Source organism: Cygnus atratus, chromosome 26, assembly GCF_013377495.2.
Source record: "Cygnus atratus isolate AKBS03 ecotype Queensland, Australia chromosome 26, CAtr_DNAZoo_HiC_assembly, whole genome shotgun sequence".
NCBI classification, from domain to species: Eukaryota; Metazoa; Chordata; class Aves; order Anseriformes; family Anatidae; genus Cygnus; species Cygnus atratus.
The window spans coordinates 4,122,717-4,230,518 of record NC_066387.1 but is presented as its reverse complement, the minus strand read 5'-3'; the positions used below and the strand labels follow the sequence as shown (position 1 = coordinate 4,230,518).

Here is a 107,802-nt window from a genome sequence, read left to right as displayed (position 1 = left end):
GGAAGAAGTGCGTGGTCTGTTCATTGCACCATTCTCACAGTCAATAAATATTTGGCATAAGTAGTAAAAATCAAGAAAAAAAGTGAATGTATTTATGATGCTTTTGGACCTAAACAATAACCTGTACATTGGATTAGTAAAGAGCAAAAGGAAACTTCGGGAAGTGGAAACTAAACTCCAGTACCAAGTAATCTGTCAACAATTTTTCTATCAGAAAGGTAAGAACAATTGGGTTTTCTTATCACATCATCTGGCATACCATTCTTTCAAGCTAACACCTGATTTTACCCATTTCCAGAGTGATTTTGTCTCCATAATCCTCAGGGAGTTAAGGGTTTAAAGGATGAAAACTGCAAGTTTATTTATTGATTTATTTTAAGATACAGAAGTTCCTTTCAGTTGATACTTCTATCTCTGGCCTTACAAGATCTTTGTCATACAAAGGGCCAGTCTCAAGCCGGAGTTTTGTTTACCTTTCTCATGAGATGCAGTAGGCTCAACAAGGTAGAGAATACTCAAAAGTTTTGATTACCGGATTAGTACGTGATGATCAGATTTTAAAGAACCGGATTTGATGGTCCATGCTGGAGATGGGCTACAGGGCAAAGCTGGTACGGGAGTGCTCTGGGGGCTTTGAGAAGCATCGCAGGGTGCCCACAGTTACTTGCTTCAGCAGGTTCAGGTATCATTCCTGGTGACAACGCATAGTTGTCCATGCTTCTATTGCAGTGTTTTGTGTGTAGATATTGAAGAGGATTATGGTGTCTCCGAGGCTGGTGTTGTGTTCTTGGTGCCAGGATTTCTGAAGGGATTAATCTGGATTTCATGCATCTGCATTTTGGATGACACCACTTCCTTTATACACTTTGATCAGGCTGGCAAATATGATGACAAAGTGAGGTTTATCTGCATCTCTTCGGGATTAAAAAAAAGGAGGGAGGCTTGGGGGGGTGGATTCCTTCATCAGTGTCATAGTCAGGGTACCCTCAGCTTGAGGATCTGCCAGCTGGGGATAAAAAGGGGAAGCTCAGCGATGTATTGCTGTGCTTCAGCTGGGCTCTATCTTCAAATGGACCTGCTTGCTTTGCGCTCAAAACTCATTTGCTCTTATAAAAAGAACTTGTTCTGCATGTGGATGCTTAGCACTTCAGCAAAAAACAGCCTCTGCTTCTGTAGCTTTTTCCATTTCTCTGGGTGATGAGTCCCGCTGGGGTTTCACTTCGCCGGGCGGCAGCCATCTTGTTTGCACTGCGGATCTTCACCTTTGAGCCTTGGCTTGGCCTCTGCGGCAATGAAAAGGTTCACTGAGTGAGGGCAGGATTGTACATCGGAACTTGATCAGGCTTCAGGACTTTAAGGCAAGCATCTTCAGAACCTCCGGAAATTTTACCAGCTGAATGGCTGGTATTGTTGCTTCGGCACCTGTAGCTTTAGAATCTCTTATTTCCCTTTTGAAAGGGAGGCTCTGCTTCCCTTCCCTTTCTTTGCATCTATCCATTTCTCCACTTTTTTTTTTGAATACTTGTATCTGGCAGTGCAGGAACCAGGCCAGAGCATGGCTGCAGAACACACTTATGCTGGGGCTGCCTCCAGAGCTGCACAGGAGCGGTCTGCATTCCTCGCAGGACTGTGGAGTTTCACTCTAAAATGAGACAGTGTCTAGTTCAGAGCAGAACTGACCTGATGGTGGTTCAGACCACCTCAAAACTCTGAAGATGTTCGGGGCTTTAGTTGTGTTATGCAGAATAAAAATAAAATTTAAAAAAATAGTATGTAAAAATACATGTATAAAAAAAAAATGTTGTATCAAAATTAAAATTCTCTGAAGGCTTTATTCAGACTAGTCTATTCCAGCCTGTTGATTTATTGATAAATTCTTATTCCTGCTCAGTAGCTTACACTTGCTTCCCAGATTTCCACTATGAATGGAATTCAGCCCTGTGCAGAAAGCTAGCCACAAGCCTAATCACCGTTTAAACATCGTTAACCATTTGCAAATAGGGAAATTTCACAGTAAATACAGAAAAGGAAACTGATGTTGCTGTGCAGCTTATGTAAGCTGGAAGAGGCGAATACAGTTCCTTCAAAAGAGGGGATGGCAACACCAGAAAAGCTGTTAAACGAGCAGAATCAAAGCAGCATAGAGTTTCTAGTTTTTCTTGTGATTCCATTCTAGCTGGTGTCTGTACACTAAAGTGTTGAGCTTTTGTTCTTTGAGCCACGCCATCGTAAATTTGGTTTACCTGAGTATCTGTACTCCACTCTTCTGCATAGAGGGAGGGGACCCGAGCCCACGCAGCTGCTGCCTGCTGTGCCCATCCCTTTGCTTCTGCTCTAGGTCTGGGACCGAGAAGGCCTTGAGGATCCGTGCTTTAAGGTGGGAGGAGAAGTCAGGAAACATCACTGTCCAGAGCAGCGTCCCCCTAGCAGTGCATCTGCACAGCCCTTTCCTTCCCTTTGGTTGCTTATGTTTTTTTCAGTACATCTGTATCATGATATGAAAAACACTGAATATTTGGAGGTACACAAATCACTAAAATAGGATAAACTTCTCACTGCAGTCAGTTGGCCAGCTTATGGTCACTTGTGGTGGTCCAAAGGACCGACGGGTATCAGTATGGAGAGGACACCAATTTTTGCAGAGGTGTTAAATTCTGTAGTAATATCGTTTATACAAAGCGATTTGAAATCTTGCAATAAACTGGCATACCTACATCTACAGCAAGGATGTTCAGCAGTTACAACTAAGATTGAATATTTTGAATGTTAAGTTTTGGAAATGAATAGTCCTTAGAGTCCTTAAACAGCCATTAAAATTTTACTTTGCTTTAATGTTCTGGGTTAGGTCAATAAAATAGAGATTCTTCAAATATTTCAGGAGAGATTTCTTTTTCAGTATATTCTAAACTGGAATAATTAAAGCTACTTCTTGGGTAGTTTGTAGTTGCATTTGTGCTTTTAAAAAACACATTGAGAATATCCCCACATCAACTTTTCGATCAAAGTAAACATGGTAAAAATAAAAGAAACTGTTTATTGAAACAAGGCTCTCTGGAAAAACAAAAATCTACCTGAAAAATGGAAGGACGTGTGGGAGGTTTTTAACGTACGGCTTTTTGCGAACTACTGACGGTGTTCCCCTGGTTCAGTCACAAAGCTCAAATAAGGATCTGTTTGTCCTAGTGCTACCTCTTTCAGAAGGTTACCTACCATATTTTGACTTGCAAACGGAGGAGGTTTGTCCTCTGTAACACTGTCAGCGAAGCACCTTGTGGTAACATTTTGCCTCTTAGGCTCCCAAGAATAGCTTTAGAGTGAAGGGACCAAATCTGCATTTAGCATAAGAAAACACTGCTCCCTGTGGCTGTCTTAGTGGAGTTATGTTCATTTTTTTTTAATTTTTTTTTTATTTTTCCCAAAAACTGATTTTGTCACCCTAGGTACTATAATCTTTGTATTTGGAGGCAGAAATTTGTCTTCTGTCCCTTAGGCAAATTCCTCTAATGTAGCTCTGCACTTCTGAGTGCTGGGTACTCAGCATGATAAAATGATAAATATGAAAATCAAAAGGCTAGCATTGACTTTCTATGTTTATTATGCCTTTTAAGTTTTCTACTTTAAAAAAAATGGTGGTCATGAAGGGGACACAGTCTTACTTGGTAAGAGGTGGTACCTCTGTAATGTGCAACTTCTCCATGACACAGCCAGCAGAATTGAAAATTATAATTAATTTCTGAATGTACGTGCTCCCAGATTAATCAGGTACAGCACTGGTTTTGTGATTGCTTTTTTGTGATAGTCTTAAGTAGCAAAACTAAACAAAACCATAGGTGTTGGTTTCTCCTTCTGCATGATTTAAAATCCAGCTGAAGCCTTTATGATCTCTAAACAAGACACCACGCCCAGTGAGTAGATTTCACTTTAAATCCATTATTATTTTCTTCAGTCTTGCTGCAGTTATTTATTGTACATTACACTTGGTAAAAGATTTCCAAGGTTTTAACTAGAAATATTTTTCTGTTGAGTGGAATTTTCAGCATTAAATTATTTTGTTGATGATGATGGAAAATCAGTACTAGTAGCACTGCCACCTGAAACCTTGAAAAATTGGTAGCGTTCACATTTTAGAACCTTTATTCTCGTGTTGTTCCTTATTTTTAAACATTTTTGAGCAACTTTTCAGTGGTACAGCTGAACTTTTTCACTTGGTCATTGAGAAGAAAATGACGTGAGACATTTGAAACATAAGTTGGTATAAACCTTTATTTGACCAGTAACTTTGAATAATACTGTACTTCTAGTCTTTTTGTTGATTTCATTTCCCTTAACTTATGTAATCTTTTGTTTATAAATTAATCTGTTTGTGGGACAGAAGGTTTTATCAATTGTTTTCCATACTGTACAGTATATGGTTAAACATTTTGTATATTTAGTGTGTTTTTAAGTTATTGATTTGTTTTATATCAAATAATTTATTTTTCAGGTACCATTTTCATTTAAACTTTGTTTTTACATGGGTTTATTTTAAATAAAGTATGACACTGCTTTCCAAATGTCTAAAATGAAGTTGAATCCCATTGTGTTATTTTGAGAGTATTTATGTAAATTAACTTATTTTAGAAATAATTGCAAAAATGTACCAACTTCATACTTTGGTTGTGCTTTAATTCAAGTGCTTGGAAATTCTCTGCAATGATTTTTAAGTAATTTGAAAAATTGGAATTTTCATATTGAAACGGTTCAAAGATTTGATGAATGAAGCAGCAGTTTTGTAGAATCCTGTGGATGGAATTACAAGTATTGTTTTCTTATAAGGTATTTTCAAAATTAAACAAAACAAAGCCTAGATATTTTACGCTAGTTTTAATATTTAAATGAAATTTTCTGTCAATAGTGCAAAGGATTTTTGTTATTTTTTGCTACATGTTCATTACTGTTTTTGTTAAGTGCTTATTTAGAACATGTTCATGATATTTCTAAATGATCTGTGGTGACAGTTGATGTATTTCAAAATAGTATTAGGCTTTTACTTAATCGTTCGTATTTTGGTTTTTTGTTTTTGTTTTCTGCAGGAATTGGATTATTGTGCAATTTGGAATTTGACATTTTTTCAGAAGAATATGAACTGTGTTCATGACTTAGGCTAATCAAGCTTGCTTCACTAAAGATTTTGTTACTTGTAACCTTATTAGAAAGATGGAATTAAAAGAAGGCACATGATTTACTTTTTATTTTTCAGGAAACAAGTTGTTCTCTCCATCTTAGGATGTTTATCCTGACTGATTTAAAAATAATAATAATAAAATAAAAAAGCAACAACAACAAAAAACAGAACCCAGCTATACTATTACTCAGAAATTTGTTTTGCAACTTTTGAAGAGAGCCCTTGAGAACAAGGAATCCTGCAGTCTTGAGGTCAGGCAGCATATTCTGGTTCCTCTTGTCCAATTTCGGCTCTGATGCTTCGCGGCCTGCGAGGCCTTGTTCAGAAATGCCCATGGAACTGTGTCACAGAAGTGCAGTATACTGCCATTGTCTTTAAACAGGCTGTATTTGATAGTACCTTACTGTAATACTCCCTTGTTTGCCAACACAGAATCTTGTAAAGTTTTCATAAATTGAAATTGGCACCTACTGAGTTAAAGCAGGTGCCTTGCTTTGTTCTTCAGTTGTGGAAATTATCCTTCTGTCTGGAGGAGCTGGGGTAGTTATCATACCTTTGAGACATTGGCTCTGATTGTTAACTGAACTTTGTGACTTCCTCCAAAAAGGGATGTAAAATAAGAGGGGGGGTGGGGGGAAGTGTCCAGTGCATGGTAATGGTGAGGCCCTGGCTGAGGCTGCCCCGAGGAGCTGTGGGTGCCCCATCCCTGGCAGTGCCCAAGGCCAGGCTGGATGGGGCTGGGGGCAGCCTGGGCTGCTGGAGGGGTCATGCTCATGCCAGGGGTGGGACGGAGTGGGCTTCAAGGTCCCTTCCAACCCAAACCATTCTGTGACTCTGTGATAACACGGAATGGATAGCAATGCCAAGTCAGCGCAGGCATCTTGATACTGTGGAAAACTACATTTCCAGTTATTCTTGCTATGGGAATTCCTCAGTCCAGCAATCTCACCAAGTTGAAATTATTCTTTATTGTGAATTGGTAAAGAGCAGAAATCAGCGTATTTGTATAGTGAGTATACAGTTAACAGTATGTCACCACTAGTACGTGCAACATCCACCGCGAACAGGAGTGCTTAATCAGCAGCACAGAATTTTAGACCTTTCCTGCCACCTTTTTTGGGTGAAACCAGGGCAACTTCTGTGTAATTCTTCCCGATGCATGTTAGGACTATGTGATTCACTTCACACAGGTTCATACTGATAACCATTTTATTTTCCAGTTTTAGAGTTTTCTTCAATGAAAAATGAGGGAAAACATGTACTGACAACCAGAAAGCTTAGTAAGAAAACATACCCAAATGCAGTGTGAGCCTCCTATCAGAAATGGCTGTTTTTCTAAAAACAGAAGGAAAAAAAAAAAAAAGATTAGACCCCTTAACCCTCGAGGGAGATTCCCTTTTTGCAGAATTCCCTGTGGCTTCCCTGGCTTTGGACTCTCTACCACTTGCGCTGTGGTGGGGGCTCTTGGGGTCCCTTACTGTTGAACTTGACCTCCTTCGTTTCCACAATAATCCCCCCCAAAAACAGAAAGGTATTAGACAACGCTGATTTCCATCTGACTGGTACTTCAGGAAACAAGCTGGAACAAAGTTCATCCTGCCTTTATATTTGTTTCTGTATCTCCCATCTTTAACCAAAAAAAAAAAAAAGCATAGAGAATATTAGAACGAGGATATTCCTCCTGTGTCGTAATAATGGTGCATCAAGCTCAGGATTCTGACTCCAACAGTGGTGGTAGGAAAAGCTGTTTAAGGAAAGCACCCAAGTCTGGTCCCTGCCCCTTTGTCATTTTGTCATTCCCCTCATGCTTCCCCAGCATGCACAGAAGTTGGATGTCAGAGGGCACCTGCCTATTCCCTTATTTCCTCTTATTTTGCTTCTTGATTTTGAAGCTTTTTTTTTTTTTTAAGCTGCTTTCATTACTTTCTGAAAGTAGGAGATTGAAAGGAAATGTGGGATGTTTGGGGTAGTATTTTTACATGTGTGTGTTACCAATGCAGTTGAATGAAGGTAAATAGCAGGTTCTTCTCTTTGTTCTGTGAAATACTTTTTATTTATTTATTTTTTAAAGTGTTTATGTATAAAGGCAGGGAACATAGCAAAATGGGAATCTGAATCTAGTTTGTCAGAACATACTTCTACTAACATTACATTGTTGAATAAGTTCCTTTGCAACAAAATTAATTCAAACTAAATTTGTCACAGTTAAAATACAAATTTTTTTCATTTGAGTAATAGTATATAGTATAGTATATAATGCCATAAATGTTAAATTTTTCAGAATTGATTGATTTTTCTCTGCAGAGCTGCAGCTGGAGCACTTACTAAAGACCATATTCTCAACTTAATCTAGAATTTATGGAGAACTTCACTGAGTTTAATAAAAATAGCTTTGGGACTTCCTGAATTCTTTGAGTAATCAGTGGACTTCTGAAACTTACTTTAACTGAAATTCTGTTTGAATGTGTTGGAACAGATTCTGACCCCAAGTCCAGCCCGTGCATGCTACAAAGAAAGATCAAAATGGAGAGCAAAGCAGAAATTGTTTGGCTTAGGAGCAGTGTTGAGTCAGTGTAAACAGTGCTGAGCTGCTTCCTTTGCGTAGACTTCAGTAGTCTCCAGCTCAGGTATCATGGAAGGAGCGTGCACATGCGCTTTCAGGATTTCGAGGCTGTATTGCAGTTTGCATATGGCTATGGTAAGTAAGCTTGTGTGCTTCTCTAGAGTCATGGCACAAATGGTTTTGGTCTCAGTCAAACCAGATTTGTAAATTGGTGATCTGTTTTTGTGATCCTACCTTACCTCTTTGTCCCAGATCGTTTCTTCTGCTTTGCATCTTTCAAGAGATGCATATTTGTGTGTATACACACACATGCACATAATACATGTGTATGTGTGTATATATATCTATATATAAAGTATCTATCACCATATTGATAAGTACCGTTTGGAACCACTCTGATGGTAGGGGTAAGAACAGGAGTGGGCCTGTTAGTACCTTGGCACTTCTGTTTCCAACTAATTTAAAATAAAAAAAAAAAATAAAAAAAAAAAAAGCCACAAGGCTTTCCTGCCAGCCTGGCTGGCTGGCTGGTGTTTAATACTGCAACATATTTTAAAATGTTTGTAGGCTGTATTTATATATAGTTTGTTTATAATGTGTTTTTATCTCTGTTAATTGTATGTATTAACATGTTGTGTATCTGCTTTATATGCACATGTATTCTGTTCCATTTACATACACAGTATAGAAGTAGCACAAAGATATATGTCCTTAAAAATCTAAGCTTTTATAAAACTTTGTAGTCATAAGGTATATTTTAACCATAGTACAGTAATGTGATGAGCGAGATAACAGGGTTTAAGAAAATTCATCTCCAGTTGGATAAGAATTTAACATCCAAATTTCTCCAAAACTTCTCTTGAAATAACTTTAGGAAACAGTTGCATCTATATATTGTGTCCTAGTGTTTTTCTGCAGTGATACTGTAATGTACAGTATCGCCCCTTTTCAGGGAGCACCTCCCATTCACTTCTCCATGGGATCAAAATGTTGTCACATCTTTGAGTGACTTAGGAAATTATTCTCATTTCTTTTTGGACCAGCTTTTCTATTTTCCCCTTCTGTTTTTACAATATTTCATGGGCCTTAATGTTTTAATCCTTTCTTACTGCAGGAATGGAGAAAGGAAGACAACTCAGCTTCAGGAACGACTGAATTTATTGAAATGGCAGTGAATGACCTCGTTTGCCATGTCACACAACACGATTGCACCATCCGACCCTACTACCCCCACCCCTGTCACTGGATTCCAGGATAGAAATCCAGGCTGCTTGTGCTAGCGTAGATAAAAACATACTGAGCTTTGCCCACATGTCTTAAGTGCTTCTTTTCTGAACAAGGCAAAGTTAAGGTTTGTAGCCAGGTGTTGAGGTATGGCGTTCTCTGGTGTCTTTGTGCCTTGTCCTATCAATCAGAGGGCTTACAAGGACTTGAACCAGTCCCTTTACCCCTGGGCAGTGGTGTCTCCAGTGTTCTTATAGTTACTAAGGAACGTTCTGGCTGCCCTGATTCTCATCTTACATTATTAAAACAGTAATTCTCAAAGGCAGCGCAAGTGATGCCATAGCTTGTTTGAATCTTTGAAGGTCTGTGCCTTCCTTCCCGTTTCCTCGGAGTGTAGCTCTCTCAGCGGGGCAGGTTAGAGCCTCGCGTGCTGGTGGACTGCTGGTGGCCTTGAGGAAGGAATGTCTGGCCTGAAATTGGCCTCTCCGCATTCATGGTGCCAATACTGACCTTGGCAGAAGAATACTGACCTTGGCTAGTATCTCCTGCATGGAATCTGATCTCCCAGTTTGTCAGTATGAATCCTGGTTTTGGGTGAAGCAATAATGTAAGCTGATGCTTTTAAGACCCCATCCAAGAAGGAATAAGAAGGGAAAAAGACAGGCTTTGCTGAATTGGTAACATTAAGGCAGCCTGACATCATTTGCCTTCTGCAAAGAATAACTGGGTGACAGTCTCAAAGCTGCTGGGTGTTGCATGCAGCAAAAGGAAGGCGCCTTTGCCTAGGAGCCCTGGCAGCAGCACTCCTAGCAGCTGTGGGGTAGGAAGCTGACTGAATGGGAGATCTATAATCCATTTTGCCCCTTTGCTTGGTGATGAAGGTGTTACTAATCCTGAGCATCTTACAGGATCCAAAGGAGGAAGACACAGGTGATGTCCTGTGAACATGGATGAAATGTTTTTGCTCAGAAATGTTTCAGTGTAGGTGCTAATGGCAGCCCAGACCTGTCCATCACCTGCTCCTTATGGAGCTAGCTGAATGAGAAGTTCCCTGCAGCAGCTGCAGTTGCCCACTGTTGGCACTAATAGCTGTGTGCAAGCTTAATAAGTTATTAAAATGACATGTTGTCATACTGCTTTTTTTTTTTTTTTAAAGAATTAAGAATTTTAGAAGCTAAGGCTCTAAGGGTGTGCTTCGTGTATGGTCCTGGTGTACCAGCCCTCCACCCTCATCTTACTTGTGCTGATACAAGTAGATAGGGCTTGTTTAAATGAAAAATAAGCCCTGCTATTAGGGTTACTTTAAACCTGAATCAGTTGCTGGATCTGTTTCCAGTGTTGTCCCACAGGGATGTACATGCACGTGCTACTGAAGGGGCAGTTCAAGGGTGGGACCAAACAGCTGAGCTTGGGGCTGCATATGGTGGCATTGGCATCAAAAGATGTACTCAAACATACTTCGAGTGCATAGTGTCAGCTGGGTGGCTTGATTCAGCTATAGAGGAACTATTCAGAGAAACTGCCAAGGCTAGAAGGTGAACTGTACAGATGTGAAAGACAGTTGGAGTTGCTTCTTGTTTGAAATTCCCAACACTGTCATCAGTCTCTATTCCTGGCAAAAGCAAAACAAAATAACGCACTGGAAAAAAAAGTAACACCAAAACATTAAAGGAGAATAAGAGTAAGTGGAGAGCTAGCATGTGATCGGAGGTGGGGGACGACTGGAGAGCCACAAAAGATACATGTGAAAAATTAGGAAATGAAGGGGGGTTATGGTGCTGTGAGGTGGAATAGAGACTTAATTTTCAGCTGCTGGGAGAATGTGGCATGTTCAGCAAAAAGAAATATTGGTGATGAGAATAAGGGTAATTACACGGAGGTGACCACGGTAGCGGGTGCAAAGCAGAGAAGACTAACGTGCTCTTAGGTGTAACTGCATAATTAGAATTGGAGTTCTGGTAGGAAATACCCTAACTCATCAGTATGAGTGGAAAATAACAATAATAGGCATATGTGTATTAGGGGAATGTGAGACATGCAACTCTAACCCTGCTGATCTCATCTCCACTACATGAAGTGTTTTGATAGGCGGGACATTTACCCCTGCAGAATGCTGAGGTCGGGAGACGAAGGCTGAGGCAGCATCTTCCAAGGGGCTGGGCAGTGTGAAGAGCCATGACGGGCTTTCTGATTGACCCCCAGGCAAGGCATAGCCTGAAAGAACTGTTCTTCAAATGTTGAGTAACAAATGTAATGATATGGAGGTAAATAGAAATGGCTTAAACACATTTTATAACAGATTGTCACAGATTTATCACAGGGTTTATCATGGGTAGTATCAATTTCGTGGATTTCTTTGGTAAGAACAAATGCTTTATAAATAAAATATATGAATGCGTAAAAGGCAATAACTCCCATTCACCTGAGCTTTTCTAAAGCATTTGATGTGGCGTTGCATAACACTAATAAACTTGGGTAATTCTTATAAATACAAGGAATTGAAGGTACAACGTATTTTAAAGAAGGAGAGCAACTGGGAAAGCTGAGCAGGAGATTCTCAACTGTGAGGACACTACAGTTTTCTTAGCTTCGTGGGCTGAAGCTTTCAAGAAGATAATAATAGGAGGGGGTCCATTTACACTTACTACACCTGCTGTCAGTCTGTATCCCTTGGCCAGGAGATGTATAAGGTTGGGAACTAGGAAATTATTTATGTGAAGGATGTGATCTATCAATCCATCCTGCCTTGTCTCATGTAGTTTTATGAGAATGTAGGGGAAGGCTGTTGGTTGGAACTTGGAAATCTAGATGGATCTGAGTGATTTCATCTTCAGGGCTTTGTTGCACAGACAGCAAGAAGGGTCGTTCAGCCATTTCTGTCCTCCTAATAGACCGGAGTGAGCACTTGCAGAGAAGCATTTTGGATGTCCTGTTCCCAAGTGAAGTCTGTGATGGTGCCATCGAGCTCTTCTCCCTTAAGAGGGACTGTATGGAAAGCACCATGCTCTTAATTTCGACTGTCAGCGTCATTCTGACAGTGAACCAGTTGTGTAATTAGGTGCGTTTGTAGCTGGAGATGGGACAGAAGTGGAAGTGAGGGCATGGTGAGGCTGAGGATGTAGTGATGTGAATGAGTCATGCGCACACACAGATGTTTTACAGGAAGGTCCAGGCTCAGACATCTGCCAGGTAAAGTTAGGTGATCACATCGCAGTAATAACAGGCATGGTTGACTCCTGTCCAAAGCTAGGAGCTGTGATGCTCATCATTGAATATAGGTTCTTTTTGGAATAATCTTGGTAATACTGGGTTCAAGTAGCTCTTCCTGTGAGACCGTTTTCTTTGGGCAGCAGAGTGCTGGCATCTCTTATCCCTGCTCCAACCCAGTGCAGAGCAGCCGGAATCGCATAGCTGTTTGTGCATGCAGCAGCGTATGCACCTGATGCGTTTGCAGGAGGCTGACTCTCTTCTTGCTGCTGGTGGTGTTTTTCCACCGCCTCTGGTGATTATTTTTCTCCTGGCTAAAGCATGCTATTCCTATTTGATTATTTTGAGTCTAATGGTCATCACTGTTAATCTCTTTGTAGAGTGATGGTGAGTGTAGTTGTGAATCCAGCTGTCAGGTCCAGTATGTGTGCTCTGCGTTAAATAAAAATGTTTTCTACAGCAGTGTAAATGCTGTGCCATTGAAATTCTGCATTGAGCTGCTCATTGCACTAGAAAAGGAGCACAGAACCTTCCAGAAAAACTAAAACTTCAAACAGAGCCAAGGCTTGTTTTTTGGATTGCAGTGTTTATTAAAGAGTTTGCCAAACATATATCTGTATCTGTGAAATAAGACTGCCTCCATGTATTTTGCTTCCATTTTCATTAGGTCCCTTGCTCAGCTTCCAGAAGCTGATGCTGTAGTTTAGAAAGCCAGAATAGTTGAGCACAAGATTTTGCGATTTTCAACTATTTTATTAAAACAAGAATACACACAAATTAAGAAATATATACGTTATGAAGCTACTGCACATATTTTAAGAAATGGTAGAACTAGCTAGTTGTAAAACTGAACGGCCACGTACTTAACACAGTGCATTTTGAATAATTCCACATTGTATAGAATCACAGAACCATGGAGTGGCTTGGGTTGGAAGGGACCTAGAAGCCCACCCCATCCCACCATGGGCACGACCCCCCCACCAGCCCAGGCTGCCCCCAGCCCCATCCAGCCTGGCCTTGGGCACTGCCAGGGATGGGGCACCCACAGCTCCTCGGGGTAGCCTCAGCCGGGGACTCACCGCCCTCGGGGGGAAGAATTTCTTCATAATACCTAATCTAAACCAACCCTCTTTTAATTTAAGTCCATTACCCCTTGTCCTGTCACTACACCCCCTGACAAAAGAGTCCATCCCCAGCTTTCCTGCAGCCCCTTCAGGTACCAGCAGACTGCTGTAAGTTCTCCCCGAAGCCTTCTCTTCTCCAGGCTGAACACCCCCAGGTCTCCCAGCCTCAGGTCTCCCAGCCCCCAGGTCTCATAGCAGAGCTGCTCCAGCCCCTGAGCATCCCCGTGGCCTCCTCTGGACTCACCCTAAATAGGCCCCTGACCTTATTGTGCTGGGGGCCCCAGAGCTGGACTCAGGGCTCCAGGTGGGGTCCCACAAGGGCAGAGCAGAGGGGGACAATCCCCTCCCTCGCCCTGCTGGTCACGCTTCTGATGCAGCCCAAGATGCAGTTGGGTTTCTTAGACGTGTTCACAGACTGGCATTCATAGACTAGCTATTCCATACCGACTGCACTGCTTTAATTCTGTTCTCAAGGAGCATTAGTGAGGAGGTTATATGCTTAAGTCTCAGTGACATCTAAGGACTAAATGCCAGGTGTTGACTAAAGCATGTACTTTGTTTTTTTACTCAGGGCATTTAGAGTACAGAAGAGTAGTGCTCTTTTTACACTGGTGAGTTTGAGTAGTAAAGTAATGATACTAGGCTTGCATCACCTTAGTCTTTCAACCATGGTCTCCCTGTGCAGTATAGGAGAAGTTACTTGACTCTTCTGATTTTTCGCTTCTTGCCCATGAGTTATTGTTGTCTAATTTTTGCTCTCTTCTAGAGTTGATGTGCAGCTTGTTACAGTTTGTTTTTTGAACTTAGTTGACTTCCAAGTTATCACCAGTCTGCTAAGCTAGCACATACTGCACTGTACCTAACCTGTGTGCCTCCAGTTCTTAGCCTAGCTGTGCCTTAAGCAAATGTATCTTCAGTTTCTGCAACAGCTCATTATTTTCACCATCCGTCTCTTGAGATGGAGAGCAGCACACACAGCTCAGCTCTGTTCTCACTTGGTATTCCAGGTGGGGATCTGCTGAGAGACAGCAGTGCAGAGCTTCTGCTTGTGTGCTGGGAGAGGCCAAAGAGAAGGTCCTCGGAGAGCACCTCTTCCAGTGGGAGCTGTGTTTGGATGTGACCTGCTTTGAGGAAGGGATGGGGAAAGGAGGAGGGGGCCTTCCTGCTTTGCATCTTCTGTTTGTGAGGTTCTTGGACCTTTCTTCGTAGCGTCCTGTCCGGGCATGATGTGGCAGGCTGGAAGTGCCCAAGCACAGCTACTCGAAGAGCTGTTCAACCCCGAGCAGCGTGACTCAGCCGCTTACTGCTGTCGGCTGGTGCCCAGCCATGTCAGTGCTGTGAGAATTAACTCAGCGTGGCTCACCAACCTGCTGCTTTTGCTAGATCATGAGGTGAAAGGGAAGAGGGAGGTTTTCTGATTGCAGATACTGCAGATATGGTTGCAGAAAAGGGGAGATTGCTCAGATCCATAGGTGGACAAACAATCTTAACCAGTTCCCTGTGTATTTTTTGTATCTGGCTGGAAAGGAAAGGTGTGGATGAATACATAGAGTCCTGCTTTTGTAACCAGTTATGGGGAAGTGAATAATTGCTACTCGTAAAGCATACATATGAATGTTTTATTTCCTACTTAATACTCCATGTATAGGAAATGCAAATTGGTACCTGTGTTCTTGAAGAACAACTCTTAGCTCTGAATAGTAGATGACTGGATGCAGGTATCATCTCAGAAGAGGAGGAATCACCAACATATGGGCAGGAGAAACTAACAGTTAAAGGTTGGGATTGGCATTTTGTTTGGGAGCAGAATTGAGAGGAATTTTTCCTGGCTAGAACAGAGAAATCAGCACCAGATGTCTTAACAGGATGCAAGCACAAGAAGCATTTGTTCTGTCTGTATCCAGTGATTGCAGGCTGTCAAAGCAAATAACTGTAATTGGGACATGGCATTAGGGAGACAGACGTAAAGGCAGCAAAATGGAGTTAAGATATCTAAAGACAGGACAGCCTTCTGAGGATGGGGGAGCGTGATGTTGCTCTTCGTATTTTAGCACCAGAACGCGGTTTGAGGTAATGCTCTGCAGATGATTGAAGATTTCAGGAATATTTAAAGGGAGTCAAGAAGGAGAATGGCCAAATATCCACTTTGTTGTGGTTCTGCACAAGGAAGGACAGTGAGTAGAAGATTTTTGAGGTGAGATGGCCAGGTAAGTAAGGCAGCAATTTGGGCTGGGTGTACTGTTCAACCCTATTGTTCTTTCCTGTCTGCACTGACATGCGGTTTGGGTAGTCTGTCTCTTAAAATCCAAACCAAAATCTGTTCTTGGAAATGAGAGTCTGAAGGCTCAGCATTCTAAAAATAGATCTCACCGCTCAGATGTGTACTTTAGTATGGGATTCATTCTACTGATTCAAATAATTAAAAATATCAGCACCCAGTCCGAGGCTATCTAAGAAACTTCAGAAGACAATTAATCTGATCCTAAAATGAGAGTAACTGCTTATAAAAGTGCCAGTCTCCCACTGTTGGCTACAGGGGACTTCATTTGTGTGTTTAAATGACACGTAACTAGAGACCGCAGGTAAGTGTTGGCTGCATGCCTGAGTGCCAGGATGCTTGCGCAGGCACGAGACGAGCTGGCTCCCTGAAGGGGATTTTGGAGCCTCTTACCCAGGGATATTGCTGCTTTCTCTCCACTTTGAAGACTGGTGAGTTGGGAAACAGAGGATGTCAAACACAGTGAGATGGAAGAAGATGCAGAATTGACCAAAGTTGTCCAGACCCAGACTGCTGAGTCCATAAAGCATCTCTGCACCGCGTGCTGGGGCTTGTGCCTACATGAGCAGTAACAAAGCCTGTGCTTAGTTGGGGGCTGATGCACTCTGCTGGGTGGCTGCTTTGCTCTTTAGGATGGTGATGTGTCTGAACGTAATTTATTAGCAGATTTAGCATAACTAATTAGCAGATTTATATCCCTTATGAAGGGTTCAAATGCAAAGTGTACCTGAACTTCTGTTGTGCAAACCCACCCATTTGCAGATGTCATTGTTAACACAGACACCTCCATGCCACGTCTTTTTTTGGTCTCATACCACTCCATCATCAGGAGGATCTGCTAAATGAGATGGGGTGTAGCTGATGGTTGTGCGGTGAGGAGCAGCTGCCGAAGCGCCCTGGCGGAGGTTGCTCGAGTGTGAGGACACAGGAGGTGCACCCTGCCGTTCCTGAGGAGCAGAAGCCATTCACAGGCTGCTGCTGGGGAATGGTGCTTTGCACAGCTCCCGTTTGCATGCTGCATGGGCACAAGGTTTTGAGGACAGGGGCACTTCATTAATTTCCCGTGCTGTGGCTAAGGTCCTGGGCACTTGTTGGTAGGAGTTTGAATACTTGTATGGTTCGAGGGGAGCTGGAGGATGCATGGCTTGTACAAGTATTTAATGTATATTGCATCAGGGTGAGGAAAACAAAGAGCAAAGGGGAGAAAAGTCATCTAAGTTCTTGTTTATACAAACTTCCATCACAGGGTGTTCTTGGATAGTTAATTCCTTAAATATCTTGTATGCAGAAAAGGACATAAGGGATGCCACTTTAGAGCTTCAGCAGCTCAGGAGCATATGTATGGCCACGTTCTGCCATAAGCAGTAGGGACTAAAATGACATATTCATAGTTTCTAGAAAGTCTGTCATCACATGAGACAAAATGAAAAATTCCATGAGGAAATAAGTGACACACAGTGCCTACAGTGACAGGTGTGAGGCAAATGACAGGTAAAAGTCTCTTAAGACATAGCAAGAGGCAAAGACAGACAAGTCTGACCACACGTTCATGAGGGAGACATATACTCCTAAAAGGAGTAGTTTGGGTAGGCTACATGCTGCTAATTTATAGTTTCAATTAACCCACATGTATCACTTAGAACTGCTTGGAAATCTTTTACAGAGAAAGCTGTTGTTCTAATAGACTTAAATAAAGACTTTTGAAACTTCTTGTGGAATGGAATTTTCAAAAAGTCATCCTAGAAAACTTCCATGGGGTAATTTTCAAATTGATACTATTTAATTTTTTTTGTCTGCTTTTCACATCTTTTGACTTTATTTTGCCACGTGCTACAATCCTGAGTTATTTTGTTCTTTTTCAGTTTCAGTAAAACGCAAACCAAAGTACATTCTGTTCTCGAAGAAGGAAAAAAAAAGGTGGCAGCGCTCTCTACTGACTCTGTGTACTGTCTGGATTGTTGTTTGCTATGCCACTATCATGTCACTTCACTTAAATCCTAAAAAAATGTAAAAATAATATGAAATGAAGCTCCATGATCAAAACTAATGACTATTTTATAAATTCAGAAATGTAAAAATAATTCATGCTCTAGAAAACAGCTAATAGTGAGAACTGGAGGGCAGCCCGTTGTTAAGATAGAGGCAGCCTCATCGTGGACTGTAGGAAGAAGCGTTCTTGGGTAAGGATTTCACTCAAACTGAAGGGTCAGACTGATGAAAAATTTGACTAAGCTTAGTGTTTATTGTGATTCACATCCTCAAATTCCCCAAACCCACTGGTGAAATTTATTCACTCGTCAAAGCTCGTATAGCCAAATAGATGGCTTTTATGCCAGGATTTTGGGAGGTACTGTAAAGCCAAGAAGTTCTACTTTTTGTTTAATAACCAAAAAACAAACAAAAAGACCCACCATAAATGTCTTTCACAAGGATTTTAGTTTGCAGAAGCAGCTTTCAGTGATTTTTCTCGGTGAGAGTAATCCATGGGTAACAGCCAAGTTCCTTTGCCCAGTTGCTCTCCAACTTCATTATGACAGGGTACACACAAGCCATAATCGGGGGGACGTCTACATCACGGCATCAGGGGAGCTCTTACATTTCTAGGAAAAACAGTGATTTCCAGGACAGAGGTTGAGATTTGGGGCTTGTGTTCTTTGTGTTCACCAGAGCTTATGGTTTAGTATGTGTGCTTTGCGTGGCCTGTTGGAAGCACAACAGAAGCAGATTGATGTTTTCATCGCTAAAGCAGAGATGTACATTTTTGTTTCTTACGGGTAGCTTTTTGTTGTTTCTTATGGGTAGCTGGGCAAATAGTCTAAAATATTTAGAAATGGCATGAAGGTACAGTTTATCAGTCGGTAGAATGTAAGGACTTCCTTTGAGGGTAAAGTTTTCCATTTGCTAAGCAAAATTCCTTGATTTGCCCAATGTGAGCATGTTCCACCCTGCACTTGTCATGCTCTTCGACATAGGCAGCAAGGAACAAAACTGCTTCTGATGCTGCCCAGTGACTGTCCAGCCTCTGTGCTTCTGGAAGTCTCATCCCTCAGCTGCTGGTGAGCTGGCATTGCTCTGTATGCCTAAAGTCTTGTTGACATTTTGGGGTTCAATGGATGCCTGCCTGTGTTCAGCTTTGGCAAATGAAGGCTGTCGTTCCCTATTGAGCAGCTAGAAATGAATAAATGTTCCCCCGGCAGCAGTTTATTGAAAGTACAAGCGGAGTTGGGATGGTACCATCCCAAGGACGCCAGAGGCAGTGGAAAACTTGCTAGCGGCTCAACTCAGGTATTTAGTAACTGTTTCTTAAATTTTTCCACATTTTATTCCTGTTGGAATGTGTTAAGTTGCTTGTGCCTCTTTGCAGAGCTGAAGAGGATGCATTGTCCTTTTCTGCCTGTGGCTTTTCCACACCAGTATTGGTGGCTTCAGGTGGCCATCAGACTTCCAGAAACGTGAATTAATTTCCCTGTTTCGTCCTGTTAGAGGGGCAGTGACTACATCGCCTGTCCTTCGCTATTGGCTCCCAGTTTTCTTTTTAAGACTGCTGGACTGTTAATGCTCTCCTATACTGTATTTATTATAAGGTCTGAGGCTTTTTTTTTTTTTTTTTTAAACCCTGATAGAACAATGTCTTTGCTGCTGATTTCAGAACTGGAGCTCATCTACTAAAACAGATCTCACCAGATACCGGGAGATGTTATTGATGCTTGACAAATCATAGAATCATAGAATCATAGAATATCCCGAGTTGGAAGGGACCCACAAGGATCATCGAGTCCAACTCCTGGCACCACACAGGTGTACCCAAAATTTTAAACCATGTGACTAAGTGCACAGTCCAAACGCTTCTTAAATTCAGACAGGCTTGGTGCAGTGACTACTTCCCTGGGGAGCCTGTTCCAGTGGGTGACCACCCTCTTGGTGAAGAACTTCTTCCTGATGTGTAGCCTAAACCTCCCCTGCCTCAGCTTGACACCATTCCCACGGGTCCTATCACTGGTGATTAAGGAGAATAGATCGGCGCCTGCCCCTCCACTCCCCCTTGTGAGGAAGTTGTAGACTGCGATGAGGTCTCCCCTCAGCCTCCTCTTCTCCAAGCTGAGCAGGCCAAGTGACATCAGCCGCTCCTCATACGTCTTCCCTCTAGGCTCTTCACCAACCCCGTAGCCCTCCTTTGGACACTCTCCAACAGTTTTTCATCCTTTTTGTACTGTGGTGCCCGGAACTGCACACAGTACTTGAGGTGAGGCCGCACCAGCGCAGAGTAGAGTGGGACAATCACTTCCCTCAACCAACTAGCAATGCTGTGCTTGATGCACCCCAGGGTATGGTTGGCCCTCCTGCCTGCCAGGGCGCACTGCTGGCTCATATTCAACTTGCTGTCAACCACAACCCCCAGATCTCTCTCTGCAGGGCTGCTCTCCAGCGTCTTGTCGCCCAGTCTGTACGTATAGCCAGGGTTGCCCCTTCCCAGGTGCAGGACCCGGCCCTTGCTCTTGTTAAACTTCATGTGGCTGGTGATTGTCCACCTCTCCAATCTGTCCAGATCTCTCTGCAAGGCCTTTCCACCCTCAACCAGGTCTACAACTACTCCAAGTTTGGTGTCATCAGCAAATTTGCTCAAAACACCTTCTAGTCCTACATCCAAATTGTTTATAAAAGCATTGAAGAGGACTGGCCCTAAAATGGAGCCTTGAGGGACCCCACTAGTGACCATGAAAACAAATCACAATACTTGCAATTTCTCAGGCAAACCATGCAGGTTTCTGTTTACTCTGCCAGTTCTAGATGTACTTCTGAGATGTAATACTCAGTTTTGTCAGTAATGGTGTGTTCTTTCAGCTGCAGTGAGCATGAGGATGCCCTGCTTTATGTCATTTGGGGTAGGACTGCAGTGCATGGAGGCAGGGTGCTTCCAAAGCACCTGTTCCTCCGTGCGTGGCTTGGGGCACCCAGCTGTCTGCGTGGGACTGATCAGGGCATGGGCACCTGAAGCCCGCAGCCTCCCTTGTGTTTGCAGTGCCTCTGACCCTGGATTTTCGTGTGCCCAAACCCGTCTGATCGTGGAGGGGTGACCTGGGAAGCTGCAGAGTTCCCTTGGTTTGGGATGTGGTTTTCTAACCCCAAGACTGTCCCTACTGAAGAGGAGTTGGACATTAAATGAATAGGAGGGTACAGAACTAACCAGCCTATCAGGAAACGGTAAGAAATGCCAAAGTGGACAGCAGTACCTCAAGCTTCATTGACAGGGATTCTGCCTGGAGACTGCACAAAGTCGCTCATGGGTTCTGCAAGGGGCATGTGCTGGGCATGCCCCAGGGCCCTGTTTGCTGCTCTCTGGGTCTCCTCTGACTTTATCTGAGCCATAGGAGCATTCTGATCAATTTCCCTGTGAGTTGGGCCAAGAGTGTTGACTTTTGGAGAAAGTAAGTGACGTTAGTCTGCATTTAGGCTGCTTCCATGAGCCTCGTGCTGCAACAGTAATGACAAACCCAGGGGGGAAAGGGATGAGGTGACATTGCAAGAAGCGAATGAATTCAGCAACATGAATCAGTTGTGTAAAAGGCTTTTGTGGAGAAGGCTGCCCTTGGAAGCCTGTGCTTTAAGGCTGTAATTGGAATGGGAATTTGAACTTAGGAACAGATCCTTAGCTGGGAAAACCAACACGGTTGTGACTGGGTTGATCAATTAGTTTCACTATAATAAGACAGCCAGTAAAAATACACATACAGCTGGCCCTTCCGTCCTGGCAGCTGAAATGAATCTCTCTGGCACTGGAAGTGAAATGCTCCAACCAGCTCTTCTCTGTTTGTGTAATGGCTGGAAAATCCCGTTATGTTCAGTTTTAATTTTGAGATCTAGACAAAAAATACACATAGTTTTTTAGATGAGAACCTTATATAGCATAGTAATATATAATATGTTTAGTGTATATATATTAATAAAAAAGATTTTAAAAAATATATTAAAGAAAATAAAGCCTTACAGCATGCAGCCTGGACAGCAGATAAAGGCTGCCGATGTAAGGTGTCCGATTATTTTCGCATCTCTGTTACTTTCTAATCCAGTCTAGTTCCCACTTCCCTGTACCTGCTCTCCTCCCTAACTTTGGAAGAGAACTGGGCTTGAGAAAACGTGTGGCATAAAACCTTCAAATCCCAGCTGCTTTAGACAGAACAGCCAGTCCAGCCATATCCTCCTGTACAAGCAGCGGGCTCTGCTCATTGGAGAGTCCCAAAGTCTTCAAAGGGTAGAGGATTTTTCTACTTTTTGTGCCAAGTAAGGCCTTTGTCTTGTAGAGCATCCATATGCATCAGTTTAGCACCGAGATCCCATCCTGGGCATGGGAATGCTGTGATCTACACTTGACAGATGTTGTAGTGAACTCCCGTCTGATCAAACAAATTTTCTTCAATCAGTTCGATCACGTTGTCTTTGGGATGCAGAAGTGAGGTCTCTGCAGAAGGAAACTTGTCTGCGTTGCTCACTGGATCTTGCTGCAAAAGGAACAAAATGCTGTTTTATTTTCCTAATCGAGCACTTTCCTTGTGTCTGTCTCTAGCCCTGATGTGTCCTGTGTTCCCCTGCTCTCCCAGACAAGCTGTACGTACCTTAGGGGGCTTTGGGGCAAAATCTTTCTCACAGATATGTTGTATGATGCCAGCAGCCAGAGCATCTCCAAGGACGTTGGTCATAGTTCGGAATCGGTCCCTAGAAGAGAGCAAGCTGTGAGGCTGCAGTTGGCGGCCACGGCCAGAGTGGCTGTGGTCTTTTATGGCTTTGGAAGGTGAACTCCCATCCCTGACATCTCTACCGTTGTTCTTGGTAAGAACTAGCTAAGACAAATGGGGTATTGCCCTTGGCCCTGTGCAAATACAGCAAGAAATTGGTACTAGCATCTCATCACACTCATCTCTAGCACGTAGGGGTGGCTGCGCTGCTACCAAAACTGGTGCATTGTGCATTTTTCTTCAAAATCTGCATGAGCCCCTGAGCCACAAAACTCTTTAAGATGACACTTGGGGATGAAATTGTGTTTGTCCAGCCCTAAGGGAGTACTTGTCACGTCAGTAGGAAGTGCCGGCAGTATTACTGTAGGTGATACTACTGGTGCCCTGTGATGCTCAAAGGTTTAGCTGACATTTTGTTCTGATGTAACAACTTTCACCTGAAAAGTTAAACTTCCTGTGAGTGTAAGAATGAGAAAAGCAGCCGTGATACTTGTGCTGTTCCCTCTCTACAGGATGGCTGTGAAGACCAAACCAGCAACCCATCCATCAGTTCCTTAAAAGTTAGTAACTACACTGTATGTTTTTGTCACCTACCTAATTTGCTTCATTTTTACCGGACTACTTTTAAATGCTACATTTCATGAATACATATGTTTGGGCTTTTGTTCTGTTTGTCTATGACAAGTGTTATCAGGCATCGTATTTTGTCTCAGGATCAATCTGGTCTTCATCCACCAAGGCGAGGACTACCTCCCTGGAAGACAGACCTTGGCGTTGGATGCAGTCCTTTGAAAATGTCATCCTTGCTTTTAGAAACTCCAGTGATGTTTTAGTTCTGGTGACAGATGGCTTGTAAGATGTAAGTTGCCTATTGAATGCAACTTTTTTTTTTTTTCCCCACTATTACATCTATTCATGAAGGGGCCCCTAATTTTCTTCTATGATTTAGTGTCACAACCAGCTCATACTTTACCTTTTTACTGTTCTGTTCTGACAATCAGTAAGCATCTCAGATCACTTTTTTTTCCTTTTTACCTTTTAAACATCTATCCCATCCCTCTTATCTATCCCTAGTCTATCTCTCTCTCCTCTCTACTTCCTAATTATAAAAATTCCCATGTTTTAGGAATAAAAATGGAAACCTGGATGAGCACATACTCTGCAAATATTTCCAAGTGGTTTATGGTTTGTATCAATTAATTTTATCCTAAAGATCATGTTTTTGTCCTAAATAATTTGATGTTTCCACCCCTTCTGTCTCTGTTGCTGTTAGCACCCTTCTGGCTGGTTTTCATTTCTCCTCCTATGAAGCCAGAGACCTTTCTGCACCCTAACCAACCTCATTCATCTCGCAGGGAGATGTTCCACCAAAGCAGTGATCACTGTACCTTCCCACACTTATCTGTGCGACAAACTGCTTTCAGTCTCATGCTGTCCATCCTCCTTTGCTCACAGAATGGACAGCTTGGAGGAGACTGGGACTAGAGGTATTTCTAGGGAATACATCAACTAGCAGCCTTACACGGTAACGTTTTATGAAGACAACAATATGTGTGTGCTTCCCTCCTCCTTTTCTACCTCTTGTTATGGAGGAAAGTGGAATCCTTTCCATCTCTTGAAAGTATACGTGCATACCTAGATATTTCAGAGGGGTTTTTTGTTTGTTTGTTTGTTTGTTTCACTTGAGACCTAGCAAAAAATTGGGGTACAGTCTGATAAGGATTTAGATTTAAAAAAAAAAAAAAAAAAGGCACAAGTTTGTATCTTGCATGGGGTAATATCATCACTGCTTCCGAGTGCAGTCCCTAAGGAGGCAACAGGCTGCAGTGGGCACCTCAGAACAGAAACACCTTAACTCAAACAATCATTTGAGAGACTTTTACCTGTCATTATCGTAGGCTGTTTCATGAAAATAAGGGGAAAATGAGGAATCTTACACTTGGCTCCTGACCTTGTGTGTGATCCCATAATCTCTGTTACCTCTGCTAGAGCTGCTCCAGGAAACCCAAACATGTCCCCACTATCAGCTGCCGCTAGCACCAGCCCGCAGCATCGCCTCTGGGAGACTTACAGCGCCCAGTCCACGGCCACGATGAGCGTGATGTCGGCAGTCGGCAGCCCCACGGATGTCAGCACGATGACCATCGTGACGAGCCCCGACTGGGGGATCCCGGCCGCCCCTATGCTCGCTGCTGTTGCTGTTATGCTGCAGAGAAAAGGAGACTGCAGAATTAGTGCCACCAAAAAAGCTGCCTTTTTTTTTTTTTTAAGGAAGGAGGTGTTGCATAAGTTATATATGTTAATAATAAAAATAATCATGTCCTCGTTATATCATTCTGTATGATATAGTGACAGGACCTGAAACACTTTGTTGGCCAGGAAAGATCACTTCCAATTATTCTGAAATCTCACTGTAAGGAATTCTGCTTCTCAGGCTCCCATTGCTTGTTTAGCTGCCTTCCTCTGTTGCAAAACTTCTGCTTCAGATCATGGTGGGCACCTGCACACTTGCACAATTTGCTTGCCCATCCTGATCCCCTGTGCCAGTGTTCGCTCCCAGCTCTGTGCTGGAATGGACCAGGACGAGCTCCGAAAGGCGAGGACAGGCTTCAGTGTGGGGGCCACTTGGTTCCTGGGGGCAGCCCCATCCCGTGGGGGGGGTGGCTGCAGTGCTTCACCTCCTGCCCTGCTGCTGTCCAGGGCCCTGGCTGCGGGCATGCACCTTGTGCTGAATGGCTTGATATTTGAAATTGTACTTATTTTTAGCCAGATGCTTTTTTTCCCCTGCTCGTTAAATGAGGGTATTCCTGAAGGAGAATATATTATGCCAGTGTAAGCACTTCCGTGCTGGTACAGCTCCTTGACGGTGTCACGCTGCCCAGGCGTGCTACCCAGCTGGGCAGCCCCACTGTCATCCACTGGCAGGGGCTGATTCTGCAGCAGCTGGGGTGCAGAGCAGAGCTTTGCCCGGGCTCTGCCCTGTCTCCTCCCTTTGCAGTGCGGCAGGGAGATCTCAGCCAAATAAATGGATAAGGGGTGAGATACTGGTCTAATCTCTATAAGAATAGAGAACTAATTTGACTGCTGCAAATAAACATTTACCTTATTGTTATGATTTGTCCCAAGTCCAAGTCGTACTCGTTGACCTGAGCGATAAAGATAGCAGCAACTGCTTCATACAGCGCAGTTCCGTCCATGTTGATGGTGGCCCCGACCGGCAGGACAAAGCGTGCCACGCGCCTGTCTATCCCGTTGTTTTCCAGAAGACACTTGAGGGTGATGGGCAAGGTTGCTGAGCTGAGGGAGAAGAAACGATAAGTAATTATTTTCCATGTCATTTGTGTTGAGCACTCTGCTGTCTGCAGCCTAATGGTATACAAACATAAGTCCTCCTGGGGTAAGTGCAGCAGCACTGTTACACGAATTGCTATGGCAATGAGAGGAAAGATGCATTTCTTCAGCTGCCTGGGGAATACACAATTAGCCAAGGAGTCAGACACTGTCTGTCATAAGCCTGCAGTACCGACGGAATAAACTCAAAAAATCATTTTGGTGTCCGAAGGCATCGCACTACGGAGAGCTTTGTGCACAAGTTCTGGCTGTCTGTTGTAATCCCCGCTCCCCACATTTATCCCACAACACCTGGACATTTGTACGAAGCAGAAGTGCCCACCCCAGCCCCCACGGGGCTCCTTCAGCCCTGGTTCAGCCCCAGTGTGCAGTGGGGAGCAGTTGCCCCCATGTCACCCAGTACTGCCCAGAGCTGCCCAGTACCACCCCACTGACCTTGCGCTCATTTCTGTCGAGCACGCAGATGTGAGCTGTATGGTAGGAGTCGGGATAAGGATGGGGAGGAAGAGGACAGAATGAAAGATGGGAAATGGACGTGAAAAAGAAGCCGATGGGATTGCGATCAACTCTTCAAGGCAGGCACTGCTTTTCCAATGTGTGCAGGGCATAGCACAGCAGCCCACGATCCCTGGAGCGGATGGCAGGACGAGGACAAAGCTCTCCCACCAGCCCGTACACAACAGCCTCTCAGCTTGCACGCTGGCTGGAGAGCAGCAGCTGCTTGTGGCAGCCCATCTCCGCAGGGAAAGGTCCCAGCATGGTGCTGGCGCTGCAGGAATCCCGTGTCGACCTCGGGGGTTTGCCAGGACCCTGTGCCCGACAGGACGGTGGTGGCTACAGGAGATGCTTCCGAGGGAAACGGCAGCGAGGGCCAATGGAAACAGGGATGGGGGCCCCCGTGCAGCATGAGACTGGGTTGTCTACACCAGCAGAAGAGGCCTGCAGAGACGGAACAGGGCAGGGAGGGACAGTCCTCTGTGGTTTTACTGAGCTCGTGTACAGCACTGACGTCAGGGAGGGCAGGAAAACTCTTCACCTGGCCTAATGCTTTCTGAGAAAATGTTTTGGTTTGTGTGTCTTTCAGAAAGGACGGTAGTCTCTAATGTACAGTTTCTTCGTTGTTTCAAAGAATGTTTTGCAATAAAAATTAAAGATAGAAAAATTATTTACAACTATAAAACCTTGTCAAAATAGACAAAACTTTCCTTTGGAGGAGCGTGGTATACACAGGAGTTGATTGAGGTTTTCAGTAAAGTATCCAGAAGTATTTTTGATGTTTTCAATTAAAATCCAAACTCCTAACCGCACACTGCTTTATAAAGCACCTACAGAAGCCCTGTTTGGGTTTCCTTGGAAGAAAGCTGCCTGCAGCAGTGAGCAGGGCACACACGGACCGTGGTGCTCTGGGAAGTGCGAGGAGCTGGTGAGCAGAGCAAGGCGAGCTGGCTGCATCTGGAGATGTGCTGAGGCCCTTCCCACCGAGGACCAGAGCAATGCCAAATGTCCCATTTCCTACTAAAACTGGAAGTGATCTCATTTCAAATAGTGCTGGAGCATGATTTCTCTTTATGTGTTAATTGCATCTATTCTGCAGTGCAGCCAGCCGTACGCGCAGCCGCGTCTCCCACAGCTCCCACAGAGCCCTTCCCAACTGTACCGGCAAATTTTGGCCACATTTTCTTACCTGGAGGATGTAGCTAAGGCAATCAGCAAGGCTTGCAGTATTCCCTTGATGAAAGCAAAGGGGTTTTTCTTGGTGATGAGCATGAAAAGCAGAGGTAAGAGAATAAGTCCGTGGATGACCAGCCCTGACACTACTGTAATGGCATATAGTCCCAGCTTCTGTCCTATAACCGAGGGATCTTCCATCTCCAGGATCTTTCCAGCAATGAGAAATACAATGCCAAAGGGGAAGTACCTGCAAAGAATAAGCATGAGTATTTATTTATGAGGATCAAGCAATTATTGAAGCACTACACCACAGTCATTACAGTATTTGGTACTCTATGGTGCAGTCACACTAAAAATAAGTCCAGTGCTTGTGGTAGATATTTGTAGACATATGTATGGCTTGCACCATCATTAACTAGCAGGTAAGGAAAGAACTGAATTGATCAAAAACAGATTTACCAGACTGCCATCGAGACAATTTTCATAACTGCTTCATTCAGACACTGGCACACGTTAACTAATGGGGCTCCTCGCTCGCCCATTTTCCCCAAGAGAAGTCCTGCAACCAAACACATTGATTTGTATTACTAAGCAGTACCAAAGGAGCAGTGTGTAATGCGCCGAGTTTCTTGAGGGTAGTCACTGGAGGAGTCACTTCTAGAGGGGGACAAGCTGTCTTCTGGCTGCTTTTTGGTAATACTAGGACAATCTAGTTCCTGAAACAAACAGAAGTGCTTGGATTTGCCCAATGCCCGCAGACAGCTTTGTTGCCTACCCACAGGTTGTACTGTGGTGGTGACAGTGCCTGCATTAGTGTTAGGTAAGGAAGGATCTAGCCGAGATGCTTGGATACAGGCATTAAGCCACCTGTCTTAATTCTGCTGCTTCTTTTGATGTTGCCTTAACGCAATTCCCAGTCTAATTTTCAGTTGTAGGAATACTGGGGCAGAAATATTTGAATGGTTAGATGGGTTCTGGCATGGCTTTCTGGTCTGCCAGCACCAAATTAGCCTGTGCTAAATCCCATTGCTTTCACTGGTGAGGAGGTTTCCTGCTGAGCAAAACAAAACCGAGTCTGAATATTTGCCCATCTGGATTCCGGCCTGGTGCATACACTCGGTGTGGTCCCATGAGCTGAAATTTCTTCCGCAGCACTGTAGAAGCATCTGCTTCAACTTGGAAAAGAAAAGTATAGTCAGCATCTTGTCCTGTCCCTCTCATCCTCCTCCAGTCTTCAGGGCTGAGGACTCCCAGAGACCTGGTGCATTTAGTTGGAACTCTGGCCAGCTAACATCTTGCTCAGAAAACAGATGAGAAAGGGTCATCTTTGCACAGCCTTGAGAAATGAGACGAGGCTGGACATGTAATTCTTGGCTCCTTGGCTACTCGCCCAGTGTTTGGTGGTCACAGCAGCTGCCTTAAAAGAAGTCCTTTTCTCTTTGTGTCCTGCGGAGGGCTGCCATGAAGAAGATCACCCCAGCACATAATCAATTTATTTCAAGTAACTTTAAATCTCTGCCCTTTCCTGGATTTCAGAGGCACCAGAGTGGACTCTGAGGATGCTTGTGAGGAAGCCACTGAAGCTGTGGTGGCTGCGTGGGGTTCCTCATGGCAGCATGGGGCGGTGGGCCAAAGCAGCAGGCCTCAAGGGCGCCAGAAGAAGTGATGAGAGCACATCTTACGGTCCCGCACCTTGCTCTGGTGCCCCTGGCGTGCTGTGCTTTGCTTCTGTGCTGCAGTTTGTGTGCATGGCTGCTCCTGATGGCCAGCAGGCACCACACAGACACCCGTCCACAGTCTCATGAAATGCCTGATTTTGGAGATGGACACAAATGTCCTTTGCTGAGATCTCATCTGGCCTTCTCCACGCTGCTGTGAGGAGCCGAGCTCCGTTTCCCTCCAAAGCGGCTCCCACGGCACAGGGCCGCGGCCGGGCCCTCCCTGCCCACTCTGCTTTCTGCTGGACAAACCCAACTCATTCGGCCCCTCGTGGGCACTTCCCACCAGGCCCCGCTGCAGGTGCTGGGCTGCGGCTTTGCGGAGCTCTAATCCCTCCCAGGCAAGATCTGGATGGGTGCAGCTGGGTGGCCGGGGCCAGCCCCGGTGATCTCCGAGCCCCAACGCAGCGCTGATCCATACCCACACCGGCAGGGCAGCAGGCGGTAATCCCGGGGGCAGAAAAAGCAGCTTCTGGTCACCCGCTGTGCTGGGCCGGAGGAGGACGTGTGTCCCGAGGGCTTGAGGTTGGCACGTTCCCCGAGCACTGGTGTGAAGGCAGAGCTCCGCCGATGGTGCTGGTCTCTGGGGCAGGAGGGATCTCTTGGGATGGAGGCGCTCCCGGCGGGCCTGTCTCTGCCCAGCCTCCCTTTGGCCACCTCCTGCAGGCGCTTGACATATTGCAGCCTCTCAAACTGCCCGGCCTCTGCCCCGAGGCAGTTTGGGGGGCTCCAGCACTGCTCTCCTGCGCTGCTCTGACTGCACTGCCTCCACACCCGAAATCCTCTAAGTGGCTTTTTGGTTACTTACACACTAAGTACAAGCTCCTTGCCCTCACCTCTTAATCTACGTGTAATCCTGCCCCCACGCTGATCTCCTTGCCTCCTACTCCTTTCCCTTCTGATTCCTCCTTTCCTCCCTTTCTCACTCAGCTTTGCATCCCCCTCATGCTCTGAGTCAGCTCCAGGTTCCTCCCCCCTGTGACTTTCTCCCCTTTAAGCCTTCTTCCTCCCCGTCCCTTTCACATGCCCCCCTCCCCCCCCCCCCCAATCCAACCTCTTCCTCTTTCCTTAATTTGTTACCAAACACCTTGTCCATGCTGGATTGCAAGCTGCTCAGCACAGGGAGCTTTCTCACCCCCTTCACAAAGTGCTCTTAGAAATTTCCACACATCTGTGGCAGGCACCAGGTTTGACCCAGCCACCAGCTCCTGCCTGCTCAGGGAGTTTGAGTGCCACCAGCACAAGGGGTTTGGACCTTCACTAACAAGCTGTTTCCCACGTAGTGTCTGCAGAAGTTACTGCTCACTTTAGCAGACTTCATAAAAAGGCTCCTGCAGCTCACGTTATGATTTGAAAACCTCAGGCTCTGTGGGCTCCTAGGGAAATTCTGGGGAGGAAGCAGGCTGATCCACACGTAACGAGCGGTTGTAACACCTTATGTGAGCTCCGTTGCTGACATTACTGGTGGGAGGTGGTGTTACAAACTGCCTGCCATGCCCAGTTTCCCAAGGACCTGAGCAGCTGGAGCTAAAACAACTGGTCCTGTGCCTCTGAGCATCCCTGCCTTGATTTACAGCATGGTGGCTGCAGCAGTTGCTGCTCTGGGTTGCAGCCACCATTGAGTAGCCTGGCGAGCTTGGCCAGGGAGCAGCGCAAAGCCCAGTTCTCTATTTAGCAGGTACCTATCGTTGCTGAGAAGATAACGATCCCCAAGACGTTCATTTCATTGCTGGTCCCGGGCAGGGTCCTGTAGGTCATCTCAGGAGATGGCGTCAGCTCGAGAAACACAGGGCGATGAATTTCAGGGTTTTCATCATCAGGTGCAAAGTAAATAAAACTGAGGGGTTTCCCTGGGATCTTTGGAAATCCTGGGGACTTCACCACTGGGACAAGGACAGTTCGATACTGGAACAAAAGCAAAGCAGAGAGGTTAATGTCCTGTTGGCAACAAACTCCATGTTGCTCTGAACACAGAGTCAAAGCCACCACTGGGCCAAGTGGTGCTGCAGGCTCAAGGTTTGGTTTTCGGGCAGCAAATTGATGAAAAGAAGAAAAGCAAGAAACAGGCAAGGGAAACTGAGCACAGCCATCCTCCAAGACTGCAATTCCTTGGGCACACACACGGCATTTGAGTCCTGTCCCTGCAGGACCCCAGTGTAGGACTGGATAAGGAAGCGCTGTGATGCCCACAGAGGGGCCCCTTTGGCCCTGTGCCCCTCCTGGGAACCCCAAAGACACTTTCCCAACATTGTGAGTTTGCTGTCCTGCCCTGCGCCGTGCCCATCCCTTCCCCTGCCCTCTCCTTCAGCCAACCCAACCTTTCCACCCAGCTTTCTGTCCCACCGTGTGCCAGGCGCTACTCCCTGATCCTGGAGCTGGCACTGGGAAGCTGCTGCACAATGGTGGGGTTCCAGGGGTCCCTGGGGTCCCTAGGGTCCCTGGGGTCCAAGCATCATGTTGCTTTTGTGGAGGAGCCCTTCAGCACCAGGTGTCCCTTTGCCTGTGACACCTACCAGCCCCCTCTGCTCTGTGTGCAGCCTGAGGTGAGCAGAAAGCGGCCGGGGAGCAGGGAGGGAGTGATGGGGGTGGAGGGAGGGGAAGGGACTCGTGTCCAGGCTGTGGCTGGGGGAGGGCAGCCCCGCCAAACCCAGAACCATCCCAACCTCTCCAGAGCTTGAGCTGGGGCCGGGTGGGCTCACCTGCTGGAACGAAGCTTCGATCAGGTTGGAAGGAAACATGTTTCTGCAAGAGAGCAATTGTGCAGAGGTTAAAGCATGTGGTGAGCTGGAGGGAGCCCAGGCAGCCCCTCTGGTGGGCGAGAGGCCAGCAGGAGGACCGCTCTGGCCTGCACCCTCTGGGTGTCCTCCTGCAAGCCACAGCGGAAGAGAGGCTGGAAGGTGAATGAAGAGTGGGACTGAGCCACACAAACTGGACTCATCAAAAGCCAGAAGCTGCAAAGGACCCTGGCTATCTCCAGCCCCCTGCTCAGACCAAGACCAAGCGGGCACAGGATGCTCGGAGCCCTCTTTGCCAACATCTCTGGGAGGCCGGAGCAGCGCTGGGAGGAGCTGTGCCAGGCCAGAGGTGAGCAGCGGGGGTGCTGGAGCAGCTGTGGACATAAGCGAGCCCCAGGCCCCTGGGTGTGTGCAGGATGCACCCATGGGGAGGAGGCGCCCTTGGGAACAGGGAACCCGCTCTGCGCGGTCGGCACGGCAGCGGCTCTCCCATTTCCCCTCAGATCTCAGCATCCCCCGGGAACTCGCAGCCCCAGAGGAAGATACTGCTCGTGGAGCACCATCCAAGGTGATAAGCCCCAGGCTCCCCCCTGAAATCCCGTGACATACCTGATCAGATCCAGCAATGCGTCAGCGGAGCTGAGCACCACTTTCCCCACGGAATAGTCCTCCTTCTGGGCGGCTGCGCCAGGGTGGATGCTGACCACAAGGATGATCCCGATGGTCACCGCCATGAAGGTTGTCCAAAGGTAGTAGGTGATGGTGATCACCCCCATCTTCCCGCAGGCCCTTGAGTCCATGGTGGCCAGCCCAGACATGAGGCTGCACCAGAAAAAATCGTGGTCAGCATCTGCCCCCCGAAATGCACAAGATGCACCCGGTGGGCAAAGTCTCCAACCTGTGAGAAGTTTCCGCAGATTTTTTTTTTTGAAACAATGCTCAGGGGCATCACAGAGCTCCTGCATGTTCAGGTGCCTGCATGGTGGCTCCCCAGGGGATCTTGCTCCCAGGGCAGGCTTGTGGCAGCCCAGGCGGTGCTGCAAAGGGCAGGACAGAGCTACAGGTCCCTTCTCAAGGTCTGGCCATGCCTTCTGTCTTCACCAAGGGATAGTAAGTATACAGTCTTACGTTCTGACGATGAATAACTAACACTGCTTTGGTTAGTGTGATACTGTTCTCTTAAACCTCTGGCACACTGTGCTGCTATCATAGAATCATAGAATATCCCGAGTTGGAAGGGACCCACAAGGATCATCGAATCCAACTCCTGGCACCACACAGGTGTACCCAAAATTTTAAACCATGTGACTAAGTGCACAGTCCAAACGCTTCTTAAATTCAGACAGGCTTGGTGCAGTGACTACTTCCCTGGGGAGCCTGTTCCAGTGGGTGACCACCCTCTTGGTGAAGAACCTTTTCCTGATGTCCAGCCTAAACCTCCCCTGCCTCAGCTTGACACCATGCTATGGGATGTCACTGTCAGGTGGTTGAGGGGGGCCAGATCCCCTCCTGCAGCCGCGTGCCTGGGAGGAGAGAGGCTCTGGGAAGCTGAGGAGAGGCCACAAAGGTGAGGTGGAGGCGAGTGCAGCTTTCTGACATGAGGAGCTCCAAATCTGAGCACCAAGCAGGACAAATCCTTCCCCAGCACAAGCCTGGTCCCTGTTGGATGGTGCACGGAGGGGTGCAGACACTTCACCATCACACAGTAGTTAAATAAGAAAAATCCTGGTTTGGTTCACCTTGCAGGAAATGTGCTGCGGGTGTTTTGCAGATGCCCAGACCCCCACGGGCAGCATGGCTGTGGCTGGGACAGGCCCTGGGCCCCAACAGCATTCGGCTGCAGGGAGCACTGGGAGCACCCCAAGAGACCCTGGCAGTGTGTCGGGAAGGGGGTGGATGCTGGGGCGAAACAGAAAGCAGCCTTATGGGGGCTGATGGCAAAAACACCAAGCTTGGCAAGGAAGGTGATCACGCTGCTCCCAAAAATAAACTAGAGGCAAACCAGGCAGCAAGCGAACTGAAAAACAACAGAGCAGTGAGACATCGGCAAGGGGATGAAAGTGAATTGGGTATTTCTGGTGACCATGTGCCAGTGATCATTTAAAATACGTGACTCTATCTCAGCTTTTCAAGGCCTCGCTTAGGGTTCAATGTGGCTCTGTTGCTTATTTCTAGATTCGGATGGGCTGATGAAAGGGGGATTTGCAAACATGACATACAATGCTTGTAGTTCCTACCTGAACTTTCTCAAAATCCCTTAAGCAAGGAAATCTGCTTTCAGTTTAAAACTCTGCCCATCAGCAGCAGCCTGTGGATGGTCCTGCACTGCCAGCTGGATGGGCACAAAAAGGAAGCAAAACCCCAGACCAGTGCAGTATGTACCAAATCCAGGTCAGGACCAATGCACCTCATTCTTATCCTCCAGCAAATTCAGTGCCTTCAGACTGCCTGACACACAGAGAGCCTCGCCATGTGCTCTCTCTCAGTCCTAGCCACTGGGAAGTTCATGAGATCAGCACTTCAGGACTCCATAAAACCTTCTCCAGCCACTTCTTACTGTCTTTGACCCTGAAGCCTGGACTGGACATTTTGATCTTCATCCTGTTGTGTGCTTTGCTGGTGGTTTTCTGCATGAAAAGCAAAGGAAATCCACCCCACCCCACCCCCAACCCCCAGTAGTGTTTTCCAGCTCTCTGATGAGCATCTCTAATAAAAGGCAGCCCAGGCACAAGTGCAGAAATAACAACCCCTTCATTTCACCGAGCCGCTCACAAAGCTGGCCAAGACCATTATCCCCCTCTCTGATTTGGATCATTGCACTACCACTTCAGAAAAGTTTACGGGATTTAGGTTTTTCTGCTGAAACATATTCAAACCAACTTTTTAGCATTTTTTTTCTGGTGACAACGTCATTGCTGGAGTACCTGGGGCTCATCCTGGCAGGGAAGTAACCCCTGCACCCAGGATGATCGCTGTAAAGAAAGCAAAGTAAAGGCAAAAAACAAACAAACAAACCAAATCAAAACCTGCCTCCCCTGAGCTCAGGGCCTGTCCTAGTCCATCACTAGGAGATTATGGGGTTCGATGGACACCAAGCTAGGGATGCTGCCTGGGTGCTGGCCATTTGGTGTGGGGTTATTCTCACCCTGGGCAGTTTTGAGCCCTTTTTCATGGTGCGATCTCCTCAATGTGACACAGAGATGGCACTTCAGAAGCAGAAGATGATGTCTTACCTGGAGGTGATCAAGGGTAGGATCAGCATCTTCAACATCCTCATGAGGAGCTCTCCAGGAAAGGAAAAGTACTGCTTCTCCTGCGCAGAGAGCAAAGCTGGTGTGTCAGCTGGGAGCTGAAAAGTGGATGCTGACCTCGGGTTAAGGGCTCAAACCTGATAAATTTGCATTTTTTTTTTTCCTAATGGGACACAGCTTTGAAGCTTTGAGCTTGGCTCCCAACCTGTGGTTGCTGAGACACAGTTTCCCTGGCTGTCCCTTACCAGAACTGGTCTGGGGCCAAGAAATACGGGCTACATGTGGGAAACCTGGCTGTGAGCTGGAGCTGGGTGTGTGCAGCTGCTCCCCTCCCTAAAGCATCTTTGGACCCACCACCCTCTGGGGAATGGCCCCCATGGCCCTGCTGCTGGCTTGTCCCCGGTGCTGCTGTGCTCCTTGTTGGGCAGCAGAGACTCAGAAGTGACCCAAAGTCTCCAGGTGCAACCCGGTGCCCACCCGCCCTACCTCCTTCCATCCATCTGCCAGCCAGCCGTCCCTCCACCCATCCGTCTGTCCCTCTATCTGTCTGTCCATCCACCATCGCTCCATCCACCACCCTCCTGGACACTGAGCAAGTTCCTTCCATGCCTCCCTCCCTCCTCCATCAGCCCAGCCATCCACCGTCCATCCTCCACCCAACCATCCCACCCCCCCCCCCCGCCCCGGTCCCCAGCTTTTCACTGCACCGCCCTGGAGACGTCAGGGAAAGGTCTGAGGTGGCCAAAGCCAAGCGTGTGCTTCCATTGCTCCAAAGGCCCGAGCACCACTGGGTTTCGAGGGATGCCAAGGCAAACTATTGAACCAAGAGCCCCATGCTGCTGTCCCTGTGCTACCCTCCCCCTGCGTGACCTAACCTTGGCTGAGCTCCACGTAGCATGGAGACAGAAGGGTGCAGGAAGGAACCACAGAACCGAGGCGCGTCCCCTTTTTCACTGGGTTTTCCAGCCCTGTGACACTTCCCCGTTGGGGAAGGAAGCAGGGAATGGCTGCTTCGTCTGCGGCATGGAGGCTGGGCCAAAAGTCCCTAACGGGGAGAACTGGGCAGTGGCAATGGGGCTGGGGCAGGGCAGGACGAGGGGCAGGACCCCGGCTGAGTGCAGGGGCCCATGGGAGGCCACGGGGTGCTTGTGGCCACGTGCACTGGGATGCAGCGGGATTACACCCCACTTCAATTAAGTAACGAGATCATCCTCTCTCGGGGCAGTGATGCTGCAGTCCGTAATTGAAGTGACAAGCCTCTGCTAAATCCTTGCAGGTTACGCGGGGATGGTCCAGCGTCAGCCGAGCTCACTGAAGCTGGGATCCCGCTGAGCATCCTGCCTCCCGTGGCTCAGCCAGCCCGGCCACACATTGGGCTGAGCTACGGCTGAGACGCTCAATGCCATTAAAACCACTGGGATTTTACTGCGGTGACATTTAACAGTGCAGCACTCCTAGAAAGCGCTGAGCAGTGGCGATTGCTGGGAGCCCCCAGGCTCTCAGCAAACCCCAAGTGGTTTTTGCAGGATCTTCTCCAGAGCGTGGACCTGGGCTTTGCTTTGAGCACCTGCAGGAAGAGGCAGCAGAAGCTCGGCCCCGGGATGCCAGCACTGCTGCTTTGTGTTTTAGGCTGTTTCCAACCCCTGGGGGCAGTGGGGCAGGAGCCCCCACTTCCCATCCCCATCCCTACTGCAGGCTCCTGCAGCCTGACAGGGTCTGGCCCAGAGCCCCCACTTCCAGCAGAGGGAGCCAAGATTTGTCCTGCAGCTTTTGGGGAAAAAAAAAAAAAAAAAAAAAGGCCACAGACAGAAACCATCCATGAGAAGGCCCTTTCTTGGGCAGAAGCCTTTGCTTTTGTGGCCGTGCCCCTCTGTGGCTGCCCCGACTGTCGGTCCCACTCTGTCTCCCTCACTCCCGTCCTGTCCCCAGCGTCTTACCAGCTCCGTCAGCTCCAGCGCCCGCAGCAGGAAACCCAGGAGGCAGCCGGTGGCGACCGACAGCATTGACAGGGTCAGGAGGCCGTTTTTGCTCCAGAAAGCCCGCACCCACTTCCAGAGGCTCATGGAGCTCACGGAAAGAGAGGCCAGCAGAGCTTTCCGGACATGCTCCCACATGGTCCCACTCAGCTGTGCCCCTGGGAGCAGCTCCCGGCACCGTGCATCCCTCCAGGCATCGGAGCCCTGCCCTTTGCCGGCTGTGCCAGGTGGTTAATCCCCAGGGCCAAGAGCCGTGCTGCTACTTGGGAGCCTTTCCCATAATGGAAAGTGACGTCTTCAACTGGGTAATCTGGACTTGGCTTTCTGCGAGCACTGGGTGCCGATCCCAGCCGAGTTAACCCTTCCTGCTGCTGCCACCCCAATGGATCGGGGCCACGCGCTGTGGGCTGGGAGCAGGGACACAACCCTTCCATAGCAGCTCATGATCCAGGAGGATCTGGGTCCTGGGTCCCGCTGTGCCCATCACAGTCTGCTGCAGTGTTTGGGCTCCCACCAGCTGTGAGTGCATCCCCATCCCACCCCCACATCTGTGTCAGTGCGAGGGCTTCGTTAGAGCAGAGCTTGCCAAGGACTTTCCCAGAGTCATTAATAAGTTCATCCAAGAATTTTCTGTGCTGGTCTGAACAGTTCGGCACCCCAGCATATCGATGGATGGTGCTAAAGGGACCCAAAGGAATATCTGTCCCAACAGATGCAACTCTCCCACCCCAGCTCTGCAAGGAAGCTGCCCCGCAGGCCATGGGCTGCTCACTGGGCACATGTACAATAATCATTGCTGCTCACAATATTTTGGGATATTTCTTTGTGCTCGATTGGTTCAGGGATAGTGCTGTTCCCAGGGAGCTGAAGATGCTCTGGGACTGACGAAATACTAAAACCTCTCTGAATTAAAACCTTTCTTGCACAGATTAAACAAACAAACAGAAAATTAAGAACACAAAACCCTCTCAAATCACTGCTATATTTTACACATACAAAACTAGGCCACAGACAGGGCTTGATATGGAGATTTGGTATGGAGATATCCATTGTCCCTGCCTCTGTGGGACAGGATCATTGCAGCCCCGCCAGTGTGCTGAACAGCCTCGCTGCTGTTTCAGCAGGGATGTGGTGGCTTTTGCAAGCTATCTCAGAGGAAGCAGACCTCCTTCCAAAGCAAGAGCGTGGCGTATAGTACTTTCCATGTTTTGGCCTTTGGAGAGGTCTCTGTTGGTGTGCATCATGACTTCGGCTTTAGCACGGATTGTTCAACCTGACAGGTGGAATAGATAAAATATTTGTTCATCAGCATAGCTAAAATACAGCTGTCTCCATTCAGTTCCATCTAAAAAGCACTCTGCAGGCAGAGGGATGGAGTTTGTAAGCCACGAGTCAGTAACAGCTTGGGAAAGGCATCCCGAGTTGTTTTGGGGATCAGAAACACCTTAAAGGGGGTCCATGGGGCTAGCAGCAAGTGGAGGGAGCAAGCTGAGAAGGGAAAGGGTGTGGAGAAATCCATGTAACTGGGAGTGGAAGAACATGGGGACCTGTGAGAAAGAAAGGCATGTCCCAGGGAAGAAAGAAATCAAAGAGGGAGGGGAGATCCCAGCTCCTATGAGATGGAAAGTAGGGAAATAGCAGGGGGTGGGAGGGGAGGCCCAGTACCAGTGTCTGGGTACAAGGCCTGGGGAAGGGGCCCTGGGACCATGCCGATTGCTGCCTGCTGAGGGACGCAGGACCTGAAACACAGCTGCTGCCTGCTCATGAACTGGCAGCAGTCCACTTGAACCTACCATAAATCTCAACGTCATCATAGATGTCAGTGTCCCTGTGGGGGGAAAAAACGGGATGCTGTGAGCAGTCTGGTCCCCCATGACCTCCCACCACTGAGGCAAGGGCCAGCTCCTGCTGCTGTGTCTGTCCCATCTCCTACCATGCCTCTCAGCTCTGGTGTGCTCCGTGTCACCCCTTTCACCTCCTGCCAGGCTCATGCTTGCCCCTCTGGGCTGCTCCTCCCAAGAGATGGGATCCTCCAGCATGAGGGGAGAATGGATCTGGCCCCTCTGGCATTGCACATGGACGGAGGCCCCATCCCAGGACGCTGGGAGGCCCTCGTGCTGTGCCAGCAGCAGCAGCTGAGCAGTGCCTGGGCAAGTCCCATGTGCTGGGACCACAGCTTGGGGAGGGCTCACAGCATCCTGGGAAGTTTCTCCCAGTGCCAGAACCTCTCCTGACACCAGAAATCAATGGAAAGGGCAGATTGCCCCCCTAGGCTAACTAGCAGGCATTATGCTTATGGCCACTGCCTGGGTTGGATGGTTTAGAGCCAGCACTCGATGGCCAGGCCTGGTTCAGTGCTGGGCAATTGCTGGGCAATCACCACAGCTCATGGAGTGGGGAGGAAGGGGCCAGGAAACAGATACTCACAGGTGTAGCATCACAGCCCGGGGCACATAGCCATCTGCAACAGAGCAAGGAGAAGCACATCAGGTTGTGCCGGGAGCAGGGCCATAAGCGGGGTCGCACCCCAGCACAGGCAGGGCTTAGCAGCACCCCACATCCCCAGGAGAGCTGGGGGAGAGGAGCAGCCTGGCTCCGGGAAGCCGAGCTGGACCCTTGGGAGGAACCTGCTGACAACGCAGGGAACCGGCCTGCCAGGCTGGGTCACAGCCCTGATCCCCATCTCTGCCTGGGGGGTCTGCAGCCCATTTCACCCGAGCACCCTTCTGTGCAAGCATAGCTCGTGGAGTCTGTGACCAGAGAAAAGCCCTGGGAAATGCAGAGGCTTTTTGCAGGAGATGACAAGCCCAGCTAAAGGCAGAAATGTTCATTCCGAGTGGGAGGAAGAGCACGGCATTTTTACAAAGAGAAGCAGGAACATTGGAGATCCAGGATATGCTGACTATCTCCAACAGCAAGGGGATGTCTCCCACAGTCTAATGGTGTGTGTGCGAAGAAAGTTGTTACCAGCAGTGACTGCCTGGAAGCTGTGTGCTGTGATCCCTGCTCCAAGCAGAGCCTCAGTCCCCATGGACTTACACCTCCTCTGGCTGTTTCGGCAGAGGATTTGCTCCTTATTTGTAAACTCAATCACATCAAGAATTTCTCCCCGTCTGAGTGGCAGATTCTTCCCTCCACCCCTCTTCTCCGTCACTGCAGGGTCAACCATCATCTGGGTCAGGACATTGATGCTCCCTTCAAACTGAAACACAAACAGCAGTGCTGCAGCTCAAGCAGCTGTTCCAAGGAATGCTGGCCATGCAGCTCCAATCTCTTTCCCTTCAAGGAAAAAGCAGGCTCCTCTTAAGCAAAAAGGTCTGCGGGACCAGTCTGATCTAGGGATGCCTTGGTGGGGCATGGGGCAGGTCTGACCGGGTATTGCCAGGTCTCTGCGGTGCATGGCACCCTTCCTGGGGAGCAAGAGGGAGGTTAGAGGGATACGAAACCGCTCAGTGCTACTCACCTTGAATTTCTTCTGGAACTCCCTGTCTGCCTTCTCTTCCTTCTTGCATTCTTTGAGTGTCATTGGCTTCATCTTTCGGGAGGCCTGGGCTTCTCTGCAGAGTCATTGCGAGTCAAGGGAAAGCCTGGGTAACCCCACTCCTACTCCCCCCTTACACTTTGTCTTCCTGGCCAATGCCGTCACATTTCCCCTGCTCTGGGTCTCCCCCAGCACCCAGAGGTGCCTCCCTCCACGGATGCTGGGACTCTTGAGCCAGGTTTAAACCCTCCACTTGTGCCCTTCACCACCAACATTCCTATTGCAACCCCAGCAAAGACAACTGAACAACCAGCTTTGCAAAAGCATCAAGGATTCTTGGCAGTTTGAGGCCCCACGGAAAGCACTAAACCCCCTCGTTACCTTTGCACAGCTGCCAACAGGGCAAACCTGCCAGAGGCTCGACCGGCACCTCCTCCTATAAAACCAAACCCAGAGAGAGATGCTGACATGAGGCTGGTGTAAGCTGCAGGCACCCACTGAGACACAACACAGGGAAAGAGACTGAAACAACAGCGAGAGAGGGACCACTGGGACTACCAGCTGCTGAATTCAGAGAAATGAGCTTTGAAATAAGCTAGGCAGGTCAGGGCGCAGGGCTGGCAGCTCTGGGGCAGCTGCTCTCCATGGCCCTTGCCTCGCTGGGCCATGTGTGTCCCTAGAGCCAAGCTCAGTTGATGTTAATGGACTCATCCAGATGGCTGAAAAGCACTTTTGATAATTTCAGGGGATCAAAGTCACCCATGCTTGTTTACAAGATGGCAGAGAAACCCACCGTCCTCCCATGCATGGGAGCAGCCAGCCCAGTGCAGTTGCTGCTGGCTGCAGAATTCACTGGGTCCTCAGTGCTCCCTGAGGCACCACATCCAGCACCCAGCCTGCACCCACCTCCTCCAGGACGGAGATACGCTGGTGGTCGCGACGTGGGTGGCAGTGGAACACTTTGGTCTCTCTTGACCGGTCCAACGGTCTCTACATCATCATATATCTCATCTTCATCCCTGGGACAGAGCAGAGTGTGATTAGGAAGCCATGCAGCAGCCTGTGAAGAACAATGCTTTGTACCACTGGAGCTGCCTGCACGAGGAGCCATCCCAAACTGGGCTCTAGGAACAGGCAGGAAAACCGATGGACCCATGCCTTGGTGCCCGATGGAACTGGTGCCCTTCCCACCTGGTCGGGACAGCCTGGAGGCCACCTAAAATTAAAGTACCTCATCAGTACTTACCCTGCTGCACTTGGAGCGTCCCGCGGTGAGAACCGCGCTGGGCCTGATGCCACACAACCTGGTTTTGGGTAACCTATGGTAAAAAGAGGAATCGGAAAGCAACAAGGGATTATTTCAAGTTTTCACCTCAACTCAGAGGATCAGAGCCTCCTCAGGCTAGATTTGTACAGGGGGATGTGGGGTGATAAAGCTGGCTGTACATCTGGATCCAGCGAGGAGTTTTTCGCCATGGCCCATCTGGGAATTTTCTTCCTTCCCTACACTCTGGGGCACAGCTCACTGGGGAGCTCCACAGGGAGCTTTAATGTATGTATTCCTGCCCTTGTGTCCCTAATGTTTTTTCTCCCTGGACCAATGATGAAAGGCAAGGGGAAGAAGCCAAATATGAGTATCTTGAATATGTTGAAAACGCTAAACTCCAGATCTCCATCAGCTCGGTATCAGGGCAAGTCCTGGGCATCTCCAAGTGCTCAGGGACATCATCAGCAAGAAAGTGCTGCTGCACCTGCTACAATCCCCAGCATTCGTACAGCCATACCAAGATGCCATTAGTTTTACTGCCAGACTCATAGCTATCACCAGCCTGGACAGCTAGAGCAGTCAGTAACCAACAAGAATATCCAACACTGGGGCTCTGATGGGGTACCAAGTGATGAGCAATCACGTCAAGCCTTAAAAAAATCGTAAGATTACCTTAAAACTTGTGATTAACAAAAATAAGTAAATCTAGGGGAGTCACTCTAGGTTTTCCAACTTGCCTCAGTTTCCAGAAGACAATAAAATACTTGAAAACTGCCAGATTTTATGACATATGGAGGGAGGATCACTCACTCCTCTGCCAGGGCGACTCTAACCCTCTAGGCTGGGGCCCCTCTTTGGGTGAGCATCTCCCAGCACAACAGCACAGCCAGGACTGATAAAGGCCTCTGAATGATCCCACAAAATGGTGGGCTAATACAATAATATAAAACAGTTTGGCTTTGCAGTTCTCATAGGGAAAGGGAGCGGCTCTACTCTTAGAGTTGCACTCTGCCCCACAGTTATGGCATGAGCTGGGTAAAAGGGAAATGTCCTTATAACAAGGTGCTAAAGAAGAAATTAGAAAAGTTGTGGAAGAAGCAAGATTTGAAACAAATTTCAAAGCTGAGAGCATGTCTTAGCAGAGTGGTGGCTGTTAGAAAGCAACAAATCTGCCTAGATTTGGAAGGACACTATCTGGTAGGACTGTGGCAGAGTTCGTGCCGAATGGAGAACCACCACGTCAAGAGGCACCAAGCCCTGCGTCCCGCAGGCAGCCGGCAGCCAGTAAGGAGGACATACCAAGCGGCACCACGGTCCCAATGGTGCCCCCACGGTCCTGTCTGTGCCCCTGCAGTCTTGGCAGCTCCCTCAGGCTTGGAGGCAGATGGTGTTGCAGGCAATGTGCTGCCAGCTTCAGAGAGCCTCTGCCCCTTGGCCAAAGGGTGTGTAAGTGCTTCTCTGTCGTGGGACGGAGGAGGCCAGCTCTGCTTCCCACCAGTAATGTTTGACTGCTCTTACGGTCACGGAAGGGTGGGCTGGTCGGAAAGGGCCTGAGGAGCCTCTCATACAACCTCCTTCTCAGAGCAGGGCTGGGAGAGCCTCAGAGCTAGAGCAGGTCATTCAGGGCCTCGTCCAGCTGACACCTGGATATCTCCAAGGACAGAGATACCCATTTCTCTGGTCCCTGCCACAGGGCTGCACCACTCCTACAGGAACGAATTTCCCCTTGCATCTAACTGGAGTTTCCCCTGCTACAGCTCGTGCCCATTGGTCCTGCTCCTGGCACCTCTGAAATGTCTGGCTCCACCTTCTCCTCCCATTTGGCAGCTCTGGCAGTGAGATGTCACCTTTGCCTTCCCTCCTCCCAGCCAACCAAGCCTGGGTCTCAGCCTCTCCTTCCCCATGTGCTCCAGCCCCCAGCCATCCTAGTGCCCAGCACTGGACTCGCCCCCGTTTGTCAAGATCCCTCAAGTACTCGCTCCAGCCCCACTCCCTGCAAGCACCCCAGAGTCTGATACCTGTCCCCAGCTGGGGACATGGCACTTGATCTCTTCTTGTTTCTCCAGCTGCTGTCCTACATCCCCTGCATGTGCTATGTTCATAAAGCCCCTTCGTCACTAACCAGCGCCCACTTCTCTCTCAGCCCACCCAAAATTTCTGTCTCCCAGGATCTCCAGGCTCTAAGTTGGAAAATTTTGCATCCTGAAGCGGTTGCCTTCAGTGGGGGACTTTGAGGTGCCAGCAGGTGCCTGGTCATACCCAGCTTAGCGCTCCTTGGCTCCACAGCAGGACGGCCGGGCATCCCAGGACGTGCAGCTGCACGGAACTTCTCCAGATCCACGGCAGGAGGGCGCCTGGGCTTGGCCGGCCTCGCTCCCAGTGTCATGACATGTGGCAGAGGCTTCCTCCGAGGCAGAGTGGGGTGCCCTGTCTCCTGGGTGCTTCCCACAGCATCTGGGGAGGCTGCAACGGCTGCACCTTTGGCTGGAACTGCTGGAGCACCCTTGTCTTTGACGAGCGGCCATTTCTGCTGGGCTTGGTTTCTCTGGGAAGGATCAGAGGTGGCTCCAACTTCCTTGTTCAACACGTCTCTTCCTCCTGGCTTTGCAGGGGCTGGCTGGGAGCTGGTGTCCTGAGCAATACCCTTCTTCAGTCGTGCCATCCACTCTGGGGTCTCAGAAACGGGATGAGGAAGCGAGCTCTGTCCCACACTCTGACCTTTGCTGTGAGGTGGAGGAGCCCTGCTGAAGTCCACCCTCCTGGTCCGAGGGGACTCAGGGGGTGGCTCACCCTTGGAGCCCAGCACAGGCATCTGTCCTGGCTCCGTTGCAGGGGATGCTGCCGAGCGACTCTCCAGCCAGCTGCCCGCTTCGGGGAGATCTTCCCTGTTGCCTTTGAACTTTGCTTGGAGGTGCCGCACCATGGCCCCTTTCCCCTCCGGGTGCCTCTGCAACCATTAAGAAAAGCTCCAGTTAAAACATTATGGAGGAAAATGAGTCAAAGCGCCTCTGCAGAAAGCACTATTGCTTCGGCATGGCCTGACACTGAGCCTCCTCCATGAAAAGTGGCCTTTGCTCACTGCATGGGTGTCTGAGAAAAGAGCTCAGGGCTGCACCAGACTGGGAACAGATCCAACACCGTGAGGGCACCCAGAAGGTGTTTCATGGAGTCTTTTGGCCTGATCCATCCTCTGCCCACTACCAGGAACCTTCAAAACAGTGGGACAGGGAAGGGAATTATGCCCTACTGGTAACAAAGTGCCTGAGGACAGAATTTGAGACCTTGATATTGCCTGGGGCTCGGAGGGGAGCAACCTGCTTTGCCCTGGCCCTGGCCCCCATGAAGACCATGGTAATCAGAAGTGTGGCAGCTCCCTTGTGAGCTCCAGGAAAAACCTTGAGGAGCTCAAAACCATGGGGATGTGTCCTGCTCTGTGACGGCCTCTCCATAAGGAGAAGGGGTCTGGCTGCTCAGAGACAAGAGGCCATGGCACCTGCGTGGAGGCACGCAGAGCCGTTGGCATCCCTTCCTTGGAGGAAAACCCATCCCGCTGAAGGCTGTATGCAAAAAAAGGCCAAGAAACGGCAGATCTGCCCTACTTTTCTGATGAGGGTGTTTCCTGTGCTGCTCACACCGTGATGAGCTCACAGGCAAACTGGGCCACACCAGCCCCACTGCAGAGCTGCCTGGGCTTCCTGAACGTCCCAGCAGCACCTTTTTCTGAAGTCTCTGGAGAAAGGCAGTCAGGAGGTGCCTGGATGACTTTCAGAAGAAGAATGCCAAGTCTGAGATACAGCACAAAGCTCAGGGATGATAGGGTTACACTTTCATAACCATCCCAGGTAGACCATATGGACGGGGAAGGATCCTCTTCCTCCTGCATCTTTCTCCTGCCTTCTTGTCCTCAGACCACAGCGTCCATTTGCATCAGAGCTGGCTGCTCCATTTGCCCTGCCATAGGCTTTGGTTTTGAAGTCTTCCTCCCTCTGGGATCTCAGTCTGGGTTTGCACTTGCGTAATTTTTTTTATTTCACAACAGAAGGGCTAGAGCACAAAGAAGCTACGCAATATTTTCAGATATAAATGCTCAAATTTAGACACCTAAATAGGTTCAAGTTCCCCTCTCATCCCTGGGCAGTCACCGCAGTTTCCCCAGTAAACACTGCAAACACAGCACTCTGGGCAGAGCCTGTGGTAGAACAGCGTGAATTTGCTGTTTCCTGCACACCAGGCAGTGGAGATTTCACAGAAACTAATGAAAAAAGCAACTCTCAAACATGCCTCAGGGATTTTAGATGTGAACATAATTCAGATGTTTCTAACCATAAGCTCTAGCGCTGTTCAATGGGGTGGGACAAACAGAGTACCTGAGTCTACCTATGGGATACAGCACTGCTGTCACAGTAATAAAGTCCAGCTTTTTGCGTTGCTGGGTGCCCTCCTGGGTTCAGCAGCACAATGCAAGCTTCTCCTCTTTCACATATTTTATATTCAGCCCAATGTCACCTGGCAATTCTTGCTCTGAGCCCAGGAACTGGTCAGAGACCTTTGAAGCTCCGACCAGCACAGATGGACCACAGGACTTTGCCTTTTACTACTCCCTAAGGGGGCGAGGGTCTCAGCAGGACCTGGCCTCTCACAAGGACACAGCTACAGAAACTCTCCAGCTTCCTGAGCAGGAGATATGGCTCTGCTCCCCATGCCCCATCCTCAGGTCCACAGCAGCCCAGGTAAAGTTCTTACTCACCATTTTCCATCAGTGGACACTTTCCTACGAGTTCTCCTCTTTTCCAAAGACCATCAGAGGCATCCAAGCAGGAGGACTTGTGTAAGGCAAGCCTCTTCGGATGGCAGCAGGGTCCCGCTCCTCTGAAACCAGAAGCTCTTTCCTAATGGTTGGTGAGAAGCTGTGTGCAATGCCAGGAAGTAGCTGACTGTGAAGCAGCATGAGCAGAAAGAGGAGGAGGAGGAGGAGGAGGAGGTGGAGGAGGAGGAGGAGGTGGAGGAGGAGGAGGAGGTGGAGGAGGAGGAGAAGGTGGAGGAGGAGGAGGAGCAGCAGCTCTTTGTGCACTTCTAGCTTGGACACTGGACTCTGCTGCTGCCGGGCAGTGTGAGGCCCACCGGGCCCTGCTGTCTCATCCAGAAAAGAGCCCAGACTCTTGATGAGAGGGAAGGGTTCCTGCAAGGAACGAGAGGGCAAGTTAGGTTCTCGTCTCATGACAGCCAACATGAACATGCTGCAGGCTGGGTTTTCACAGCCCCATGGGACCTGCAGAGTGGAGGAGATTCATGATCTGCTCTTTTTGGGTAGCATGGCACAACCAGCATGGCCTGTGCAGCCCAGCCTCAGCGAAACTCTGCATGTGCATGGGAGGGTGGGGCAAGGGCTCCAGGTTTTAGACACATCCAGAACTGGAGGTTGTTTGCTCCATAAAGGGAAGCAGAAGTGTTCTGCACAGCACGGCACCTAGTTGGGCCATCTTTGTGTTGAAATGTCCTGCTGTTAGTTGCCTCAGAGACAGGAAAGCTGAGAGGTTGAGTCAAGTCCCGTCAGCATGGGGCAAAACCCCGCCCTGCAGAGGAGAACCCAACCCCTGCTTGGGGCACTGGCTGAGGCCTGCAGAGATGCTCTGCCAGCTGCAGACTGGTGATGATGTCCCTGCCCCGGGGCGGCATGTCCCTCTGTCCCTTTGGGAAGATGTCCCACCAGCAGCACCCATGGCTGTCTTGTGCCTGAGGATGGCTGTCAGGGTGACCATTTTAAGGATAAGCTGGTGGGTCAAGGATGTGGGGAAGGCTCGGAGGGACACATAGTGGTAAATGGTGGTGGTCCTCAGGGGCATCCTGTGGAGGGGACACTGGAGGGTGGGATCCCACCGGATGGAGGCAGCATGCTGGGGGGTCCTGTGCCCAACCCTCTGGGTACCAACAAGGTGGGCATCTGGCTGGGACAGCCACCTCCCTGGGGTCCCCATGACCACCTGCCCATGGCTCCAGCAGGGTGGGGAGGACAGGGCCATGTTTGGGGGACAGGGACACAGGGAGGCTCCAAGGACATGTCTGGGGGATGAGGGTGACGGGGAGGAGGAAGGGTTGTGTCCTGGGGTGACAGAGGAGGCTCGAGGGACTTATTTGGGAGAACGTGGGGGATGAGAAGCATGAAGGGCTGTGTTTGGGGGTGACAGCAGGATGAAGGGCTGTGTTTGGGAGTGACAGGAGGATGAAAAGCTGTGTTTGGGAGAAACAGAGAGGCTCAGGGGCCACGTTCAGGGAGGGCAGGGAGGCTGTGTCAGGGGGAGGCGGGTGACAGGAGGAGGCTCAAGGGCTGCGTTCGGTAGCGACCGGGCGGCTCAAGGCCCGCGTCAGGGGGCAGGGGCTGGCTGGAAGCCGACTCCCCGAAAGCACCGAGGCAACCGCGGCCGCTCCGCGGTCCCTCAGCCCCTCACCCCCGCCGTCCCCTCAACCCCTCAGCTCCGCCGGGCCCTCCCCGCCGCGGCCCCGCTCCGCCCGGCGGCGCTGCGCAGGCGCGGCCCCTGGGCGCGGGATGGCGGCGGCGGCCGTGCCGGTGGCGGCAGCGGCGGCAGCGGCGGGCTCGGAGCCGGCGGGGCCGGGGGAGGAGGCGGGCGCGGGGCCGCAGTGCCCGGGGCCGGCCCGCCTGGCCCGCCTGCCGCTGGCGCGGGTGAAGGCGCTGGTGAAGGCGGACCCGGACGTCACCCTGGCCAGCCAGGAGGCCGTCTTCGTCCTGGCGCGGGCCACGGTGAGGCGCGGCGGCGGCGCGGGTCCCTCGGCGGGGAGCTTCGGCTGGGAGGCTCGGCCCGGCCCGGCCCGCCGGGGGCCCCCCGTGGGCCCGAGGTTGTCGGTGGAGCGGCAGTTTGCTCTCCTAGCCGGCTTTTTGCTTCCCCGAGACAGTTGTGAGCCTGTTTGGGGTCGGTGTCCAGTTGGCTGTGGCTGCAGGTTGAGGGCTTGTGGTGTGCAGATGGGAGCAATGTGTGACAGGGTTTTTTCCATCACCTTTGTAAGGTGTCTCCCTTTACACAGGCGAGGGTTGATGGTAGGATAGCTTTGGCATCACGCTCCCTTCCAGTAACTCCTAGGGCTGCTGCTGGGTATCTGCCTCCAACAGCTGAGGCATCCTCGGCATGGCACGTGAGGACTGTGTCCCAGAAGGTGCCCTGGGAGCAGCTGTCACAAGTCTGGTCTCAGACATGTTCGGAGGAGACAGAGGTTGGACTAGGTGCTCTCGGAGGTCTCTTCCAACCTAGATGATTCTGTGATTCTGTCTCTGCCCTGCACAGCCTTCTTTCCTCTGTTACTTCTCATGCACATCACTACCCAACAATTTAATTTGTGGTTTTCAGAGCTATCTATTGGAAAGGGGGTGTTTTAGGATGGCAATTTTGGTTTCTTCTAAAATTCTGTAGGACCTTTCATTTTCCTTGTTGCACAGATGTTCTTTCTTCCTTCTCCCATTCTCCTTGTGAAACTCTCATGTTTTTGCTTTGCAGGAGTTGTTTGTTGAAACCATAGCCAAAGATGCTTATGTGTACGCTCAGCAAGGAAAAAGAAAAACTCTGCAGAGAAAAGATCTGGGTATGAGGCCACGTTTAGTACTGTCATTAGCAAAGGGTTGGTAAGAGGGATGATTTTTCTACCTGTCCTGGTGTGATGAAACAGTTGTAGGAACAACTTATTTCTCCAAAGATGAAAGAGAAATCTCCTACCAAATATCATATGCTAGTAATTTCACACACCACCTCCAAAACAAATAAACCTCTTTGAAATTGGTCACTGTACTGTGATGCAAATTCAAATGCTGCTATTTGAAGTAAACACAAGTATGGAGTCAGCTTTATCTATGTTAATTGTTTTCACTTTGCTTTGCAGATAATGCTATTGAAGCTATTGATGAATTTGCTTTTTTGGAAGGTGAGTTTCTGCTTGGTTTCAGTTGGTTTCAATATTTTCTGGAGTCCCCTTCTTGAGAGAGAAAGAACTTAATAATTTGCAGAGCCCCTCTGGGGCCCATCTTTAATAGTTAATAGTGTAACTCATCTATGTCCCTCTCCCCCCTCAGAGAGGTGAAACACAAATCAAGTTGTCCTGGAGATACGTACAATACTTTTTAGTTAAATTTGGTCTTACTTCTATGTGATTCATTTATTAAACTAAGTTACTGCATATTCCATTGGCAGTTTCTAAACAAGTTTCAGTTGTTCATACAACTGCATTTCTGTTTCCTTTCTGATTTCCGAGACTGTTTTTTTGTTTTCATTTTTAGGTACTTTGGACTGAGCTGGCCAGAGATGGAGCTCTCTGGAGAAACAGACTGCAGAGATGGATGTGGGGTGGAAAACAGGACACTGAGAGTTCGAAAGTAGTTCCTAGAATTGAGACACTGAAATGGCAACCATAATATTTTGTATAAAGTTTAAGTTGTTGTAAGTTCTTTATTTAAAATATGTATTTTTTCATAAATATTTTGTACGTCACTCAACTGTGCCCTGTTGCTGCAACGCAGACTGCTCTCCAGCTTTGGTCATGGCACACAGCAGCTGCTCTGCCTCTCCAGGTACTCTGCAGCACCACGAAGCTGTGAATGGAGAGTGGATTAGCTTAGATGCCAAGGCATGGTGATTTTTCTAACGGAAACGTATTTTTCTTTGTATATGTTTGTTTCTTGGCCAACATTAAATTTTTTGTTGTTGTTGAATAGCTGTCCTGATTCCTCCTCTGTGCTGCTGTGATGAAGGTCTTGTTTCTGTAGCACTAGTGTAGTCTGGAAAGGATGCCTTCTAATGGTGTTCTGCTTTTGCTCATCATTTCCTCAATGCATCTGTTACAGTTAAGCCCAGCTCTCCTCCAGGAACTACATATGAGCTCCAGGGAAACTTTTTGTTTTGTTTGTGGAAGCTTCCATAAACTGTGATCCCTGCACCTGCAAGTGATCTGAGTCAAAAAAAAAAATCCAGTTTTGAATGCATGAGTGACATCTGCCATGTTATGCTGCCACTGCTGTTCTCCTTTGCTCTCATTCCTGAATCTGGCAAAAGAATTACCCTGGGAATTGGAGCTAGTCCCTGCCAATTGGACTTGGCAAGTAGGTGCAGAGATCCTAACCTCTGTAATTGAGAACGACATGCAGCAAGTGTTCAGGATGCATCACTGCCTTTGCGCCGTGTGTCCGTGAGAGTCTCTTGCACAATGCAAGCACTGTCGGTGCTTCTCATGTTTCCAGGACTCAGGAGACTGTTACTTTCCTTTGTGTTTAACAAGTTAGAAAGAAGATGCTCCAGGGGTCAGTCACACTGAAGGGAGGCAAAAATAGTCATGGATATCTCCTTGTGGTCATGGGAAACACACTGTCCTTGCTACTGAGTCCTAGTGTGTTGCTGTCTGTTATCAAAGACCAGTTTTGGTCTCAATTTTGGTGTTGCAGAGTGACAGAGGTGGGTTATCTCTAGATAAAAAGCCCATTGAATACGGTGAATGAGGATGAAGGATACACATCCTTTTCAAATGAGGGGACTTAAAAGTGACTCTGAGTTACCACAAACTTAATTAGTTTGAAAGCAGTAGTAAGAACAAAGACCCCCAAGGGAGCTTTCCTAGGCAGTGGGCAAGCCCAGTTGCTCTCAAGAAACACTTTGAAGTTTGCTTGAAGCCCGATCCCGGTAGATTTTGTGGGAGAGATGCCATCACTGTCCGGGCTGCCTGTATGTTTGTTCAGACCACAATCTGGCAATGTTTGCCAGCAATATGCAAACCCATTTGTCCCCAAGCTGTTCACCTTCTCGCCTGCTGAGGGAGGGCTGGTATAAGTATCTGGGATGTTGAGCCCTTCTTGTGTTTCCTAAAGTGCAGTATGCATGACCTGCCAGCTGTAGTGTTCTTGGCGGGACTTTTACATGGTCCCATCTTTGCCAGTAAGTTCCTTCTTCCTTCTCGTTTTCTTTGGTGCGGATTTGGGCTCTTGTGTAGGAGAGAAAAGGGCTTGTACTGGTGTGTGGTGCGAAGCCATGTGCGGGCTTTGTATGTGATGTTTCTGTGTGGGTATGGTGTGTGTTTTCTACTACGCTTCACTGTCTGAACACCATCGGGGTTTGTCTCAACTCAACAAATAATACAGGAGTTGCCTCTGAGGAAGCTGCTGTGCGTAAGTGCTTGGGGAGATTAGAGCCCAGGAGCTGCTTTGTGCTGTCTTTCAGGTGAAATTGTTCCTCTGATCCTAGCTCACATTGCAGTAACACAGAAGTAGAAGAGAGCAGGGAATGGGTATACGAAGGTAAAACTGCTAAACACAGCCTTTTTTTTTGAGTAATTAATTAGGTAGGGCATTTAGTCCAACTAGCCAGGTCTTAGAGGTCAGATGGGTCATGTCCATTTATAACTACTCTAAAACTCTTCCTTACACTGAAGCCATTTGCTTCAAGGCAGCAGGTGGCTGGAGCCGTGTGCTTCGAGCTCAGTGCTTCCTCCTGGCTTAGGCCGGTGAATTATGACTGGCGCAATGCTGAGCTTGGTGGTTTGTGATTACAGGTGCCGGAGCCATCAGCAGAGAGGGCGAGCAAGGGAACCTGTTTCAAGAGAGGGGCTGCTGCCAGAGGCAACGCCATTTCCTCCACGTGGGGCGTGGTGAGTTCCCTCTTCACCCACAGGACACATGTACCCTTCAAGCATCCCCACTCGAGTCCCACCTGTCTTCTCTGGGGTGTTTCTTTATGTTGAAATTATCCTAGTGACTTTTCTGTCAGGGTTAAGGACAGAAATATTCAGGGGACTCCACACCCAGATAACCCAACACCTAAAACAAGTTTTGTAGAATAGGAACTGGGGAGTAGCCTGGCCACTAGGTCTGTTCATCTGCACGCAGTAGGTTTCATATTCTGTGCAAATGTGCTGCAACATGACTGAGGTCTGTGTCAGGAAGTATGGTTGAATTCTGTGTTTGAAACATTTGGGTACTGTGTAAGTTCAGGACTACTGCAGACTTTTGGTTCTCAGGTTTAATATTGGCAGCGGAATCACTGAGGCAATGGGGTGTCCTGGCTTTAATGTGCAGAGAAAGTAGGAAGGAGGTCCATTAGTTCACCAGAGAAAAGTCTGTGGCCTTCAAGAGTAGCTGTTAGTCTCAGTTCCCCTTGCAGCCCCTAAGGCTATGTAAAATATGCTTCAGTCAATATTAGCACAGATGCGTGAAAATGGTTTTAAACCGTATGTCCGAAAGTCTGAGGTTTCTTTAATCAGATTTGTGTTTTTTTTTTTTTTCAATGTGTAAGAGCAGTAGTCATACAAATTTAACCTTTAGTATTTGCAAAACATCTGAGGTTGTTACGTGAACAGTAGAAATTATAAAATGATCATAGCCAAATAGTAAGGAATAATCCTTTTATCACTCTTGTTTCACAGATGTCTCTGGCAGCCCTGTGAGCGTGGATGTTGGGAAGTGCAGGTCTACCTGCCCATCCCAGCCTATCAGCTCCCACCACCCTGGCCTCCTGGGGCTCTCCAGACACACTTCCATGCTTGATTTTCTTAGAAGTAAGAAGGTGAGAAATGTGTCTTTGTGACCCCAATGGCGGGAGCAGTTGGTTCTGCGTGAAGGTCACGCACTGGTGCCTGGGGCTCTGATTTCGTACGTTTTAAAATACCTGGCACACGCTCTAAGTTACTGTCTTCCGCATTGCAGTAAACTAGTTACTGAGCCTCTTGTCCTCCTCAGCCACCAAGCAGTGGAATATGCAGGGCAGACAAACAGAAACTCTATAAGATATCCTATGGCAGAGGATGGGCTGGAGTTCGGCTGGGTGCAAAGCAGGGCCATCACAGTACCTGCTTGGGTGCTCCAGGCAGTGTCCAAGTGTGTTTCTGTCCTCCCTGAGACCAGCAGCAAGACCAACTCTTTTAGAGTCAGAGGCCCTTTGCTGCCTGGGTGAGCAAAATTGGCCTTTGAGCTGCTTACGCCACTGCCTTACCTTGTGCCATGTGTCACTCCTAGAAGGGACTAGAAGGAGCATCCCCAAACACACAGGCTGCGGTGCTTTCTTTATCCCAGGAGAGCTGAAGTTGCTTAATGTCCCATCTCCATCCGGTCTGGCAGCAGGATAGCTAACCCTGGAGAGGGAATGGGAACAAGATCAGCAGGCACTGCACCTGCCTGTACTGTGCGTGTTCACCTTGGGGTCTGTCACTGTGAAAAGTTTTGTCACTGCCTGTCACCACTGTGGCTCTGCTGCCTCAGCACCTTCCAGCCCAGCAGGTCCACAATCGCTCCCCAGAGCTGCCACCATGCTGATCCTCCACATCAGGAGCCTGGAGGGAAAGTGGGACTGCTTCAGCCATTGCCGTTCAGCCGGTTGTAGCAGAGCTTTGGGGAAGAAACAACTTTGCTCTAAATGCCATTGCAAAGGGCAGCACCACAGCAACACAGTGCTGCCCTGCTGGGATAAAGGGGTAAAAGCTGAGTCAGTTCCAGGTCAGGGGAGGTTTTTATCAGGGAGCTGGTGCGAGCTACTCTTAAAAATGAATCTGCCCCTTACTCCATTCTGTGCAGCTACAGGTCGGGCACCCCGAGGTTCCAGGAGCACCACGTGCCTGCCTGCCAGGGTCCCGCTGCGAGCCAGCCCGCATCCGCATGGAGCGGCTCCTGCTCCTGGAAGGCGATCGGGAGGTGGAGGTGGTCGACAGCTGTCGCTGCAGCGCGTGGCCCAAGGAGTGTGTCCGTCTCCCAGCTCTGAAAACGTTCTTTCCGGACTCTCCCTGGGAGGTCACGGTTGACGTGGGGAGATGCTCTGAGCCGACCTACAGTGCAGGTATGGGGATGGTGGAGGGCCCCTCTTCCACCAGGAAAACAGGGACGAGCCCTGCCGTGTGGTCAGCACGCTTTTCTGCAATGTCAGAGCTTACAGCAAGGTCCATCAGCACCCAAGTCTGCCACGCAGAGCCTCTGATTTACAGGGGGAGGGGACTGTATTTTGAGCTTGGTTTTTCCTTTCCATTCTGTTGCTGTGCCCTTACAGCACAGGTCCGAAAGTGCAGTGAGAATTCCTTCCCCTATGCATGCTGTGAGGGTGGGAGTACAATTACTTTATGGTCCAAGGAAGTGCGCTCTAATGATGGACTGTAGACTGGAAGGGACCTTGGGAGTCTGTGCTCCAAAGAAAGCTTCAAAAGCTTGCTTCAAAGCAAGAAAAACAGTGTGATGATTAAAAACTGTAATACTGAACACTTAGAAATGGAGTTTCCTTTTTGACATTCTGAAATGCACTTTCATCTTGGCACCAGTGAACTACACTCATGTTTCAAAAATCATTTGGAAATGGAAATTCCAAACTAAATCATTCCAAACAAGTCAAAACCTTCCGCTGGGATAAAGCTGAGTCAGTCCATTTTGAACTAGTGGGCTGTCTTGCAAGTTCACACATAAAAGAGCGTCACGTCAGTGGGGATGAACTGGTCCTTTTTTATCAGGATGAAAAGTCATACTGAAATGCTTTTCCACAACTCCTTGATAAAAATCAGTTCTCTTTGAATTTGTTGAAGTTGTTTAATTGTCATTTTGGCATGTAAAACCACCCAATTAAAACCTTCCAGGCAGCTCTTGTGGCAGGGCTGCACAGCAGCCACTAGAGAGGGATAGAGATTGATGCGAGTCCTAATGTCAGCTAGGAAGGCAGCCAAGGGGCCTGATCCAGAGGGGCTGGGGAAGCCAGGTGGGTGGCCAAGAAGCCAAAATCCAGAAGGGCTCTGCTTGTGGATGAAAACGATAATTATTCTTCCGTCCTTTGTCATCCTTCCTAAAGGAGGGATCTGTGAAGAGGGGCACTGTGGTCCCACAGCCTTGTGTAATCTGGCAACAAGACACAGCAAGTGGATCATTAGGCAGCGTGAAGTGCTTTTTTCCAGGGGTGGGAGAATGAGCACAGACATTTACTTCCTAAATGTGTGACTGGAAGGTGCTGGACAGTGGCAGTTGTCCCCAGGGTTGCTAATGGATGGTGGCTCATTCAGTGATAATGGCCCAGGACTGGGAAATGTGGACTCGCCCTCAGCTTTGCCTCTGCCCCAGGGCAGGTCTCGGCACTTTCCTTCTCGATTTCCCCCTGTAAAGACCGGCTGAGGTTTTCAGCGTTGTGTTACAGACTGGCAGCAACAGAGGAGGGGGGTCCTGGAGAAGGGTGTTAAAATCTCACCCAAAAACGCTGGTTCCCAGAAATCAGTTGTGATCTTGTGTTCCCCTCAAAGCATCCCAGAGACCTGCGGTCAGAAACTGCTGTTCGGTCCCCCAAAAACACAGTTGCATCCTGGACAAAGAAATGTCCTCCAGCAGCTGATGGAGAAGTAGCTGGGAGGGGGTAGGAAACTCTTACAGCCATTTTAGAGCTTGGAACCAGATGCAAATCCTGTAGAACCTGCACCCACAGGGTACAGGGCAAGACAGCTGCTTAGAGACAAAAGCCCAAGAATGACCCCTATGTCAAGTTAGCCATCCTTCACTGCCTGTAGCTCATGAAACGGAAATTTTAATTCTAATCTACTTGGTGAGGGAGAGAAAAGCTGGGATGTTCAGCAAATAAACTCTTTTTTTTTTTTTTTTTTCTCAGAAGATACATTCAAACTGAGCTCCATGGGACAGTCTGTGCCTGTGTCCTTTAAGCCGGACGTTGTTTCCTGGAGGAGCCTCTCCCTCCTCTCAAGCTGCAGGGCCCATGCTGCAGGGACAGAGGGACAGGGATGCTGCGTCCCGACCCATGGGGGAAACAGCAGTGAAGACGCAGGCTTGCAGCCTGTCTGCCCAAACCCCTCTTTGCCTGCTCTCTGCAACATGAGCGCTGTGGGCATCCTTAAAAATCCCACTAGGCATATCAAACTGAAACAATCTTTTTTTTTTTTTTTTTTTTTTTTTTGCACTGGGCATTTTCCATCGAATTAAGGCTTGAATACGGAAAGAAAAGGCGAAGCAGGACTCAACCTGCATCTGCAGGGGGTGAGTTTGGCCCCTTCCCCTCCTGTGGCCAAGCAGGGCGAGAGCAGCTGCAAATATTTTAGGGGGAAGCTGAGTATTTTTGTTTCAGGGAGCTGGGAAGCAACTGGTCTGTCTGAAAGGCTCTGGGGGAGGTGGGCACCGGGGGGATACGAACCAGCCGTCAGCCTCACAGCAAAACCCCATCCTGGGCCATGCTAGGAGGAAGGCGGCGGGGTGCAGGGATCGCTCCAGGGCAATGCGTGAGGGAGGCGGCGGTGGCAGCAGGCTTGCACGGAGCAGGGAGTTACTGAAGCAACCAGGTGGTTCGTGGAGTGGCTTTGAGTGCTGGCTGGGTGGGCGTCCGTGAGCACGTCTGTTGTGGGGGTGGGCAACAGCAGGAGATGAGCTGATGTGCTGTTGTGTATTTCCTCAGGAACAGGAGGAATTTGCAGCACAGGTGTCTGCAAGAGAGACGGTGGCACTGGGCTGGCCAGGGGCTGGTGGGGTCAGGGACTTGTGCCACGCACAGCAGCCCGGCCAAATCCAGAGGAAGCTAGTAAATGTCAAATAAGGCTCCCCAGCTCCCTGGCGTGAGAGGATGTCTCTGGAAAAAGCTCTGCCATGAATATTTTATGTTCAAAGTCCTTCTTTCTCAAAGATAAAATGTAATAGCTCATGCTGTCTCCCCAGGGATGTGGCTTTCGCAGGATTCACAACTTCTACCCAGAATGAACTGTCTTTGCCCTGTGCTCTGAAACTGAGAGGGAGGAACAAAATCTGTAGCTGAAGCCCTGAGCTGGTGAAAGAATGAGCCCCAAAATCTTAGCTGGGGCCCCTCACACGGAAAACCAGCGCTTCCCATGCTAGGGGCTGGATGCCAGAACCACACAGCAGACACATGGCAAGGATGCTGCAGTTGTGATGGCCTCGGACAGCCCCCGATTAAATTGCCTTCTTGTTTCCTTGCAGGTAGCCTTTTCTGCATGCCCACAAAGTTCAGCACTGCTCTGGTCAAAAATCCAAGTGGTGGGGAGGTGGTTCAGACGCTGGAGAGCTGCGAAATGAAGGAGAAATGCTATCGTGTTTCCCAAGTGGAATATTATTATGAAATTGTGCACAGCTCCACAGGACACAGGGAGAAACGGCTCAAGGTTGGTCCCTGCAGCTTGGTCTCCCCTGCCATGGGCTCAGCTCTGCTGCTCTGTGGGGTTTAAATAACCCCAGGCTGCTCTGCTGTGGGCAGCTTCTCCCAGGAGAGTTAAGCACAGCCTGGCCACAAGCTGTAGTGGTAAAAATCTCACACTTACTTTATCCTTTGCTACTAATTCATTTATACATTGGTGCCATAAAGTAACAAACAGCATTTTTTTGGGGGGGGGGGGGGATTAGGATTTCTTTAAAAACTAATTAAGGGAATAGTGAGTTATTTATGTGAAAAAGGGTTTAATTGTTAAGTATGTCTTAAGCTCAGTTCAACAGACTCGACTTCAGCATAGCTTTTGTGCATAGGTAACCACGATGCAATAATAATAATGTGCCCCCAAAATACTTCTCCCTGTGAGCTTTGCCTCCCTGCTGCCCTTTTGCACAGGGGTGTGTATTCAGCTTGGGGGTGGAGGGCGGGCACAGGGATGCACGACCAGTCCCCTGGAGTGTCCCCTGCGAGGTGCGGTGGGGGATTTTCATGCCTTTGTTTTGCAAATCTTTGCAGGAAATTGATGTGGGAAGGTGCTTGGGCAGCTGCTCCTCGGGGGATCCCTGCTTGCTTAGGTAAGCACAGCTGCCAGGATCTGGCCCCTCATGGGCACACTGCACACATCCAGGGGCAGGTTCGAGCTGCCTCTGTTCCCACTGCCCTCCAAAGGGTCCCAGGGCAGGGCCTAGGGGTAACACCGGAGCAGATTTGGGGTAGCACCTGCAGCTCACCCGTGTCTAATCATATAGGGACAAAGCTGAAACAGAGCAGTGTTTGCAGTGATGCTACAGCAGCTCTGTTGCTTTGAGGGAGAAAGAATAACCTGCTGATGACAACGCTGAATTCAGCCATCAGGCAGCTGGTTGTAGAGCTTGTGGTCCCCCACAATAGCAGAGGAAGATGGGGAGAAGATCCTGATAAAGGCCTTCTCTGGCCTGGAATGTGCCATTGCCATTCCCTGCCTGTGATTCCTGCAGGGTAGAGGAAGGAGGAGGAGGAGAAGGACAGGATGGGGAGGCTCAGACGGTTGTTTCAGGCCAGGAGGGCAGCACTTTGTGTTGCTTTCAGAGACAAAATGTGTCAAATGCATAGGGAAACAAATCAACCCACAAAGAAAAAAATCCTTGCTTTGCACGGGCAGAGAGGGAGGAGGCAGCCTGCTGAGTTACGCCAGAAGTAAGGAACAGAGGCAGAGCCTCCCTGGTCTGGGCATCTCCCCTTTTCCAGGTGATGGAAGGCAGGAACCTGGGGCCTGAGGGGCGGGCGGGGAATGTACTTGGTTTGTCTCTAACTGCAGGGAGTCACAAGGTGGAGAGAAATGTCTGGTCTGGGCAGAAGTTGCCTCTAGCCGCTGTGCCCCTCACCGCTATGACGTACACACGTTCAGGAGCCATCGAGACCGCATTCGCACCGTCGTGGCCATCCAGCAGTGCAAGTGCAGGGGGTAGCTGGGCTGGGGACCTGCAGGTGGGGTTCCTGCAGGACCCCTGCCAGACTGTCTGTAGTATATGTAAATGAGAGAAGGCTATTTTATCAATGAAAGCTATTTTAAACAGCGTTTGCATAAATGAACCCTCCACAAAATGTTTTGCAGCTTGTAAAATAAACATCATGGGCAATTTGCAGCTCCTTGGGGCTCCGTTGTGCAGCTCCCCAGCCCCTCGGTCTGCCCAAACATCCTGGGATGATGCGGTGTGCAGAGGGATGGATGTGGCTGTCTGGCACTGGGACCACACAGGGCCGGCTGCTCCTATCCATGAAATGTGGAGCAGGAATCAGGTGGGAGAGGGAATCGGGAAGGTGGGCATGTTGGGGTGGAGGTGTCCCCTTGGCAGGAAGCCCCGCCGCTGCAGCTAGCGAGCAGGGAAGGGAAAGGAAAGGATCCACAGGATGTGAATAGTTTCCTTTGTTGATTAACCCGAGCCTGTCATTGCCTCCCCTTGTATTCTGGATAATTAACAGCCCTTTCACCATCAAAATGTGGGGTTAGGATAAATTACAGTTGCCAGCTGGCCAAGCAGCCTTTGGTTCATCTCCTGATGGCATTGGTCTGGAAGTGCTTCAGCCCTGCCAGCTGATGGACAGACACACAGAGGGACAGGTCCAGCTCTGCTCCTGCACCTTCCACTCTGCACCAAGCTGCTCACAGAACAAGTACCTGCGGGCCTCCTTCACAGGGATTTCCTGTGGGATTCACGGGTCACTATAAAACCTAACAGGCTTTTCTAATCCTGCTCCTTTTGTCTGGCTGGATGGTATTGTATAATGCTAATTTTTCTGTTAAGTCATGTGGCATTAAAACAAACAGCAAATGTAAAGAATCCGAGTGCCCTGTGTCAACACAGTCACCTTTACCAACCTGGTTTCCCTCTGGTTAGGGAACACAAGCAAGGAATTGGCTTTTATCCCATCATCCTGAACCTGTAGGGTTCTCATGGTATTTCAATAATATCGGGCACTCAAGAATTATCAGCAAATGCCTTTTAATCCTCGGGAAGGCAATTGGAGATAGACACACACACGCACACTATATGTGTGTATATATATATATATCTGTATATATATATATATACACACAAAGCTTAGTTTCAGTTTGGATCCTGTGGTTGAGTTACTGCTGAGCACAGGCCCCACGCTGCTGCAGGAAGCCGCTGCCCCCAGGCCAGGCGGTTCCCTGCTGGCAGCCGCTTTGCAGCATCCTCCCTGCTTGTAGAGCCAGCGGGCAGCAGCGGGGGCACGAGCAGGCTGGGCTGCACAGCGTCCTGCAAACTGGGGGACCCCACCCCGCACGTTTAGCAGGGATGAGGGATAGGGACACCTGCATGACACCGAGCCCCCCTGCCATGCAGGGCAGCAGGAGCAGCTTGGGGACAGGAGGGGACACATGCAACAGCCCTGGCTGTTCCTCTCCCTCTTTGCTTCCCCACACAAAGGTTCTCCTGTTTGTCCCATTAGTGCCATCATTAAAAACCAGTTAGTCTCCTACGGAGAGCAAACGCAGCTTGGCCAGCCCTGCTGAGGGGCTGTGCAGCCGGGACGTGTGTCTCCCTGGCGCTGTGGTGCAGCGCTCCCCTCCTGCTTGTGTACTGGAGCTAATTGGTGTAGGGTGCCCAGGAGCCCAGCTTTGCACCTTGTTAGCATGGCAATTAGCTCTCTTTGCCTTCCTGATTGCTCATGTGCATATTTGACTCCAATCCATCTTTCCAGCGAGTTATAAATGCGGTGCAGGGGAGGCAGGGGGGAGTCGAGCTGGGGCTGGGACAGCAGAGCCATGCTGGGGACCGTCCTGCTGCTGCTGGTGCTGGCACGGCCGGCGTGCCCAAGCCCGGCCAGCACAGCAAGCCGGCGAGCTGAGGCGCTCAAGAGGCTGCTGGAAGTCTTTGGCATCGAAGACCCTCCGCCCCCCCCAGCTCACTTCAAGCAGCCGCCCCAGTACATGGTGGATCTGTTCAACACCGTGGCCAACGCTGACGGTGTTACCAAGAACCCCGACATCCTGGAGGGCAACACGGTCCGCAGCTTCTTGGATAAAAGTAAGGGGGGAGGCCCCTGGGTGCTGGGGAGAGGGGGCTGCGGGAGGGGGCTGAGTGCTATTCCCCCACCCTCCCACCTGGCTCCGCTTCCCAACCTGTTCCTCCCTGTAGCTCATGGCGAGAAGATGCGGTTCCTTTTCATCCTCTCAAGCGTGGCCAAGAATGAAAAGATCTTGACCGCGGAGCTGCATCTCTTCCGCCTCTGGCCAAAAGCCACTGATGGGCCCAAACGGCACCACTTCTGCCAGGTGAGGAGGGGGACGGGGACAGGATGGGGAGAGGGATATGGGGACACTCACAGCCTGTGCTCAGGGATGCCACAGGTGCTTTCTCTCCATCTCCCTCCTTTTTCCCCAGTACCCATGCCAAGGGTGTTTCCCCTTCAGACCCACGGGTGCTGATTGCCCTTTGCCTCCTTCCCCAGGTCAGCATCTACCAAATCCTGGACAAGACTGAACCGGACTCCCCCCAGGGGCAGAAGCTGCTGGCGTCCAGGCTCCTCTCACTGCAGGGCTCTGGCTGGGAGGTCTTTGCCATCACACAGGCTGTGAGTACTTTTACGCTGAGTTGGGTGACACAGAGGAAAAAAAAAGAAAACAAACAAAAAAACCCCAAGTGTTTTGAATGCTGCAGCTTCTTCAACCCATTTCAGTCCTATCTGGGCTTGCAATGCAAGTTGCTGTCCACCTTCTTTCCAGCAACGCCGAGGCATGTAGCCTGTGGGGAGGGATGAGCTCTGGGTGGATGGATGCCCTGTCCTGGTATCGTACTGCAGCTCTGCAGTTGTGGTTTGAGGCTGGTGTTCCACTGCTGGCCCCTGCTGCATTCCCTGTGCCACAGCCCGGGAGCAGCACAGCCCCTTCCCATGGCTGCAGCTGCACTGCTGGTGGGGCACTGGGTGTCCTGGTGTGGCAGGGGGCACCTGTCACCTGCCGTGGGGACGCTGGAGCAACACCTGCCCCATCCCACAGCAGTGACACTGGTTTTGCTTCTCCAGGTTCGCGACTGGACCGAAGATGAGAGTAGCAATCGGGGTTTGCTGGTGACAGTCCATGGCCTGGGCGGGAGCCCCCTCGACTCCCCTGCTATACAGTTTGCGTCCAGCAGGGACCACCACGAGAGCAAGAAGCCCATGCTGGTCCTGTTCACCGATGACGGGCGCCGGGGAGCATCCCTGCCCACGGCGGACTTCCCAGGTAGGTCCTGCACACCCCAGCACAGCTCGGTGCCATGATACCTCGCCTGCAGGGTGCTCGGACTGCCCCTGTTCTCATCGGGTTAGCCTGAACACGGGTGCAGGCTTACAGATGTAAATTTGGGTTTTGCTCGCACTAATCAGCTCCATCGTGGTGGCAGTCTGACTGAAGGGCAGCTGCAGACAGCGGGCATGGAGGGGTGGCCAGGGCTGCTGCTCTGCTTCCTCCTTCATCTCAGGCTCATGAGATCATGCTAATGGAATCGTTTTCTCGTTTTGGGTAGATTTACAGCCTCAGGATCCTGTTCTTCCTGCCAAGATGACAGTGCCCAAGCTGAACGGGCCACGCAGCACACGCTCACTGGACCGGCTCCAGCCCTGCCAGAGGCACCCCTTGTCTGTGGACTTCGAGGAGATCGGCTGGTCTGGGTGGATCATCTCGCCGCGGGGCTACAACGCCTACCACTGCAAAGGCTCCTGCCCCTTCCCATTGGGCGAGAACATGCGGCCAACCAACCATGCCACCGTGCAGTCCATCATCAACGCCCTCAAGCTGAGTGAGGGTGTCAGCAGCCCCTGCTGCGTGCCGGACAAACTCCATTCCATCAACCTCCTCTACTTTGACGACGATGAGAACGTGGTCCTCAAGCAGTACGACGACATGGTGGCTGGGAGCTGTGGCTGCCACTGAGGCAGGAGGGGACAATGGAGGCTGCTGCTGCTCCCTCTGGGAGCACCGGGAGGCAATGTGGAGATTTCCTCACACAGAGGAATCTCTCTGCGAGGGTCTGTGCCGCAAAAACCCACAGTGGTACCAAAGAGACTGGGCAGAGCAGAGCAAGGAGGTGCCCGGCTCTGCCCAGGAAGGCTCAGGGCTGAACTGAACAGACCCAAATGAGCCTACAGAGCTGGCAGCCCTGGGGGAACGGCTCTGTTTCTGGGTGCCCCACGCAGGGTGTGCAGGTTTCCTTGCCTGCAAAGGCTTCCTGCAGGCTGTACTATATGTAAATAGCAAGAGCACTAATATATGCCAGAAACTGCCTGTACAGTGTCCTGTAAATGTCTGTACATTGCTGCATTTTGTAAAATGAATTCAGAGGAGCTATTAAACGTGCTGTTCTCAGCGGGGTTTCTTCTGTGACCACTGCTTGTGACAATGCTGGCCGAGGGACAGCAAACACCCCGTGGGGCAGCAGGAGCAGAGAAATGACGATTCAGCTGCAGTTCAGCCTCTGGGGCAGTTTTGGTTGCTGATTTCTGTTCCTTGGATGTGTTTCCCAGCCCAATGCCTTCAGGATCTGTCAGCCAGATGCCGTGGTGGGGGGATCCCTGCAGAGCAGGGGTGGGTGCTGGGGCTCAGGGCAGCTGCAGGCGTGCCCATCTTGCCTCCTCCCAACCGTTTCACTGCAGCAGTAGCTTAACCAGGGCCCCAGACACCAGCACCCCACCCCCAGCACCTCCAAGCTCAGCTTGCCAGTGACCAAGTCCCACCCCAGCAGGTAGGCACCAGTTTCCTCCCCACTGCTTGCCCAAAAGCAGCACCCACGGCTGGCGGCCTTTCCCTGCCACCACCTGCTCCCAGCACCCGCCTGGGGCCCCTCTCCCCATCCCTCTTGGGAAAGTGTGGGGGGGGTCCTCCCTCATGAGGACGTGGTCACACACCCGAAACCAACTTGCAGCCAGGCTCACCTCCTCCCACCCGTGGGCAGGAGAGGGGGTCATGAGCCCCCAGGGAGATGTCCACTCCTTGCCCCCTGCCCAGCCAATTACCCCAGCGGGACAAGGCTAAGTCCTGCTGCCCCGGCCGTGCACTCCGAGCAGCACAAGACAGTTTCTGTATGGTCATAAATCTGTGCCGTACTTCAAGGGAACAGCAAAGCACCTCCTCAGACATACTGGTGTGCTGAAAAGTGGGGGTAATTCAGCTCACTGCTCACCCCTAAGCACAAACAGTTCACTCACTTAACGCAAAGTGGCTGGCCAACGAACCATTCTGGCCTGGTTTATTAAAGGTCTGTTCCTGGGGATGCTCTGGCTGCCAGCTCCGCACCCCAGTGTGGCCAGCGCCCGCGGCTCCCAGCCCAGCAGCACCCTGAGCCCTCTCTGTGCCCCTGCGGCACCGCTGGGCGCTGGAAAGGGAAGCGGGCTCGGTGGGAAGGACACTGGGAAGTGCGGGGCTGGTGGTCAGTGGTGGCAGCGGGGGTCAGCTCTGCAGCACTCTGACAGCTTCCGCAGAACTCGCTCCTTGAAGCGGAGCCTCCTGGAGAGCTTGAGGGAGAGGCTGGTTTCGTTCTCGTGGGCCTTCAGCTTGGCATAGTAGTCAGAAAACTTGTTGTAGAGGATGGAGATGGGCATGCCGTTGAGGATGATGCCAAAGGAGATGCAGCCAAACGCCACCATCCTGCCAAGCACCGTGTCAGGCACAGTGTCTCCATAGCCCACGGTGGAGAGGCTGACCTGGGAGAGGAATAGAAGGGACCACTACTACGTGCCGTGCAGGCTCTACCTGGCAACGCGGGGACCCACCTTGCTCTTCCCCTGTGCAGGATCTGGGAATCACCCAGGAACTGCTCTGCACCACGTTTGCAGCCAGCTCAGCTGTCCCTGCTCCAGCAGCCTGCATGGCCATGGTCTGGGGCCATGAGCCCACCCGTGCACCAGCTCCGGCACGGACTGATGCACCCCCGGACTGATGCACCCTCATGGCAAAGCCAGCTGGGCTCTTCCCCTGCCCTGCTCCTTCACTTCTTCCCGACCCACACAGGGCCCTCTCCCTGCGGCTGGGGATGCTTTGGTGCAGGCTGCCATGGGCTGGGGCAGGAGCCGGTATTTGAGCTTGGGTTCACTTGGGAAAAGGAGCCTATGAAGCAGGGCTTGGGCTGCGGGGACGAGGGAAGGGATGACACCCTACTGGCCCTGCTCTGTGCTGACAACTAAGTGCAGCAAGGATCTGGGGGATTCCCTTCCCCCAAGCTCCTTGGGGACAGGTGCAGACCAGGGCAGGGAAACAGCCCCGAGTGTCCATAAACTGGTGTCTGGTTCAGAAACCTGTTGCCTTCTCCTGCACTGGGGCAAATGCAGCCCTGGTCCAGACGGGAGGGAGCCACACGGGCATGGGGATGCTTCATGCGAGGCAGCAGAGCAGGGTGCCCTGGCCAGGCAAGCAGCAGGGTCAGGGGCTGCACCCTGGGACCTTCACCCCGCTGTCAGTGACACTTGCTGAGGTTCTGAGCCCAGCCCCACAGGCTACATCCTGAAAGCCAGGTGGGCCCCACGATCCTGAGGAAGGTGCTGGATGAGGCCCCAGCTGCAGAGGCCGGAGGCAAGCTTCCCTGCTCCCTCCTACCCTTGCTGTGCATCTCTTCAAAAGCAGCAGGACATCACTGAGCTGAACTTTCTCAGCAGCCAGACTGTCTGTCGGAGCTTCCTGCCCCCAGGGAGCAGCGGCCCTGGCCCTTCCTGGCTGTAACCTGCCCAGTCCCACAGGGACAAAGCTTCCCGGATGCTCCTTTCAAGGGAAATGCAGCCACTGCCCAGAGACACACCCCCAAGGAGCCGCATTTGGGTGACGGGAGCAGAGCCATGGGCCACATTGAGAGCTGAGGCAGAAGGGTTTGGACTTTGCATGGAGAGATGCAGACCAGGGTTGGGAGCAGCCATTCAGGAACCTCCCAGCATTAAAAATCCCAGATGGGCTGATTTTGTTAAGAGGCACTTCCTCCAGGAGGAAAGAACTTGAAGGAGGCAGCCTATGGTGGCCAAGGGGAATTATAATAGCAGAAGTGATCGGAGGGATCATTTCCTCTGTATAGCAAAATCTCCTCACAACCCCTGGCTCTCCAGCGCTTTAGCTGCTCCTCACCCCTGAATTAATCCCAGTTTATTTTAGTGCTCGGCTCAGCAGAGCTGCTGGCTCTGCAGGCAGCGAACAAAGGCTCCTGTCCCCAGCGGCAGCACGCTCCGGTCTGTGTCCCCTCTCTGGACACAGGCTGAGGATGTGCCACCATGTTCCCCATATTCCCCGGGTTCTCACGTGTAGCCCTGGGTCCCCCTCCTCAGCGCCGCCAGCTCTGACCCCGCGCGTCCCCTTGTGTCCTGTGAGCTGCTTTGCTGCACGAGCTGCGGGGATGAGTGGTTCTCCCTGTGCCCACAGAGCACGAACCGCAGCCACCCAGCTGCTTGGGTCCCAGCTGCCACTGCAGGGAAAGCCCAGACCGAGCCATGTCCCCCTTGTCACTAATGCAGGCTACGTTAGTGCAGGCTCTGTCCCAACAACCCACTCTAGCGCCGACTTTTGAGCCTCTGAGATTAGTCCAAATCTCTGATTTTTTTCCTCAAAGCATGCAGGGCTCTGTCTTGCCCATCACTACAAAGCAGTCGGGAAACCGGGGCCCTTTCCTGCATCCTGGCCAGCAGTGTGCCGAATCCCTGGAGCACCCAGGCAGCCCCTTCCCACAGAGCTACACCGCACACCTCTCCGGAGGAGAGGCGCTCACACCTTACCGCTGCCCACCACCACGTGTAGGGGATACTGGTGAAGTTGGTGCCTGGGACATCGTGTTCCACCGAGTGCATGAGAGCGGAGAAGGTGAAGACCCCCATGGCGATGAAGAGGAGGAGGCAGCAAACCTGCTGGTAGCACTGGCGCATGGTGAAGCCGAAAGCCCGGAGGCCGGTGGAGTGGCGTGCCAGCTTGAGGATGCGGAAGATCCTCATGAGCTTGATGAGCTTGAGGACCTTGCCCAGCTTGCTCACATTCTCCATCTGGTGCAGCTCCTCATGGTAAAGGGTGTCTCCTTCGTCCAGATTTTCAAAGAGGATCTGGATGTAGAATGGCAGAATGGCCACCAGGTCTACAGCATTGAGCGCCGCCCGCAAAAACTTCTTGAAGCTGGAGGAGGATATGAGCCGCATGAGGTACTCGGAAGTGAAGAAGATGGCACAGATCATCTCCAGCAGCTCCATCCACTTCTTCCCTGTCTTGTGTTTCATCTCCTCCACCGTGCTCAGTGTCATGCCCACAATGGAGATGAGCACAAAGAAGCTTGACATGACAGCAATGATCTTGGCTGGGACAGAAGAGTAAGGGTTCTCAATGAGGTTCCAGATCATCTTCCGAAACTGCCCCAAGCATTTGCCCTCAAACTGCTCTGCTGATTCCAGAGGCTCCAGTTCTGCCTCCAGCTCCTTCTGTATTTTCAGGTTCTCGCTGAGTTCATCTTGCTTTTCCTCAAACAGGATCCGGCAGCAGCGCTGGGAGTATTTCAGATGGATTCCCCAGTACTCGATTTCCTCCACGAAGTTACTGGGGCACATCTCGTCCATTATCCACAGAACCCCGCTGCGGTAGAAGTGGAAGATATAGTGGAAAATTGAAGGATCTCTGTCAAAGAAGTACTCGTTCTTCTGCACTGAGTAGTCATCACAGAGCCGCAGCTTCTTCATAGGGTCTGTGTAAATGGCCAGCTTCCCAAGCCTGGTGACGGGATATCGGGCTGCCACTTTGCACGCTATGTGGAACAACGTGCCGCCCACGTTAATGTTGAGGAAGTACTTGTTCCTTTGAACGGGCATCTCGCTTTTCTCCTGGTTTCTGTCTGTCACGTTCTGCATGGAGCTCCACTGCTTTACCAGGCTGTCCTGTGCAAAAGGGATGTGGACTTCCTCCTCCTCCAGTGTCCGGCAGCAGCCGCGGTGATCCCCAATCTTCAGCCCAGCAGAGAGACTCGCACGCCTCCTCTCCAGCTGCCTCATCGTGCCTGCCCCTCTGAAGCAGCGATTCCCGTTACGGGCTGTGGGACAGCAGCTTCGGCTTCATGGGACCGCTCCCACCAGGCTTTGAGCTCAGAGGAGCAGCGGGGAGTTGCTGCCTGAGGGGCACTGGCCGGGTCACGGCGCCACGTGGCACCTGCCAGGTTCCCAAAGCCGATTGCTTATCAGATTGCGGTCTGCACCGTAGGAGCTGGAGGCAGCTAAGTGTCCGCTCCTTAAGACAATAATGAGATTGAAGCATTAACCCTTTACATAAGGAACTATTTCCAGCTCTGCACTTTTCTTTTTCCTTATTCTCCTCGTTAGTCGTTTGTGTTTGGCACGTTGCCCCATTTCCAAGCAGTGCATCCACTATAGCAAGCTGAAGTGAGAGCATGGGCTTGCCTTGATTTGACACCGAACGCCTCCCTTGCCAGGGGCGCAACGGTGCAGACGCATGAGATTTGTATCAGCTTTGCATCCCCACAGCAGATGCTGCTCTTGGCATCAGTCCTTCATTAAGCACGAGCATTAATGCAGCTGCCCCTGCCCCGTCAGCTGTCATAGAAGCGAAACGGTCGCTACCTCCCAGCTCATCCCTCAGCCCCCCCCTGTGCAGATTTCTAGAGGTGAAGGCACCATCCACCCTCCAGGCAGTGCCCACGTGGCCCCCAGTGTGGCAAGCTACTCCTGCACTGCTGCCCTGTGCCACTTGCTCATCACACCTGCCTTCAGCCCCGTTATTCCATCAGCAGGAGGATGAACATGGAATGAGACACTGGAAAACAAAGTATGCAGTGAAAGGTCCCCCTAACCTTTAGGAACTGAAGAGAAGGAGTTAATCCTTTGGATTTTAGGGTAAACGGGAGGCAACGTTAACAGCAGTAGGTCCATCCTTATGTCTTAGCCTGGCACGCAACCCTACGTCAGCCTACGAAACACGCCGTACCCAGGAGTTGCGGTCGACAGCTCGATGTCCAGGTGTTGACCAGTGATGAGCAGTATCCCTCGGGGGTCTGCACGGGGACCGGTGCTGTTTAATATCTCTGTCAGTGACAGACCAGCGTGTCTGCGGGTGACACCCAGCCGAGCGGTGCAGCCGACCCAGGAGGAAGGGATGCCGTCGAGGGACCTGGAGGGGCTGGAGAAGTGGGCCCACATAGAATATCCTGGGTTGGAAGGGACTCACAAGGATCATCTAATCCAACTCCTGCCTTCACACAGGACCACCCAAAAATCAAACCCTATTGCTGAGAGCGTTGTCCAAATGCTTCCTGAACTCCAGGAACCTCAAGGGGGCCGAGCGCAAAGTGCTGCACCTGGGTCAGGACAATCCCAAACATCAGCAAAAAACATCATCCCAAACACCACGGCTGACAAACGGATGGCGAGCAGCCCCGTGGAGAAGGACTTGAGGGGACTGGTGGATGAAAAACGCAACATGAGCCAGCAGTGCGTGCTTGCAGCCCAGAAAGCCAGCTGCATCCTGGGCTGCATCAAAAGCAGCGTGGCCAGCAGGGCGAGGGAGGGGATTGTCCCCCTCTGCTCTGCTCTCGTGAGACCCCACCGGGAGCCCTGTGTTCAGCTCTTCGGCCCCCAGCACAAGACCTGGACCTGTTGGAGTGGGTCCAGAGGAGGCCACAGGGCTGCTCAGGGGCTGGAGCAGCTCTGCTATGAGGACAGGCTGGGAGAGCTGGGGGTGTTCAGCCTGGAGAGGAGAAGGCTTCGGGGAGAACCTACAGCGGCCTGCCAGTACCTAAAGGGGCTGCAGGAAAGCTCTTTGTCAGGGGGTGTAGTGACAGGACAAGGGGCGATGGATTTAAATTAAAAGAGGGTAGGTTCAGATGAGCTGTTGGGAAGAAATCCTTCCCCGAGGCTGGTGAAGCCCTGGCGCAGGCTGCCCTGAGGAGCTGTGGGTGCCCCATCCCTGGCAGTGCCCCCCAGCTGTGGGGATCACCGCGGCTGCTGCCAAACACTGGAGGAGGAAGAAGTCCACATCCCCTTTGCGCAGGACAGCCTGGTAAAGCAGTGGAGCTCCATGCAGAACGTGACAGATGGAAACCAGGAGAAAAGGGGCTGGGGGCAGCCTGGGCTGGTGGGGGGGGGGTTGTGCCCACGACAGGGGTGGGACAGGGTGGGCTTTGAGGTCCCTTCCAACTCAAACCATTCTGTGACTTCAAAATGCAGAGACCCGAAGCACAAAGCTGCTATCAGGCTGAAAGGCAGCTCAGACTCCACAACTGAAGTCTTTGAGCCTGGAGATGAGGACAATAAAAACGCTTCTGGCATGGGACAGAGGAAGGGAAGTTACTGTCTCCGACATGCTCCAAGTTTTTGTACAAGGCCCACAAACACAGGCTTTTTTCCAAGCTTGAAACACTCAAAGATCAGTACGCAGAGCCTGCGAGACCCTGCGGTGGGAAGAGGCTGCCCCTCTGAAGTTCACACACCAGCCTTGCTCCCCACTGCACCCAGCAAGTGGCTGTGCCCAGCATAACAGGACAGCAAGCCTCAGCTCAAGGGCTCAAGCTAAGAGGATGATCGGGGATGGGCTGGTGACAGCTGACCTCTGCCATACGGCCCTGACACCACAAGCCAGTCAGCTATCGCAGTAACAGCCCTCGCTTAGCCCTGTCCTGCTGGGATTTCTAGAGCACCTTCCCGCTCTGCTGGGCACCCCGCCTTGCATTTGCTCTAATGGAAAAGGAACAAGCTCGTGCAGTCTTGCTTTTCCATCTTGTTCTTGTCCAAGCCTCTTATTTGTCACCTGCTCTGCAGTAGCACCCCAGTGCAAGTGCCAGTGGTGTTTCCCATGTCCACCCGCTCCATTCTCTCTTTTCCAGGCCTGTATTTCATTTTCCCAGTACAGGTGGTGTGTGTTGGAGTCTCCTCAGGGCCACGCAGACACGGCAGCACCTGCTTTCCCCATCTGTCCATGCCAATCCACCCTCCCCAAGTCCTCTTGCCCAGGGTGTGACAATTCAAAACTGATACAGGTCCCGGTCTCCCAATTACAGAATTTGAACAAATGCACAAACCCAGTGTTGTGGTTTAGCCCGGCTGGCAGCCAAACACCACACAGCCGTTCACTCACCCTCCCCCCTCCCTCTCCGGGATGGGGGAGAGAAACGGGAAAGTGAAGTCTGTGAGTTGAGATAAAGACAGTTTATTAAGACAGGGAAAAGAATAATAATAATAATAATAATAGTATTAATAGTAATAATGTGTACGAAATAAGTGATGCACAATGCAATTGCTCACCACCCGTTGACCGATGCCCAGCCTATCCCCGAGCAGCCGGCCCCCCCACCCCGGCTAGCCACCCCTATATATTGCTCAGCATGACGCCAGATGGTATGGAATACCCCTTTGGCCAGTTTGGGTCAGCTGTCCTGGGTCTGTCCCCTCCCAGCTCCTGCTGCACCCCCAGCCTGCTCGCTAGCAGGACAGAGCGAGAAGCTGAAAAGTCCTTGGCTTGGTGTAAGCACTGTTCTACAACAATTAAAACATCAGCATGTTATCAGTGCTCTTCTCATCCTAATCCAAAACATAGCACCCTGCCAGCTACTAGGAGGAAAATTAACTCTGTCCTACCTGAAACCAGGACAGCAGGGCACTGGGCTCAGGAGGGCTCAGAGCAGCCTCTGCCAGCAGCACAGGGGACTCTTATCACCAACCCGCAGCTGGCCAAAGGGAGGGGAGATATGGCAATTCCTGTGATGTGGTAACTGCGTCTCCACAAACAGGACAGGGGCTCTGCAGGAGCACCGGGAGGGAACTCCTGAAGGCAGAAGAGCAAAACGAGTGTTAGATGAGGTCACATAACCACTGGCAGCTCCAGCTGCAGGCTGCAGGGAGCAGACTGTGCCAGATGCCCAGCGGTGCTCTCCCGGCCATCCAGCTCCTCCGGGGTTCGACCCGCTCACTCGAACGAGGTGGAAACACTGCAAGTCCAGTCCAGCCAAGATCTGCTGAGGTCAAGGGAGTGGAGAGCAGACTGAAGATGTTCAGACCCATCTGAAACCTACCTTCCCACAGGTGAGTGCCAGCTGTGACTTCTTCATCACTCCCTCTGCATCTGGGGAAGAGGGACGGACCCCTTTATCATCTTCACGTGGTCTCTGTGTCTTGCAATTTCCCCTTTTGGCAGGGAATACATCTCTCTTTCTGCTACTTTTCTGCAGGAATGCTGGAGACAGTATGGAGATAGAAGAGATGGAGACCCTGGCCAATGAGGTGGAGGAGAGGGGTGGAAGAGGTGAGTTTTTAGAGCGTAACTGCCATGTTTGGGAGAAAATTGTACCCTGCTTCTTGGGGTGAAAAAAAAAACAAAAAAACAACACAAATTGAGATGTCATTACAGTTTCAAGTTCTTTATTTTCCTGTGTCATTCACCAACAGCTATCTCCAATTGTCCCTATGGAAACAGAGACAAGGTTGTGTGTACCCTTGCAAATGACCTCTTGGTACTAAAAATAACCATTCTGGCATAGCCCAGTACTCCAATACCTCTCATAGAAGTTTCTCACATGAGTTACAGCTGCACGCTTGCACGCTATCCAAGAGCAAGAGACTCCTGCTCTGAGGCTGATGGCAAGAGTTTGCATGGCAAGCCAGGTTCTCACCTCAAGGCACAGAATGCAACAGACAAGGCAGCAGCTTTTTGTCTTTTACACACATTAAACACTTGTGCAAGGAATACGTGGAAGAGAGGTCAGTGCTGAATTAGAGGCACTGCTCGGTAATCTCCTCCGATGCTGTCAGTTCTTCTCAAAAGTGCACAACACTGAGCCAGCCACAAACAGTTGCGCATGCCACAAAGCAGAGGCAACAGCATTTGACCCAAGACACCAGTTATTTCAAGCTGAAAACAAGATACCAGACACTGAGAACCTCCAGCAAAAGAGGCCTACGGATGACACCTCCAACATTAGGGAAACAACATCCAGAATCCAGCACTGGGGTGAAGGTGCTGCTCTGCAGGGGGCGAGATCCTTGCTGGCAAGGAGTGTGCTGAGGTGCTGCCTGCCCCGTGCTGTCTGGGGGTGACAGCGCAGCACGCAGAGCTCAGGTGGACAGGAAGATTTTCAGCTTTCATCCCTGTGGCTGGCCTGTCAGACAGCGCATTGGATGGAGCAGCATCGAAACACCAGTGTGAACACAGTATGTCTGATCTGTGCGGATTCAGTGAGCTCCTACCGAAAGGGGTGAGAAAGCTTCCACTCCCCGACACCTGACAAAATCCAGGCAGAAGAACGGGGCAGGCAACAAAAGGCTCTTGTTTGGAAGGGGAAGAAAACAGGAGCACCTGGCACTGCACCTCTAGTTTCACGGAGAATAAAGTCTTTGGGTCCAAGGCCACGCTGATGAGAAGCCGTGTTAACAATCCTTGCGGGCAAGAACAATGAGGGAATTTGTCACCTTTATGAGGGGTGATTTCACAGCACCAGGGAAGGTCCTGTTCGATTTCCAGTGCAAAAGTAGTTGCACAACCTCAGACCCATTTCCAGGGAGAGCGTTCTTGTGTAATAACAAACCAGACAGGAGAGCTTAATGTGCAAATTCAGTCAGCTTCTGTGATGAGTGAGAGGGAAATGAACTTAGTCCCACCTTATCGCTTCGCAGCAAGAGATCCCTGTTACAGGAAAAGAAACACCTGGTTATTGACAGTCCTTTAGCTCAGAAATCTGGTGTTACTTCAGTTTGTACGGAGTGGAAGAAGAAAATCCACACCAGAAAATTAATATCTTTGCACGAGTGCTCAGGTCACAAGACTACTGAAAGAAGCCAGCGTTTTCTCAGACTAGGTTGTGCAATAATGATCCCTGCAGTCAAAACAGGAGTCCTCATGCCTGGTTGTGAGGAAAGAAGGGAAGGGGAGAGTTCTGCTGCTTCAGGGCAAACCGAAAGCCCGAGCATGTGGCTGACCAGCAGCAGGAAGAACTGGGAAGAGCTACCTCAGAGGGGGAAGCTCTAGAGGCCAGGAACAGGGCAAGGTGGCATTTCTCCCTCACGCACACAGGGCATGTGGGGTGCAAGGAACATACCTTTCAGGAAAATAAGCCTGCCTGGCTCTTGTCAGATATCAACTGTTCTTCAGTTGATGCTTCTTCAAGACTGAAGATGTCAGACCTGCTTTTTGCTTTGGACTGGACCCATGCAACGATACCACCCACAGCTACCAGGCAGCTCAGGAGCACTAAAGAGAAGAGTGCACAAGCAGAGAACCACTCACTGCACCTGGTCTGGACATCAGCACCAGGCTCTGATGCTCAACAATCAGAGATCAGCACCTTCCTGAAGGATAATGGACAGACAGCATGGAAGTGTTAGTGCCAGACCGCATGCAACAAGATGCCTTTCCAAGGGGAAGGCACAATTTGTCCAAGTCAGAGCTCCAGAAGTGCTCAAGCCATGGTGTACAGCCTCCCAGCCCACAGAACACAGCTACTGATGCTAGTCTGGAATAAATGTCATTAGACAAGTCAATTATAGCCTAACCCAGAGCCAAAACCATGTGCAGCACTCCGAGCCTCACATACCTGCAATAATCAACACCCACGTGCAGCCTTGACTCCTCGATGGCAGAGTGCGTCCAGGCACAGGGGTAGCTGAAGCCTCTGTGATGAAAAAAACCAAGAAGTCCATCAGGTTTCCCAGTCACCTTAAGATCAGCATTCAGAACAGCCTCCAGTCTAAACCTGACCGAGTTCCCAGTTCACCCTAAGTGTGCCAACAGGTTCGTATTGCTTGAAGCAAAGCCTTATCTCCTGTTACTGTTAGTCCACACAATAGGAGAAAGCTAGGAAATTTTCCTCACCCCTCTTAGACAGGGAAGACTGTTAGGGTAAGAGGAGACAAAGCCAATAAAGGAAGCAACCAAGCAGGGAGAAGCAGGAAAGCCTGATTAAAAGCAGATCCCACAGCAGGATGGCTGCATCCATTCTGACCACAGGCCCACACCAGCTTCTGAACTATGCCCAAGAAGTGCTTGGGAAGAGGGCTACCTTATTTACCAAGGCAGAAAATGAATTGTTCTCGTGGTCCCCAGTTTAACGCTAAAACCCACCAAGCTCCAGGACTTGGGAACAGCCTTCAGAACTGTGAAGTACTACAGTGAGTTATTTACAGACAACAGCTGTAGCACCTTGCTCTTGGCACCGGGAAGCCCCAAGAACAGCCACAATGCAGCTCACCCCCCCCCTCCCCATCTACTAGCCAAACCGGGGCAGACACGGCATCCCAACACAGCATCTTGCGCACATGCCACAACCCTGGTGCTTCGGCTCCCAGACCCCACAGACCCCCAGGGGGACAGGAAGCTGAAGGAATACTTGAAGCACCTCAGCCAGCCCGAAGACCTGTGGCAGAGGAAGCTCCAGAGGACCTCAGAGCAGGGCAGCAGACAAACACAAATGGCCCTGGGTGTGCCAACACACCCTTCAGCACTAGCAAATATCTGTGCTACTGCTCTTATCCTGCTGGGTTGCCCGGGTGGTTCTTTTCCCCCCCCCGCCATCCTTTTCCCTTCAGCTTGTCCAGTTCAGACACCAAGCCGTGTGGTGCAGCTGACACACTGGAGGGAAGGGATGCCATCCCAAGGGACCTGGGCAGCCTTGAGAGGTGGGCCTCTGAGAGCCTCATGAGGTTCAGCAAGGCCAAGTGCGAAGTGCTGCACCTGGGTTGGGCAATCCCAAGCACAGACACAGGCTGGGTGGAGGATGGACTGAGAGCAGCCCTGAGAAGGACCTGGGGGTGTTGGTGGACGAGAAGCTCGACATGAGCCAGCAATGTGTGCTTGCAGCACAGAAAGCCAACCGTATCCTGGGCTGCATCAAAAGCAGCGTGGCCAGCAGGGCAAGGGAGGGGATTGTCCCCCTCTGCTCTGCTCTTGTGAGACCCCACCTGGAGCCCTGCGTTCAGCTCTGGGGCCTCCAGCACAAGAAGGACAGGGACATATTAGAACGAGTCCAGACGAGGGTCACCAAGATGATCAAGGGGCTGGAGCAGCTCTGCTATGAGGACAGGCTGAGGGAGTTGGAGTTGTTCAGCCTGGAGAAAAGAAAGCTCTGTAGAGAACTTACAGTGGCCTGCCAGTACCTAAAGGTGGATGCCCTGCCTTTAAGTACCCCCAGTACCTAAGCTGTGGATGCCCCATCAATGGAAGTGTTCAAGGCCAGGCTGCATGGAGCTCTGAGCCACCAAGTTTAGCGGGAGGTGTCCCTGCCCATGGCGGGGGTTGGAACCAGGTGGTCTTTGAGGTCCCTTCCAACCCAAACCTTCTGTGATTCTCCGACTTCCCTCAGCAGAGCCTCGTGGCAGCGGCTGGTTCCGAGGCAGCCAGAGCCACGTCCTGGGGAAGAAACCTCTTCAGAGGCACTTCCCGAGGGGGCCCTGGGGTGCTGAGCGTTGGCTGCCCGGAAGGAAGTTCAGGTGGGGCTCCCCCCGCCCGAACCACAAACACCGCCCGAGGCCCGCTGCGATGACCGGGACGGCCCCAGAGGGGCTAACACCCCATCAGACCGGGACCGCCTCGCCCCCCCGGTCCCGCCCCGCCCCTAGCAGAGCCCGCAGCCCCTCGCCTCCCCCCCCCCCCGCCGCCCGCCCCCGCCCCGCACCTGTGCTGCCGGCGCCCGGCCCCGCCGGGCTCCCGCTGGCCTCGCAGCCCCGCTCGTCGCGCTCGTCCAGGCAGTCGGGGTGGCCGTCGCAGATCCACTCGCGGGGGAAGCACTCGCCGCGCGGCTCCTCGCAGCGGAACAGCCCGGGGGGGCAGCCCGCGGGGCCGGGGCCGGGGCCGAGGGGCGCCGCCAGAGCCCGCCCGGCCCCGTCCTCCCCTGAGGCGAGGCCCCCGCAGCCCGCCCGCGGCGCGCACCTGAGGCGCCGGCGGCGCCAGCCAATGAGAGCCGAGGGCGTGCGCGGGGAGCGCGCGGCGGGAGCCAATGGGGAGGAGGGGAGCGAGGCGCGGCTGGGCCCCGCCCGCCCGCTCTCACCGCTCCCGGGCGGCGGCAGCAGCAGCAGGAGCAGCAGCAGCAGCAGCAGTAGCAGCAGCCGCCGCGCCATCCCGCCGCACACGCACACAGAGCCCGCCGCTGCCGCCACGCGCCTATAAAGCGGGCCGCGTGCGCTGGCACGGCGCATGCGCGCAGCCTCCGCCCCCCTCCCCAGCGGCACTGGCGCGCGACCTTCAGGCGGCCCCGCCCCTCAGCGCCCCCTCAGCGGCCGTGGCGGGGGGGGCCCCGGGGGCAGCGAGCTCCGCCCGTCAGGGGGCTGCGAGCTCCGCCCGGGTCGCCGGTCCCTGCCTGGCAGGCGCCGCAGCGTTGGTCTGCGGCGGTGCGGGGCGCTGCTTCCCTGCGAACGGCTCGGCTCGGAAGGGGCCTCGGGGACGGACCGGCCAGGCCCGACCCCCCCCGCCGCGGGCAGGGGCACCTCCCACCGGCACGGGTCGCCCGGGGCCCCACCCCGCCTGGCCTCGAGCACCGCCACCGGGCACCCACAGCTTCTGTGGGCAGCCTGTGCCAGCGCCTGGCCGCCCTCCGAGGGATGAATTTCCTCCCAACATCTAATCTAAATCTCCCCTCTTTTAGTCTAAAGCCATTCCAACAGTGAGCCGCAGTGAGGTCACCCCTGAGCCTTCCCTTCTCCAGGCTGAACATCCCCAGCTCTCTCAGCCTTCCTTCATAGGAGAGGTGCTCCAGCCCCTTGATTATCTTCGTGGCCCTCCTCAGGACCCGCTCTGACAGCCCCACATCCTTCTTGTGCTGGGGGCCCAGACGCGGATGCAGCACTCCAGGTGGGGCCTCACAAGGGCAGAGCACAGGGGCACAATCCCCTCCCTCCCCTACTGCCCACTCCTCTGCTGATGCAGCCCAGGATGCAGTTGGCCTTCGGGGCTGCAAGCTCGTGCCAAGCTTTTCGTCCACCAGAACCCCCAAGTCCTCTGCAGGGCTGCTCTCAATGAGTTCTTCTCCCAGTCCCTGCTCATGCCTGGGATTGCCCCAACCCAGGTGCAGCACCTTGTGTTCAGGCTTCATTAGGTTCACATAGGCTTTTCATAAAGTTTTCCAGGTCCCTCTGGACAGCATCCCTTCCTTCTGTTCTACCAACTGCACCACTCGGCTTGGTGCCATCTGCAAACTTGCTGAGGGTGCACTTGATCCCTTTATCTGTGTCACTGTTAAAGATATTAAATAGCACCAGTCCCAGGACAGACCCCTGAGGGACACCACTCGTCCCCGGCCTCCACCTGGACATAGAGCCATTGACCACCACTCTCTGGGTGTGACCTTCAAGCCAACTCCTTATCCACTGAATGGTCCACCCCTCAAATCCATCTCTCTCCAATTTGGAGATCAGAATGTTGTGTGGGACCGTGTCAAAGGCCTTACAGAAGTCCAGGGAGATGACATCGGTCGGTCTTCCCTTGTCAACTGTGTGTATGATTTTTTAAGCTCTGTTGGCTGGTCCTGTCAAGACAGTGGGATACAACTAATGCGTTCAGACAATTGACTTTTTGAAGACCCAGCATAACCCTGTCAGCAATCTTCCAGCATCTTCGAGCAGCTGCAGGAAAATAGATATACTTGCTGTAGAATAATCAGCAGAGCTCATGGCAACACCACAGCACAAGCCTGGCAAATCAGCTGTTCCTGGGGATGGGCAGGACCACCCCCAGGTGGGTGCTCTGTGGCTGAAATGCGTGTCATTGCAGCAGGGCAGGCTGAGCAGGGGACCAGGTGCTTGCTGCGTGAGCCAGAAATGATCTTCGCTGCTGACTGACTTAACAACTGGCCTGGGAAGTGAAAGTAAGCAGCTGGATTCCTTTGAACCAACACACACAGAGTATCGCAAAGAGCCTGGCATGCTACAAGGCGAAGTTTTAGACCAAAATCTGTACCAGCATTTTTCATAGATCACAGCCTTAAGGGAGTAGTGGCAGGATGAGCTAAATCCATCCTGAGCATGACTGATGCAGATGGGAACCAAACAGTGCCATAGACTAGTTAACGTTTCTTACCAGAAAATAAAATCATCAGGTCCTTTGCAGCTACAGGCACGCTTTGTTCAGCTCTGGCCTTCAGTGATATTCCAGCTGTGCTTCTGGGTCTCATCTTGGAGCAGTTAAGGCCACAGACGGCATATAAATCCACTAAGCCCAACCTCCGGTTTGTATACTATCTTACTATTCCCTCAAGAAAACTTTACATCCAAAACACTGTTAAAATAATTTGAACAATTCAAACAGGACAGATAAAATGGGAGGATAACTACAACTTTAAATGTATTTATTAGTCATACATCAGCAAAACTAGGATAAGTTCCATACAGCAGCATTGTAGCTAAATCCACTGCAGGCTTGCCCATTAGAGTACTGCTTTTTCATGAACTGACATCTGTACATCCAGCCTTATCAATTTCTCACAAATAGGGCTGGTCTTTTGAAATTTCCCACTTCTTAATTGCTGGCCCTGGTGTCACTGGCTTTTTCTCAGCTGTTGTCACTGCAGAACCTGAACTGGGGTAGAAAAAGGAAGAGAGAAGAAGAGGTTTTAATAGTGCTCAGACTAAATTGAGAGCGTTGGTTTTATTAACGCCAAAAGTCAATTTCCAGCCAACTCATTTATTTATTCAAGAGGAGGCAAGTACAAAGAATTAGCTCAGCCTTCTTCTAACCTGTAAGTCAATGCTACTTACTGAAAGAACTCTGTATTTTCGGTACAAACCACGCAAGGCTCAAACCTGCTCACGTTCAGCAGCGAGAGCGGCAGAGCTGCAGGACAGACCAGGTCAGACCTACCTGCTGGCCTGAGCCCCTGCAGCGAGGGTTTTCTGTGTCGACGCAACCACGATAGGAGGGAAAGCCTCTCGGCGTCCGTCCCGCGTGCAGTAATAGTTGTTGGCAAACTTGTGGCTGGGACCCACCGGGAGCCGAGGCGGCGGCTGGGTTCTGGATGGGAAAAGTTTAAGGGCTTCAACGCGTCGGTGGGTGTCAGGGAGGCTCCGCGCTACGCGACACAAGCGCTGCGGTACTTCCTACGGGTCAGTCAGGGGCTGTGAGGTGCCCAGCACAGCCGGGAGGCCCGACACGAACACGATATTATAACATAACGCGTTACGGGGCAGCGCCCTGGGCGCTCTGACCGGGTGGGCAGCATCCCCGCCGCAGTAGCCTGAGGTCCCTGCCCACACCGTGGCTGTGGCCGTACGGAGCGGGGCGGCGGCAGCCCCCTCGGCTCCCCGGTGCCCGCGGAGAGCCCCCTGCCCTCAGGGGACGGGACCGCGGCGCCCCCGGTACCTCTTGGAGATCTCCGTGTAGCGCAGCTGCAGCTTGGCCTGGAGGTCCCGCTGCAAGGCAAGGCGAGAGCGTCTCAGGGGACGGGGACGGGGGCGGCGGCCGCCCCAGCCACCCCCGTACCCGAGCGGCGCCCCGCGGCCGCCCTCACCCCCGCCGCGAAGTTGCGGAGCCGCTGGATGAGGCGGGTGGCCGTCGCCATCTTGGCCGCTGTGAAGGGCAGGGCGGGGCGGGGCGGGGAGCGGCGCGCGGGGCTCGCCGGGTCTCGCGAGACTTGGCGCTAGATAAAGCGGAGCGGCGGGACCGCCCCCTCCCTTCCTGAGCCGCGGAGCCGCCATGGACACGAGCCGCGTGCAGCCCATCAAGCTGGCCAGGGTGCGGGGCGGGTGCGGGCTGGGGCCGGGCTGAGGGCCGCGGGCCGGGCTGACGCCGTGTTCTCTGCCCGCAGGTGACCAAGGTGCTGGGCCGGACCGGCTCCCAGGGGCAGTGCACGCAGGTGAGTGGGCCGGGCCGCTGGGCCGCCGCCAGGCCGGGCCGGGCCGAGCCGAGCCGAGCCGACGCCGCTCCGTGCCGCAGGTGCGCGTGGAGTTCATGGACGACACGAGCCGCTCCATCATCCGCAACGTGAAGGGCCCGGTGCGCGAGGGCGATGTCCTCACCCTGCTCGAGTCCGAGCGCGAGGCCCGGCGGCTGCGTTGAGCCGGTGGGTGCCCCGCTCCCCGGTCCTGAGCCGGTGGGTGCCCCGCTCCCCGGTCCTGAGCCGGTGGGTGCCCCGCTCCCCGGTCCTGAGCCGGTGGGTGCCCCGCTCCCCGGTCCTGAGCCGGTGGGTGCCCTGCTCCCCCCGGCACTGCCCGGCCCCGCCACCCCCCGAGGGGCGATGAGGGGGCTGGCGCCGTGCCCCTGGGCAGACACAGTCTCTGCTGTTCCCTTTCAGGTGACGAAGACTTGTCCCGTGTACTCGGAGCCACCAGCGTGCATCATCTCAGCTGGATGCAGGTCACAGATGGAGAGGAGCATGGCGTTTGTGTTGTTCACACAATAAAGGTTTTTTTTTCCAAATCTCCTTTGTCCAGGACTCACTTATTGAGTGTGTGAATGTTCTGGCTTGCCGTGGTGTGCACCCACCTTCCTTTTGTTGTTGGGTTCAGTCATACAAAAGCACACCCTACTTATGACTGGGGCTACACGTTAGGTCTTCATCTTGACATATTTGTGTTCTTGTGTTTTGTTATCTTGTCACTTGCAACAAAAATAATTTGTTTTGATTACAGCAATGTTAATTCTGACCACTCTGATAAGTGTTTCTGTGTGTCACCAGCAGAGTGCCACTGGTATACCTGATGGACTTCTGTAGAATCTGATAACAAGTCAAAAGTCAAGCTTTGTACCAGTTTGAAAAATGGCTTCCTGCTGCTTCTGTTTTTCTGTCCTCAGTAAGCTATTCTATAAATGCTACTATAAATATAACTGCTTGCTGTCTTTCCTGGCAGTCGCCCACAAAGAGCACTCATCTCTCTCCCCTTAGAGGAGTTGGTAAAACAATCTCACTTTCTTCTCAGCTTTCCCTTCCACCACAAGATCAGCCAGAAGAGTTTATTATTTTAGGCTACGATATAAATGTAGAGGTAAGACTGAAAGGGTTAGGAATCAGTCTGAGAAATGTCACAGTTTAGGAGGTGGTTTTTAAGCACTTTGCCCCTGTGGCAAACTAGCATTTTTGACCAAGTGGGAGCGATGCTGTTTTGTGATGTGTTTGAACTAAGTCAGGTCTGTGGCTCCTAATGCTGTGCTCACCATCATGGAGTGTCTGTCCCATGGGGAGTGTTCCTCCTTCGATGTTCTGAAGCTTATTTAAGGCACTTCAGTAACAGGGGGGAATGAAGGCTTGAGAATCCTAAAGCTCGGGAGAGCGCTGAAGGAATTGAACGTTCAAATCGCTGAACTTAAGCAGTTAGCGAGGACTGTTGTTCAAGGCTGGCATTGAAGGAGCATTTGTAATTCTTTTTTTCTTTCCTGCAAGTGGCAGCTGTGCCCTGGTCAGGCCTGTGATTTTTATGGTCTGGAGAAGGCAGTTGTTGGGGACATGCCTGTGTTGTTGCTTGACCTAGCTCTTGATTCCTCTGTGGTGTCACTTTAGTTTCAGAGCATAGGGTGCATTATTTACCCTGGTTCTGGTGACAGAGCCCTCAGGGGCTAGTTCTGAGTGCAAGGAGAAGCCCACCTTGGAGTTCACTTCTCTGGCTGCTCTTTTCTCCCAGCACAGCTTTGGCAGTGACCAGGGAGCCTCTGCACTCTGGATGGGAGGCAGTGCAGGGCTGCCAGGCGTGAGCAAGGTGTGAGGTGGCAGCTGTGAATTAGTGGCAGCTGGGGGTGAACTTGTGGTGAGGTGGCTTGGAGCAGCTGTTGCCCTTCCCAGCTATCCCTGTGTGGTCGGTGTACCCTCAGCCATGTATGAGGAGTGAGGCCACCTTGCATCCCCACTGTCGGATGATTGCTGTACAACAAAGCAGCTGAACAGCATCAACACCAGGGCAAACCAAGGAGAGTGAAGGGGGTCCAGTGTCTTGCTTGGTCCCATGAAGTGAAACAGGCCAGAAGATGCCACCTCATGGTACCTGAATCCAATTCCTAGCTCTGGAGCAGTTCAGCTGGAAGACGACAAGACTGATGGATTTAACCAGTCCCTAAACTTGTAGGGAATGGGTTGAAATGCTGGTGACTGCTCAGGGCCAGGGCTGTGCCCAGGCTGTCCCTCTGCCGAAGCTGTTCTGGGGGTTTTAGCTTGACTCAAACAAGGAGGCAGGAGACTGCTGATGGTCATTGTAATATTTCAAAATAATTTTACTTGAAGTTTTATTTATCTTAAAAATAAACATCAATATTAAAATGTCAGTAAACAAACCTGTGAAACCAAAGCAGTGAGTATGGAATACATACAGAGCAGCGTAAAGAGAGTGGCTGTGAGCATCTTATATTAACTTCAGTGCAAAGCTGAAAAAGGGTGAGGACAGCGGCACGTTGCCCAGACAGGTTTCTTGGGGAGCATTTCCCAGCAGACAGAATGGCTCAGACGAGGCCTGTGTGGTGTGAGAGTGAGGGAGGAAGATGAGCTGAGGAGTAAGAGGAGCTGCGACATGGTTCACCTTTGTGAAGGAGTCAGAGAGCGCAGCCTGCTTCACATGCAAAAGCCTTTTTTTTTTTTTTTCTCCCAGTCCTTAAAGCTTACCTTGTCTGTTCCCACCCCGCCTGGTGCGCACACACTCACACAGATGCACACACGTGCTCTGACATACGCGTCCATCTCCGCAGGCCCTAGGCTTTCTCCCTCTGAGCTCTTCTTGCTGATCTCTCTTCCTGGAGCTATCCTCAGCCACCCTCCCCTTGGGGAAGTGGGCAGAAAGGGACTTGTGAAGGCAAACTCGAGCCCCTGAGCTGCTAGTGGCTGTGAGACTGTTAAAAGGGGAAGTGTTCACAAGGTGATTTTTATCTTTCCTTCTGGATCCTGTGTGGGACATCAGCTGGGCAGGCCCAGTCCCTAAACAGTTGTGGCTCTCAGTCCCCTTCTCTCAGCTTGGCTGTAGCCCCAAGCATCCACAAGTTTTGCTCCCATCGAGCAAATCAAATCGTTGAGTGATTTCATGTTGAACTCCAGCTTTTCTGACAAAGCAATGTATTTTTTTTTTCCTTTGTGTGCATGTGCTAGAGAAGATTCAGGTTTCTGCTGGGAAATGAAATGCCGGAGAAGATGAGCGCACATTTCAGTCTGGAAATGCTCCTGTGGCAGCGTGAGCCAGCTGCTCTGTGTCCCCTCTCCTGTCGCTGCTGACGCTCGCCCTCCTGCAGCCCTGCTCCCCATCACTGGCTCTGCTGCCCTCCTGCAGTTGCTGGGAGCTGGCTATAGGAGCAGAAACCAGCTGCTGTTTCTGCCGGCTTTCTTTTTCGCTGTTCCGGTGAGCTGGGGCCTTGCAGAGGGCTCCAAGGTGGTACAGCTCCAGTGATCGTGGCCGGGAGTGGAAGTCACTTGATGCTTGGCTCCTCTGTCACTTGGGGCGAGGTGGGCACCGTGGGACGCTTCCTGCAGCAGGCAGGGTGAGCAAGGCCCAGGGACAGCGCCTGCTCTATTGACAGGAGGATGGAAACATCTTCAGCCTCAGGGAGCAATTCAGCACACGAAGGAGCAGCAGGAGGGGGGACATAAATTACAGCCCAGCACTGACAGTGGCCAGCTGGCACACGGCTGGATCCAAAGGTCATTCTAATTTAGTTTCTTTGGGTTCCCGGGGCTCTTGGTGCCCACCGTTGATGTCCCCTGCTGTAGAGAGGGAGGAGTCACCAAACGTCACCAGAGACCATCCAGTGGCTCCTGGTGACGGCCAGCCAGGCTGGGTCCTTGCCACCGAGGATGTGCTGAGCGCCTGGGATGCTCTGCTCTCGCCTCCACAACCCCTTCCTTGGGGACCATCAGCTGCTCTCATCTGTCATGGTCCCGTTCCCCTCCCGCGCTGTCCCCTGCCCACCGTGCAGCCGAGTCAGTGGCACAGTGCCACCTCTGTGTCCCTTGCACGGGACAGAGCGGGTGGCGGGGGCTGCAGTACTCACGTGGGGCTGCGCCTTTGTCCCATTCAGGTGGGCGTACAGGAGCACCGCGATGTTGCTGTGGCCGGCCTCCAGCGCGATGGCGACAGCGTTGTTCCCATCCTAAGGAGGGCAGGAGAACAGTTGGGAAGAGGTTTGGGTCCAGGGGCGGGTGAGCATGCCTGGGCCCCGGCGGCTTACGCTGTCCACAATGGAGATGTTGCAGGTGGGCTGAACCAGCAGCAGCTTCACGGTCTCCACGCGGCCGTGCTCGCAGGCGCACATCAGCGCAGTCGAGCCCTCCTCATCCTGCAGGTTCACGTCAGCTCCGCAGGCGAGCAGGGCTTCCACCATCTCCTGCCGTCCGTGGCTGACGGCCAGCATCAGCGCCGTCTGGCCAGCCTGCGTGACATAAGGGACGCTGCCAGCATGGTCCGGCCCTGGCTGTGCCACCCGCTCATCCCACTGCTGCCCCAGTGCCCACAGGGGCTCTGAGCACCTGCTTGCCCAGAGATGGAGCCCCGATGCCAGATGGATGAAGATGCATGACGCCCTCCCCACGTACTGCCCCCACCAGGTTTGGGGTCCTGACCTCGGGGTGGGCTCAGGAGGCGACTGTGGCCCCGGGAGCTGCCCGCGAGGGGGTCAGGACGCTGTGGCCCCCGTCCCACACCAACCTGGCTGGCCTTGGCATTGACGTTCCCCATGCTGAAGAGCCTCCTGACCACGTTCATGTCGTCCTCCTGCTCGACGGCTGCCAGCGCTGCCAGCATGAGCGCCGTGTAGCCGGCTTTGTTCTGGTGGTCCACGTTACAGACCCCTGTGGGGACGGGCAGAGCCGGGGGAGGCTCAGGGTGCTGCTCCCGGGGGGGGGGAAAGGGAGGGTGGCATCCTGGCAGGGGGACGTTTCTGGAGCTGTGGCAGACCTGAGGTCACCCACCCGTGTCCAGCAGCAGCTGCACGATGTGGAAGTTGGAGTGGGAGACGCTGTAGTGCAGGGCTGTGTTGCCGTTCCCGTCAGCCAGGTTGACCACGTGGCCCAGGAGGGCTGGCGAGAGCTCGGCGAAGGCCAGGAGGTGGTTGGCAACCGTGTCGGGGACGGATGACTTCTGGCTGGACAGACGGAACCACTCCTGCAGGACCAGGCTGCTGCTGGTGAGCTGTGGGCAGCGAGTGGGGCTGAGCCTCTGCATGGCGCAAAGGCAGGACCCCAAAGCCCAGCCCAGTGCTGGGACGGCCCTGGCTGAGTCCATGTGGATTTGGGGGTAATCTGGGACTTGTTTGGGGAAGAAAAGCGTTGATCCGGGCTTCGCTGGCCCGGGGGTGCCCCCAGCCCCAAGCCATGCCACCCGCAGCACCCAACTCACCACCTCCTTGCTCTTGGTGGCCCCGGGATGGCCCAGATGCGTCTTGACGATGAGGCAGGCCTCCCGCATCCTGGGGCTCAGCTCAAACCTGGGGGGAGCACAAGGGCGGCTGCAGCACCACGCGGCGAGGAATCCCCGGCCCCTCTGCCCCCCAGGCAAGGCCCCGAGGTTTTGCTCCTCTCCCCAATTCCTTGTGCTTCCCCCGGTGAATGTCCCCCCCCCCCTCCCCGAGCCTTCCTCCCCAGGCCTGCAGCCGTGCCCCTGGGGTGTCCAGCCTGACAAATGCAGCCTTATACGGACGTGCTCAGACACGATCTGCCCATTTTTAGGCCGCATTTTTTCCCTTTGTTGAAAAATGCTACTGAGGTTTTTTTTTGTTGCTTTCTTTTTTCCAAATTATCTCCCGTAGAAAAGAGGCAGCTGCAGCCTCGGTCTCGTGGTTTCCTTAGCAGACCCGAGATGCTGGAATGATTTTTTTCTGCCGAATGGTTTCCGCAGGAGGCGAGTGTGTTTTTCCCATCAGCTGCACTGAAACGCGGCGCAGAAGCCCTGAGCCATGCCTGGCACCTGCCCTCCGGCACTTACTTCTCCTTCACCTCGGTGGGCTCTGGCGGGGCCACGTTGGCCCCCTCATGCTCCTGCTGCTCGCCTGCCTTGCTCTGGCCACCCCCGGCATCCTCTTCCTCCTCCTCCGAAGTGTCGGTGCCACCCTGCTCCTCACTGTCGGAGCTGTCGGCTGAAGCCTTCTCAGAGGAGCTGTCTTCATCCTCTTCCTCCTCCTCGCTGGATGTGCTCTCATACCTGTGCAGAGGGAGGGCGCTCAGTGATGCCCTGCAGTGGGAGCTGCCGTGCCCGCCGGTCCCCCCGGAGCTCCCCACTGCCCCCAGCACCGAGGGCACACGGGGCGCTGGTGGGAGCCCCAGGCACATACTCCCCGTTCAGCACGCCCACGAACTGCAGGCTCTTCTTGCTGCCCTCGGCCTCGCTCCGGGGGGCACCGTCCCGCTTCTTCATGATGGACTTCAGGGCTCCTGGAGCAGAGAGATGGGCAGCAGGGGTCAGTGAGCCAGACCCCCCCAGGGCTCCCGGGTACCCCAAACCCCCTCCCCAACTCACCGGCTGCAGGGCTGGAGGCTGCTCTGCCATCCCGTGGTGGGGACGGATCCCGGCCACCGGCCACCACCTCCACAACTGCGGCCCCAGGGGCCGGGCCACCCAGGCACGTGTCCCCTGTCACTTCCAACACCTCCGCTGCACCCTGGGGGCTGCTTGGGGTGCGTTGGCATCCCGCACCGCCAGCGCTGGGCTCCAGCTCCTTGCGTGCTGGGACGGTGGTGCCTGCATCAGCAGCGCCCCTGTCGGTGCTGGCCCTGTCGGCCTGGCTGCCTTTGTCTTCGTGCCCCGTGGCCACATCAGGCCCGACTGCCACATCCCGCCTGTCGGGGCAGCAGCCCACCCCGACGCAGGCCGTCGGTGGGGAGCACCCCACGGCCACATCCACCGTCTCCACGGGGTCGCCAACTGCCTGGCTCTGCGTCACCACCGCTGCCTCCACCAGCACCTCGGCCACCTGCGGCTTGGCTGTCACCTCCTTGTCCATGCGCCCGCAGGGCCGGCGGGCGCACACCTCCAGCCGCAGCTCCTCCAGCTCCCGCGTGGCCTCCTGCAGGTGCCCCTCCATCAGGGCAATCACCTCCTTCTGGTGCCCCACCGTCTGCTGCAGCAGCTCCAGCTCCCGCTCCACCTCAGGGGCGAGCCCCAGCGAGGACTCAAGCACCCACACGGCTGCGTCCCGGCGCTCTGGGGCCCTGCTGCCCGGCTCGCCGCTGCCCACCTGCTGTGACTGGTAGTAGAAGACGGCGTCGGTCATGGGCCGGTCCTCGCCCACAGCCACAGAGCGGCACGGCCTCTCGTCACCCCTGGGGCGGGCGGCCGTGCCCTTGCCTGGCCAGCCACGGCTGCCCCGCTCTGACACGGCCAGCTTCTCCGTCAGCTTCCTCAGCTCCGCGATCTTGCTTGCTCGACCCTTTGCCGGCTCTGCTTCGCACTCCAGCCCCGCTCGGGGCTGTTCCTCGCTCCCGCCGGGCTCCACCGACAGCTTCTCCATCAGCTTCGCCTTCTCCTGCTGCAGCTCACAGATCTGCATCTCTAGGAAGGGGATGGTTTTCACCTGCTCCTCCAGGTCCCGCAGCTGCCGCAAGGCTGCAGCCATCTGCTCCCGCACGTGCTGCAGCGGGGCAGTGCCGAGCCCTGCAGCCGGCGTGCTGCGCCCCGAGCTGCCAGGGCTCATCCGTGCGGAGCTCGGCTGGCCCTCGGTGCCCGCCGGCACCCATGGGTGCACCTGGCTCGGGGCACCCGGCTGTGAATGGCTCTGCTCCTGCTCTAGCCTCCTGCTCGTCTCCAGCAAGGTCTTCTCCACCTGCAGGTTTCGTGCCAAGCACTTGCGGGCAGGAGGTGGGAGCAGCCGCACGGCCGGCGGGGGAGATGTGGGGTGGGAGGTTTGCTTGCTCAGGGGCTCCGGGGGCGCCCGGCCGTGTGGGGACAGCAGCAGCGCGGTCCTGCCGTCCTCACTGGCCGTGGAGGTGAGGGACTCGGTGGAGGTCCAGCCGCTGGTGTGGCTGCTGGGGCTGCGCAGCGTGCCGAGCTGCTGCCTGGCCCCTTTCGCCCTGCGCGGCAGTGGCACTTTCTTGAGCGTCTGGCCGCTTTCGATGTCATCGACGTATTTCAGGAAATCCAGGTCCAAGAGGAAGCCGTAGGGGGTTTCCACCGAATACGAGCTCTTCTCCCCATCGTCTTGGTCCCTGTACAAGAAGGGGCCCCCGAGATCTGCAAGACAGGCAGAGACACTTAGGGAGGGACCTGGCAGAGACAGGAAGGCTTTTCCAACCAGGTTATGCCGGGATTCACAGCCTGCAGCCCCCCACTGTGACGCTGCTGGACAAGGATGTGGTGGATGGCCCATCCCTGGCACCTGTGGTGCCATCAGGTGTTGCAGGGCACCTGCTCTGCTTTCAAGTTGCTGCAGGTGATGACACCCATTGGGACGGGATGGCTGAGCCCTGCCCCTCCCCTTTGCTCCTTCCCCTGTCCCCTGCCCACAACGGCCCTGCCAGGTCCCCGCACACAGCTCTGGTCCCTTTACCTGGAAGGTTCTGGTTCAGGTGTGCAGGCTGAGCCATCTTCTCCCCGGGATGCCGCCAACCATGGGACCATCAACCTGTAACAACAGCGGGGCCCTGTCCTGCGACACCCTGCAAACCAGACCGTCCCCAGCAACCCCAAACCGCTCCCCTGGCGCGGGTGCCCCAGCCCCGAACCCGGGGCACATCCCTGCGGCCATGCCCTGACACCAGCTGGGTCCCGTCCGGGTGCCGGCACCGGGCTGGGGCTGCTCCCAGGCGGGCGAGCCCTGCGCTGCTGGCGGGGCTGGGGATTGTTTGTACATTTAAGGAATGCTTCGCAGCCTGGGCTGGGGCGGCCACGCTGCCAGCTCCGAGGGCGCAAAGCCATGAGTCAGAGCTCGGCTGCGCCGGGGGAGCAGGCTGGGAGAAGGAGGCTGTTGGAGCGGGACACTGAGCCTTTACGGGAGCAAGAAGTTTGCCTAGGATAATGACACCAGATGCTTCTGCAAAGCCACGCGATCGCAGGCGTCTCCCAGCACCCAGCAGTTGCTCTGCACCACGTCCACCCTCGCCGCAGGGCACCCTGCGTTGCCAAACCCCCTCTGCTGCTGACCCCCAGCCCTGGCTCCCGCCCACCCTCGGGGGCTGCTTGGTGGCCCCAGGAGGGAGCTGGCTGCTTTTCCCCGAGGATAACATGGGATAAGGCATGGTTGGGGGAGTGGGGGGGTGTGAAACGAGAGCCTGGTTTTCCCAGGAGCCAGGCACGCGCAGGCTGGAGGGGAGCCAGCGGGATGCCCGCCTGCAAGCCTGGCACTCAGCGTAAGGAGGCAGGCACCGCGGCGAGCACCGGCATTTCCCTTCCCCGCGGGGAAAAAAGGTGCAAAAAGGGGCTGCAACGTTCCTGAAAACCCAACAAAAGGCGAGGGGAGGGAAATGGCAGCATGGGCCATGGTCCAGGGGTGAGCTCACCGCCGAGGGGCTGGCAGCTGCAATTGTTCAGCTCCAACCTGCTGCATCTGGGCACTGGGGCTGCGGGAACAATGTTGATTTGAGCCAAATCAAGCCCGGTGCTGGGAACATTCCTGTTCCCAGCTTCGTTGATCCCTTGCAGGAAGCAGCCGTCACTCAAGCAATGTCTGTCCCAGGAGCTCCAGTGCTGGTCCCCGTGTCCCCAGGGCTCCCCGTGCCCATGTCCACACTGCCTGGGGGTCCCTGTGCTGTGGGGGACGTGGGGACCCTCCCCACAGGGCGCTGTGCAGCTGTCAGTGGGCAGAGCATTTGGCCCTGGGCTATTTTCGGCACCGTCAGGAAGAAGGCACAGGACAAGTGCCACTGTGGGCGAGTCGACGGAAGCTGCTGGCACGTCGAGGCCTATTCGGAGAGCGGCTCAGCGATGGTGTGAGCGGCCAGAGAGGCCCAGAGGCATCAATGCCACAGAAAAGGACTAGGTCTGATCTGCCTAAGGGAAGCTGGGGATCAGCATTGCCTGGAAAAGGGCACAGGGACCACTGGCATCCATAACCGAACCTTTGGGACCAAGCATTGGGCATTTTGTTCCTCTCCCTGGCCCCACTCTGCCCCCAAGCCCACCACCTCATTTTAACGAGTTGTAGCAAGCGACTCACTGCAAATTGCTCAGCTGGCCCCGGGAGCAGGGCCTGGGACCACGCGAGCCTCTCCCCACGCAGGGATGCTCCACGCTTCCACCTGTCTCACCCAGCAGCCGGGAGGCCGTGGCCCCACGCTGCTGGCCCTGGGTCCAGCTGGGCAGGATCGGACCCTGGGTTCCCTGACTCCACCAACCCACCCCAGCCGACGAGCATCCTGAGACAACCGCCTCCGCCTCCCTTGGGATCTTCTCGGCTAAGAGCCACCTCCGTGCTGCCACCCCACCGCCGGCCTCACATCCTCCTCCTCGCTGAACTGGGGAAGCGGCCGGTGTGCTCCTGCACAGGGCCTGGTGCCCTCGATGCAAGTAATTAAACAGCGCCGAGACCAGGATCGAGTCCCCACCGGGCTTCGCGCTCACCGTGGAACAAGCGGGAGGAAAAGGGAGAGCAACAGGAGCGGCCGTGCGGCCCCGAGCACGGGCGCATTTCCTCGGGGAAGCAGCCCGGCAGCTCCCTTCCGCCGCGCGACCGGGAATTGTCCTGCCTGGGGCCGCGCCAGGAAAAGCCACCGTGCTCAGCACCGCACTGCAGGGGGCTGCAAGGGCTGGGCACCGCGACACCTCCCATAAAGCTTGTGGCAATGGTGCCCCTGCTCCAGCGTTGCACTCGCTTTCTTTGAGCCGTCCCCTCCACGCCAGTGACCCAGGGACGTGCTTTCCCCTTGTCGTGCCTGCTCAGCCAACTGCAACGCAGCCCACGGCTGCCACTGGGCTGGGAGGGGAGGAGAGGAGAGCATCAGGCCAAAGTTGAGCTCTCGAGGCTTGAGAAGAGGAGCTGACACGCAGCAGCGGCGAGAGGGTTAAGTCCCCACGTCCCAGCCGTCACCTGCTGGGCTCGGCCACACAAAGCCAGCCTTGTCCCCGCGGCCGCCAGCACCGCGGCACCGGTTCAAAGAGCAGCCGCTCTCCATCTCAGCTCAAGCCCTGGTGGGGAGGACCGTGTCGGCGGCTTTGTTGCAGAAGGCTGGGTTTTGGCAGCCTCGGCCGCTCCCCTGGACACAGGGCTGGGTGCTGCCAGGTGCCTCCGCACCCCTGCCGAGCCAGCGGGCACCCCTGTGCCCAGGAGAAGACGTGCCAGGACACGGTGCTCTGCTCAAAGCACCGGTCCCGGAGATGGGAGGACCCTGTGCCATCCCAGCTCCCTTCAGAAAAAGTTAAAGCATCATTTCTGGCCCTGGCATTTCCGCACAAAAGCTGGTTGGCGCAAGCTGCAATGCTGCCGGGGAGGCTCATAAGCAAGACGGGGATGTGCAGGGACCGAATTGTCCCTGCAGAGCTGGGGCCATGCTCTGCCCTGGTCCCACACTTGTTTTATCCCCTTGCTGTCGTACTGATGCCCACATAGGAAACTTTGGGCCAAAGTGGAGCTGCTCAGCTCGAGTACAATAAAAATCCACAGCAGGTGAGAGGCCCCAGGAGCCAAGCTGGATGCTGAGCTGCACCCACACAGCCGAGCAAGCCGATGACAGCCACCGGAGATGAATCTGCCGGCCAGGCCTGGAGAGGAACCCTGGCTCAGGACCACCCAGCACCACACCCCAGGCTGAGCCCAACCCACTGCGAGCCACTGGCCTCATGGTCCATGGGGCGATGCTCCTCCAGTCCCAAAGCCCAGGGCCAGCGGGCGAGCGATTTTTGGCCACCTCTGCACCGCATCCCCTGGCGAGGGGCGCAGCGGGGCTGCTCCCTGCCCCAGCCGCACGATCCACGGGGCTGGAGCGAGGCGACCGCCCAGGGCCGGACATGCTGACGGCGCTCCCTGGCCGTCCTCCGAGCCAAAACACTGAGGTCATGAGGAATGTGAGAAGAACAGAGTCCAGAGCAGCCCCGGCCAGTGCGACTTGATTTATCTTCGCGAAGCACGTTTCCCTTGAAGCTGCGCACAGGCGATAAGCCCTGAAGCCCCGGGCTGAGGCTGTTCCAAAGTTAAAGGGAAACCACTGAGCAAGCAAGCGGCTTCCTCCACAGCAAGAGGGCAGGAGCTGCCAGCGACCTGCTGGGATTTGGGATCCTCACACGGAGCCGTCACAGCCCTGAGCCGGCTGTCACAGGGGCACATCACCTGCGATGCCACCGCTGGTGTGGCGGGCTGGGCACAGCCAGCGGGGTTTGGGTGCTCATCGCCCCTTCCCCTCAGTGCCTCTGCCCTAGCTGGATGGGATGGACGGGTCAGCCCGTGCCTGGGCCACCCAGGGCTGCCGCACGTCCTTGGCCACGCACGGGGTGGGTGTGCCTGCACTGACACAGGGACGGAGGGAGGGGGGAAAGGTTCGGTCTTCCCCACAGCCTGATTTGAGGGCTGGGCTCTTCTTTCTGGAGTTGTCGTCACCATTGCCTGGGTCGGCCGGTCGGGAGGCCAGGGAGCTACTCAGGCTCCCACCCGCTACAGCGATGCTCGGACCTCCCTGAGCTCACGCAGTGCCCGAACAGCGGGCGCATGGTTGGCACGCAGACGTGCTCGCTTGGGGAACGGCTCTGGGTACCCCGTCGCACCTACGGGGCTCCAATAGCTCTGCGTACTGCTCTGCTAGGAAACACCTACTGCCGGTCCTGCACCCGCGCTGCAGCCCACCCGCATTTTCCACCAACACCTTCCAATTCTTTCGGGGCTGGTGACGAAGCACGGAGTGGGCAACAAGCCCCGACAGCCTGCGACCGGCCCGTGGCAGGGAGGCTGAATCCACGCCGGCTGGGCACTCAGGCACCGGCGGGGGACGGTGGGTTCCCCGCATGCATGCGAGGGCTGAGCCCTGGCCTCGCCCTCCCCAGCTGGGAGCACCCCGAGCCCTGCGTGCTTGCAGCACCTGAGGAACCCCACGGCACCCATGGGTCCCTGGGTCCCCAGCACCACGGGGTGCCCGCAGCCCCCCAGCCCGGGACCCCCCCGGATCCCCTCGGGACCCCCCCTCCCCGCCAGCCGCCGTTCGCCGGCCCGGCCCGGCCCCGACGGAGCGCAGCCCCCGCTCCAGTGCCGCTCCCCCCGCTCCGGCTCTCTCCCTGCCGGGATGCCCGGAGCCCCGCCGCGCCCCCGGGGGCTCCGGCGGGGCGGCAGCAACCCTTCGTTGGGCCCCGTCCCGCCGCCGGAGCCGCTCCCGGGCCCACCGCCCCTCACCTCGGCGGGCCGAGCCGTGCCGAGCCGAGCCGAGCCGTGCCTGGCCGGGCCGAGCCGGACGTCTGGGCTGCAGCCGGGCCCCTCCGCGGGGCCGCGCTCCCGGGCCCGGCGGCTCTGGGCTGCAGCGCGGCGCCGGGCAGCGCTGCCCCGCCGCAGCCGCGGGCCGAGGGCCGAGGGCGGGCCGGCGGCGGGGCCGGGGCGGGGCGGCGGCGGGCGGGGATCGCCCCCGGCCCGACCCGGGACTGGCACCGGCTGCTGCTGCCGCCGCCGCGCCCGGCACCGCCCCCGGCACCGCCCCGGCGGGATCCCGCACCCCGCCTCGACGGGAGCGGGGCCCTGCGTGGTGCCCCCCCTCCCCCGGTCCCGGTGGGGTCAGGGTGCTCCCCCTCTTCCCCCCCCCCCCCCGGGCTGGGGGACCCCCGCCCTTTGTACCCCGGGGGACAAGGGGTGCCCCGAGCGAAGGCAGCCTGGGCTGGGGGTGACCCTGCCCGGCTCGCCCCACAGAACTGGGGACCCCCAGAGGGACACCGCTGCCGGCCCGGGGGGCTGGGGTCCTGCCGCCAGTGCCCCACAGCCCTGCCCGGTCCCCGCCGCCTCGCACGCTGTGCCCGTGGCCCGTGGCCCTGCGCCGCTTGCCCTGGCCAGGTTCCCCAAGCCCGGCGCTGCCGGGTGTCTGGCAGCCTTCCCCCGGCCCAGCAGCAGGCTGTTCGTCTCCTTTTCCTGCCAGATTTCTTCCCCGCCTGCTTTGCACGCTGGCGAGGTCTGGGCCGTTCTCCATCCCGCAGGGACCCTCGGCAGTTTCGCACCTTAAAGCTTGCCCTCGCTATCTGCTACAGTCTGGATTTGCCTGCTGAATCCCTCAGCACCAATTTTGGTTCTTTCTCTTTCCTTTCCAGCAGGATCCATCCCCCGCTGCTGAACCCCTGGGTATTTTTCCACGGCCGGCTCTTCCGTCATGCTGCTCACGGAAAGAGCAGGAGAAACAAGACGTGCTTCCCGACATCCCTCCCAGCTGGCAGCTTGGGGACTTCCTGACAAAAGGTTTGCATCCGGACGGAAATACCTTAATAGCCCTAATGGCTCTACCTCTCCCGACAGACATCAGCCCTCTCCAGCCCATTTACATACTTGGCCTCTCTGGCATCCTGTGGTAATGAGCTGCATGATTTCATGCCCTCATTCTGTACCCAAAGCAGGTCTAAAATAGCACCGCTCCTGATGATTCAGTGACTGCTCAACAAAGAAATCGGTTGGGTCCTCCGTCCCCCTGCGGCTTTCCTTCTCCATCAAGATCTGGAAAGGTGAAATCCAGCAATGAACCAAAACCCGCCAGCGCCCAGCCCCCGGCTGCACGGCTCTGTGTCCAGGTCCCTTGCTCCTGCTCTTGGACATCTGTCAAGAATTTCACCCATCGCTAAACTTTTCTTGTTTCCTCCTTGCGAATATAAGAAGAAAAAAAAAAAAAAAGGGAAAGTTGTGGAAAAATGAGAGTGGGAAAGCGAGGTCTTCCTGCCTCTCCGACCCTTGTGAGCTGGTGCCACCCCAGCAGAGCTGTGAGAAGAGCGGGAAGGCCTCTTACAGCCCGTGGTCTCAGAGGGCATGAAGACCTGGGCTGCCTAAATTTGGTGCTGGAGCGCAGAGCTGTGGTAGCTCAAAGATATTTTGAGGACAAAACTCAATAGCAGCCTTTGACCAAGATGCGCGGAGATGCTCCCTCCGCTGTCAGTGCGAGCTCCTGGCTTTGAGCTCGGGTGTCCAAGAACAGTCAGCCCCGAGGGATGGTGCTTATTTCTAACATTCGTGGTTTTATGCTGAAACTGCAGAGCTCCAATGCAAGAACGCAGACAGAGACGTCCCAAGGGCCGGCCAGGGCTTTAACCACAAATCACAAATGCTTTTGGGAGGCGGCGTGGGGGAAAGTGCTGGGTCTGGGCGGTCAGACGGAGGAGGTTTGCCTGCAGGCTTCCCCCCAGGGCTGTGGTAGCCTGAGCCAGGACCGGTCCGAGCGGTGGCACCCGCCCGGCTGGACTGCTGGCCTCGGCAGCTGCATCCGAACCCATGCTCGGGGACAAAGGGCGCTGCTGGCTTCCCTGGCTGGGCCTCGCGTGGGTAAAGCCGCAGCCACGCCACTGCTGGCACGTGGGGAGCAGGTCAGTGCCCCTGTGGGATGCTCAGCCCCACTAAGGGACAGACAAGGATCCGGGATTGCCACAGCCTGTGACTGAGGTCTTCTTGTCCCCATCTCCCTGCACGGACTTGCGATGAGGGCTAGCTGGGCTTCTGTTGCTGTTACAGGGGCAGTTTTGCAAAAAAACAAACAAACAAAAAAAAACTTTGTTATGAGACTGGAATGTTGCAGCTGAGCTGTCTGAGGCTCTGCAGAGTTTCATGGCATCGTGGCAGGGTCCTGCATGGCTCTTCCAGTCCCAAGCCTTGCACTGGCCAGGGAGAGCAGCCCCAGGCCTCCCAGGAGCAGCCATCTGAGCAAGAAGCTCCATGACCCAATGAGTCTTCAGTTCAACAAAAACAGTAAAAAAAAGAATTGTTCCAAAAGAGGGCCTCAGAAAATGGCTTTTCCTTGTGAACCCCCACCCTCTGCTCCCTGCCAGCCCTGGCTGTGGCTGTACGTGTGCCCATGCCTCAGTTTCCCTATCAGGGCAACAATGATGCTCCCAGTCCCTGGGGTCAGTTGGAAGGGGAATGCACGCACGCACGTGTGCATGTGTTGCGATGCGCACCAACGTGATGGGGCGTTTCTATGCAGCAGACCAGAACCAGGACCTGGAAATCCCTGCGAACTGCCAGAACAGGCTGAGTGCACGTCCCTAGAACTTACCACAGAAACCAAGCAGGGTCGGTGTAACAGAAAACTTGCAGAGCTTGGCCAGGCTTCCACTGCTCCGTCCCCTCCGGGACAGCAGGTCCCAAAGCCCTCCTGGCCATTCTGAGGGCTGCTGCTAGTGCTGGCCCAGGGCAGGGAGAGCCGTGCATGCTCAGGGAGCACCTGGAGAAGCAGCCACTCGGGTGTGTTTGAGCTATTTCCTGGCAGACTGAGTTAATCTCTGCTTGCTCCAGCTCCGCTGCGCCTGCCTGAGCCCCGTTCCCAGCTCCGTTGTCCCTTCTGTGGCCCCCCGAATGGGCTCGCCCAGCCGCACCCGGAGTGGGACCCTCGGGGACCCCTGGGGCAGGGCTGGCTGCTGCTTTCTCTGTAGGAAAGCGACGTGAACGCCTCCGCGCTGCCTAAATAAACCAGCCCAGCACGCTTCCCTGCCAGGAGGCTCGGCCGTCCCCGTTGGCCGTGGCAGGATGTCCTTGTTTTCTGCCTGCAGGTCTGCGAGCGGGCAGGAAGCTGGTTTCCTCTCCTTGCATCTCTGCTCGGATCCTTCCTCCCCGGGACATTGTAGCAGCAGCAGAGCAAAACAAACAGCCCGAGAGCGGAGCCGGAGCAGCCTCCCCAGCTACCGGGGGCTGGCTGGGGACACCTGGGGAGGACGGTTTGGCTGGGGGCTGCAGGACGCCCACCCCGGGCCCACTGCTGGCAGGGAGGGGGCTGATGGTGGAGGCCGAAGCCACTGTGGGGAAGCCGCACCCAAACGCAGTGTCAGTCCCCATTTATCATCTCACACACCGACGTCTCCCCTTCCCTGTCACCTCCTCGGGGACACCCTCCAGCCTGATTTAGTGCCACTGTGGCAGATGCTTGAGGGACAGACCACGTGCAATGTCACCCACTGTCTGTGGACCTCCTGCTCCATGTCACCCCCTCCCACGTCCCACCAATGTGCAGCACCCCATTACCCTGTGCGCCCTCTCATCCCCAGGTGCAGGGTACCCTTGTCCCTCCGTCCCCTCTCCCGTGTCCCCTCTGATCTAGCCGGCTGCAGGTGCCGTTCCTTGCCTGTGCGGCACAGCGGCTGCAGGCTTTTATCTCAGGCAATATTTAGCACTCTTGGTGTGGGGGGACGGCCGGGGTGGCTTTTTTTGTGGCTGTTTCCAGCCCAGCCTTATCAGGGCTGAGGAAAGTGTCGTGTAGATTTTCCGCGGCTGGGATTTGCTTTGGCCAGAGGCCAGCTCCGCTGGCAGCACCGGAGGGACTGGCCCCAGTGGCCGGCACTTTCCTGACACTGCACAGCCCTAAATGTACCCCAGCAGTCAGGGGGAGTGGGGTGCTTCCCGGGCCAGGGCTTCCCAGGCACTCAGGTCAGGCTGTGCATGCAGGATCTGCAGCCTGAGCTGCTTTGAAAAGTTGTGCCAGTCGTTTAAACTCAGCACTCCTTAAAAATTTATTTTTAAATTTTTATTATTATTATTTGCTTCTGGAGCCTCTAGGTTGTACCTCCATATCTGTCTGCTCCGTCTCCTGGCTTTCCTGCTGACCTCCCCGTGGCAGCTCCTTGTCTCCAGCCTGGGGACAGTGGCCGTGCTTGCCCCCCCAGTGGCAGCCGGTTCCCCGTCTCGGCAGGGCTGGCAGCAGGTAGGTGCTGCCACGAAGGAGTGGGAGCCCCAGGGTGCTCAGAGCAGCAGCACCCACAAGGGGAGGGACAAGCTGTCGGCTTGCTGCCCTCCTGTCTTGCTTGTGCGTGGCTTGTGTCTCGCTCGCATGGCTTGTGCACGTGGCGAGCAAGAAGGGAAGACGCTGCCCTGCGGGGGAACACTGGTGTCCCCTCCTCAGCCCTGGCAGGTGACATGGGCTCAGCCGTACCCGCATGTTTCCCTTCACCCTGCAGAGCAGGATCCGGACGGGTGTGCACTGAGGGGACAAAACAGCCCCCAAATGCTTCTTCTTCTCGGCTCTCTGACCTTTAGCACCCAGGAAAGCGTCCTGAGGACAAAGGGAACATCCTTCCCAGCGGATGCCCTTCTGCTCCACCGCCGCCACCGACAAAGACATCTCTCAGTCTCTGCGCTGGGAATTATTTCCAGCCCTTTCCAGCTCCCCATCACCCCTGTCTCAGCCCCACTTCCCTGCTGCACCCCCCCCGCACGCCGTGGCCTAGCAGAGCCCTCGGGCTCGCAGCACCCGCCTTGCTTTTGACATTTCCAGCGGCGCTCACACACAGAGCGCCCTTCTCCGCCCCGTGCCCCGCCGCTGGCGGGTCCCCGGCTGCCAGGCATCTGGCGAGGGCCGGGGCAGTGAGCGGGACCTTTCCTGCGGGACCACATAGCTCTGCCATTGACAGCAGCAGAAAGTCTTTCTGTGCGGCTGCCTGAAGCGGTGCATCTGTTCCCGGCACACAATCGGGCCATTGAGTCCGCAGCGGCGGAGCGGAGCCAACAATATGAGGCTTCCCACTGCTTCCCCTCCGTGGGCTGTGCTGGAGCCCGCGTCCTCCTCCCGGGAGCACCTCAGCCATTTGCTTTCTGCTCTCTGATCTCGGCTGTGAAATCCCCACCTTCCCACCTATCTGCTGGACAGAAGCAGGTTCCCCATCACCATCGCCACCATCTCCAGGAGTTTCCCATTGGCCAGACGGGAAAAATGGGTGACACCAGGAGGAATGCAGCTGGCTGGGATGCTGCTCCTGGGAATCAGCCCCAGTGCTGGCACCCAGCTGCTTTTTTTTTTTTCTTTTTTTTTTTTTTTTTCCAGCATGTGGAGAGGCACTGGCAGCAGCCAAGCCACCACAGATTTTCCTGCAGGTGATTCTTGGTGGGGTTGGGACCTCCTGAGCAGTGCAGGGACAGGGGACAGCCCCGCAGGAACAAGGGGACAGCTGGGTGTGCAGGACCCACGTCCCTCCTCCCTTGTGGAGCAGGATGGGAGGGACAGCGTGGCTTGGTCCTACAGCACCAGGGTGCTGCCCTGGCCCTCCCCGTGCTGCTCTGGGTGGCTCGGACCCATCTGCTGAGATGTCTTAACCCCAAACCCTGTGGGGTGCGGACAGGGAGGCTCAGGCACACCAAGCTGTTCTCAGCCAGCACCCATGGGTGCTGTGGGAGGAGCTGCCCTCCAGATGCGGCTTCCCCACCAGTGCTGCCCCCCCAGGAGTGCAGACACCTGACACAAGGGACATTTGATTACTTGTTAGTGCTCTGCCAGCCGGCCAGGCTGCGGGGGGCTCTGGGCACGGGCACACGGCTGGGAGCGGGTGGGCATCTGTGAGCCGGAGGAGCCCAAAGCTGAGAAACGGTCCCCAAAATCGATGTCACTTCAAGGCTTCAGGAGCCTCACAGGGCACAGTCACGGCCCCAGGGCCATAGCTCCCACCCTGTCACCTCCACGTCCCTGGAGGGGAGCAGAGGTGGGAGCAGGAGGGATCAGGGAAGGGGACGTGGCAGCGGAGCTGGGCTCAGGGCCGGGCCAGGAGGCGTTGGTCTCGCTGGATGGTGGGGAAAGAAAAAAAGGGGAAGGGGAGGTTTGAGAGCAGGGTCCCACAGGGCTTGGACTGCAAGGGTATTGCTGGGGCCGGGGGCTTTGCGAGGAGCTGGCCAGGGTGGGACACATCGGGCCGGTGAGCGTGGGCTGGGGGGTGCTGGGGCTGCGGGATGCCGGGGCTGAGCGGTACCAGGGCTGCGGGGTGCTGGGGCTGTGGGGTGCTGGGGCTGTGGGGTGCCAGGGCTGTGGGGTGCCAGGGCTGTGGGGTGCCAGGGCTGCGGGGTGCTGGGGCTGTGGGGTGCTGGGGCTGTGGGGTGCCAGGGCTGTGGGGTGCCAGGGCTGCGGGGTGCCAGGGCTGCGGGGTACCTGGGCTGGGGGGTGCTGGGGCTGTGGGGTGCTGGGGCTGTGGGGTGCCAGGGCTGTGGGGTACCGGGGCTGCGGGGTGCCGGGGCTGTGGGGTGCCGGGGCTGCGGGGTACCTGGGCTGAGGGGTGCCGGGGCTGCGGGGTGCTGGGGCTGGGGTGTACCAGGGCTGTGGGGTGCCGGGGCTGTGGGGTACCGGGGCTGCGGGGTGCCAGGGCTGTGGGGTGCCGGGGCTGCGGAGTGCCAGGGCTGGGGGGTGCTGGGGCTGCGGGCTGCCGGGGCTGTGGGGTGCTGGGGCTGCAGGGCGCCTGTGACCCTGCACCCGCTGCTCCGGGGATGCAGCCGCGAAACTGCATTAAAGGTCGGACGTGGTGCTTAGGGACGTGGTTTCGTGGGTGATATCGGTGGCAGGGGGACGGCTGGACCGGGTGACCTCGGAGGCCTTTTCCAAGCTTTTTATTTCTACGAACCTGCGGCTCCGGCCCCGCGGGGCTCTGGGCAGGGCCGGGAGCGGCCGGGAGGGGGCAGCGCCGGGCCGGGGAGCGGCTGCGGGGAGCGGGGCGGGCGCTGGCGGGGGGGGGGTTGGATGGGGGTGGGTGGGTGCATGGGGGGCGTGTGCATGGGGTGGGTGCATGGGGTGGGTGCTGGGGGTGCATACATGGGGTGGGTGGGTGCATGGAGTGGGTGCTGGGGGTGCATGGGGGGGTGCTGGGGGTGCATACATGGGGTGGGTGGGTGCTGGGGTGGGTGCATGGGGTGGGTGGGTGCATGGGAGGGGTGCTGGGGTGGGTGCATGGGAGGGGTGCTGGGGGTGCATACATGGGGTGGGTGCGTGGGGTGAGTGCTGGAAGTTAGTGCCTGGGGTGCATGCATGGGGCGGGTGCTGGGAATCCATGTACGGGGTGGGTGCGTGGGGCGGGTGCTGGAAGGGAGTGCAAGGGGTGAGTGCTGGGGATGGTTTCGGGGGGTGCCTGGAATGGGTGCTGAGGGTGGGTGAGAGGGTTGGGTGCTGGAAGTGAGTGCCTGGGGCGCGTGCATGGAGTGGGTGCTGCAGGTGGGTGCATGAGATGGATGTTGGGCGTGCAGGTATGGGGTGGGTGCATGGGGTGGGTGTGGGAAGGGAGTGCAAGGGGAGAGTGCTGGGGATGTGTTCGGGGAGTATCTGGAATGGGTGCTGGGAGTGGGTGCTGGAGGTGGTGAAGGGGTGGGTGTGCAGGATGGGAGCCTGGCATGGGTGCTGGGAGTGGATGAGAGGGTTGGGAGCTGGAAGTGAGAGCCTGAAGCTGGGGTATACCTGGGGTGGGAGCTGGGGGTGGGGTGGGTGCAGGAGGTGGGTGAGTACAGTGTGTCCGGGTGGGGTGGGTGCTGGAGCTGGGTCCAGGGGTGCCTTGGATGGGTGCTGGAAGTGCATGGGGAGTTGAGGGTGGGTGTCTGGGTTTGGGTGAAGGAAGTGGGGTGCACAGGGTGGGTGTTTGGGGTGGGTGGGGTGATGGATGGTGGGGATGGGGTGGGTGAGTGGGGAGGGGGGTGCGGGATGGGTGCCTGAAGCAGGTGCTAGTGATGGGTATTGAGGTGGGTGCCCAGGGTGGGTGCAGGAGTGTGTTCAGTGGGTGGGGTGGGTGCCAGGGGGGGCTGTGGGAGGCAGTCAGGCTCCACTGGGAGGTGAGGGCAGGACCTCTTCACAGTCGGTGGGACAGTGACAGGAGGGACGAGAGGCCACTCAGCCTGGGCCAGTGCAAAGAAGCTTTGTCCCCCCCCCTGACCTAGGCATCCCCTCAATGGCTGCTCCCAGCTGCCTGTCCACAGCAGGGAGCAACGTGGAGAGGTGGACACAAGGGAGAGAATGAGCAGAAGGTCCCAAATTGCACCTCTCAGCCCTGCTGCACTGCTCGGCACTGCACGCTTTGCCCTGCACACATAGGGCAAGCCAACACCTCTGATACCTGTGCAGGCGCAGAGCCTCCCTTCTGATGGCAGTGGCTGCCATCGTCCTGCGTGAGCCCTGAAGATGCTCAGCTACCTCCCACCAACTAAAACACTAAAACAGCATCTCCAGCAGATGGATGGCATCTTTATATATCCAGTGCTCACTTTCTGGGGGGGGGGCTGCTGCCATGCCAGTTTGCTTCCCCCAGATGGTGCCTGAAGCAGTGGAGGGGATGGCTGGGGATAGGGCTGCATGACAGCCATTCGGGAAAGCAAACCAGAGCAGACTGAGCTCTGCCGCAGCGCGTGGGGCTTCTCGGCCATCAATCATTTACTGCCGTTAATTTTTAATGTGCAAAAATCTCTCTAAGTAAGGAGCCCGGCGTGGAGCGAGGTTGATGATTAATTCAGGCAGTGACGCACCAGGGGCTGCAGCTTGCGCGGGGTCCCACTGCTGGGGACCGGCCACGGAGCAAACGGGGCGGCTGGGAGGGGACAGAGCTGCCATGGCCGGTGTCACACATCGCTGTCACAGCCCCAGCTGGGTCACAGATAAGCGATGCTGTGGTGGCACTTTGTGGTGTCCGCCCCGGCACTGGCTGCAGTGGGTGCTGCTCAGAGCGGGGTCTCCCTCAGCCCTTCCTCCCACTCAAACCTCCCATGGGGCTTTGGAGAGGGTGAGCCAAATCGAGAGGCCGGTAGTGAGTATGAGTTAACCAGGGAATAACCTATAAACAGCACCGGGATGGGGAAAAAAGCACTGAATGTTTTTTTGTTCCAGCAAATGGCCCAGCTGTGCTGCTCACAGCCCAGAGCTGCACAGTGCAAGGGCAGGGCTGATACTGGCTACGAGGAGCTATGCCAGCAGGAGGGCACACGTGCCCCTGCTAAAAGAGCTGCCATTTCAGAAGTAGATGGAGAAGATGTTAATGAAAACCCTGGGACTGTTGAGCCTCTAGTCCCAGGGTTTTAAAATTTAAAATTTTAAGTATTTGAGGAGCTCTGTTTACCATTCTTGCCTTCTAGTTAAAAGGCGGTTGAGGGTGTGCTATTTTGGGAGGGACGTGGGATCCACCCCCCAGTGACCCCTAGCAGATGCTTTCAGTGTTGGCCGGCACAGCAATGAGTGCTTTTTCTGGTTCAGCTGAGTGCTCCAAGGGACCGTTCTGCTGCCTGCAGCTACCCATGCCCACGTGCCTCTTGTCTTACTCTGGGGCTGTGAGCTGAGTCCCTACAACCACGGCATGGGGCCAGCCGGCCCTGCACAGGACTTTGCAGAAGAACAGGAAATGCAATCAAAGCTTTTTTAGGAAATACATGAGTAAAAAGCACCAAAGGGCTGCTTGAACTGTGAGGTCTTTGTGACTTGAACGTCACTTATCTTCTGGTCACAAAACCTCTCTCCATATCTTCGTCACCATGACTCTCTCTGGACGGACGGAGCGGCTGCGTGCAGTTACAGGTACCTCGCCTCTGAGCTTCACCTCAATGCAAAACTCTAAAGGGAGCTTTTTTTTTTTGGTGGGCAAAGCCTCTGACAAGTGGCCCATGGTCAGGTGGTGCGGGAGGGCAGCAGGAAGCCTTGCCGTGCTGCATGAGCGCGAGGAAATCAAGCAGATTTGCAAGTCCCCAAATTCCAGACACGCCACAGGAAGGAGTGCTAATGGAAGGACTCTGCTTTCGGGAAGGCGAGCTTAAATAATTAAGAGGAATAGTGAGGTGGAAACGAATGCACAGAAGGTTTGGGGCTCCCTGGAAGGGAGCAGAGATGGAAGGAATGGCTTTGCTACAATATTCATAAAGCTCGAAAGGCAACAGTTCAAGTGCCTGCAAGAAGGGTTACTGCGTGAGCTTCTCTCCTCTGGCACTGCTGGGGCCCAGGGTGCTCCCAGGAGGCAGAGGGGGCTTGGGGGCAGCCGCATGCCTCATGGCTCTTTGCTGACAATGCCATGCCCAGGAGGATGCTGCAGCCCAGCCCCAGCCCGCTGGGGGCTCGTGCCACCCCCAGCCCCTTGTCCTGCATCACAGATTTTAGCAACCCCTCTTCCCTGGCCAGGGATGAGGAGCTGGGAAGGTACTGGGGGGTACTGGGGATGGTATTGGGCTTTGATCCTGTACTGGGCCTGGTACTGGGGATTAGCATTTGGCCTTGGCCCTGGCACTGGGTAAGTGGTATTGGTACTGGCCCTGCGTTTGGGATATGGGTACTGGTGCTGGGTATGAGTTATGGGTGCTGGATATGGAGTATGAGTACTGGTACTGGGTATGGGGTGGGCACTGGTGCTGGGTATGGGTTATGGGTGCTGGATACTGGGGATGGGCACTGGTACTGGGTATGGGGTATTCACACTGGCACTGGGCATGGGGTATGCATACTGGGCATTGATAGCGTTACGTGGATTTGGTACTGGGGATTGGTACTAAGTATTGGTAGTGGCACTGGGAATCAGCTTTGGGTGCAGGTCCCGGTACTGGGCACGGGGTGTTGGTACTGGGTTCTGGTCCGGCTCCTGGTGACTCACACTGCTCTCAGTGCTGGATACTGGTGCTGGGCACTCGTACAGGAGCCTGGGCCTTGGGGTTAGTGCAGGTTTGGCGCTGGGCAGAGCACGATCGATGTGTGTTTGCATGGAGAGGGATGGCCCCGGCCACAGACCCAGCCACACAGTGTCCCTGTCCCCTCCCACCACTGGGACTCGCTCCCTGAGGCCCCAGCAGTGCTCTTGCCTGCTCTGTTGGAGACCCAGAGACCCTCCAGCTAGAAGCCCCAAACCTCTCCCCTTTCCCAGGCCATCAAAGAGGTCGCACATGAGCCTGGTGCCAGCGGCTGCACCAGGACAAGGAGCAGCAGCCGCTCTGCAGGGCCAGAACACGCCAGCTGAGCCTGAGATAATAACTGATAACGAGTGAATTATCCAGCTGTCCTGTGGAACAGCAGCCTCCTGCCCTGCCTGCTGACCCCACAGCACCCTGCAGCCAGCCCAGTTTGCTGGGGCCGTACCCAGCCCTGCTTTTTTCTTTGAGCTTGCAAAACCTCGGCAACATCCCCTGCTCCGCTGGAGCCAGGCGTGGCTGCACCAGGTGGGAGCGCAGCCCCCAGCACAACTTCTCACCTAGGGCCTGGTTCCCGAATGGTCCATTAATATATTGGGCTGTTTTCCACCTCCGCTGTATCCCAGCTGTCCTGCTTTAGGCTGCTGGTCCCAAAGAAGTGGGGAAGAGGGTCCCCCGGCTGTGCCCCTGTTTGCCCCCCTTTCCTGACGCCTGCCAGAGATGGGTCTCTCTCAGAACCGAAAGAATTGGTCCACAAACAGCGCTGGAAGGAAGGTGAAAGGTGCTGGAGCCAGAGGGAGGGGGGCTGCCCCCTGGCAGGTCCCAGGCAGCTCAGGCTGCTCTGAGCACAGCCCCTTGCTGCCACCCCAGCTATGTGCAGTTTTGCCCTGACTTTCATTGCCCTCAGCCAAGCCAAGAACTTCCCGCATGGGTCCCTGCTGTGCCATGGGCAGCATTGCCAAAACTCCCCAAGTTGCTGCTTTCCTTGCTCAGAACAGGGCTGGCAGCTTGAACAAGCTGCAGACAGCTGACCTCTCTTGCATTTCTTCTCTGTATGTTCCCCATTTTCAGGGGGCTTGGTTGGCCCAGGACAGCATGAAGCAGAGCCACGAACATCTGGAAGGCAGAACCCAACGGGCCTGGACTTTTTTGGCTGCTAGGGCAATGGTGACCCCAAGATTTGGCTCCCGAGGTGTTTCTGTTCCCAGCGCTGGCTCAGCAGCAATGCCCCAAGCACGCCGTGGCAGGCCCCGATCTCACGGCGCGTTCACGCATGTGCTTGCTCTTAAATGAGCAACTGCTGCTCTCCAAAGCCTGTGGATGGCATTAACTGTGCTGCGCTGAGCCCTTTATGCTCGATAAACACCTTTGGGAAATGTGTGCTTTCCAAATGCCTGCTTGTCTGGAGTTGTGTTTTTTTCAGAGGAAAAAACAAGCAAGCTACTGCCTTTTCTTTTCAGTGGGCAGGGGACGGTTTTTGCCTGGTTTGAGGTGCCTGCAGACATTTATTGCTGTGTTAATGCGAAGTCTGGCATGCTTCATCATGGCTGCTGGCACAGAAAATCCCCCCCTGCCCTGGGGCTTCGTGCTTGAGCTCCGCTCTCGGGACTCTGCTCTGTACCAGCCCCACATCTTGCTCGGTCACCGGCCACCTGGCACCATGCAAGAGACCTGCCAAATCCTTTGGTTGCGGCCGAGGTTATGAAATCCCATGGAGCTCCTGCAGAAGGAGCACGGCAGAGCCCTGCGGACGGCTGGCAGTGATGGGGATGAGGAACGGCAGCTGCAGACACACTGCAGACACCAGTGTCGCAGCGCATGGCTCGGCGAGCCCCCAAGCCTCGGGTAAATGCTGTGGGGAGGGGACCCGAGGCTGACCTGTGGCCCTGCAGAGACCCAGGCTGGTGGCAAGGGAGGGGGCACCCCTGCCATGGCCTCAGGACCCCCAAATCTGCCCCTTTCTCAGCCTGCAGCCCCTGACGCTTGCCGTGCACCGCAGGCACATCCCATGGGGTCCAGCTCCATCAAGCCCTCTAGCTGCAAGCTGTCATGGGAAGAGACATTTTGCTGTCCCTCCCCAAGCCAGGCTTTGCTTTGCCCATGCTGGTGGGTGTGTGCCAGCAGCGGGAGCCTC

General features: G+C 53.6%; 10 protein-coding genes across 17 annotated transcripts; 4 read left to right on the top strand and 6 right to left on the bottom strand.

Moving 5' to 3' along the window:
- Positions 1-21,589: 21,589 nt before the first annotated feature.
- LOC118259018 (excitatory amino acid transporter 5-like) lies at positions 21,590-37,131 on the bottom strand. The gene is made up of 11 exons (XM_035568202.1): positions 36,955-37,131; positions 35,000-35,079; positions 32,376-32,588; positions 31,731-31,773; positions 30,714-30,936; positions 27,773-27,872; positions 27,327-27,560; positions 25,394-25,588; positions 24,363-24,497; positions 22,172-22,271; positions 21,590-22,057 (listed from the first exon to the last, which is right to left on the bottom strand). Exons 1-11 carry the CDS (start codon positions 37,129-37,131, stop codon positions 21,920-21,922), a joined length of 1,638 nt encoding a protein of 545 aa, XP_035424095.1. The 3' UTR covers positions 21,590-21,919.
- Positions 37,132-37,956: 825 nt separating this feature from the next.
- PRAM1 (PML-RARA regulated adaptor molecule 1) lies at positions 37,957-46,920 on the bottom strand. The gene is made up of 10 exons (XM_035568099.1): positions 46,489-46,920; positions 44,001-44,688; positions 41,721-41,793; positions 41,381-41,493; positions 40,856-40,910; positions 40,457-40,550; positions 40,033-40,195; positions 39,421-39,454; positions 38,787-38,821; positions 37,957-38,266 (listed from the first exon to the last, which is right to left on the bottom strand). Exons 1-10 carry the CDS (start codon positions 46,489-46,491, stop codon positions 38,262-38,264), a joined length of 1,263 nt encoding a protein of 420 aa, XP_035423992.1. The 5' UTR covers positions 46,492-46,920; the 3' UTR covers positions 37,957-38,261.
- A 1,349-nt stretch (positions 46,921-48,269) lies between these two features.
- On the top strand, positions 48,270-50,451 carry POLE4 (DNA polymerase epsilon 4, accessory subunit). Its single transcript, XM_035568143.2, has 4 exons — positions 48,270-48,498; positions 49,247-49,331; positions 49,626-49,667; positions 50,020-50,451. Exons 1-4 carry the CDS (start codon positions 48,286-48,288, stop codon positions 50,031-50,033), a joined length of 354 nt encoding a protein of 117 aa, XP_035424036.2. The 5' UTR covers positions 48,270-48,285; the 3' UTR covers positions 50,034-50,451.
- Positions 50,452-51,603: 1,152 nt separating this feature from the next.
- On the top strand, positions 51,604-59,695 carry LOC118258990 (uncharacterized). The gene is made up of 7 exons (XM_050715691.1): positions 51,604-51,664; positions 52,278-52,373; positions 53,148-53,287; positions 54,292-54,550; positions 57,673-57,854; positions 58,415-58,473; positions 59,196-59,695. Exons 1-7 carry the CDS (start codon positions 51,604-51,606, stop codon positions 59,344-59,346), a joined length of 948 nt encoding a protein of 315 aa, XP_050571648.1. The 3' UTR covers positions 59,347-59,695.
- A 1,474-nt stretch (positions 59,696-61,169) lies between these two features.
- LOC118259003 (bone morphogenetic protein 2-like) lies at positions 61,170-63,317 on the top strand. Its single transcript, XM_035568163.1, has 5 exons — positions 61,170-61,431; positions 61,543-61,679; positions 61,856-61,978; positions 62,429-62,627; positions 62,911-63,317. Exons 1-5 carry the CDS (start codon positions 61,170-61,172, stop codon positions 63,315-63,317), a joined length of 1,128 nt encoding a protein of 375 aa, XP_035424056.1.
- Positions 63,318-64,810: 1,493 nt separating this feature from the next.
- LOC118258991 (potassium voltage-gated channel subfamily V member 2-like) lies at positions 64,811-68,380 on the bottom strand. Its single transcript, XM_035568145.1, has 2 exons — positions 67,130-68,380; positions 64,811-65,083 (listed from the first exon to the last, which is right to left on the bottom strand). The coding sequence occupies exons 1-2, from the start codon at positions 68,378-68,380 to the stop codon at positions 64,811-64,813; spliced, it is 1,524 nt and encodes a 507-aa protein (XP_035424038.1).
- A 3,378-nt stretch (positions 68,381-71,758) lies between these two features.
- On the bottom strand, positions 71,759-77,502 carry CD320 (CD320 molecule). 5 transcript variants are annotated; one of them, XM_050715641.1, is made up of 5 exons: positions 76,996-77,502; positions 74,920-74,997; positions 72,406-72,566; positions 71,972-72,158; positions 71,759-71,869 (listed from the first exon to the last, which is right to left on the bottom strand). In XM_050715641.1, exons 1-4 carry the CDS (start codon positions 77,435-77,437, stop codon positions 72,000-72,002), a joined length of 840 nt encoding a protein of 279 aa, XP_050571598.1. In that variant the 5' UTR covers positions 77,438-77,502; the 3' UTR covers positions 71,759-71,869; positions 71,972-71,999. The 5 variants fall into 5 exon arrangements, with proteins under 5 accessions (XP_050571598.1, XP_050571599.1, XP_050571600.1 ...); XM_050715642.1 differs by having other exon boundaries at positions 71,779-71,864; XM_050715643.1 differs by lacking the exon at positions 71,759-71,869 and having other exon boundaries at positions 72,021-72,158; positions 72,406-72,601.
- A 2,128-nt stretch (positions 77,503-79,630) lies between these two features.
- On the bottom strand, positions 79,631-80,921 carry NDUFA7 (NADH:ubiquinone oxidoreductase subunit A7). The gene is made up of 4 exons (XM_035568117.2): positions 80,818-80,921; positions 80,670-80,719; positions 80,172-80,321; positions 79,631-79,889 (listed from the first exon to the last, which is right to left on the bottom strand). The coding sequence occupies exons 1-4, from the start codon at positions 80,866-80,868 to the stop codon at positions 79,793-79,795; spliced, it is 348 nt and encodes a 115-aa protein (XP_035424010.1). The 5' UTR covers positions 80,869-80,921; the 3' UTR covers positions 79,631-79,792.
- A 15-nt stretch (positions 80,922-80,936) lies between these two features.
- On the top strand, positions 80,937-81,725 carry RPS28 (ribosomal protein S28). Of its 3 annotated transcripts, none has more exons than XR_007709158.1 (4): positions 80,937-81,041; positions 81,115-81,162; positions 81,243-81,429; positions 81,601-81,725. XR_007709158.1 is itself a non-coding variant. In XM_035568156.2 (4 exons), the coding sequence occupies exons 1-3, from the start codon at positions 81,003-81,005 to the stop codon at positions 81,363-81,365; spliced, it is 210 nt and encodes a 69-aa protein (XP_035424049.1). In that variant the 5' UTR covers positions 80,937-81,002; the 3' UTR covers positions 81,366-81,369; positions 81,601-81,725. The 3 variants fall into 3 exon arrangements, 2 of the variants coding, with proteins under 2 accessions (XP_035424049.1, XP_035424050.1); XM_035568156.2 differs by having other exon boundaries at positions 81,243-81,369; XM_035568157.2 differs by having other exon boundaries at positions 81,243-81,399.
- A 1,777-nt stretch (positions 81,726-83,502) lies between these two features.
- KANK3 (KN motif and ankyrin repeat domains 3) lies at positions 83,503-94,660 on the bottom strand. 2 transcript variants are annotated; one of them, XM_035568158.2, is made up of 11 exons: positions 94,512-94,660; positions 89,751-89,825; positions 87,725-89,434; positions 87,540-87,639; positions 87,194-87,409; positions 86,609-86,696; positions 86,182-86,401; positions 85,919-86,061; positions 85,443-85,643; positions 85,266-85,364; positions 83,503-84,978 (listed from the first exon to the last, which is right to left on the bottom strand). In XM_035568158.2, the coding sequence occupies exons 2-11, from the start codon at positions 89,785-89,787 to the stop codon at positions 84,922-84,924; spliced, it is 2,871 nt and encodes a 956-aa protein (XP_035424051.1). In that variant the 5' UTR covers positions 89,788-89,825; positions 94,512-94,660; the 3' UTR covers positions 83,503-84,921. The 2 variants fall into 2 exon arrangements, with proteins under 2 accessions (XP_035424051.1, XP_035424052.1); XM_035568159.2 differs by having other exon boundaries at positions 83,503-84,975.
- Between the last annotated feature and the right edge of the window lie 13,142 nt (positions 94,661-107,802).

Coding starts and splice junctions, on each gene's coding strand:
- LOC118259018 (XM_035568202.1), bottom strand. CDS start 37,131: ATGTGGGAGCATGTCCGGAAAGCTCTGCTGGCCTCTCTTTCCGTGAGC. Junction 22,272..24,362: donor GTGGCCGTGGACTGGGCGCT/GTAAGTCTCCCA, acceptor GCTCTCTTCTAG/GGACCGATTCCGAACTATGA. Junction 22,058..22,171: donor TTGCCCCAAAGCCCCCTAAG/GTACGTACAGCT, acceptor TTCCTTTTGCAG/CAAGATCCAGTGAGCAACGC.
- PRAM1 (XM_035568099.1), bottom strand. Junction 40,196..40,456: donor AGTTCCAGAAGAAATTCAAG/GTGAGTAGCACT, acceptor TTTGTGTTTCAG/TTTGAAGGGAGCATCAATGT. Junction 38,822..39,420: donor CGGGCTGTGATGCTACACCT/GTGAGTATCTGT, acceptor TTCCCCCCACAG/GGACACTGACATCTATGATG.
- CD320 (XM_050715641.1), bottom strand. CDS start 77,437: ATGGCGCGGCGGCTGCTGCTACTGCTGCTGCTGCTGCTGCTCCTGCTG. Junction 74,998..76,995: donor GCCGGGCGCCGGCAGCACAG/GTGCGGGGCGGG, acceptor TTTTCATCACAG/AGGCTTCAGCTACCCCTGTG. Junction 72,159..72,405: donor TGGCACTCACCTGTGGGAAG/GTAGGTTTCAGA, acceptor TTCTGCCTTCAG/GAGTTCCCTCCCGGTGCTCC.
- LOC118258991 (XM_035568145.1), bottom strand. CDS start 68,380: ATGAGGCAGCTGGAGAGGAGGCGTGCGAGTCTCTCTGCTGGGCTGAAG. Junction 65,084..67,129: donor ACACGTGGTGGTGGGCAGCG/GTAAGGTGTGAG, acceptor TTCCTCTCCCAG/GTCAGCCTCTCCACCGTGGG.
- NDUFA7 (XM_035568117.2), bottom strand. CDS start 80,868: ATGGCGACGGCCACCCGCCTCATCCAGCGGCTCCGCAACTTCGCGGCG. Junction 80,322..80,669: donor TACACGGAGATCTCCAAGAG/GTACCGGGGGCG, acceptor TTTCCCATCCAG/AACCCAGCCGCCGCCTCGGC. Junction 79,890..80,171: donor GCAGGGGCTCAGGCCAGCAG/GTAGGTCTGACC, acceptor TTTCTACCCCAG/TTCAGGTTCTGCAGTGACAA.
- RPS28 (XM_035568156.2), top strand. CDS start 81,003: ATGGACACGAGCCGCGTGCAGCCCATCAAGCTGGCCAGG. Junction 81,042..81,114: donor AGCCCATCAAGCTGGCCAGG/GTGCGGGGCGGG, acceptor CTCTGCCCGCAG/GTGACCAAGGTGCTGGGCCG. Junction 81,163..81,242: donor CCCAGGGGCAGTGCACGCAG/GTGAGTGGGCCG, acceptor TCCGTGCCGCAG/GTGCGCGTGGAGTTCATGGA.
- POLE4 (XM_035568143.2), top strand. CDS start 48,286: ATGGCGGCGGCGGCCGTGCCGGTGGCGGCAGCGGCGGCAGCGGCGGGC. Junction 48,499..49,246: donor TCGTCCTGGCGCGGGCCACG/GTGAGGCGCGGC, acceptor TTTGCTTTGCAG/GAGTTGTTTGTTGAAACCAT. Junction 49,332..49,625: donor TCTGCAGAGAAAAGATCTGG/GTATGAGGCCAC, acceptor TTTGCTTTGCAG/ATAATGCTATTGAAGCTATT.
- LOC118258990 (XM_050715691.1), top strand. CDS start 51,604: ATGCATGACCTGCCAGCTGTAGTGTTCTTGGCGGGACTTTTACATGGT. Junction 51,665..52,277: donor ACATGGTCCCATCTTTGCCA/GTAAGTTCCTTC, acceptor TTGTGATTACAG/GTGCCGGAGCCATCAGCAGA. Junction 53,288..54,291: donor ATTTTCTTAGAAGTAAGAAG/GTGAGAAATGTG, acceptor CATTCTGTGCAG/CTACAGGTCGGGCACCCCGA.
- KANK3 (XM_035568158.2), bottom strand. CDS start 89,787: ATGGCTCAGCCTGCACACCTGAACCAGAACCTTCCAG. Junction 85,644..85,918: donor TCAATGCCAAGGCCAGCCAG/GTTGGTGTGGGA, acceptor TATGTCACGCAG/GCTGGCCAGACGGCGCTGAT. Junction 85,365..85,442: donor ACATCTCCATTGTGGACAGC/GTAAGCCGCCGG, acceptor TGCCCTCCTTAG/GATGGGAACAACGCTGTCGC.
- LOC118259003 (XM_035568163.1), top strand. CDS start 61,170: ATGCTGGGGACCGTCCTGCTGCTGCTGGTGCTGGCACGGCCGGCGTGC. Junction 61,432..61,542: donor CCGCAGCTTCTTGGATAAAA/GTAAGGGGGGAG, acceptor TCCTCCCTGTAG/CTCATGGCGAGAAGATGCGG. Junction 61,680..61,855: donor AACGGCACCACTTCTGCCAG/GTGAGGAGGGGG, acceptor CTCCTTCCCCAG/GTCAGCATCTACCAAATCCT.